Source organism: Eretmochelys imbricata, chromosome 1 (genome assembly GCF_965152235.1).
Source record: "Eretmochelys imbricata isolate rEreImb1 chromosome 1, rEreImb1.hap1, whole genome shotgun sequence".
NCBI classification, from domain to species: domain Eukaryota; kingdom Metazoa; phylum Chordata; order Testudines; family Cheloniidae; genus Eretmochelys; species Eretmochelys imbricata.
The window spans coordinates 158,574,661-158,718,839 of record NC_135572.1 but is presented as its reverse complement, the minus strand read 5'-3'; the positions used below and the strand labels follow the sequence as shown (position 1 = coordinate 158,718,839).

Genomic DNA, 144,179 nt, shown 5'->3' with positions numbered 1-144,179 from the left:
ATGCTACTTACTGATCTGTCAAGGACAGTTGGGATAAAGTCATGTCCAATCCCCTCTACTTCCATGGTTGCGTCCTCTGCTGTGTTCAGCTCACTGGGCAGAGCGACAATGGAGCCTTCGGGATCTACACAAACAATCTGAAAGGGAAGAATCACTAGTAAGACCAGAGGTGGGCAAACTACGGCCCGCAGGACCCTCCTGTCCAGCCCCTGAGCTCCTGGCCCAGGAGGCTAGTCCCTGGCCCCTCCCCGGCTATCTCCCCTCCCACACAGCCTCAGTGCACCGCCAGCGCAATGCTCTGGGCGGCCGGGCAGCGCAGTTGTAGAGCCATGGCCTGACCCGGTGCTCTGGCCTGCACGGCTGTAGCACCACCAGCCACCGGTGCTCCAGGCAGTGCGGTAAAGGGGCAGGGAGCAGGAAGCGTTGGATAGAGGGCAGGGGAGTTTGTGGTGGTGGGTAGGGGGTGGGGTGTGTGGATAGGAGTCAGGGCGGTCAGAGGGCGGGGAACAGGGTGGTTGAATGGGAGCAGGGGTCTCAGGGGACAGTCAGGAAGGAGAAGGGGGGTTAGATGGGGCGGCAGGGGCAATCAGGGGCAGGGGTTCCGGGGGCGGTCAGGGGACAGGAAGAATCATAGAATCAAAGACTTTAAGGTCAGAAGGGACCAATATGATCGCCTAGGCTGACCTTCTGCACAATACAGGCCACAGAATCTCACCCACCCACTCCTGTAACAAACCTCTAACCTATGTCTCAGCTATTGAAGTCCTCAAATTGTGGTTTAAAGACTTCGAGGTGCAGAGAATCCTCCAGCGAGTGACCCATACCCCATGCTGCAGAGGAAGGCGAAAAACCCCCAGGGCCTCTGCCAATCTGCCCTGGAGGAAAATTCCTTCCCGACCCCAAATATGGCGATAGGCTAAACCCTGAGCATGTGGGCAAGACTCACCAGCCAGACACCCAGGAAAGAATTCTCTGTAGTAACTCAGATCCCACCCCATCTAACATCCCATCACAGGCCATTGGGCGTATCTACCGCTAATAGTTGAAGATCTATTAATTGCCAAAATTAGGCTATGCCATCATATCATCTCCTCCATAAACTTATCAAGCTTAGTCTTGAAGCTAGATATGTCTTTTGCACCCACTGCTTCCATTGGAAGGCTGTTCCAGAACTTCACTCCTCTGATGGTTAGAAATCTTCGTCTAATTTCTAGTCTAAACTTCCTGATGGCCAGTTTATATCCATTTGTTCTTGTGTCCACATTGGTACTGAGCTTAAATAATTCTTCTCCCTCCGTGGTATTTATTCCTCTGATATATTTATAGAGAGCAATCATATCTCCCCTCAACCTTCCTTTGGTTAGGCTAAACATGCCAAGCTCTTTGAGTCTCCTTTCATAAGACAGGTTTTCCATTCCTCGGATCATCCTAGTAGCCCCTCTCTGTACCTGTTCCAGTTTGAATTCATCCTTCTTAAACATGGGAGACCAGAACTGCACACAATATTCCAGGTGAGGTCTCACCAGTGCCTTATAAAACGATACTAACACCTCCTTATCTCTACTGGAAATACCTCGCCTGATGCATCCCAAGACCGCATTCGCTTTTTTCACAGCCATATCACATTGGTGGCTCATAGTCATCCTGTGATCAACCAATACTCCGAGGTTCTTCTCGTCCTCTGTTACTTCCAAGTGATGCATCCCCAGTTTATAACAAAAATTCTTGTTATTAATCCCTAAATGCATGACCTTGCACTTTTCACTATTAAATTTCATCCTATTACTATTACTCCAGTTTACAAGGTCATCCAGATCTTCCTGTATGATATCCCGGTCCTTCTCTGTATTGGCAATACCTCCCAGCTTTGTGTCATCCGCAAACTTTATTAGCACATTCCTGCTTTTTGTGCCAAGGTCAGTAATAATAAGATTGGTCCCAAAACTGATCCCTGAGGAACTCCACTAGTAACCTCCTTCCAGCCTGACAGTTCACCTTTCAGTGTGACCCGCTGTAGTCTCCCCTTTAACCAGTTCCTTATCCACCTTTCAATTTTCATATTGATCCCCATCTTATCCAATTTAGCTAATAATTGTCCATGTGGAACCATATCAAATGTCTTCCTGAAATCGAGGTAAATTAGATCCACTGTGTTTCCTTTGTCTAAAAAATCTGTTACCTTCTCAAAGAAGGAGATCAGGTTGGTTTGACACGATCTACCTTTTGTAAAACCATGTTGTATTTTGTCCCAATTACCACTGACCTCAATGTCCTTAACTACTTTCTCCTTCAAAATTTTTTCCAAGACCTTGCATACTACAGATGTCAAACTAACAGACCTGTAGTTACCTGGATCACTTTTTTTTCCTTTCTTAAAAATAGGAACTATATGTTAGCAATTCTCCAGTCATACGGTACAACCCCTGAGTTTACAGACTGATTAAAATTCTTGCTAATGGGCTTGCAATTTATGTGCCAGTTCCTTTAATATTCTTGGATGAAGATTATCTGGCCTCCCCGATTTAGTCCCATTAAGATGTTCAAATTTGGCTTCTACCTCGGATGTGGTAGTATCTGCCTCCCTATCCTCATTCCCCTTTCTTGGGATGCAGGCTTCTGATAGCTTTTGCAACTTTGACTTAAAGTAACCCCAGGCCTCCTCTGCCTTTAGATCCATAAGTTCTTCAGTCCAATCCACTTCCCTAACTAATTTCCTTAATTTTTGAAAGTCAGCCCTTTTGAAATCAAAAACCCTAGTTGCAGATTTATTTTTGTTTATCCTGCCGTTCAGTTTGAACTGAATTAGCTCATGATCACTTGAACCAAGATTGTCCCCTTCAACCATTCTTCTATGAGGTCCTCACTACTCACCAAAACCAAAACTAAAATGACATCCCCTCTTGTTGGTTCAGCAACTACTTGATGAAGGAATCCATCAGCTATCACATCCAGGAAAATCTGAGCCCTATTATTATTACTAGCACTTGTCCTCCAGTCTATATCTGGGAAGTTAAAGTCTCCCATGATCACACAATTCCCATTAGTATTTACTTCTTTAAAAACATTAAAGAAGTCTCTATCCATATCCACATTGGATCCTGGCGGTCCATAGCAAGCCCCAAGCACTATCCCAGGGCAGGCTCTAGCAGCTTTCTTCCCCAATGTGATTTTTGCCCAGACAGACTCTGTCTTATCCATTCCATCACTTATTTCTTTACATTCTACCTCATCATTGATATACAATGCTACTCCACCACCTTTGCCTTTATTTCCATCGTTCCTAAACAGCATGTACCCTTCAATACCCGTACTCCAGTCATGACTACTATTCCACCATGTTTCTGTTATCCCTATAATATCTGGTTTCACTTCCTGCACCAGTAGCTCTAGTTCCTCCATTTTGTTACCTAGGCTCCTTGCATTACTGTACATCTTAATTTTTGCTGTTTGGCCTCACTCACATTCTTTACCCGATTAGGCACAGACATTCTACCGCCAGTATCACCTATTAGACTGGTATCCACACTACCCTTCCTCCTTATGTCCATTCTCCTACCCATGGCTGTATCCTTTCTTACTTCGTTTTCTTCCCTCTCAAAATGTTAAAATCCGGCATGGAGATTACCTGGACATCTCCCAACCATCTCCCCCAGTTTCCTAGTTTAAAGCTCTTTTGGTCAGTTGTGCCATCCTCCATCCTAGAAGTCTATTTCCCTCCTTACTCAGGTGAAGTCCATCCCGAGAGAACAGTCTTCTGTCCATGAATGCTTCCCAGTGGCCATACATCCCAAAGCCCTCCTTATAGCACCAGTGCCTGAGCCTTCTGTTGAGCATCATAATCTTGTCACACCTTTGTTGCCCTTCTCTAGGAACAGGCAGAATCCCACTGAAGATCACCTGAGCCTCGATTTCCTTAAGCGTCTTCCCCAGCCTGGCATAGTCTCCCTTGATACTTTCCAACAAGAATCTAGCTGTATCATTTGTTCCCACATGAAGGACAATCAGTGGATTCTTTCCGCTCCCGTTAGGAGAAAGGGTGGTTGGATGGGGCAGGGGTCCTGGGGGGGGCAGTCAGGAATGAGAGGAGGAGTTGGATGGGGCAGTGGGGGTCAGTCAGAGGTGGGGAGTCCGGAGGTGGTCAGGGGACAGGGAGCAGGGGGTGGTGGATGGAGTAGGAGTCCCGGGGGGACAGTCAGGGAACCGGGCGGGGGGGTGATGTTGGATGGGGCAGGATTCCCGGGGGAGCCATCAGTGGCGAGAAGCGGGGGGGAGGGAAGGGGGGAGGAGAGGTTAGGAGGTGGGGACCAGGCCATGCCTGGCTGTTTGGGGAGACATAGCCTCCCCTAACCAGCCCTCCATACAACTTTGGAAAGCCGATGTGGCCCTCAGGCCAAAAAGTTTTCTCGCCCCTGTGTTAGACACACTAAGAACCTAGGGAAAATGAAGCAGAAGCATCTCCAATGAAAAAATTACCGGTGTTCATGTAACCATATTTGGCTACAACACGTTTTTCTTCCCAAGGTATGCATGAACATTCCTGTCTATTGGCATGGACAGACAGGACCTTTTCACCCGGAAGTTTTCCTTCTCATCAGCTTTACAATTTAATCTTAGAAGCATGGGGAACTGCAAGTCTCAAGGATTAGTGATGGGGGTGTGGAGCCTTCTACCTCTAAGTCACTAGTCTGAATCCAGCTCATGTTGAGAGTAACTGAAAATTGTTACCATCAAAAGTGAGCTGCATCTGTACACTTCCTGGTTCAGTAAAAGTGGAAAACAGACACTCTAATAATCAGGTTTCAGAGTAACAGCCGTGTTAGTCTGTATTCGCAAAAAGAAAAGGAGGACTTATGGCACCTTAGAGACTAACCAATTTATTTGAGCATGAGCTTTAAGCTCATGCTCAAATAAATTGGTTAGTCTCTAAGGTGCCACAAGTCCTCCTTTTCTTTCTAATAATCAGGCTCAGCCCAGCTGCAGGTGAGCGAGCAGTCAGTCAATGGCATCGCCCCCGAAGAGATGTCAAGGGCATTTCTCTAGTCAAAGGAAAGGACAGAAAAGCACCAGGTTGCCACTAATGATCAATGTGCAGGTCAGTCTTTCTACCTACTTTGCATTCCGGGCACTTCTCCTTCAGCTTTCTGCCAATGCCAGTGATGGTACCTCCTGTGCCAGCTCCACCCACGACCATGTGGACCTTGCCTGCAGTTAAAGGAGGTGAGAAGCATTTAGAGAGGATGGAAATGTTCTCCACAACTGGTTTATTCTGGCATGTCACATCAGTAGGTATTTTACACATGTTCTTGTGCACAGAGAACCTGTCCATGTCGAAAACTGGACAAAATTCATGCTAGTGAGCAGAAGCATTGTAGTGCTGTGATGCGCCAATAAGCTTCACCCCATTGTACTTTGATAGATTGCTAGCTTGGTAACTCTATCCTTTTGCACTATGTTGTGTTGAAATTCTGCAGACACATTAGCTATAGCACGCATTGATTTGGCTGGCCTTAGCGTCCAGCTAAGAGAGAGCTCTGACATCAGTATAAGCCAGGAACAGCTCCACTGAAGTCAGTGTATTTACATGGATGTAAAAGTGGTGGAAGCAGAGGCATATTAACGCCTAGGCTGATAAGGCCTAGGCCTAGGGTGGCAAATTTGCAGGGGCAGCAAATTTATAATAGCAGCCAGAGGCTGCTTCCCCCAGCGCCGGTTCCCGCCCTCCCCCCCCGCCCTGCCCCAACCCCACCCCCATTCCCCGCCCCCTCCCTGCCCCTATTGGTTCCCTTTTCCAAATCTTCACCCTGGCCCTGCCTCCTCTCCTGAGCGCGCCGCGTTCCCCCCTCCCCCCTCCTTCGCGAAGCTGTTTCCCGCACAAGCACTGGCAGGGAGCAAGGAGAAGCAGGACCCAGCGGCACGCTCGGGGAGGAGGCGGAGGCGGAGGCGAAGGTGAGCTGGGGCGGGGGCGGGGGGGGGGGAACAGCAATTATTTCAGGGCCTAGAGGCGGCAAAATCTTTAATCCGCCACTGGGTGGAAGTGAGAGTAGACTCAGGCCCTGAGAGTTTTAGGCTGTAACTACACTGGCAAAAATGAGACATAATTCATTACTGGTTGCTGCCAGGGCTAGCAATGGTGCACAGTATAGTATAGGCAGGGCTCAGGCTTTCTTGCCAGCATTGTCAGCTAACCTTGTTAAAACACCTGAGCCCTGTGTTCACTCTGCCTTTCACTCTTTCTACCACTGGGGATGGGTTCCATTTTTCCCATCTAGACAAGGACTGAAATTCTTTTATTGCCTATTCCAGCCACCAAATTAAGATGGATTAGTCTCTGCAGCTCTCGCAAAGTTCTGATCCATTTTAATTTACTAATGACTTTGCTGGATCAGCTACAGTGCGCTGATTACTCGTATGGAGTGATATTCCCAGGGAGGCCTCTTGACCCATTTAGTGCTTTCAGCTAACCCATTACAGTGATGCCACAACTGCAGGTAGATGGCCACCTTCACTGTGCCACCCAGCACTGTGTCATGTCCCTACGTTCCCCAGGCCATGCTGTCACAGCTGACAGCAGCAGAGGCAAGAGAGAGGAGACTGCTGGTTAGCCATTCTCCATAAGGGACCCACTACTTTGTAATTTGTTTCCTCCAGGGTCCAAATTAGCCCAACTGTGTTGCAAGGCTCATCTCTTTCCCGAGGCTTTTGAAAATGGAGGGGAATTGTAATTACAAGGGTGGGGAATTGTTCAAGGGGGAGGGGGGTCATCCCAAATTGCTGCGCTCAGGGGTTATTTAAAGTTATGTCAAGGGTGCCTGTAACTTACCAAGTCCCTTTTTAGCTTTTCTACACATTTAAATAAATAAGACCATAAAGTAACATAACCCTCCCTCAGAAGGACATGGCATGTGCAATCCATGGCCGAGATAGAACAAACAGGACCTTCGCACTGCTCCAGGATCTCCTCAGCGGTGGTGTCATAATGAGCCATCGGGTTGCCGGGATTTCGGTACTGTTTATTACAACAGAGAACAGTGTATGTTACGGTTAACAGTGAGGGTCAGACACTGAACTAAGAACAGCTACAGAGGTGTTTTACTCAAGGCATAAAAAGCCCCCTCCGTGTCCTGCGCAACACTGTGCCACAATCCGAGCAGGCCAGGGAGAGAGTCTAGTAACTTGATGTCTTGGGCTTTAGGGAGGTACTGCAGTGTGTGGTATGTTTTCCAGTGAGGAGCTAAACAGAAGGACAGGAATGTTGTCCCCAGCTATGCCCCTAACCCAACCCCATGCCCCCATGGAAGACACAGGCTGATAGAAAACCAGGTGTTGGCAATGCTGTTGGATGGGCACATCCCTTCATGACTGAACACAAAACAGACATAGCCTGATGAAGACTGGCAAGAGGGGGAGCTGCCTGAGGGTATGGAAGGGAGCTGTAGTGTCTGAGCAAGGGAATTCTGGAGGCAACACACCGGCGGAGATCAGAAACGGGCATGAAGGGGAAACTATGTTCCTAGGAGTGCTGTGACACTATCGAACAGATGTTTGTGCCTCCCCTCAGTGCTGATCCCTTGCCACTGTTGGGTGTTCATGGGGGTGAAAGGGCATGACCACTATGCCCCACTCAGACATATTCCTTCTGGGACAGAGTATGCTGCTGCCCACCCCATCTTGTGCTTCCAGAGGACGAGTGCTCCTAGCTGCCTCCCAGGCGGCAGGGCTAGGGGATGAGGGGAATGAAGGAGCTCCCAGAACTCTGAGCCCTGCAGTTGGTGGAGAGCTGCTGGCATGGGTGTTTCTAGTTCAGTGGTGCCAACTCTTGTGATGTTTGGTGCTTTTCTTAAAGCTCCAGCTCCTGGAGGCCAGCGATTCCCTGAGAAACTCAGCTTCCATTTTTTTTAAAAGTAAGCTTTTAATCCACGTGGTTGCAGAGAAAAACCTGCAAATGTGACGAGAGTGCACCCAAAAAGCTCATAAACCCCCAGCAAAGAAACCCCCCTCTGCCCCCATGTATTATTACTTTTTGTTGTTGTTTTAAAAAATCTCGTGATTTTTCAGCACAGTGAGTCATCAGGTAGCCCAGGAGCAGAACTCAGAAGTGCCTGACTTCCAGCTCCAAGCTCAGGCCTCGACAAGCCCATGCTGCTGCCTCAAGGAAGCTCATTCGCAGAGACTGTAGAAAGGTCAATGATCCTCTAAGCAAGAAGACTAAACTAACCTGTCCCTCCCTACGGTGAGCCCTGTGGCAAGAACGTACCAGCCCATAGCAAGTGATCCTTGTACGTACGTGTCAATGTGTGGGGCAAAGAGGGACGGGCTCAGATTACCACTGCCCATTCTGTAGCAGGGGTTACTATAAGCGGTTTGTTTGATCTTCACTGTGAGTCTATTTATATATACACAACATACTTTTTTCCAGTGCTGCCAGTCAGGAACCTTTCTCAAGCATAAAAATGTACTTTAAAGTGGTCGTAAAACACTCTCCAGACAGAACAGGATCAAAATGTGCTCAAACCCCCAAAACTTTGCCACAAGTTCCACAGTCTCTGAATATGCCTCTTATTTTGGTTTTGCAGCCCAGTATTTCAAGGAAGAGAAGCCAAGTCACATGTGCCCTAAAAATGAGCATCAGTGTCTGGGAGAAGAAATGCAGTGGCAAGAAGTGCCACAATGGCGCTGAGTATCTTACAGAGTTGTAGCAGAATGAGCGAGATGAGCAGACCTAGGCAATCCTGTACAATCCAGATTTAAAGAGAAAACCCAAAAAGTAATTGAATTTACCTGGTCCAGAATGTGGGAGTTCGGGATTTCATTTCTCAGCCTCTGAGCAACAGAAACATTAGACTCAGGGGAATCAAACTTGGCGCCTGGAGTCCTAACAATCTCAGAACCAAGAGCCCTTAGTATATCAACCTGTAAAATATAAATCAGACACAATAAAGCTGATCTCCTGTACTGCTGGTAATCTGAACCTGTATATTCATGTTAGTGTCAAAAGCCAGACTGGGCTTTGCATTCATGAGACATTTAACATTTAGAGTGGTTTAGAGATACAATGTCTGATTCTCAGTCACACTCACTAATGCTCTTTTACATCGTTTTGGCAGCATAATGGGCCTTTAAATTGGTTGGCAATGCAGCCTGAAAATATTCCTAAATTCAGAAGGCCTTCCCAGCCTGGCATAAGGATTCTAAGCCTGGCCATGCTCCTAGCCTCTACAACTAAGTGGTAGCTGGGAGGCATGACCAGAATCAACTGCACTACTACTATTTGCTGGTTTCCAAGGGACATATGGAGCAAAGCATATCTTAGAGCACTCCCAAGGCTGCTCTAATGTACACCATGGACTGGGCAGCCCCAGCACAGATCCAGAATACAGGTAGAGCAAACTGGCCATAAGCACAGGAATGGAGTACCTGAGAATGAGTGTTTATCAACAGAGAGACACTGTTGTGTAGCGGTGAGAACAGGAGAGCTAGGTATTAGAGCTCTTCGTTTTCTGATCATTTGTTGGGTGGGTTATTACAGTTGGGCTGAGGAGGTGGTGTTTGATCCAGATTAGGTCTAGGTTAGGGTTGAGGTTTGAGCCAAGTCAGGGCTAGGATTCAGGTCTGAATTCAAAGGCACCAAAGTCTTGCAAACTGTTATTCTGAGATTTTTGCCCCAAATGGAGGAACTCTCACAAGATCATGTGAAATTTCTGCCATCTTGATGGGGTTTCTGATTAATACTCCTATGAGGTAACTATAAATATCTTCAGTTTACATAGAGGGAAATGGACAGAGAGGTTAAGTGACTTGCCAAAAGTCACACAAGAAGTTAGCAGCAGAACTGGAAATGGAACCAAGGAGCCCTGCATACCTTTCCTTTGCTCTAACCATCACACACCCCCATAGACGCAAAATTGCATCATCTCTGTGCAGAAATGTACCATATTTGGCTAATATATTGCACCAGCTGCATAGCTGACACCAGATAATCAGTCAGATTATCATTGCCTGCTTCATTGTCCAGAGAACTCTTCTGAATAACTACAAAGATATGCCATTACTTGTAACTAGGATTGTTACCCTATATAGGAAAGGGTTCACTAGTTCTAAAGAGAGAGAACTTTCCCCATTCCCAGGATTTTAGTGTAATACCATAAAGGACTCTGACCTTCTCCATGCTCATTTTCTCTGGCAACACAATGATGCTGCGGTAGCCTTTCACTGCAGCAACGAGGGCCAGTCCGATTCCTAAGCAGTGGGGGAGGAAAGGGAATTATTCAGTGACAGCATTTGGAAAGGTCAACTGACAGTCACAGTCTCCTGCAAGTCCTGTGTTAATCTGGTAAATGCAGCTCCTGAATTTGCACGTAAAAGCTAAATAGCAATGTACCATCTTAGACTTTTTGCATGCTCTCTGACAGTCCTAGTGTAGGAGGATGTTCTAATTTGAGAGTTTACTTGTAATTAAGTCTCTTGTGTCCCTGAGAACTGGGGAAGAGCAGTATATTTTCACAGCATACAAACTGAAGGGACTGGAAAGGCTCAGAAGCATTTTTCTACACTTAGCAACGCACCGATCTCTTGTTTTCCCACATGTGTCGTTTCACACAGAAAAGATATAATTACGCTTAGACAGCTCTCTGTTCTCCTCAGGACTGCTTAATGCCCCCCGCCCCCAGCAGGCTAACGTGTGGGACAAAGCTGCACATGTGCCAGCCTCACTCCATGGCTCATTGGCAAAGTGTATCTGTGCTCTAATTTCACTTGGAATGACTGACTGAGCCAGCTGTTCCCATGCTGGATGGGGAAGGTAAATGATGCACAGGGCATGCGTGAAACATTGCTTCTGTACTAGGACGTGCTGTCGAAAATGTCTGCAATACACGCAGGAGTTAAATGCAGCCTGCCAGAGGATTGGTAGAAATTGCTTTAGTATTAGAGCTAGATCAAATGGTCAGATAACAAAAAGCAAAGAAATTCCACTGTAGGCCCCTACTCTGAGCTCAATCATGCCATTCAGGCACAGCCTAGTGTTGGAAGTGGTGTGGAGTCACACGACCCCTAGGCAAGTACAAGGAGGAATGCTGCCTCGGGGGTGCAGAATTCCTTCCTGAGCCCTGTGGCATCTACACCCTTGTATAGGGTGCAGTTTAATCCTCCTCAGCTATGCTGGTCTTGTTTGACCTGCTACTGCGAGGGGGTGGGGGGAGACAGACCCATAGCCCTAGCTGCTTGGGGGTCCTGCACGCACCAGGAAAATAGGAAGGGTGCAGCCCCGGCCAGTTGCACCTGCTTCTTGTGCAAGCTACAGAATGGGGAAAAGCTCCTGCACCTTCTCTCCCAGCCATGAACTGGCCCTAGCTTGTTCCTGGCCAGCTAAGACTAAGTAAGGCAGATATGGGAGAAGCAATGATGTATTTGTAGGCTTGGCAACATTAAATTTTCATTTGTTTTGTCATTGTGACGGATCATATTGATGTTTATTTTTAAGCATTTTTAAAGATTTTTAGCCATTTAAACGATCAAAGTTGTGGAATGTTGTGGGGGCAGGGTAAGAGAATGGTTTAATGACAATAGACACCGATGTTCAAAAAGTTAAAGCTTTCTAGCCGTTAAAACACAAACTGTCCACATCGTCCGCCAAAATATACAATGCAAAGAGCTTTCAACCGTCAAATCCCACCTGCTTTTACTATTCATGCACTTGTCCATTTGTAATAAGCCTGTTTCAAAAGTCCCAGGTCATTGGATTTTGCCTCTAATTAAGTCTCAAGCAGCATTTTTCTTACTTTGCCTGTCTGTAAATTTTGATTATTAGTGATGGAAATATTTTCCCATTGGTTTGCGTGTGTGCACGCAGTGAAATGAATATTTACTGACATTTCTAATCCTTCCAAGCCTATTTATTTGCTGGGGGAAGTCAGGGAAATTCCTCTGTGGAAACTTGCTCTAGCTATTCGATAACCTCGCAGCCAGGAAATGTGCTTTACGTGTACAGCTCCTCTCAATCTTGTTGTTAGATGCATTGTTGTTTGCGAACTACCCAATATTACCACACACTGGCTCTGCAGCTTTGACACCTTGGTGCAGTTTTAACCCACCTAGGAATTTCAGCACTAAATCACCCCTGAGATCTTACTTCCTCTGGTGTGATGCGACAGTTAGGCACAGTTTGGGATGGGGTGGGTGAGTTGAGGACAGAGACAGCGTTATAAGGACAGAGGCTAATTTCCAGACTAAAACACGTATAACAATGTAACACACATGCCTGCAGCTACACATCAGGCCAGGAGGTAAATTTTCTTAATCAAACTTTCCCAGCAAACATGAATACATCAGCAACAGATGGGGTCAATGGGCACTGGAAAAGGGTGTAACGGGCTGGATCATGGAAACCCCCGTGGGGCTGCCACCTGATGTGCCAAGACTACTTCTGCCCCTGCTTTCCCTGCCAGCTTGGGACTCCAGCACCCTGTCTTGTTGAACCAGACATGCCAGTCTGTTCCAACACAGACCCAGAGTCTGAACCACATGCCCCAAAGCTGCAGACTAACTGAAAGCAACTTAAGAAGTGTTCCTGTCTTTAACACTCAGATGCTCAACCCCCAATGGGGTCCAAACCCCAAATAAATCTGTTTTACCCTGTATAAAGCTTATACAGGGTAAACTCATAAATTGTTCACCCTCTATGACACTCATAGAGAGATATGCACAGCTGTTTCCCCCTCCCACCCCCCCCCCCAGGTATTAATACTTACTCTGGGTTAATTAGTAAGTAAAAGGTGATTTTATTAAATACAGAAAGTAGGATTTAAGTGGCTTCAAGTAATAGCAGACAGAACAAAGTGAATTACCAAGCAAAATAAAATAAAACATGCAAGTTTAAGTCTAGTACAGTAATAAAACTGAATACAGATAAAATCTCACCCTCAGAGATGTTTCAATAAGTTTCTTTCACAGACCGGACACCTTCCTGGTCTGGGCACAATCCTTTCCCCTGGTACAGCCCTTGTTCCAGCTCAGGTGGTAGCTAGGGGATTTCTCATGATGGCTGCCCCTTTTGTTCTGTTCCACCCACTTATATATCTTTTGCATAAGGCGTGAATCCTTTATCCCTCTCTGGGTTCCCACCCCTCCTTCTGAATGGAAAAACACCAGGTTAAAGATGGATTCCAGTTCAGGTGACATGATCACATGTCACTATAAGACTTCATTACCCATTTGCCAGCACACCGGTATACAGGAAGACTTACAAGTAAAACAGATTTCAGAGTAGCAGCCATGTTAGTCTGTATTCGCAAAAAGAAAAGGAGTACTTGTGGCACCTTAGAGACTAACCAATTTATTTGAGCATAAGCTTTCGTGAGCTACAGCTCACTTCATCGGATGCATACTGTGGAAACTGCAGAAGACATTATATACACAGAGACCATGAAACAATACCTCCTCCCATCCCACTCTCCTGCTGGTAATAGCTTATCTAAAGTGATCACTCTCCTTACAATGTGTATGATAATCAAGTTGGGCCATTTCCAGCACAAATCCAGGTTTTCTCACCCTCCGCCCCCCCCCCCCCACCACAAACTCACTCTCCTGCTGGTAATAGCCCATCCAAAGTGACCACTCTCTTTACAATGTGTATGATAATCAAGGTGGGCCATTTCCAGCACAAATCCAGGTTTTCTCACCCCCCACCCCCCCTCCAACAACCACACACACAAAACAGAGTAATCTGCAGGCAATTGTCCTGGTTAATGGGAGCCATCAAGATCCCAAACTACCATTAATGACCCACACTTTGCATAATTACAATAGGCCCTCAGAGTTATATTTCATATTTCTAGTTTCAGATACAAGAGTGATACATTTATACAAATAGTATGACTACACTCAGTAGATTATAAGCTTTGTAACGATACCTTACAAGAGCCCTTTTGCATGAAGCATATTCCAGTTACATTATATTCACACTCATTAGCATATTTTCATAAAAACATATAGAGTGTAACATCACAAAGGGAAAACTTCCTTTAACAGAAAAGGTTTAGCAAGCCTCATTTCCCCTCTTCATTGTAGTAGGAGCTGAAAGGCTCCAAAAGCTTCCATCCCACCCCCTCCTATGTGTCCCACTCAAAAATATCAGGCCATCATTCTATTCCATAACCATGCTTTCCAAATGCAGGGCCACAAATCCAGTTCCTACCTGTGTTTCCTGATGTTGGCTCAATGAGTGTGTCTCCGGGTTTTATGATCCCAGCTCTTTCAGCATCCTCCACCATCCTCAGGGCGATTCGATCCTTCACGCTCCCCCCAGCATTGAAGTACTCGCACTTTGCCACTAGAATTTGAAGAGGAGCCCAAATTACAGATGAGCCCAAATCCAACTCACCTGCATACAATTTTATCCCTGCTATCAAATATGCTAAAACCATCACTACAGAGTGACTTTCTACACAGAGAAACGTATCAGTTCTTCTCAGATTCTCACCATTCACCCCTCACCAAGAACACAAAAAAAAAAAAAAAAAAATAATAATAATATGTCATTGTAATTAACCACTAGCAAACTCCCAAACACACCATTATCTGTAGCATTAGTCTATAGTATAAGGGCCAGGTACATAAGAGATGGAATGAAGAGATATTGTTTGTTTTACATTTTAATAGCATTTGTTATTCAGTAAAATTCAAGTCAATAAAGAATAACAAGTTCTACTACCAAGTGCCAGATTTCTAAGTCTGTTTTATGAGCTATCAGTCCTCCCATTTCTGGACACAAGAGGATTGCCAGGTTGGGTCACACAGTCATAAAGTGGGTGTTTCTCCTTCCTCTGAGGCATCCAACAGCAGCCAGTGTCAGAGATGGAAGAAGTGAGTGCACAGCTCATGGTTAAGGCAATGACTTAGTCATGGGTATTTTTAGTAAAAGTCAGACTATGACTAAATCTTAGCTGCCCTGGCCCTGCAGCCCCTGCTGCTCTGGAGGGCCACCCAGAGTGCCGCTGCTCTGGGGGGTCCCTGGGGTACTGCTGCACTGGGGGAGCCTGGGTCCAGCCCCATCGACCACTGCTCTGGGGGGCCCCAGGGCCAGATGCTTGAGGCCACCGAGCACCGGCTACTCCGGCCACCCCTGGGGCCACGCTCCGGTCGCTGCTCCGCCACCCCAGGACAGCTGCTCAGGCAGTCCCGAGGGCCAGCCACACCAGCTGCTGCTAGGGCAGTCTCTGAGGCCAGCTGCCCAGGGCCGCCAAGCAGCAGCCGGTGCGGCTGTTCCCAGGGCCGCTCCAGCAGTGGCCCATCTGGCTAGCTGTGGGGCCACCTGAGCAACTGACTCTGGCACTGGCTGGGCCCGGGGCTGCCTAAGCAGCTGGCTCCAGGGCCAGTTGCTCGGGTGGCCCTGGCATCAGCCACACTGGCTACTGCAGCTACAGAATTTCATGGAGGCCATAGAAAGTCACAGAATCCGTGACTTCCACGACCTCTGTTGCAAACTCACAGCCTTAATCATTGGCCTTTTCTGGTGCAGCAGTTCCTGTATTGTTGTAGATTTATAAAGATGTAGAACTTTGAAAGTAACTTTTTGTGCTGTTTTTCTAGGCTACCTAATGAAATAAATAATTATCATTGGGCCAGATTCTCATACGCTTACTCTGTTTGTGTAGTACCTCAGAGCTGGTTATGCTCCCTTTGAAGCCAATGTTTTGATATTGGCTTCAATTAGAGCAAGATTGGGACCTTACTCCACAAGAGGTCCTGCTGAAGTCCATGGGGCCGGGACAACTTTTGGAGTAAATTACTACTCAGGGAGACGAGGGGTAACAGAACCTGGCCCTGTTTGTTGAAGCCCAACAGCTGAGCTCAGGCTGAACAGAACAGGGAGGAGACAGGGTGGACTTTACAATCTAAGAGCCAGTTTGTGTCACCCTAACCCACGCTGAGTTGTTAGAACCATACGCTGCAAGGAACGCCCTTATGAAAACAAATCAGCAGATAATGTACTTTCAGGGTTTAAATTTTATGAGGTAAATTGCCAAAATCAGGCTACAGGGACATTTCAAAAGGCAAACATGACTATTTTTAGTCATTCCCACAGCATTGTTATCCCCTTGTTCACACCAGTTACTGCACAAGTTTATTTTGCAGTGTACTTTGTGCTGATCGACAGGTGTTATAAAAGAAAACGTAAGGCCACTCATATAACTTATGTTTCCTTTCCAGTCCTGCACCTGCTGGGGAGACAACATCCTGGTAAACAGCAACACTGCATATCTTCCTGGTTTGCCCACTGCCTTTTTGAAAAAGCCCCTCTTGTGTCTCCTGGGGACATGCCTCCTGGTAACAACCTCCAGGTATGGGCAGCCTGCAGAGGTGCACAAGCAATTAATAATCTGCCCCTGTTGCCTGCCCTCCCTCCACCCCCACAAAACCAACTCACCCAGCCTTTATACAGAGGGCCTATACCAGGGGAAAGGTACACTGGAAAACGTCTTACCTTGAAATGAACCTCAGAGTGGGAAGAGCAGATGGGAATGGGACTCCACAATTGGGAGAAAACAAACATTTATTCCTTGTTAACACGGAGACAAGCCACAGAACAATAACTACCTGTGTTTTTTCTGATTTCCCTTAGCACTTGCAATGCTACAGCCTGCACGTACAGGGGCCTTATCACCTGCTGAAAGACTAGCAATCCTCCAAGCGAAGCAAAAGAGGCAGCTCAGGGACCGTAGTGACAGTATCCCAATACAGGGTTATGAAGGCAGAGGTGTGAAGGGTTGGTTTCCTGAAGCATTCATAAAGAATCAGAATGGAATGCATGGTCCTGCAAAGGGACCTGATGCACATGATGCATGCCCTCTGTTATTTTTTTATTCAAGTGGTGTTATTTATTAACTATGTCATTTGCTGGATCATCTGAGACAATGAGACATGGAATATGTTGGCCAGAGAGAGTACAAGGCCTAGTAATCCCAGCACAAAGATGAGGAAGACCTAGAAAAAGGTGGTTTGAGACACTGAAGGAGGACATGAAGAAAGTTTGTGTCAGCTTGGAAAACGCACTCAATAAGAATATTTGGGATGAAGAAAAAGAACCACCAACCCCAAATGATGGGACAAGGCAAAGAAGAAGCTAAAAAATTTCACTGGGGAACAACTCTCTTGCATCAATTAGAATATCTGTCCCATAGTATTAATCTATGTAATAAGATCCCAGGGTTGTCACTGTGCATGTGTGTCATTCTGAAGCCTAGCACGTCTGAGTCAGTGTGAAGCAATAGAAGCAGCTGCAAGCATGGTTGAGAGCTCTTTTTGTCCAGGATTTCACCAGGTTCAATCATCACTGAGATTGTCTGCTACTATCCAATTTTTAAGTTCTCAGGTGCTTTTCAGCATTTTTACACACAACTATGAATTACCCCCATGCAACAGCACGGGCTTTCAGCTAGTTCCTCCTGAAATCAATGCACTTTTCAGTCATTTCTTTGGTACAAAGAAATTCATTATCCACAACTACCCCTGGCCTCAAAGTAGGAGCAAAACACTTCCCTGACTCTATTTCCCTAACCAGTTGGGGCATTTTGCAGAGACGCTCCCTCCAGCTGTCCATAACAGTCAGAACGTCTCTCCATCTACTCCTCCCACCCCTCCGTTAGGCTCTCTCCCTTGCTCTCGCAGATGTGCAAAATGCAGCAAGCAGCTATCACAGGCGGCATGTCATCCAGCCTTGCCATGAGACACCTCCACCTTCCCTTCAGTCTTTCAAATGCACACACTGCTCTCATTTGGCAGCCACACACGATATAGTTAAAAGTCAACATTTTTCTTGTCAAAGTGTCCCGTAAAAGGCTTCATAAGCCAGGGAGGCAGAGGGGAAAGCTGGGGCTCCCAGAATGGCAGGAGGAATCAACTTCACTAATGTCTATGGTATGCTGAGAGCAACAGTTCCCTTTGCTCAATCCAGCAAACAGGCCTGCGTTTCTAAAGATCCTGGCATCATGGACCTTTCCAGACCACCTCATATTAATAGCTGTGAACCTTCCGCAGTGATCAGCCTGCCCTGGCGGCAATGAGACATATCCTTCCTGTTGATAAAGTCTTTGATGTGGTGTGGGGGGCAAAGAACAGTCCCTATATAGTTCAGGAACCCCATCTATGCGAAGCCATCAATAACTCCCTGTGCATTGCTGAGCTGTGTCATACAGCGCGGCAGCTCCCTCTGAACAGCACTGCAAAGCTCAATGGCAACAGACCCGACAGCTGATCTACCAGTGAACTGGCTAGCCACGGACCAGTGGCAATCAGGGGCGGCGAGCTTCCAGGTGGTGAGGGCCACTTACTTCTCCAGGCTGAGGGGACCTCTCATTTTGGTGTTCTTCTGCTGCAGCTCCGGGCTCTCCACAGGCCTCTCTAGGAAAGTAGCTGAAGTGCTACTGCCGGTCATCCCAGTTCTGAGCCTCCCTCTTGTCCCACCAGGCACCGCTAAGACTTTGAGACCACAAAGGGCTTTCAGCCAAGTGAACCTGCTCCAGGAAAACGCCCTGGAAGTAACTACTTGAATTCATCCTTCTGCTCTTCCTTCACCTGTAGCCATACAGGCCAGGCATCCAAAGCCACCAAGCCAAACCCACCTGGCTGCACACCTGTCAAAGCACATACCTCATTCTGTTTGAATTAACGGCTGTCATGACCGTGGCGCTCAGGAGGGTGACCACCCATCCCGAATTGGGCAGGACAGTCCTGAAGCAGAGTTCGAGTCCCGGTCCCTGGCTGAATGACTCCCTGGGACACTGCTCTGTGCCTGCCTGAGACTCAGGGGCAGCGCCAGCCTCTTCCCGGGGTGGGGGTGGGGGGCTGAGAAGGGCCTTAGCCCCCCTGACCACGAGGCCGCACCCCCTGCTCCTCCTGTCCTCACCAAGGTCCTGGCCAGGCCAGAAGCCAGAGCTGGGCTGTGGTAAGAGCCACCCAGGGAGCCTGGGCCACTGTGGGGAGCCCCAGACTCTTCACCTGCCCTGCGTGGTGCATCCCAGGGGCGGGGACGCAGGCCAGGGGCCACTTTTGGGCATCTGGCCCGGGGCATGCAGGATCCAGGGTTCCCTACAGCAGTTTGTGCTCCCTGGGCGGCTCTTACCATGGCTAGGCTCCAGCTTCCAGCCTGGCCGGGGGTGGGGCCCTGGAGGAAGAGGAGAAGCAGGGCAGGGGTACAGAGTGGGTAGGGCTCCTGCATGTATCCCACTTTTGCCTTTTGAAAAGGTGGTCACCCTAATGCTCAGCAGTGTGTCCTCCACCATGCTGCCTGACAGCAGTTCTAAAATCGTGCTGGCAAAATACAAATGAACACATGGATGCCAGGAGAGGAATCATGGGAATTTTTTACTTTGACCCTCAAGTCCCAGAATTCCTGTAGGTTCCAGCAGGCATCCCACATTGCACAGCAAGAAAAACTCAGCATGCATAGTGCCAACTGGCAGAACATTGCACCAGCAGGTATCTGCCTAGAATGCTGCACGGTTAATTTGAAAGAAAGGCAAATTAACATGGATGTATGTCAGTTCAATATAATTAATTTGCTGCACTTTAGAGTGAACAAACTAATCTGAATTAACACGCACACTTCCTCAGGGACGTACAAATATGTCCTTTCACTGAAAATATACCCGACTTTCACACAGAAACAATAATTCAGCTTTACTCACAGAAAAGCAAAATCCAGACACAATACAAGGTACTTGGCTCACAGAATAACACTATCAGCATCAGAGACTGTAACAACCCAACTCTGCTCACAAGGGTCAGGGGGGAAAGACTCCATCTCAGCTTCGAAGCAAACACAACCTGGCTCTACTCAGCCAAAAAATAAACAAAAACAAAAACAAACCACTGGCTAAATGCATAGAAAATAAACCCTCACATGTTAAGGCACTGGAAACCATATGCACAATCTGACTGCCCAGAGAAACATCATAACGCCGTTCTACCGACATACAGCCAAGAGAGAAAAAATCCAATTCAACTCAGCTGAAAGCAAAGCAACAAAGGCCAGATCCACCTCTATGAATCAGGGCAGGAGGAGGGGTAGCTGGGACGGCTCTGCACCCTGGCAATTCCCCATGGCTGCAAGCTCCATAGAGGTTATGGCAATAAGGGTGCAAATTAGCACAGCCCTAAGTAAGACCGTGCCTTAGACCATGCCAGGGGTCAAACCGGACTCTGGAAGCCCCTAAAGAGGGGAGGTGCAAGCCATCTCCTCCCTGTGCATGTGAAGGTGTTACTGGAAGGACAGGGATGAATTCTCCAGTAAGTCTCTTGAAGTTAGTCTCCGTTTGAATGAGAATATAGTTGCACAAAACCACAGCCACACACTTTAGCAGAAAGAAAATACAACCCAGCTGTATTCACAGAAAAACACCTTACACTTGAGCAGGACAAGAGGCATGAATATTACAGGAAAGACAGAATACAAAACACCAAGTATATACGAAGACCTATATCTTTTTATTTGTGCTTTATTTCAGTGTGCATCTACAACACCACTACCAAGTGCCCATACATGAGCTAATGATCCCTTTGACAGCTATCAGACTTCTGCCATTCCAAATCACCCACACCAAGCAGGCCATGTCTTACTGCCCACAATCCTATATGTCATTTATGGAGCTGATCCTATGTTATTTTAAAGACATTTTAAAACTCTTCATGGGAGGATTCTATAGAGATTAGGTTAAGGGAGCAAGAGGCTCAGTTTCAATTACTGCTCTGCCACAGACTTCCTGTATGACCTTGGCAAGTCACTTAGGGTTAGATTCACAACCAAACTTAAGCTTGGTGATGCTCAGCATCATCACACTTAGCTTTTAGGCACCTGGTAAAATCACTGGGATTCACAAAGCTGGAGTTCGGCATCTAGGCTCCCTGTACAGTGAATGGGGAGAGACAGGCACCCGAGAACGTGATCCATAAAAACCAGCAAGCTAGGTGGCTCCTTGCCGAGGCTAGCCCATGTGTGCTAAACCCTGCCCCTCTCTTAGGGATAGGCACCTAAATTCACAGTGCAGGGAGGCACCTCCCTCTGCTTGGGATTCTCAGCCGCAAATCCTCTCTTGGTGCCAGGCAGCTGCACCATTTTACCAAGTAGAAGAAGCCTCATAACTTTTAACCCAGTAGTTAGGGTACTCACTGGGATGTGGGAAGCCCCCCAGTTCAAGGTGCCCCTCTGTCGGATGGGGAGAAAGGATTTGAAAAGTGGTCACCCACCTCTCAGGTGAGTGCTCTAACCACTGGACTATGTGATATTCTGGTGCAGGGCTTCCTCAGTCTCTCCTGTTAAAGCTCTTGCACTGTGGAAGTCCTGGCCTTCCTTCCCCCAGCATCTTGTGTAAGCTTCTCATGCCTACTGGATCGGGCATTGCAGGTGAGTTAGATGGAGGAACACCTCTCTCTGCCCGGTTTGTGCATCGCTCTGGGGCATCTGGCGTGGGACTGCAGTGCACATGCTCAGAGGCAGATTCATAGGGGCCAAGAGAACATTTACTGCAAAAATTTAGGCATTGAGCGTGTTTTGGTGCCTACATGGGCCAGGGGCAGCTGAGCAGGGGTTTTGTGAATCCCAGTGAGGTCTGATTCTGGGATTTAGGCATATAAGTTCTTTTGTGAATCTAGCCCCTAATCTCTGGGCCTCAGGCCTGATCTACACTACAGGGTTAGGTCGACATAAGCTGCCTTGTATCGCCCTAGCTGTGGAAGTGTCTTCACTTAAATTTGACTCCCACCGACGTAAGTGCTTCTCTACGCTGATTTAGTAAGACCACTTCCCTTAGTGGCGCAGAGTTACAGTCGATGTAATTAGGTTGACGCAGCATCAGTGGAGACACTGCATTGCTTATGTTCACTGCTGTTGGCTTTCAAGAGTCCCACAATGCCCCACACTGACAGTACAATCGATACAAGCGCTCCTAATGAGGACGTGCACTGCCAACACAGGAAGCCAAGTGTCCACACACACAAGCAACTCAGTAACTGCGGTGGGTGGTGGCTGTAAGCCAACGTAAATTAGGTCAACATAATTTTGCAGTGGAGACATGGCCTCAGTTGCTCATCTGTACAATGGGGATAATAGCACTGCCCTACTGCACAGGGGTGTAGTGAAGGTATATAAACACATGTGAAGTGCTCAGATACTGTGGTGACAGGAACTACATAAGAACCTATAACAGATAGATGCAATTAAAGAACGTATCGGATACAAGAATTGCTGCCTGGCCTTGCTGCCCTTGTAAAAGTGAAGACAACCTGATTCCGCCTCTGCAGGTCACCATCAGGTCCAAATGAAAAGGGGAAAGATGTAACTTATTCTAATCTTAATAATACAAAGCCCTCCATCCTTTTACTAACATGCCTGACATGAAGAAAGGAATAGGTAAACTCCTCACATGGTAAGAGACTTCTGTTCCTGCTAGACAACTGGACCACTCCATCAGCTCACAGACCCACTTCTAATGTAACTCCTTCTATATTTATTTTGTCTTTAACATATATTTTACTGATAAACTCAGCTGTCAAAAAATATTAGCTATTTTCCTGTTGGGCACATGTAGGAGTCTGAGAGGAGCTTCCCCAACTGAAGCTATCCCAGAAAGTGAAATCACACATACCAGAAGGCTCATTGAAACTCATGCAATGCCATGTGAGGCAAGTAAATGCCCCCATAACAACGATGTGGGTGAAACCAGACAATCACGACACCCTTGAATGAACTCACGCGGAAAAATGATACAAGACAAAAACCCCACATCCCCTGTGTGTGAACTCTTTTCACAAAACGACCATTCTATAGCTGACCTCTCAGTCCTTGTCCCCAAAGGAAACCTGCACAACACCTTCAAAAGAGGAGCCTGGGCACTTACATTCATAATTTTGCTAGCCACTGAAAATCATGCACTTAATAAAAACAGTGGATTTATGGCTTATTACAACAATCTCTAACCTACAGCCCCATGTCCTATGACTGCAGAGGTGTTAACTGGCCACTTCACCTTGAAATGGTCTTTTACAGTATGTGTTAGCTACTTATGCTAAGCAATCTGTTCCCCCCCATAGGCGTAGGTTGACTTCTATATTGGGGAGGAGGGTGTGGCTCCAGTCAGGCCAACGGGGCCTCGCATGGGGCAGGGGGACAAAGTCCATGCCTGCCCACAGGGTTGCCATTTCAGACGGGGGTGAGGGGGTTTGCAAATTTAACCGTGATTCCAGGGCCTACTTAGGCAACTGAAAACTAGTGTTTTTGCAGACAATAACTTAGAAATATCTGACAGGAGCACTGTATCTAATTCCTATACCAAGAAAGAAAATTAAATAAATATTAGACTCACTCAGCTCTAATACTAACATGTTCTGACATCTTGTGGCAAGTCACTTATGGGATACTGGTTAAGTTTAAAATGCATCTGATATATCTATATACACAAAGAACATGAAAAGATGGGGGTTGCCATACCAACTCTTAACAGACCAATCAATTAAGGTGGGCTGTTAGCAGGAGAAAAAAATCTTTTGTAGTGATAATTAGGATGGCCCATTTCAAACAGTTGACAAGAAGGTGTGAGTAACAGTAGGGGGAAAAAGAAAAGGGGTACTTGTGGCACCTTAGAGACTAACCAATTTATTTGAGCATGAGCTTTCGTGAGCTACAGCTCACTTCATCGGATTCATACTGTGGAAACTGCAGAAGACATTATATACACAGAGACCATGAAACAATACCTCCTCCCACCCCACTCTCCTGCTGGTAATAGCTTATCTAAAGTGATCATCAAGTTGGGCCATTTCCAGCACAAATCCAGGTTTTCTCACCCTCCGCCCCCCCCCCACACAAACTCACTCTCCTGCTGGTAATAGCCCATCCAAAGTGACCACTCTCTTCACAATGTGCATGATAATCAAGGTGGGCCATTTCCTGCACAAATCCAGGTTCTCTCACCCCCTCACCCCCCTCCAAAAACCACACACACAAACTCACTCTCCTGCTTGGATAAGCTATTACCAGCAGGACAGTGGGGCGGGAGGAGGTATTGTTTCATGGTCTCTGTGTGTATATAATGTCTTCTGCAGTTTCCACAGTATGCATCCGATGAAGTGAGCTGTAGCTCATGAAAGCTTATGCTCAAAAAAATTGGTTAGTCTCTAAGGTGCCACACGTACTCCTTTTCTTTTTGCGAATACAGACTAACACGGCTGTTACTCTGAAACCTGTCAGTAGGGGGAAAATTAGCATGGGGAAATAGTTTTTAGTTAGTGTAATGACTCATCTACTCCCAGTCTTTATTCAACCCTAATTTAATGGTGTCCAGTCTGCAGATTAATTCCAGTTCTGCTGTTTCTTGTTGGAGTCTGTTTTTGAAGTTTTTTTGTTGAATAATTGCGACTTTTAGGTCTGTAATTGAGTGTTCAGAGAGATTGAAGAGTTCTCTGACTGGTTTATGAATGTTATAATTCTTGACGTCTGATTTGTGTCCATTTATTCTTTTGTGTAGAGACTGTCCGGTTTAGCCAATGTACATGGCAGAGGGGCACTGCTGGCACATGATGGCATATATCACTTTGGTAGATGATACGGGGGTAGGTGAACGAGCCTCTGATAGTGTGGCTGATGTGATTAGGCCCTGTGATGGTGTCCCCTGAATAGATAGGTGGACAGAGTTGACAACGGGCTTTGTTGCAAGGATAGGTTCCTGGGTTAGCGTTTTTGTTGTGTGGTGTATGGTTGCTGGTGAGTATTTGCTTCAGGTTGAGGGGGCTGTCTGTAGGCAAGGACTGGCCTGTCTCCCAGGATCTGTGAGAGCGATGGGTCGTCCTTCAGGATGGGCTGTAGACCCTTGATGATGCGCTGGAGAGGTTTTAGTTGGGGGCTGAAAGTGACCACTAGCACTGACCCAAGCACCCTTCAGTACTCATACTCCTGCCTCAGCTGCCAAGATTTGTGCTGCTCCATTTCCTATCCCCACCAGTGCTTGGGGCAGGACGTATACAGGAAACCAGCCACTCTCATCTGTGAGAAATGACACATGTGGAGCTAGATAAAGCCTGACAGCTGTGTAGCTAGTGCAGACATTCAGCACACAAATCCAGGCTCAATTCAATTTGAATCTTTGCTTTCCCGTTCATCTTTAACATTTCCTATGTGAACTCATGTGGATTGGTATGGCACGTTTGAAATATGCAGTGAAATATCACAGTAAATAGCTTGAATAGTCACCAATTCTGTTTATCTTGGCAAAAGTGTTAGTAACTCGCAGGAAGCCTTACTTCCCTCCATCATGAAGTGGGAAGAGAGGAGGTTATTATGATTAAGGCTAGCATCTTGTCACAGTAAATTACCACTGTACCTGAGGGCCTCCTAGTTCAGCCCTGCAAGAGAAGCTATACAGGAAGATTGGGATTGCCAACTTTCTAATTGCAGAAAACCGAGCACCTGTGCCCCGCACCTGCCCCTTCTCTGTGGCCCCACCCCCATCCACTCCATCTCTCACACACCCCACATCGCTCACTCTCCCCCATCCTCACTCACTCTCATTTTTACCAGGCTGGGACAGGAGGTGGGGTACAGGAGGGGGTGAGGGCTCCAGCTGGGAGTGCGGGCTCTGGGGTGGGGCCAGAAATGAGGAGTTCAGGGTGCCGGAGGGGGCTCCAGGCTAGGGCAGGGGGTTGGGGTGCGGGAGGGTCTGAGGGCTCACGCTGGGGGTTCAGGCTCGGGTGGGGCTGGGGGTGAGGGGTTTGGGGTGCAGGAGTGGGCTCCAGACTGGGGTGTGGAGCCAAGTAGTTCGGAGTGTAGAAGGGGGCTCCAGGATGAGACAGGGGGTTGGAGTGTGGGAGGGGGTACGGGCTCTGGACTGGGGGTGCAGGTTCCTGGGTGGGGCCAAAAATGAGGGGTTTGGGGCATGGGAGGGGGCTGGGGCAGGGGTTTGGGGTGTGGGAGGGGGTGTGGGGTCCAGGAGGGAGTTTGGGTGCAGGAGGGGCTCCAGGCTGGGGCAGGGGGTTGGGATGCAGGAGGGGATGCGGGCTCTGGGCGGCGCCATGTCCCTCAGCTCCTAGGCATAAGGGCTGCCAAGTGGCTTTGTGTGGTGCACGCAGGAGCTGCCCCTGTAGCTCCCATTGGCCTCAGTTCCCGGCCAATGGGAGCTGCGGAGACGGTGCTCGGGGTGAGGCAGAAGCAGCGCACAGAGCCCCCCTGGCAGTTCCTCACCCTAGGAGCTGAGGGACACGGTGCTACTTCTGGGGGCCACACACAGCAGGGAGGAAGCCTGCCAGCCCCACTAACTGGACTTTTAATGGCCCGGTCAGCAGTGCTGACTGGAGCTGCCAGGATCCCTTTTCAGCCAGGCGTTTTGGTCAAAAACCGGACACCTGGCAGCCCTACGGAAGATGTATGAAGCGTAGCTGTGGCTGTATCGGTCCCAAGATATTAGAGAGATGAGGTGGATGAGATGATATCTTTTATTGTGCCAACTTCTGCTGGTGAGAGAGACAAGCTAAAGCTAAACCATCTGTTCCACCTTGCATTTTGCTGTGATGCTCGGAGTACCCTTCCCAGCCCTGAAGAAGAGCCCTGTATGGCTCAAAAGCTTGTCTCTCTCACCAACAGAAGTCGGTCCAATAAGAGATAATACCTCACCCAGCTTGTCTCTCTCTAATGCAGGAAGATGGGCAGGCAGGAGAGGCAGGCTGCCATCTTTAAAGGAGAAGGATGGTCCAGCGGTTAGAGCAGTAGCCTAAGACTTCAGTGATCTGCATTCCAGTCCCCTTTCTTTCTGTGTGATTTTGGGCAAATTACTCAGCCTCTTTGTGCTCAGTTCTTCATCCGTAAAATGGGGATAATAACACTTCCCTACCTAACAGGGGTGTGGTGAGAATAAATACATTAGAGATTGTGTAGCGTTCAGGTACTACACTAATGTGGGCCATACAGAATAGATTCTTTTGCACCGTTTTGCCGTTCCCCCAGGCTCCATCAAAGAACAGGAGCAGCAGTTACATCAGCTCTGAGATCTTCTCCCTCCAAAACTGCTGACCCTGTGACCCTGATACTCCTCAGTTGCACTCAGTATTGCAAGTGGCTGAGTAGCTCAACAACACACATCCTATTTTTAAAAAATGGAGATTAAACTCACAGAGTACGTAAGTTGGAGCAGTAACAAAAACGCAGCTGGGCAGTGGGGCTAGTAACCGTAGTAGTAAGAGTCTTTCTGCGAAGACCATCTTACTGGAGCAAGGCCGGGGTTACTATCAGTCAGGTGCTTGTTACACTGCAGTTTGAAATGCAGGCCACTATTTTAGCTCTGATAAATAACTGTAATGGAAAGATCTAGAAGTATCCCAGCTATGCCATGTTTCTCCACCTTCTTTTCACACTTTCCCAACCCTTAGTTAGTTACTGACTCTCTTACAAAAGAGGCCTTGTTCGCCCCAGCTTTTGCGCTTGCCACTCAGTTCAGAAAACCTGACAGAAGAGCAGTGGGCGTCGGATACTCACAGAGCTCACACTTCAGTCCATAGGCTTTCCCAATCTTGTTGATTCGAACCAGAGGGGTGCGGCCAACTTTCTTCAGAATATTCGGCAGGATATTTGTTTCTTCCGGCCTGCGTTAGTGGAGGCAGAAAAAAATATACGAGGGTAACTGTTACTGCCATCCAAATCCACATAAAAAGGAAACCAGAGCAAAACTTGAGAGAAAGAGAGCTGCAGGAGAGGAGGGCTGAGGGAGATTTTGATTTCAGGACACGACCATTGCTAATTGCCTACGTTACTAATGATGCTAGGCATCAGTGATGGAAAACAGCAACAATCTCTGTCAATGGGACTGCAGGAGGGTGTGCCATAATGGTAGGAAATACCACCATCCCCTAGATCAGACGCACCACCTAATGAATAACTTCATTTTAGCTGCCTTTGGGATGCAACTCGCAGGACATTGTTGCCCATTCAAAAACCAAACGTCCCTTCTTACTGCTTCCACACTCTTAGTTCCCTTGCCCTGTGACTGTGCATGCATTGATCAGCTGGAAAGGGGCTTCGAAGAGCCACCTGTTACCAGAATTGGCCTTTTAGCTCCCATGAAGGAAAAGCTCAGCTTTGGCTTTCATAAATAGAAATATGTTGCCCCTTTCCTTGTGAAGGTAGCCTTGCAAATGTAAACTCACGTAACCTGATAGATAGGGCAAAAATAAATAAATAAATAAAAATAAAAATAAGCCGGGCTTCAGCAGAAGGCTGAGATCGATCTAAAGATTCTCTCTCTCTCTCTCTCTCTCTCTCACACACACACACTTTTAACATAAAATAAGCCAGTTAAGGGTGAGGTATAGCCCATCCCACAGCACCCTTATACGGGATCTGCACAGTGAATGTGAGCAAGAAAAGTTGAGGCCAGCAGTGTGTGTTAACGTTTTCAGTTGTCTGTGAGCTAGTTGGTGCTTGCCCAGCCATACTAGTTAGCTAAGACCCACTCACAGACATACAAGGGAAGGCTGTAAGCAGTCAGGTAAGTCTCACCCATCTCAAGAACCTAAGGAGACTCATTCCCCAGCTGACCAACTTGACCTCTATCAGAAGGGAGCTGCTTACCCAGCAAGCCACTGCTGAGAGGAGAGGCTGCAGGACAGCTCCTGCCACCACTGTTGCTATTTTGAGGAAAAGCTTCCAGATAAGGGAGTTAACTAGAAATGGCTAAGCACAGTGGGTCATGAAATACTGGGCCAGGATGGGGGCAGAAACATGGATTGATTTTTTTTAGTAGGGGGAATGTATTTTATACAAGGTATGGCCCATGCACCATCTGCGGAGGCTGAAAACTTCTATAGAAGCCCTTGTTGAAAGTTTGCCAGCACATCACTGTGTGTGTGCAGGAGGTATGTGAATCTGAACTTTTGGGCCCACCTGTCATCTGTTCTTCTTGGGCTCTTTTCCATAGATACTAACTGAACTGTGGCTACACAGGCAGGTCAAAGTTCCTAGCATCATTGATTGGAATGAAGCTGCCCATGCTGACTTGCATAGTGCATGACTTCCCCCTCAGATGAAACAGTAGATGTACCCATCTGTATAGAGTAATGAATTTCCCTTCCCCAGCTCCTTCACTGGGTTGCAAGTGGGTGGAGTTAGAGAGAGGCCAGGAAATGAAAAGTAAAAAAAAACCTGTTCAGCTGGTATGAGGCCACCTGTAGCCTGACCTGGAGGAGCCATGCACTCCCCCAGAAGGGCTCTGACTGTATTAAAGGATTGGAGGGTTTAAAGACAATGCTGTCATAATTCAGCTACTCAATACTTCAGATACATCCCCAAAGAGGAATTCTTTGAAATTCTCATGCCACAAGGGTATGCGAGTAAAATCCCAACAAAGGATTGCTGCTCACAGGTAACAAGATTTTAAATAGATACTCCAGACCAGAATTAGTCTCTCATTCACACAAATCCAGAGCATTAGCTAGAGAATCATGTGTTTATTAGCATCAGACTCACTCTGATAACTTACTTGGAATAAGAGTGCACAGGTGAATAAACCGGATCTGGAGTTCAGTGCCCTTTAAATGACTGGTTGTGCCTTTATTTGCTGGTCCCATAAAAAACATCAGTCTTGTCAGCTTTTTCTGCCAAGAGCCTATGGCTGCAAACTCTTTGGAGTATGTCTTCACTTTGAGTTGGGGGTATAATGCCAAGCTGGAGAAGACATACTCGCACTAGCTTTGAGTGAGCTGTTGTGCTAAAAATAGAACATAGCCATGGCTGTACGAGTAGTGGGAGGGGCTAGCTGCCCTGAATATGTACTCATTTTGAGACCATAGACATGTACTTGGTGTGGCTAACCCCTCCTGCTGCTCACGACCCTGTGGCTACACTATTTTTAGCACAATGGCTTGATCAGAGCTGGTGTAGGTATTTCTTCACAAGCTACGAATCACACCCCCAGCTCCAAGTGTCGATATACCCAAATCTATGCCCTTAGCAGATTAAGGCGGTAGTATGCCTGTACTGAAAAGTTAAGTAGCAAACCCCAAAAACTTGTGTCAAGTATTTTTTTTTAAATATGTGAGTGTCAGTCCACATGTCTATAACACAAACAGAGCCAGAGTTTTATCTAGTGTCAATCAGTTTAAATAGAATTTTGCCAGTTTACAGCAGTTTAGGACCTGAACTCCCTTTGTTCAGAGAGAAATATTTATCCTATCATGTAGCAGAGAACTCTGATTTTTCCACAAAGGACTAAATTCTGCTCTGTTAGACTGGTGCAATATAGCCTTCCAGCCTGAGTTTGTCTAATCAGCTCCAGCGGAACTAGGGTATGTCACTGCGACTAGGCAAATGACACACATTTAAATGGCCTTTGGCCAAGTAGATTGGCAGTTTATGTCCTTGGACCTTTTACTCTTACAGAAAAAAAGATTACTCAAGGAGTGTGTTTATTGAATCCATGTCTTAAAGCAGAGCTGAGCCATTGCCTTGAGTTGGTCTTCTCAGTACTTTTCTTCTGAAGAGGGTAACAATCCAGAGTTGTTCACCTCCCATTCAATTTCAGATATACAAACACACCCCGTATTTGCAATTGTGATTTGAACTCTGAACCCATGTCATCCTTGAAATACCCAAGATGTATATGGCCTGTTGGTGATAAAGGTAGTAAATACAGATTTACTTCTTCAAAACTGACAAATATTGTTGCATTTTTCTTTTGCACTCTATGGATTTGATCACAACTCCATACACTCAGTACTTGATATTTAAAATGTGAGTTGTCTTGGTTAGTCATGATTGGTCCCAAAAGCCACAGGCTTTGTTTCTGTAGTGAGTGTGGATAACTCCTCTTACCAGGAGAAGGGCTTGAAGATGCTCTGAGGGCTTTGAATCTCAGGGAATGGTGACCATATAGTAGAAGAGAGCAGATAAGGAGGGTTAGGAGATCCTATACAGGCCCCAGAGACCTTACCCAATGCATCATTCTTAGAAAAGAAAAGGCTACAGTAAGTTTATTGGTGAGTGCAGAGTTAAAATTTAACTTTGTTTGTCACATACACAAAGTAACTCTGTGTGATGCATGAATAGTGTGGTCAAATACTTGTCTGGCTTATTTAGCTGCCTCTGTGCCTTGGCTGGTGTTTTGTAGAATTAAACAGCATCCTTTATAAAATATACTGACTGCCTTTACTAGTGACCAGCAGACAGTGAAGAGAAACAGTCATAGCAGAAGAAAGGGGGAAATTTGTTAGTTAAAAAGACGTATTTAGGCCCCAGACAGACACAAGGAATCATTCACAGGCCTAGCCCATGGCTTCTCTCAATGAGTTCATTGTACAGCATGGTTCATTGTACATCAGCTCCAACATGGATTTGTCATGGCACTTCTGCTACCTATAAATGTTCCAGCATGGGAGCTCAAAATTCACATTCCAAGAGTAAAACAACTGCTCAAATGCTCACGTCACACAAACAGCCTTCGTACCAGGGACTGAACTAAGGCCCTCCAGAGCTACAAGCACGAGTTCCTACAGTTTAAGCTAAAGAGCTTTCACCATAAGAGCTGTAATAGACCTATACCCTCTCTGGTTTGGCCCAGACTGGGACACGTAACACATGCTCACTAGTGGGTTATGTTTGCAGAAAGCAATACAGGAGAGGTGCAAGCAAGGCCAAAGTGAATCCACTTTTCAATTCAAACCAATACTTGTGGATTATATATATATATATATACACACACACACACACACACACACACACAGAGCGCCATTTTCACTCCGCTCCAGAAATCAGTGACAAGGATCAGAGGGGAGCAGGTATGGTCAGAAGACTTTACCAGCAGTCAGAAACTGTCTGTGTGGCAGGGAAATGGACACTCCTTACTAGGGTGACCAGATAGCAAATGTGAAAAAGTGGGACAGAGAGTTGGGAGTAATAGACATCTATATAAGACAAAGCCCTGACCCATGGGTGGCAGGTATAATAGGCCAGGGGAGGCTCTGCCTTCCCCAGCAGTGCTGCTGGAACCCCGGTTGAGGGGTTTGGCACAAAGTTTTTGCTTTATTATGCCCCAGGCAGGATCCAGGGTGGCTAAGGAGGCCAGCCCCAGGCTCTTCAAGGCGGGGGAGTCTAGGCTCAGGGCTTCCAAGCTCTTTGTGAAATGTGTGAGCCTAAAGGATCTCTGAGAAATGCCTTTGGTTCACTGGAATGGCTGTTGGGAATATTGCAGTATCACGCATTTGGTTTCAGTTCTGTGTCTTAGTGGAACCGAGAGGGTTCCACTTCAGAAATCCTGCTTTTACTTTGTGAGGAATGCTACTGTATAAAATGCCCAGAGGAAAACCTCATCATATCAGGATGTGAGACTTGATTGGTCATTAACTGGATTATATGAGGTAGCATAACTGGCTCAGACAATGTAAGAACCAGCTCAAACCTGTGCCGTTCTGAAGCTTTAGGTAATTACCCACTTCATCTGATCCAAGATCTACTCTTCCTTTTCTAATCTCCCTCACAATCTATACTGGACTCTCAGCAGGTCTGGATGTTTGCAACACCAGCTGCTAGCTGCAGTTCTTGAGACTGCCCAAGGATCAGAACTGCACAATGTATTCTTGGGTATAAAAATCCAGAATGTAGTCTGTATTTAGACATTTACGCCAAGGTAAAAGAACATAAGAATGGCCACACTGGGTCAGACCAAAGGTCCATCTAGCCCAGTATCGTGTCTTCTGACAGCAGCCAATGCCAGGTGCCCCAGAGAGAATGAACAGAACAGGTAATAATCCAGTGATCCATCCCCTGTCACCCATTCCCAGCTTCTGGCAAACAGAGGCTAGGGACACCATCCCTGCCCATTCTGGCTAATAGCCAGTGATGGACCTATCCTCCATGAACTTATCTAGTTCTTTTTTTAACCCTGTTATAGAAATACCAAATATCCCTGGAGAGTGTGCTATACAAAGGTGTATATTAGTGCAGTCTGAGTAGTACATATTTTCTTTAACTATAAAGAGTGCCGTGTTTCTGGAGGAATCAGGGCAAGTTGGAATCTGGATAGAGACACAGGAGTACACTTGGGTGGAAGGGATCCAGAATAGTTTTGCAAGATGATCATTTGCACATGTGCTTCATTTTCTCATTCAGATTTCTCCAGAGGTAGCATATGTTGCCAAAGAATAAGTCATTCCCAGTCAGCATGCATATTGAAAAGAAAACTGATTTGACTGAAAGAGCCGCTCCTTTAGTCACTAGGCATTCAGCAAATAAATAAGATAATTAGGGACTATATTTCCAAAGCATTGTTTAATCAGGTGGCTAAATACATCACAGTTAACGACAAAGGGTGGAACAATCTCCTTTGTTAGTCATTCAGAATTTCTCACTGGTATTCCATGTTTTCAGTTTCAAGATGGAAGGAGGGCTTTGACACCACATTGCACTGTCACTGGCAAGAAAGGCAGGAACAGTTGCAAAGTTTCAGAAGCAGTGTAAGAAACGTGAGATTTTCACTATCTCTGAGCAACATGTTTTAACAACATGCAGCTCTGCTACTCCCGGATCTCTGTAAAACTAATTGATATTGCCTAATAAATCACATGGACACTCTAAAGGAGGTAGCTGCTCGCTGGGAAATAGGCTTTGGATATCACAGTCACAAAAAGCACACATTAAAAAATTGTTTTGCATCACAAATTTTAAGATACCCAAGTAACAACGGTCTAGAGGGTCTTTCTTTGTTCAAGCTGTACTAGTAAAGAGAATTGCCTCACTGTCAAACAGCAACATGTAATTGCTTTCCATATGTAGCAGCCTTATTTCAGATTGCCATTTGAGGGGCACATGATCCGTCATGGTACTTTATATTAGGATGAGAGACTGCCTCAAACTGCAAAATTCAGATACAGATGTCCCCAAAGTTTAGAAGTGTTTGGATGACGGGTTCCAGATTGGGCCCATCATAGACACAGGCCCAAGACATTAGTTTCTGATCCAACTAACAGTGGGCTATGTGACAGTTGCTAGAACACCTTCAAAAATTCATTGAGTCCATCTATCCTGCAAGGACAGGAAATGCTGCCCAGTCAGAAGATGTATCAAATCCTGTATTGATATTACCTTTGGTCTTAGGCCCACCAGTTGTTCAGAGTTAGACTTGGGGACTGGTAGTCTTTCTGGACTTTTGGGGAAGCTCTTATTTTCATAGGTCTGTCTGGGTTGGCTTGCAGGACCATTAAAGAGCCACACATTTCTTTTGGGCAGAGCTACATTAGCGAGTTACATCAATATGGCAGGAAACAGAGAAGGAGGATGGGACTGGGGACATGGCACTGGAGGACTCAGGAAATGTGGATTCGATCCCTAGCTCTGCCATAGCCTCCCTATGGTCTTGGGAAAGTCACTTAATTTCTGTGTGCATCAATTTCCGCATCTGCAAAATGATAATACCTCAGAAGGGTGGGGTGGGTTAACACCTAATAAATTAAAGTTTCTAAAGTGCTTGAGATCCTCAAACAAAAAGGTAGGAGTGAAAAGTATTAGTAATTATTTTATGTTGCCTCACATCACTGCCACTTGGTGTAGACCAAACAAATTCTACCACATGGAAAAGGTGCTCATTCAGAGGAGCATCTTGCCCTTTTTCAGTGCAATCAGGGCAAGTTTGCTGGCCCTGGGTGCATGATTTGGGGCACAAACTCTGCACTATTATGAGCCTAGGTCTGTAGAGATTCTTGGTCTACCACAGATCCTTGAATCTTACTTTGTAGATCCACTTTATCATAGGGTGGACTGGCCCTTTAAGGGATTTGGGCTCAGCCTCCCCTATGCCTTGTCATCTGGTCCCAAAAGTTGGGTTTGGGTTGGGTCAGATTATCAGGAATCATGTGACGGTAGGCCAAGAGATGGGGCTTCCTCTAGGATGAAGCCTACTCCAGCAGAGAGTGGGAGACCAGGGCCTAGGAAAGACTTAGGGGAGGTCTCTCCAGAGAATCTGAGTGGGCCTGACAGAGTTCCCCTGGTCAGAGGGAGCTTTGAGAGACCCTGGGGCCTGAAGCCCTGACACAAGGGCAATGAAGGCGAAAGACTTTCAGAGAGGCTTTTGCAAGGGATCAAGAGGGGATCCAGGGTCTGAAAGGATGGAGCTCCCAGCTCTAGCCTGGTGAAAGGGACTGGCTAGAGCTACCTGCCACAAAGGACCAGAGCAAAAGTATGATGAGGGAGGAGGCTGAGGAAACATCAGACAGCAGGACCTGGGATTTGGAAAGAACTTGTGAGCCCAACAAAGGACTGAACAAATCATGGAGTGGGGGAAGCCTGGTTTGGATTTGAGATATTTGAACTGTGATACTTTAATAAACGAGGCCCAAGAAGAGGTGTTATTTTTCCCACATGAGAGTCTGGGGACAGTTATTGGGAAGCCCCAAAAGGGGAAAATGAGGCAGTGACAAGGTCCAACACTGGACTGGTAAGACATTGACACCCTTCTCTATGGCAAAGGAATGCTAGGGCTGTGGAGTGGCTGCCATAAAGTGGGCCCTGCTCGCATGATGCAGCCTGTGGGATTGGGAGAATAGATTCCCCCTTCCTTCCTGTCAAGTTACTTGGTCTGGGCACCGGAGGAAGGACTGTTGCCTTGATACTGATCTGAGGAAACTGAATATTCCTTTACTGCCTGATGGTGCTATCCTTACTCATGTTGAGTTCCAGTAGCTTACTCCATGAGTAGTCTTATTGAGTTCAGTGGGACTGCTCCCAGAATAAAGTACCCCTCAATGAGAGTAAAGGTGACCGAACTGGGCCCTTAGTTAACACATTAACAAATCTATACAGAGAGGGTGGAAACAATAGGTTAGAAGGCTCTATATTCATTATGGCTGCAGTCTCCAAAAGTGTCCACTAATGTTGGGTGCCTTGTTTTCTGGTGCCTAACTTCAGATCCCTATGGGTCTGGTTTGCAGGAGAGCTGCTGGGCAATCCGGAATTGAAATCAACCCTCGTCATGGTGAAAGAGAGGGGGCAGTCGTGAGTGGACAGGAAATATTAGTGGATCAGAGGACCCCCCTTTTGGGAAAAGTAATAGCAGTTTTTAGACATAAAATCGTGGCTTTAAATGATGAATTCTGACTACGAACGTTCTAGTGGAACCTTGAGGCACAGAGCGAGGCCCTGAATTTCCTGCAGTAGGGAGGATATAAAACAGTCCGAACATAACTAGCACAAGAGAGTTACTTACAAGGGCATGTGGGAATGAGGCGACTTGGAGATGGGCTTCCCTGGCTTCCATGTGCACTTACTGGGCAAGTTGGGAGGAAGCCATGTGTAGTTGGTTTTGGTTTCCTGATTTTCCGTATCAATGCCATTCTGCAAATGAGAGCTCTTGATCTTCCTGTTCAGTGTGGACACAAAAGCCATCCTGAGCTGAGAGGAAAAGAATGGAAAAAGCAACCATTAGAATCAGGGAGCTTGATTTTCAACGTTGCGCGTGTACGCTGGGTGACCAGTTTGCACGGGGGCACTCGAGCTGATACACAGTCACCTCCGTGCCGAACTGGGTGCCATAATTTGAGCATCCACATTTGGAAATAGGCCCTCCATTCTTCAGTGCTATCTAGCCTAGGGGAATATTTTGCACCATCACAATTAAGGAACTGAAACCTCAGTTGTAATCAATTATAGTACAGCTGACAATGTCAGTGGGAAAAAACCAAACCAAAACATGGATGAAAAAAAAATTACAGAAAAGCCCAGTGACTCCTTCAGTCTAGAAACCAATATTCCAAGACTTATAGTAAGTAAGCCACCTGAGGATGATTTCTGTAGAAACCTGATTGTCTGTTCTCTATGCCTCCTAAACTAAGAAATCTTTCCCCCTCCCTTGAACCTGTTTGCAGAGATCTGACATTAATGTATAGGACCCACTGCCACTCCCACTGAAGTCAATGTGAGTTTGGTCATTGATTTGAATGGATGCTGGAGCAGGTCCATAACGTATGTTACAATGTTTGCTGTTCTTAAAGCACCATAAACTTGCATTGCACTTAAAGGTGATCTGCAAAAGGGTAAAACGAGGTTAGTCTTTTCTTATTACTTTATGATACACAGATGGGCCTGTCGAAAGTGCTTTGGTGTTTAAAGATTTTTGATTATTACATTAGGAATTCAGATCTTGTGGAGACTGAAAGATATGATGACTGGAGAACTTGTGAAATGACTGCAGCAAGGTAAGCAAAAGAGAGGTTCAGATTCCATCTCCTGCTGTGACATCTGCACACTCTGACAACAGTTCTAGGTATCTCAGATTGATCTGACTGGTGACCTTAAAGGGACAGAGGGATACATTGTAGGTTTCAGGAGCCAAATGACAACAGCTTAAAAGTAGAAGGATAAACAGTTATGGCCTATTTACACTTCAAATGCAGCTAAGTCAGGGGGAACGAATAAGATTCTGTCTACACTACAAATAATTGCAACTGTGTTGTAACCAGAGCAGGGGACAAATGTATTGTAACTGGATTCCATGATTTGGCTGTCTTTGTAGCAGAGATAAGCAAGGAAGTTTAGATTACTGTCAAGACTTAAACAATACTTACGCAAGATAAAAAATAAAACTAATTGTAAGAAACAAAAGAAAAAGTGCATTTGGTAACTAAAAGCCTCTTTTCTGCAGTGGTGCTCCCCGGGAGGCACTGTAATCCAGCCAAATCCTGTTTCAGTCTGTGTTAAATAAACAGACTTTGCAACCCAGTCTCGGTCACAGACATGCATCTTAGATCATTTATGAGGTTTGACGTTACTCTCACAGCACAGACTATTCTAGCCATATCTTTTTGAATTATTGTAGTGCTTTATTTTGTAATTACTGCAAGTAGAAATGTCATCACTTGTCTTGAGGGTTTGCAAATCCTGCACTTTCTGTTTGAGTCCAAAGCTTCAATTCTGAAATCTCTGAAAGAGCCAAATCAAAGTCCCTGTAAAGTCAAAAAAAGTTTTGTCATTGACTTCAATGGGACCCAGGTTTGGTCAAAAAGTAGAGATGAGACCAAGGTATGATCCAGACCCAAATTTTGGAAATGGCCCATCCGCTAATAATAAGCCAGATCAAAGCATTTGATCCAAGCATCCCTGAACATCAGAGGTGTTCACACTCCAAACCTGGATCCAGATGAGATCTTTGCAAGTGGTCTCTAGCTTTATTATAGGCTTAACCAAAACCCCAGATTTAAACACCCACTGAAATGGGGACGTTCATAATACAGATCCGTAACCAAATTTTACAGCTTGATCCCATCTTGTTTAAAGGGGCACTGTTATAAGTTGTGAACGGCCCAAAACTTGACCCGCTTTTGGCCACTAATTCTCTGTGTGCTTTTATTTTCAAGTGTTCTTATGCTCTTCAGGGTAACTGTCACCAGTTTAGATTTACAAACAGAGCTGTGCCAAACACAGCAGCCATGAGTCCATTGGGATTCACACAGGTTTGCAGCCCATGAGTTCTGCTTTGAAATTCAGCTGCAAAAACCACCACAAATATTCACAATAAAACTCATTCAAAAAAATCACCAAGCTTCATGTGGTTGTGTCATTAAACTGTCAGCCAAAGGCTGCTCAAAACTGCTTGTTTTTCTTGAAAGGCCTCTGAACCTCAACCAACTTGGGCTGAGTTGGGTGTTTGCAACAAAATCCAAGTTTAACCCAGCTGGAGGAACACCAACAAAGCAGTGTGCAGATAAATACTCATCTTGGTGAGGAAACAGAGTGTGATGGCTATCTATCTTGGGGACTTGTATGGCCTCCATTACCACAGTATCTGAGCACCTCACAATCTAACATATTCATCCTCACAACAGCCCTGTGAGGTAGAGAAGTGCCTACGAATGGGGGAGTGAAGCACAGACACACTAAGGTCCAGATCCACAAAGGTATTTAGGCTTCTAACTCCCACTGACATCAATGGAAGTTAACAGGGAGAGATGTGAACAGAGTGCAGACTCCAAGAGCTAAATCAGCTCCTTCCACCCAAAGCACACAGAAGAGGGAACGTTATATTTAAAGCTGTGGGACGGAAGGGATAGAGGTGTGGCCTGCTAACCATGTGGAGCCGAAAGTTCTGTGGGAAATCCCAATCTCAGTTATATTGCCGGTCCCTCAGCACGATTTTTCATTCTCCCTTCTCCCAGCAGCACGGATGGACCGTGGCCTGCTGCCCTGTTGCCTCCCTTGTTCTAGCTTCTCCTCCATCCAGGGCACTGCAAGTTGCAGAGGGGGAGTTCATGCTGAAACCAGCATTTGTCACATGAGTTAGAGGGTCACTGACACACATGTCGATCATCATCTTTGCACTAATCTACGAAACCACTCCCTCTTCTAATTCCGCTGAGAGACCCACTTTTACTGTAATGTCTACAAAACACTGCAAACTGATGGTGACTGGGCAGGTGGCCAGATGGGACAACTCTACTCACATGCTTTTATGATGTAAAAATAAAACATGACATCATACCTATAGCATGCTGATAGCTGTATTTTACTGTTACCCCCATCCTCTTGTTATACCCACTGGTTACATCTGGTCTTAAATTTAAGACTGTGGGCTCTTTGGGGACTGTCATTTGCTCTGTGCGCGCACACACACACGATACAATGGGCCTCCAGTCAGTTTGGGGCCTTTTGGTGCCACTGTTTCTAAATGGTTATAATGTATTTAGGATGGATTGAATGGGAAAAAATGGGAGGGGCATGGGCGGCAGGTTGCATAGGCTGGGGGAGGCATGGCCCCGCCCCCTGCTTAGCACCACTCCCTGTGTGCGCTCTAGTCCTCCCGCCCCCAACGCTTCGGCTTGGTGAGGAAACAGAGTGTGATGGCTATCTTGGGGGTTGCGGCTGCGCACTGCCCACCCTCCCGGTGCTCCTTTGGGGATGGGGGGCTAGCCTGGGGTGAGACTGGGCCGGTGGCCATGGTCATGGGGGCTCTGGGCTCTAGCGGGGAGGGGGAATCAGGTAGGCCTCGGCTGGAAGGGGCAGGGCCGCGGGGGTTGCCTCCCCCAGCTGGCAGTTCACGTGCCGCCCATGGGAAGGGGGAATGGAACGCTACGTCAAAAATGACATTAGTGTTTCCAAATCACTGATAACTCAGAAGAAAATGATCTTGAATGCTTATGGATCAATGTCCTAACAGTTAAAGCACAAGGTAGGGTACTGGTTGGGAACCCCACCAACTCACATTAGGGAACAGGATGACCACTTCCTTACACCGCTATCTACAGTATGGGATCATAGGGGACTTCAGTTTGAGTGGCATATGCTGGAGGTCTCACGGTGCCAGTACTAAAACATCCTTGAACTTTATAGATGACAATTTCCTAACTCAGAAAGTGTTGCAGCCAGTGTGGGGGGAATTCTTCTCCTAACAGATAGAGAGGAATTGACCACAGAACTAAAAGTTAATGGGAGCTTAGGTACAAATGATCATGACTTCTATAATGTATAAGCTAGTCCAGACTAGTAATATACACACTTGGTGCTTTAATAAGGCTAATTGCACAAAGCTAAAATCAATTATGATTCAAATCAGCTGAAAGGAAAAATATAATCAGAAAAATGTGAATGATAATTGGGAATCATTTAAGAACACTTTACTAGTTGCCAAAAAAGCGACAATCCCACAACGTAGTGAAGAAGCAGACTGTCCTGGTTAAAAACAAAACTGGTTGAGGGGAAGTAAAGGAACCTGTAAATATATATATACAAATGGCAGAAAGGAGAAGTTGACAGTAATTAATATAAAATCAGAAGAAGTTAGGAATTGTAGAAAATTGACAAGAGGAGCCAAGGGACACAAGAAGAAATCTATGGTCAGCAGTGTTAAGAACAATAATTAACTTTTAAAACATACTAGGAACAAAAAGCATCTGTACAATAGTAATGGTCCCTTACTAGTTGAAATGGCAGAATTATCAATAATAATGCAGAAAACACAGAAGTGTTCAATAAATATTTGTGTTCTGTATGGGGGGGGGAGAAACAGATGATGAAATGTCATCATATAGTGATGGTAATACTCTTTGCATGCCACTAGTATCTCTTGTTTCAGGGTAGCAGCCATGTTAGTCTGTATCCGCAAAAAGAACAGGACTTGTGGCACCTTAGAGACTAACAAATTTATTTGAGCATAAGCTTTCATGGTCTCCAGCCCACTTCAGTCCACTGAATGCATCCGATGAAGTGAGCTGTAGCTCACGAAAGCTTATGCTCAAATAAATTGGTTAGTCTCTAAGGTGCCACACGTCCTCCTTTTCTTTTTACTAGTATCTCTGTGGCTCCTAAAGTCAGACTTTTTAAAATCAGTAGGTCCAGATAACTTGCATCCAGGAGTGTTAAAATGGCTGACTGAGGGGTTCACTGGACCATTAATGTTGACTTTCAGTAAGTCTAGGAACACTTGGGGAAGTTCTGAAAGACTGGTAGAAAGCTAATGTTTTGCCAATTTTTAAAAGGGCGAAAGGGATGACCCAGATAATTATCAGCCAGTCAGCCTGACATCAGTCCTGGGCAAGACAATGGAGTGACTGATATGTGTCTCGGTTAATAAAGAAATAAAAGAAGGTAGTGTAATTAATGCAAATGAACAGGATTTATGGAAAATAGAGCCTGCCAAACTTACATATATTTTGATGAGATTACTAGTTTGGATGATAAAGGTAATAGTGTTGATGTAAAATACTTAGGCTTCTGTAAGGCATTTGACTTGGTGCTGCATGAGATTTTGATTAAAAAACTAGAATGATATAAACTTATCATGACTCACATTACATGGATTAAAAATGACTAACTCCTAGGTCTCAAAATGTAACTGTAAATGGGGAAACATCACTGTGACATTTCCCAGGGTACAATCTGGATTGTGGAATCTTTTATAACTTCATATATAATGCTGCTGTACATATTTTACCAGGACAATAATGTTCAGCAGATTATGAGTTATGAAATGATACCTAACAAGGCATACTTTGTACAAAATTTATCATAGTATTGTAAAAAGAAAGAACATAGGGTGGGTGTGTTTTCTGTGGGACACTTCAGGGATTGGTTCTTGGCCCTGTGTTGTTTAACATCTTTATCAATGACCTAAAAGAAAACATAAAATAAATGATAATTGCAGATGACACAAATTGGGGGAGTGGTAAATAATGAAAAGGGCAGATCACTAATTCAGAATGATCTAGGTTGCTTGGTAAACTGGGCACACGCAAGCATTATACATTATACATATAAAGGTATACAACTGGGAACAAAAACGTAGGCCATGCTGGCATGAGGCGGGGGCTCTATCCTGGGAAGCAGTGCTCTGAAAAAAAAACCTGGGGATGGAGATTAATAGTCAGCTGAAAATGAGCTCCCAATGTGATGATGTGTCCAAAAGAGCTCATGCAATCCTGTGATGCAGAAACAGAGAAATTTCGAGTAGGAGTACAGAGGTTATTTTATCTCTCCATTTGTCACTGGTGTGACTGCTTCTGGAATACTGTGTCCAGTTCTGGTGCCCACAATTCAAGAAGGACGTTGATAAACTGGAGAGGGGTCATAGAAGAGCCATGAGAATGACTGAAGGATCAGAAACATGCCGCATAGTGATTGAGCTCCTTGAGTCTCTCTATTTAGCTTAACAAAGAAAACATTCAGGGATGACTTGATTACAGTCTGTAGGTACCTAGATGGGCTCTTCAGTCTAGCAGAGAAAGGTATAACATGATCCATTGGCTGGAAGTTGAAACTAGACAAATTCAGACTGGAAATAAGGTATAGATTTTTCATAGTGAGAGTATTAATCATTGGAATAATTTACCAAGGTTTGTGGGGGATTCTCCATCACTGGCAATTTTAAAATCAAGACGGGATGTTTTTCTAAAAGATCTGCTCTAGGAATTACCTTGGGGAAGTTCTATGGCCTGTATTATACAGAAGATCAGACTAGATGATCACAATGGCCCCTTCTGGCTTTCAAATCTATTCATCTGACACAATCCTCCTACTCCCAAATTAGTCATATTGAAGCATTCAAAATTATGAATGGAGATTGAGTTTAAAGTCTCATTATTTTCAAGCCAATGATCTTGGGGTTCTTTTAGTTTGTCTTCTGGTCTTTGAGATTCACATTTTCAAGTTTTTCTCCACAACTTTGAAGGCTAAAAACAGATGTTAAAAACCAACAACAACAACAAAAAACGGAGAGTCTCAGATCACCAACTGATTCCAGGTCCTGGGACTTTAAGGAAAATACAAGATATTGTGAAACTAATAACAAGACTCACATATGTCGACAATGTTACTTGTGCTTTTGTTCTAATAAAAGGTTCCATGGAAGAAGGTGCATTGATCCTTTAGACTGGTTGATGCCTGCAGCACTCACTCCAGCCCGCGTTTTACGGCCCTGGAGCACTGGCAGGAAATGGGTGACTAAGTACCGGTTATGACTAAGGACATATGAATCAATCTGGCTAAAAAGTGGATGTTCTGAACTCCTTCCCAACACTTGCACTGAACCGGCAGCTAGTTTGGAGATTTAAAAACAAAAGTTTTAAAAATGTTAGGGTTCTTACAGTTTGGGTTTGCCAGCCTTGGGAGTGTCTCGCTAAACAAATCCTTATTTGCCTTGTGAATTAAGGGACAAGGAGCACAAGTCACTTGTCTATAAAGAAGAAATTAACTGAAGAAGTCTGAAAGGAGATTAACACACTGCCCAACAAGCAGCTCTCATAACAAGGGTCACTGGACACAAGCTTGGCACTAGGAAAGGGGTATATCTTTTCTTTGTCACTTAAGATTTTGGGAGAGAGTGTTTCATTTCCTCATTCCTAACCCTAACCATTCTTGGCCGCAGTTAGTTGCTCCATGGCTCCTCCACCTCCACACCCACCCCAGAACCTGTCCCTACATCCAGCAAGGGGCACATTTGCTGGATATTATTGCTAAAGCAGTCAGCACTAGAATAATATGTTCTTGTTATGATTAGGCTTCATAACAAGTAGGGGAGTTCACATTTCTATTAGAGGCATTGTCTCAGCCTGTCTGCCTGAGTCTGCAGACATTATGGTATTGGTTACACTTGAATCCTGTTTTTGAAGTCTATCTTCCCAGCCATAAAGGTTAGAAACTTATTTTGTTTTAAATATAAACTTAAATTCTGGGACATAATTATGCAGTACTTTGAACATAATCTGAAATCAGGACATTACTTACCTGGCTAAAAATCACATTCTATACTGGCCTTCGACATTAACTAATCAAACATTTAAAGAGGTGGCTGAGAAATCTTACTTTTCCTGCTGCCAAAAGCCCAACCCCCCTCCCGCATGTGGCAAAAGCTCCACTTGGTCTCTGCTCAATTAGTAAAAAAAAATCCAGGTCTGCCCCCTCCATGACAGCCTCTGTGATGCAGTTACTCATTTTCAACACAAAAAGTCTGCAGCACATTGAAAATTGAAGCATTTGTGCAAGCACAGAATTTAATGTCTAAGTCAGGGGTCATCAACCTTTCAGATGTGGTGTGCTGAGTCTTCATTTATTCATTCTAATTTAAAGTCTCGCGTGCCAGTAATACATTTTAACGTTTTTAAACCGTCTCTTTCTATAAGTCTACAATATATAACTAAACTATTGTTGTATGTAAAGTAAATATGGTTTTTAAAATGTTTAAGAAGCTTCATTTAAAATTAAGTTAAAATGCAGAGCCCCCCCCCACCCCCCCCGACCGGTGGCCAGGGCAGTGTGAGTGCCACTGAAAATCAGCTCGCGTGCCACCTTTGGCATGCGTGCCATAGGTTGCCTACCCCTGGTCTAAATTAATAACACAGGACATACTGGACAGAGAGGCAGCAAGGGGGAAAAAGGGCTCGGAGCGCGTGTGATTGTGGAGCTGCAGCTATGCAATTCGTGTCTAGCATGCTGCACAGGACTCGTCACCTTAGCTGATGAGTATGAAGTGTTTTGCAGATTTTAGTTTATGGCTATTTAATCACATTGCACTGATAACTCTTCAGATGAAAGAAAACATCCCTGCTCTGTGAAGAAACCTTCATACGTTAGGCTGAATGAAGAGATAAAGAAGGGTTTGGCACAACAGAAAGATTTTCATACTAATTTGCCCATCCAATCTTGTGCAGCACTCAAAGAAAATTCAAATCTTTTGTGTAATTTAAAAGTGAGTGAATAGAAAATGTTTTTCTTAAAAATCTCACCAAGCTAGACAAATAGAAGGTTAGTTTTCCAATAAAATAGGACTTATCCAGAACTTGTTAACACAGATTCTCAATGAACCCTAATCAAACCTTGGAATGTGGCCCCCAAGTCACATGCTACAGTAAAATCAAAGCAATGCTATCTGATTAATAAAAACTGCATATATATCATATACTATTAGAAGAGAAGTACTGAGAGTATTAGATAAGATATACTTACCTGGCCTCAAGATAATTGCTGAGTGACTTCCCCCTAATGCTTTAGCTCACCTGTTTATATCTGCAGTAGTGTGAGAGAAAGCCAATCAGCTGCGTTAGAACACTTCATGAAAGATACTGATTGGGCGATCTCGTGGCATGTATACCTGCTCAGGTTTAGTGTGTGATTCATCTCAAAATCTTAATGGTCAGGATGTAAACAGAATGTGCAATTTATTTATTGATTCAGTTTTTATTTACTTAGCTTTAGTTTTAAAAATTCACCAGGCACATGTACATTCAGGCCTCTGTTCGGCAAGCTCTTAAGCACATGCTTAAACTCATCCCAGTTCAACAAAGTACTTAAGTATGTGCTTAACTTTAAAGATCAGCATGTGCTTAGGGGCCTTGCTGAGTCAGAAACTAAAACCATAACAGAAGGATAAGAAACGCTTTGGTGCACCCCACTGTACAAATATCCTTCATGTCTTTGGGGCACCCTACAATCAAACACATTTTCAGGGCCTGATTCCGCAGCAGTTACTCACATTGAGTAGCACCAACTCCCATAAGGTTGTGATTCTGTCACCCTCAGGTACAATGCAAAGGCACAGTATTATGGGAGAACAGTTCCAGGATTACGCAACTAACTGCCTAGCATGTCTGATGCACTTTAAGATTGATGGGCTGGCGGTGAGAGGTTCGTTATGGATTTTTTTCCAGATTCCTGTTGCTAGCAGCTTTATTACTAAATCAGGATGTAGCACCTAAGGATCCTTTGCACCCCTGTCTAAAGGACTCTATAAGGATTCTCAAGTGATTGCATGCTGGCTGAGATGAACAACTATTAAAAAGGAGGTGTGTGGGAAACTTTGCTGTCGTACATGAACACAGGTTATAAAAAGCAGCAATGACTATTTGTTTTGGACCCAAACCTTTCCAAGGCAATAAACATAACAGACAGAGGCCCCAGCAGAGGAATGACATTATCTTTGGCCTTTTGTGATATGTTGAATCTCTGGAAAACATTGCCAGGGATAATCCATAGTGGAACAATCCTGTGTGTTATCTGATGTGACCCAGTCTTCCAGGTCACACATAAAGGTGCTCCAAATAATGTTAGTCCCAGTAAGAATGATGTTCTGTGTACATTCCAGTTAAAGAATAATCCAAGGGGTCCATTCTGGCCTCGATATCTCCCTTCACAAATATACCTTGAACCAATACATGGTTAAATCTAGTCTAGATATGGGACTGACTGTGAGATGAACATCAACAGTGTGTTTGAGCAGCGTGGGTCTGTAACCTACTCACACAGCCAGATCTGCCTTGCACAGTCTTTACTGAAGACACAGGAATTTTGTATTGGTTTGATGCTGCCTTGCCAACTGTGTGCTCAGATGATGGGGCAGTTCAGCTCACACATTTTGTGGGGAACAGAGTCTAGCTCTGACACCCCATCATATCTTCATTCCATGCAAACAACTCCCATTAATTTCATCATGGGTATATAACAATGAAAAAACAAAGTGGTACATCGTTACATAATTCTTACCTTCCTATGGTGCAACGTTCAAGTTCCATCTGCAAATGTTATTAACAGTAGAAAAAAAACAGATCATATAAGTAATCTGGTTACTTATTTAAATGTAATAATCTGTTGTTTATTACATTTAAATTTTGCATGACTGTTCCCTTCAGAGGTGGGGTGCATTCAGATTTTGTATTTACATACCAGCTTTTACCCTGAAAGACCTCAGAGTGCTTCCCATTGAAATGAGCCACCTCGGGCAGGAAAGTTGCAGCGAGGTAGACAACCAGACTACAACACATCATAGGACAGTAGCAGAGAGAAGATGGCACATTTTGGGCAAAGACATCTGGGAAAATTCCTTGCTCTCACATAGAATAAGTCATGTCTATGAGGAGCAGATAGGGCTTCTGTTTTTAAAGATCATCTGAAAGATTTCACATTGATTAATTGAGTACTATGCAATTTACTCTGCCTTTGAAAGGATGAAGCGCTGATCTGGCTCCATTAGTTTGAACTGGTGGGTGCCCAGCTGCTTAGGAATTTCATGACCACAAAGCCAACCTCTCAGCTGATTCTCTCTTGCTCGGGAATCTAGAATTCTCATTAGGAAGGATGGGTGCAGCTCAAAGGTGAATACTGGGGGAAACTTGGAGGCACGTCGGTTCAGTGCTTTTTTTTTTTTTAAGCTTATTCCATTGTGGAAGGAGAAAACCACACACATTTCCCCGTGACAAATGTTTCCTGTGGCTTTTTAAAAAGCAACTGAAGCTATAGTGTGAAGCTTGGTGTGAGTGCAGCCTTCCTCAAGGAGGAGGGAAATCCACCCACACGTGAAGAAAAACAGTCTAGCAAAGTTGAAAATGGCAGGTCTGAACATTCAAAACAGAACATTTTTCACTGGGTTTTAAAGGGTGCCTTAAGGTAAAGTTGTTTTGATGTAAGAGCCCAAAGACAAATTCTTTACTGGTTAGCATGACTCCATTGAAGTCAATGGAATTATGCTAGCCAATGGAGGACTTGATCCTTTCACTTCCACATTGTATGAATTATGAGTGTTTAAGGTTGAAAAAAATACATCGGCGGTTGGCTATATCAGAAGTCTGTATGCTTATTATACAATCCTTATATGAACATAAAGCTTCACTCCATGGCTGAAACCTGAAAAACAACATCTATCAACAATTCTTTTTTCTCATTAAGAAAAGAAATCTTTTAAAGTCTTTTTTAAAAAACAATAAAACGTTCTTCTCACTAAGGATCAGATTCCAATACCTCTGCTCATGCTGAGGAAATCTGATTTTATGTGTAATCCAGCTGAAGTCCATGGTAGCACTTACAAAGTAAGCTCCTGCTCAACATGAGTGAGGGTATCAAAGTCGAGTCCTAATCTTTATGGTATTATAGGCAGAAATTGAATGAATACAACTGAATACAACAATCACGTTTTAGGAAATTCAAAATTTCTCTTAGTTACCACAATGTGGGGCTCAATAGGGTGCATATTTTTCAAAAGATTTTAGTATTTGTTTGTATCACCTGCACATTAAAGTACAACACCTCTTCCCAGCTGTTCCTTCATTGCGGTGCCCTCAGAGATGTCCACATCTGTTACCTCAGAGTTTGGCAGAGGAAAGAAGAATACGTCTCAGTGTGGTCAAGGAGCTGGGGGGAGGGTCTTGTTATCTGGCAAAATTATAATACAAGCCCTGGGATAACCTGTGCTTCTTTATATTTTTCCCAGTAAATTGTTCATGTCTCCTATGAGAACGATCCAGTGCAGCACAGTTCTAAAACACGGAGGATGTCTCTGTTTTCCTTGAGCCATCACCCAAAGGTAAAACACATTCTTCTTCACCAAGCCCCCCACTGCAACTGGTAAATACTTTGCCTGGGTCACGGCACATGGCATCGCACACTCCTTACTTTCAACAGACATTCCTAAGGGGGTTTTCCAAAAGGAGGTGTGGAAGAGAAACCCAGTCCTTTTTGTTTCAGATCCCCTGCGCTCCTTGATTTGGAACAGGATGTGAACATAGTGCTCCCATTGCCCACCTGGGTGCCCTAACCATTAGACTATACTGGGATTTTTCTCAAGCCCTCCTCTTGGAGTGGTTCCATTTTTGTAGAATTAAATATTCATTGGCCAAGGGACCAGAACTCAAGTCCCCAACCTCCCAGGTGAGTGCATGAATCACTGAGCTACAAAGTCAATTGCTCTTACTCTGGCCCAATGAATTAGGACACTCCTCTGGGATATGAAAACTCCAAGTTCAAGTACCTGCTCTAAATAAGGCAGAGCAAAGATCTGAAACCAGATCTCCCACATCCCAAGAATGCCCTGACCAGCAGGCGATTAAGCACATGCATATACACAAGTTGCCCTCAGCTGTCTGTTGTGCGAGACCTAGCCAGTTGGCATGCTCTGAGCACAGCGACCAGATCAAGCCCTGTCAGCAAGACAGGTGGGTGGACATCTAGGGGTGTAGGTGTGAGCTAGGGCACCTAGCAGCTTGGCAGAGTCTGGACTTAGGCAGTTTTGCACATGCTCACCTGTGTGAGCTAAGGGGCTATGGGGACTTTACTGGCAGAGATCTAGGCAACTAGGGAATTTAGGCACCCACAAGTTTAGAGGGTAACTGAGGAGGAGCTGTGAAGATCTCAGTGGTGCCTAAATGTTGAACTTTGGCAACCAAGTCCCTTTATGAATCTAGCTCTTCTTGCTGCCTATATGTAAGCAATTAGTTTGGCTGTCTCTGCATTACTAAATCTAAACAATTCTCGCCTAGTGTCCTCAGAGGATTTTTGTGTTATGGATGTAAACAGTCTGAATGAGCTCTCCTCTGACATCTAGTGGTGAGCTGTGCAAAAGGACTTCAGGAGTTGATCTCGTTTGCATGAGCACGCCCACCCTGCTTAGACACTCAGCATGATGGAATTGCTTGCCCAAATAATTATGTGTGGCTGGGGCTGGATCCCCAGTCTCCCTGTTCCTGCGGCAGGAGTAATAAAGGGGCTGCTATCCTTGCTGTGTGAACTGAGGGCAGCAGAACTGTGCCTGGCATACCCCAATGGAGGGCCTTACCCTCAACTGAATGGCACTCGCTAGGCAGGGGACATGGGTTCCAAAGCCCAATGAGTTGAGAGAGGGTGGGGACAGGTACTTGGCGATGAGGGCCCTGTTTAAGGTCCTGGACACCATTTAACCCTCGCTCTCTCCACAGTATAATAAAAGAAGTAATTTAGACTTAATTGAGAGTCTTGTTACACGCTGCAAAGCTGAAATCACTGATACCTAGGCCTAAGTATTAGACCTATTTTGGGACAGTGTTTCTGGTGCAAGAGACTGTCCAGGGTGCACCAGCAATGAGGCATTCCCCTCTCCTCCCCCCGACCCACCACTAACAGCTGAGATCATTAAGATCTGTGTTAAGTGGTGGGCCCTGAAGACATCTTGGTGAGTGGGAAGCTGGCAGAGCAGCATGGCTAGCAAGGCGGCTGGCAGAACGGCATGGCAAGTGCCCAGTAAGGTAGCTAGTGGAGAGGTGTGGCGAGCGAGTGTCTGAGCAGCAGAGCATGTAAGGTGCCTCTTTACCCCCCAACCCCCCACTTTCCAGCCAGGGTGGGAAGTGAATTCTGCAGATGAACTTCTGGACTCTGGGGCTGCACTGACCAAGGACTGCACCCCACTCACAGTTGCTGAGAAGGGACGGGCACGTTAAAAGGACTTTTGGGTTGCTGGACTTTCGAACCTGAGGGGAAAAGGACATTGCTCAACTTACTTGGGGGTGGGTCTTTTGCTCTGGGTTTATGTTTATGAACATACTTGTGGTGTTTTCCCAAATTAATGCTGAGTTACTTCCCTCCTTTTATTAAAAGTTTTTGCTACACCCAGACTCTGTGCTTGCAAGAGGGGAAGTATTACCTCTTACAGGAAGTGGTGTCTAATTGTCCCAGGTCACTGGGTGAGGGTTTTGAGCCAGTTTTGTGTTGTATTGTTGAAAAGGAACCCCTAGATACTGAATCCGGCCCTCGTTGCTGCCAATTCTGACTGGCAGAAGGGTTACATGCTGTTTATTCACTAACAGGACTGACTGCCTTATGTAATTATTGCCTTTAAAACTAGCGCTCACTTGCGCTCGTGCAACTGTATTTCCAGCACACTTGCACAGGTTTAACTGGGGGCAGAAAGAACCATCACTTACCTTACCTGCTGACTCTGAGATGTTTTGTCCAGGTGGAGCATGCTTGTGTGCACCTGTGCCCTATGCCTACAAGATCAGAATCTTTGACCATTGGGCTGCGCCTGTGTCCTGCATGTCCTTGTGTCCCCCAAATTGAGGACAGGTAGGGCAGAGCAGCACCGACTACCTCCTTTTCCTCACTAATCCCAGCATTACCAAACCCACAGGTTCAAAACTCCTGAGTTAGACCCCCAAAATCCTGAGTTGTTTTAAAAAGACAATATTGAGGATTTTTTGGGGGGTCTGCCTTTATTTTTGAGCTCCCTCTGCCCATCTCCAGCATGTCTGTGAGACTTTCAGCTTTTACCATCCAGAGGGGATAGATACAGGCACCTCCACCAGTAACAGGACTTTTTTCTAAAAGGGAATTTATTGCTTATGAAAGGTCATTTTGTGGACTGAAGTCCTCTATCTAAAGAACAGGCTCAGCAGAGATTGTACCTTGCAAGCTTCCGAGCACTGTCCCACCCTTATTCAGGGGGAGCACCTCTAGGGATGAGGAGGGTTCAATCATTTATCAACCCCAGGCATACCTTACTGTTTTGCAAATCTAGGCTTCCTCCCTTCCACCATGTCTCCCATCAGTGTCACTTCCTCTTACCAAAAGGGGTCCCTGTTTCTGATCAGTCACCCACAGCAGCTGCCTTTAGAACCAAAGGGTACCCCCAGCGTCCTTCGCTTTAGCTGCATAGTGCTTCAAGAAGCAAATGCACAAAAGGATTTGGGGGCATGTTTGGAACTGCTGCACACAAGTGAGCAGAAACAGGAAACCCTTTTTGGAGTGGGGTGAGTAAGCAAGTGGATAGAAACTGCAGGCTGAACAGGAGTTTGGGAATGAACTGAAGGGAGTGATCAGAGACACTCTTTTGCTGCTGCACTGAAAGTGGCACTGTAGGCAGACAGCTTTAGCCTATGGCTAAGACTGCCTTGTTCCTCCATGCCCCATTAGCCATTGTTCTCTGCTGTGGCCACCACTAGCCCTCCATCATTGCAATAGCGGGTTTGCAAGCAACACCTGTCTACTAGATATTGGACTGAAATGATCAGAATTCATTTTCTATATGCTACCAAACATATTTGATAGAAGTTATTTGCAATCGCTACCTAGATGGGCTATATTTCAACCAGTAATCTAGGCGCTATTCAGGGTGTCTTCGTATTGTATTACCCATCCACTGAGCAATCCAGGACCTCCTGTCCAAGAATGACTTTTAGACTGGGTCACTGATCAACACCTCAAAAGACGAACTTAAAAAAACATTAAGTCACAAAACGTTAGAGCAGATGTTGCACTGTGACTTCAATTATAAGTGTGTTACAGTCACTCCTTTCTTGCAAAATTCTCCTATTGGGCTGAAACATTCCAAAAAGAAAAAGAAAGGGGAAAAAAATAGGACACAATCTAATCTTCTGATTGATACCAAAAATGGAGGTTTGGAAGAAAAAAAATCTGTCCAGCTATTATTGATGGGGGCTGGGGGGCATTCTAAATATAATTTCTCTGCTTTAAAAAAAAGGAAAATCTTCATACACATAGGTCTAAAAGACTCGAGCTTGCAAACTTCACATGTAGCTAGTCCGCAATGAAGAGCTGTTGCTGTGCAAATTATAACTTAATTTTTTGCAAGGAGATTAAATGTTTACTTTAGTGCATGGCAAATAAATCATTTCTACTCTGGTTTAAGATGAGCAATTAACTGAGGCACTGTAACTATGCAACACACACAAACAAGTAGTTTCATAACAATGCAGATAGCGTTTCCCCTCTCCCCTGGCAGCTTATTTTTTATTAAAAAAAGAAAGAAAATTAAAAACTAAAAGTTTTGTTAATGAATCATTAACATTATGAGTTTACTGTACAACCAAAAAAGACACCAAGTTCTCATAGCAATGCTAACTGATCCGTATTGTTCCTATTTATTCATGTATGCAAATATCAGTCTAATTAGTAATCAATACAGGCTTGCAATGTGGGTAAGTAAATGCTGCTGTAAACACGTTAGCATTTGCCTTTTGTGTGTGTAAGTTTTGCATCTTTACCGTTGCATGTGTTTTGTTATGAAACATAGGTCGGACAAAAACATGGCTCTCTGCCAGGATCCTCACATATCCCCAGCTCCTTCCAGAGAGATAAAAAGGGCAGATAAAGTTACAGTCAACCAATTGGAACTGGGTGGTGCCTTATGACTGTTGAAAATTTCACTCAACAGGTCTATAGTCAAAGGTGCTTTCAACTTGGACTGTCAACAGCAAAATTAAAAATATACCCATCCATTTTAAGTCACTCAAGTAGCTTTTATTGAACTCTTTATAATGTACATTGAACTTTTGTGCAATAAATTCAGCACATTGTATTGAATATTTTCCCTTTAAAACATAAAAGACTTCCCTTAATCACCGCAGAGTAGCTTAAATGTTGACATTAAACAGTAAGAAAGAGCGCTGAATGAAGTCTGCAATGGCTAACGTCATTTAAAACAGTGTATTACTTGCTGCATGAAGCTCAGTATTGCAATCTATAGGTTAAGACAGCACCCAGTGGTGAACTCTGTGAAGATTACGTCTGTCCAACAGGAGCAATTCATTGAATTACATGGAATTCTGGAGAGACAAGGTGAGAGAGACAGTGTCTTTTATTGGACCAGAAGCTTTGAAGCTACAGGAAGATCTGTGTAGCTCAAAAGCTTGTCTCTACCGACAGAAGTTGGTCCAATACAAGATATTACCTCACCACCTTGTCTGTCTAATATCCTGGGACCGACACGGCTGCAATTACACTACATACATGGAATTCTGGAGTCAGCCACAGAAATGGCATGATTGGAAAAAGAACTTTAAAGCTCTCTCTAAATCCTTATCTGACACATGAAGTTACTAGCAAACCTTGCAAAGATGAATTCCACAGATTTAGTTGAAAAATTGCCTTCATATAAGAAAACTCTAATGTTTTTACAGAGTCACTAGTAAACCAAAAGGGTTGAAATTTAAAGAGAAGACATACAAATGCAATGCAACATTTCAACAAATATCCCTATGTAAAGTAGTTTTAAGTAAGGTAGCCAGCATCCGTTCACAAAAATCTAGATAATATGGAGGGTGCACACACACACACACACCAGTAAAAATAGTTCTATTCAAGCTTTGGACATAAGACTTGAGTTTCTCTCTCACACACACACTTCTCTGCCAGCCTTATTTGGTCTTCACAGCACAGTAAATACAGAGATTTTCAGGCAATCCCGACCCACAGTTTGAGAACCGCTGCCAAAGAATACACAGGGAGTTTTGAACAGACCGCTGCATTTGATTACTTTTTCTCCAAGTCATTTCAGGACTGGGACGATTCTGCCAGATGCAACGGTCTATTAGATTCCCTCCGAATGGTACTGTTCCATCGATAGATAATTACTTAAATCAGTCCAGGATCAAGTGGAAGGGAGCATTTCTTTAATGCTATCTAAGCTGCTCACTGGCTCCAAGCAACAGGGAGAGTTTTTAAGTCTTTCAGACACTTTGTGTAACTTTGTTATAACAGTAACTTCAGGGGACTTCTGGTGTTGAGGTAATCATACCCTGGGTTGAACAAGCTTAGAGGCCAAAGGCAGAAGCCTTTAGTAGCCATGGACATGACATTAAAGAGTTAACATGAAGCAGCCTGAAGTTGTTATTATGATGAAATTTTTTAATATTCAACTTTTAAGAGTAAAGAGAAGCAGTTACAAAACAAAATAGAGACTGTCATGCTACAGAAGGTAAAGAAACCTCCAAAGCCAGTCTTAACTCTCATCTCCCATTACACATTAATTTCTCTCCTCTCCAGGCCAGCAAGGCTACTGTCCCCAGAATAACTAATACTTTTGTTTACAGCTTATGTTCAAAACTAAATTGGGAGGCAGGGGCTGCAGATTTTCAAACTGCAAAGCAAATGTGACAGCATTTGTGGGGCTAAGAGACCTGCTGACCTGCAGAGATCAAAAGAAGGAGGGAAATGAAAATACAGATGGGTGAACCCCACCCAGCTGTATTTTCATTATATACATACATACATATATATATATATATATAAATCCCTCTTTTAGTTGATTGACAGCTGCAGTTTCTTTGGGAGTTTTTGTCTGGCTTTTTGTGTAAACTGTAGAATTTTTCTGCTACAGCTAAAGGGAGTGAGAAGCCGAAACAGCAACTCTGTGCTGCAGAAAGCTTTATTGTGGCAAATAACTTATCAGAGGAGGATCACAGCAGTCATAATAGAGATAGGAAGTAGATTCTCCCCCCGCCACCCATAACTGTAGAGTTATCATGTAAACCACTGCAGAGTGGCCGAGAGCTGCTATTAGCCAGAGTACAAGGTTAGGGGGACTGACCAGTTTGAGAAAGGGCAACACTAAACTAATGCAAGTCAGATACAAATGAGAGACCAGAAGCCTCTGTAGCTAAAAGAAATCCATACAGTTACACCTAGCTAACTGCACAGCATCCCCTCCACTGTGACTGGCTCAGACAATGCCACTGCAGTGGGGCACTGGTAAGTTTGGTCACAGTGTATTCAGTACACTAGTTAAATGTTATGGGCCAAATTCTGTCCTCTCTCAGACATATGCAGCCCTATTGCCTGTAGTCCATTATATATGTCTAAGTAAGGGTAGGATTTTGTCGTAGTTGTGTTTATGTTTTGTTATACATCACAGAAGCTAGTGTTTCTTCCCTGCAGTAACATCTAGAGTTCAGAAGCACTTGAGGAGCCAGGGGGCTGCTATGAAAGGATCTTACAGGGCCTCGCCTTGCTCCTGCCGGGAAAGAATGACGTTGTATAACCCAGGTGTAGGCGTAAGAACTTCAGTTCAAGGTAGGTCAGTCTTAGATAAAAGTTTTCAGGGGAAAGGTCTGCCTTCTTGTCATGCCTCAAACATGCCATAACCGCTAAGAATTCGCTCTTTAAAGAGCTTGATCTGATTTTGATTTATTGTTTACACATGTGCTTATTCAGCCAGGCAAAAATAAATGATATGAGCTGTGTCTTCACTAACAAAAAGGTGTGGCTTTTATAGTAAGACCACTTGCTTGTGTTAGCTATCTCATTGCCATATTTCAGTCAAGACAAGGCAAGTGATAGCTCTGACTCAAAACAGCTGCTGGAGGTAAACCCTAGAGCTGGAGTCCAGGATTTACCTCAACCCTGTTTCAAGTTAACAATCGCATTGTGAAAAGATACAGAAATGTTTTACTAGGTAAGGCATACCCATATTGTCACCAAATCCACAGTCTTTGACTTATTCTATGTTAATGAACAACACACAGTCTAATAGGCAGTCTTCCTAGATTGCTCTAGCCTCAGCTTCCAACAAAATGGCTTGGCTGTTCACTTTATTACCTTCAATTAAGTGTTAACAGTGTTTTAGACTTAAAATCAGTGAGGTCTAACATTTGTTTTTTATATAAATGCTATCCAGGTCAACCAATTTCAGGAGGCTGAGAGCTAACAATCCTGAAAAGCTCTGCAACACTTAGATGTGCTGTTACATCACAGTAGTCGGGATGATTCCAGCTGTGTTGTTTTTAACATTCTAAAAATAAAAACATGAGACAGAACATTCTAGCGAAGGAAAAGAGAGAAAGAGAGACGTGATTCTTTCTAGAGATTGTAAAATGCCATGGAAGATGTTGCAAACAGAGTGGTCCTTGAACTTAGGTGGCCCTTCTTTCCCGCTCCCGTGCAGTCACAAAGTTAAGCAAGTCAATGGCTGTAACAACGCCAAACACCATCTGTCTCTTACTGGAGGAGCCGTCACTGAGATCTACAGAAAAACACAAGAAGATTTTTCCTACTTTGCAAGGCTCAAACCAAACACACATACTCAATTTTTATCTACTGCTGCCTAAAACTAGAAGCCAACTATGACTCCAAAATACTAGAGGCCTGCAGGTCTGGTTAAGCCAACCTACACAACCGATTGTACATTCAGATGGAGGTGAGCTGCCATTCTTATTGACAGCACTCTAGGAATTACTGAAATGAAAGCCTTTGCTAAATTTCCTCATAAGGTTGCAAAGGAAACTAAATAGTCATGGGAAGAGAGGTAAATTTATGTCATGGATTAAGAACTAGCTGAGAGATAAGAGTTTGGAATAAATTGTGTTTTCAACATGGAAGATGTTAGCAATGTAGTGCCTCACGTTGCTGTACTAGGAGACTTAATACTTCGCATTATTTGAATGATCTGGAAGTGGGTTGACAGTGAAGAGGCAACATTTGCAAAAGACAACTGTTTAGGTTAGTGAAGTCTACAGGGGCTTGAGAGTCACTTCAGAGGGATCTAACAAAGGAAACAAATGGGTAACACACTAACAGGTGAAATTCTGTATAGAAAAATGCAAGGTAATGCACAATGGAAAGAACAATTTGAATGACTCTGATGCTATGATGTGTTCTACAGTAACTTTAAGAACCCACAAAAAAAGCTAGAGGTCAATCAGAAAAACATTTTCTCAATGCAAAGCGGTGCATTGTCACAATGCTCATAGATTCTTAAACTATAAAGCCAGAAAGGACCATTGTGATCATGTAGTCTAACCTTCTGAATAACACAGGCCACAGGACTTCCTTGAATTAATTCCTGTTTGAACTAGAGCAATGTTCTAGGAAAACATCCACTGTTGATTTAAGAATTTCCAGTGATGCGAGTTCTACCACAACTCTTGGTAAGTTTGTCCAACAGTTAATTACCCTCCCTGTTATAATGTGCACTTTTTTCCTAGACTGAATTTGTCTAGCTTCAACTTCCAACTACTGGAACTTGTTATACCTTTGTCTACTAGCTGGTAGAGCCCTCTTATCTAATTTCTGTTCCCCATGTGGATACTTACAGATTGTGATTAAGTCACCCCTTAACTTACTCTTTGTTAAGCTAAGCAGACTGAGCTTCTTGAGTCTCACCGTAAAGAATGTTTCTAATCATTTCATCATTCTCGTGATCCAATGTTAGTAATGATGTTATACAGGAATATCTACACGGGTAAGGTGATTGGGGCCTTTGGTTTACCCAACTTTTGCCACACAATATATAATGCCTCATACATAACAGCTCACCGTGTCATTTGGTACTGGTTTTTATTATACACACACACACACACACACATATACACACACATATACACACACACTACACTACCTTTCACAAGGAGTGTTATGTTATACTCACACTGAATCTGTTCATGTACAACTAGAGCAAAGTGGTCTATTTCCAGGATATGAGAAAGTTTCCCCAAGCTGTCTTTCAGATGAATCTAAAGAGAGAAAGTTACCAAACTTAAAAGCAAAATGTCCTGTAATAACATAAAAGTTCAACAGCGCCCCCCGTCCATCCTAGAGACCGTTAAAATTATAAGAATTAGCACTTGTATAGCATTGTTCATGTTTAAAGTGCCGTACAGTACAACTACTACTTAATGAATCCACATCCCACTGAGTTCTTGGGGTTTGTTAAATGCTGTGGGTTTTGGAAAAAAGCTGCACAAAAAGAAAAAAAAAATCCAGGGGATGTAGCACCTGAAATTTTCATTTTCACACACACCCACACACTCTAAAGACAGGAAAGATTTTTTTAAAAAAAACTAAGAGGTAAAAATCAGTGCTCCATGTGTGTAATGAAACAATGATGTTATGTAAACATAAGACTATACTCACCTGTACGACTCTGGAGGGAATGGAAGTGAGAGGGTGGGAAATCAGACTGTCAGTTGATTTGGAAAAAGGAGGTTTTGGGGAGGGTAGCAGCGAGAAAAGCCGTTAAAAAAAAACAAAAACAAAAAAACCCAAACCCAAGCTAACATATTACTCGGGAGCAACAAACAAAGAACTCAGAATCAAGAATTCAATGAACCTGCTTAAACTATCGTTAGGCTTTTCTTTAGCAACACAGAACAATAAAGCACTAAAGACCAGATTTTTTTAAAGGTATTCAGCCACCCTAATTGCCAAGGGAGTTAAGTGCCTAATACATTTGAAAATTTGGCCCTACAGGCTAATCTCATTTGTTGGGTATTTAAAAGAAAGCAAAAAATAGCATTCCATGAACAATCATGTTTTGGTATTATCTATGTGCTCCCATCAATCTGAAAACAAATCTGGTATATTAGCTGGGTGATTTTCCATCCAAAAAGTAATAAGGGCTATCAGCTGTACCTTTTATAAGGACGGAGGGTGACCAGACAGCAAGTATGAAAAATCGGGGTGTGAGTGTGTATGTAATAGGAGTCCATATAAAGAAAAGCCCCAAATATCGGGACATCTGGTCACCCTATAAAATCGGGACATCTGGTCACCCTATAAGGACACATCTGTGAAGTTACACCACAGATGAACTTGCCTTCTATAGAATACAGCAGGGGTCGGCAACCTTTCAGAAGTGGTGTGCCGAGTCTTCATTTATTCACTCTCATTTAAGGTTTTGCGTGCCAGTAATACATTTTAATGTTTTAGAAGGTCTCTCTCTACAAGTCCATATTATATAACTAAACTATTGTTGTATATAAAGTAAACAAGGTTTTTAAAATGTTTAAGAAGCTTCATTTAAAATTAAATTAAAATGCAGAGCCCACCGGACCAGTGGGCAGGACCTGGGCAGTGTGAGTGCCACTGAAAATCAGCTCGTGTGCCGTAAGTTGCCTACCCCTGGAGTACAGCCTTTATCCTGCAAGGAGCTCAGTGTGGGACTGAAACAGACTGAAACAGAAAATGCATCTCCCACTAAAAATTTTATTTCTCCCCTTCTCAGTTGGCACAGTAACAACTACCTTAATGTGGGAAATTTCTCAGGGAGGAATGACCTGTTGGTATTAGTGACACAAGGCAATGCATAAGGATGCCAACTAATGCCTCAGACCAGTCATTATTTCGCAGGATACAGCTCCTGGGCCATGATAATTACAGATGCCTTGTGACTTTCAATCAGTTAGGAAAGTTTTATTTACAGAAAAGATTAGCTTACAGCAAAATAAAAGCTTGTTCCAGTAAAGAGCCTCAGGTTAAAAAAACTGTGTACACACAAATCAGATAAGTGGTGTTGCTGCCAGATTTGTGCAAGCAAAAACGAGCCTGAGAACATACAAACCCTCGAGCATCCAGACTTACTCGTGCAAAAAGCTTGGGTGCAAGAATAGAGGCTCATTTTCAAAATATATAAAAGGAAATTGTTGAGGTTTAACATCTCTTTTCTATTTCCTGTTCATATTCATTTATATACTTTGGGCTACTAGCAACTTGACGTTCTCCAAACACTTTACAGACACTCAGGAATTTAAGATGGACACCATTCCCGTGAGGAAGGATTATTATTTCCCTATTTTACAAATGGGGAAAACGAATGCTCAGGAGAGGCTAAGCAACTTGCCCAAGGTCATGCAGGAAGCTGGTTATTGCTCTGGTCTCTTCTTTCCATCACACTCCCTCCACTACCACCTTCACTCATGCTACCCTCTGTGGTATATCCACCCCCTATAAAATTTTATTGCTCCTGCTAACATATGCTCCTGATATTCCTCCTCGGCCTACTTTTCTACTCCAAAGAGTTTTAAAAAACTACAGAAAAACTAGCAACACGCAGCCAATCCCAATGATTGCTTTGATTGTCAAGTCTCACTTTCCCCATTGTGTCTGTTTTGGCCTTTTTAGTTTGGTAGCTCTTCAAGGCAGCTGTTTTTTCCTATACACCTGCATAATGCCCAGCATATTTTAGGATCCGCTGTTAATCCCAATAACACTCAGATTCCCTGATTCAAAGTCTTGTGCCTTTCTCACAAGGATGGCCCATCCTCTCTATTCGGTAATCTGAAGTACCTGTTTTTGAATAGGTTATTTTGTGACTCTGATGTTTCATGGCTTCAGGAGACTAAATGCATAGCTGGTCATTTTAAATCAAAACAGTAATTCTTCTTCAAATCTAAGGTGACCAGTTGGTAAGAAAATTATTGTGACTCCCATACATGAGAGAAGTTTCCTTATTTTCACTTTGCCTTCCAGTCACACCAAACATATTCATTTTATTTGAAGTGTGCCTTAAAGCTCTCTTCCTTCAAACAATACTTTACACCATCTTTGGGACAATGAGGACTCTTAAGTTTTTCCCCATTTCACTGACACAGATTCCAAATTAGTTGTAAAATTAAATAAAAATTTTTAATTCCAAATTAAAAAAAAAGCAAACATCTAGAATTCTTCTTTTTTTTTTATATATATACTTAGACTGTAAGCTCCTTGGGGCAGGGACTATTTTTATTCTGGGTCTGTAGAGCACCTAGCACAATGGGGTCCTGGTTCACAACTAGGGTTCTTGGGTACTACAGTAACAAAATTAATAATAACAATTCAGATTTTTTTTTTTAAAAACAGAGAACTGTATTTGTGCCAGCATATTAGCAGTGGCAGATACCAGGGGAGGGAGCTGGGGAAAGAGGGATGTTCAATCAGCGTATTTCAGGAGAAAATGGGAGGAGAGGCACAAAGAACTGACTATTACAGATACAACAATGAATACACCATACAAGCACGAGCAACATAGGTACCAGCAAAGCGAGGGATGACAGGAACTAAAATAGTTATGTTACACACCAGAGTTTCACCTGATGTTTGATTTGATGTCTAGGGAGAAAAAAAATATTTTTCTTTCGTTTTGTCTGTAAAGCACTAGCGCTCCTCCTTCTCCCAAGCTATAAAACAAGCAGCCAGTAGATTATACATAAGAATATAATGAGATATAGCTGAATACAATTCCTTCTCCAGAATTTTAAATATTAATAATTAAGATCCATTATGGATCTAATTATTTACTACTAAATATAATATTGAATCTAAAGCCTGAAGAAAGCTATGTCACAAAACATAATATCCTACTATTTATTTTGAGTGTCATAAGCTCCCCAATTAATGATATCACCTAGCTCTTGTAGTGCTTATCATCAGTAGATCTCCAAGTGCTTTACACGGGAGCTCAGTACCATTATCCCCATTTACTGTACGATAAATATGGCACATCGACTGCCAGGTAGACTTGCCTGGCATAATGCTTTATGCACTTTGATGGCAGTCAGAACTAATCAGACATCAGCTTGTGACAATTCCAGTCTTTGTTACAAAGCGAGCACTTGCTGGTTTCAACTGCCATTGGAATTTACACAAAAGAGCTGTTTGAAGTTCAATGATTTCTTCCCATGGAGGCTCACACCACTCAGTTTTACATTCAGATTTGGGGGGGGGGGAGGGGGGGGAGGATGAAAAGAAATCCCAATGACAAGAAAAAAGTCCCCATCAAACCCACCAGGGTTCAATGGTCTGATGTTGCACCATAAACCAACTCAAGTCTGGGAGCCTTTCAATGACCCCAGGCTGAGTTTAGAGTCTAAAATGAGATCCAAACCCAGGTCTGCATGCATAGTGGCACATTCTCAAACAGAAGATTCTGTATGGCCCCGCTTCAAATCTTACGCTAGCTGATGCCACTGTAATGCTCAGATACCTACAACAATACTTTAACAATAAAGTAGATGACAGAGCAGGTTTACCTGTCTGAATTGCTTGTAGATTACTTTGCCGACATGATCTGATGGCTGAACTTTCCCAGCAAGTAACGAAGAAAGCATGTTCCCAAGGGTAACCATTCCCAAAATCATACTGAAAAGAGGAGGCATGGTCAAACAATGGCAGACACCCAGGGTTTTCTAGAGACAAGTGAACCGCACGCTCAGCAGGCTTTCCTCAGAGGGATGGCTAAAAGTCAGTTCAACTGGCTTAATGGTGTAGATCACCATTTTCAGAGGTGTTCTCAGATTCTGAGGGTGTCTACAGAGCAAAGAAAAACCAACAGCTCTGAGGCTCAGAGCCTGGATCAGTTGACTCAGGCTTGCGGGGCTAGGAATGGCCATGCAGATGTTCCTGCTGGGGCTACAGCCCAGGTTCCGAAACCCTGTCCCCCACGCCGCGGGGAGGCGGACCATGCAGCTCTCCCTCATCTCCGCACCCTCACTGCAGACAGAGCCACCAAGGGCGTGCCTCCACAGTGAGTGGCAGCCCACTCCAAGCCCACCTCGACAGACGCAGGCTCGTGCGTCTGCAGTAATAAATAGCTGTGTAGACAGCGCAGCTTGGGCTCGGAGGCTCAGGGAAGAGGGTGGGCTTCAGAGCCTAAGCTCCAGGGTCTACACAGCTATTTTCAGCTTGGTAGCACAAGCCCCTAGTCTGTCGACCTGAGCTGGGAGGCTTGCTGCTGTGTCGATATCCCCCAAGTGAACTCTGCTCTGCAAGGAGGCTCAAAACTTGGGTGATCAGACATGCCGGTTTTCTGGGAAAGTCCTGGGTTTGGGTGTGAATGTCCTGGCTGGATTACACTTAAAATGGGAGTCTTCCCTACTTTTGCTGTAATTAGCCATTTTACTGACCTCCCTCCTACCTGGCTGTGCTCAGCTCCCAGAGCCAAAATGAAAGTGGGGCTAATAGTTTTGGGTCCTTCCCACTGAACTGTGGCGTGTGCTGGCACACACTAAATTCAGGGGGATTCCAAATGACAAGGCTGATGGACACCATAGCAATGACTCAGAGCTCCTAGCTAGTAACAGAAGGTTTGGGTGAACTCGTGGTTTCCTCTACTGTCTATCTAATCACTCAGTTGTCTGACCATGATTGCATGTAGTTTAAGTGAACCTGCAGATTTAAATAGTCTCTGCCGGCCTCCCCCCCAGCCCACTAAAGATCAGCATTCAGCTTTCTGCCATTCAGCAGGCTCACCAATGGAGGCTGAGGGAATGAAGATGTTGGATGTGGCCTCAAGGACTGAGATTTTTAAAATTTCTTTAGGCCCAGGTTAGCAACCACTTTCCAGTTTTCACTGCAGCAAAATGCCATGAAGAATCTACGGAGAACACCCAACCCTGCAAAGGTGGTGGTTCACCCTCCGTTATATTAAGTGAGAGGTTTTGCTTTGATCTATTCCTCACCAGGAGTCCACAGCGATCCCCCAGACAAAAATGGAGGGACTTCTTCATTATAGACAGAGACATTTCAAATATAAAGTCATGGTATCTAGAGACCTATTAGGCCAAGAGCAGGGTAGTCCTGACAGGACAGCATTTTAAATCTGAAAGCTGTGTGGTATGTAATATGACATTTCTGAACTCTTGTTGACCCTGCAGGAGATGCTGGAGAATTAAATGACAGAAGACACACTTCTCATTTACTGTGTGTAAACAGTAAATAAGAAATACAAACTTGACTTTCAGGTTTGTTTTGGAGGGGGAGGGAAGGGAGGAAGATACTGATATCTGAACATACCCACATTCATCAACAACTGGTGCCTGGTCAAATCCCTTCTCTCGGAGGATTTCAATGGTCTTTTCACAGGTGACGCCCGGAAGCACTGTCAGGGGGGCCGAGAGACTTAATTCCTGAACTTTGAGGTGCCACCACCTGTGGACAAAACATAGTTTTTACAGCAACTCGCCTGATCATTCTGAAACCGCCCGGCCCTAAAATACCTGACAGGGTTTCCCCTCACTACCAGCAGAAAGGCTCACTTGGGTCTTCAGGACTCAGGAAGGGAAACAATTACAACCGTGTCCCTTTTCCATCTTATTTGAGTCCTATCCCTGCATGGCAAATGGCCAGCAGAGATTACAGATACCCCCAGTTGGTTATTTGGATCTTGATTTACAAAAAAGGAAAAGAACATTTTAATGGACTTGAAGCCATTTAGTGAGACACCTCGATAGTTTGTGGAGCCATGTGCTCTTATCAGCATTACCCTCAACCTCCATTTCATCCAACTGTCTGGTACAACCACGGGTTGCATCTTGGCTCAAAACTAAACATCCATCATTTATCATACAGTAATGTCAAGAGGCCCCAGCCAAGGTCAGAGGCCTACTGTACATGGCACTGCACACACACACAGTAGACAGTCCCTGCCCCAAACTGCTAACCATCTAAATAACTGTAAAAACAGAATGTGTCTCTTATTCTGTTAGTACAGCATGTACCACAGCAGAGTTCAAATCCTACCTGGGGCTTCTGGGCATTACAACACAAATGAAGACCTTAGAAGGTATTTTTCCAATTTGCTCACTCTGGGTCCAGTCAGTGTTCTCTGTACAGACTGTTTGCAAACTTTCCCCCTCGTGTTTGTGTGTGGGTCTTCCAGCAGCAACAGGAGAGACAGGCAGGGATTTGTTTAAAGATGGAAAACCATGAAGTCTAGCATGGGCCTTAGGGCAGTTAAGTACCCCCAAACTTCTTTTAACTGTTTTGATACTGATTAGATGTCAAGCTGACAATGTCCATTTCACTGTACTTGACAAAGGATTATTATTTTTGTTCCTGCAGTGCCTATGAGTGCTAGTCATGGACCAGGGCCCCATTGTATGAGGTGCTGCACAAACAAAAGAAAAAGACAGTTCCCTGCCCCCCAAAAGCATATATGCATCTCAACCTGCCTAATGAATAGTAGATGACACCATAAACATCAATGAGGCATTAAAACATCAAGAATAACTGGGCTGAGGGAAGAGTTTAAAAAGTTTTCGTTCATTTAAGAATTGAAGTTGTCACCAAGTCAAAAGAATCTAAGCTTTCTCGAAGTGAATAACTAAAAATATTTCTACTGATTTAAGTAGCCATCACCATATCCCCAAATGTACAGAGGATCAATTCAAACAGACAAGGAAACAAGGCAAGCTACAGTGCAATTTAATGTTGCCCACCCCATTGCAATAGGCTCACAAAACTCAAATGAACAGGACTGCCTTACCAAGGTTTGTTAATAATGTCATCTTCTTCTTTCATGAACCCTTTCTGGGTCATCCATTTGTCATTCAAAAACTTGGACCTGGAAACCATCAAGAAAGCAAAGAAGTCATGAGCTCCCCCGCAGGTTACACTGGTGTTGATAGTACATACAATGGCACATAGTTACATCCCCAGCACAGATAGGGGTATAGTTACAAACATATAATAGCACTGAGTCAGTCAGTCTTTATGGCAAAGGGATATGTGGGTAGAATATTTGTAAAAAGAAAAAAGGAAATGGCACAACCAAACAATGAGACCACTTGTAATGGAGTAGAAGTGCTGGAAGTATTAAATTAAATACATTTACAGTTTTGTGCTCCCATGCTACAAAATGGGGAACTGAACAGTGTCACAGAGTAAAGCTGTATTTTAAGTGTGGGGTCAAGTGAATTTAACCACAGGACTTAGAGCAAGTGTAAAACTGTGTGTCCCCCTCCCCACCCCACCTCACCCCGCACCATCCTGGCATGTGTTGTTACTACAGCAGTATTCTCTTCAGTTCATAGCACAAGGCAGAGGTAGTAGAGGACAACCATTCCTTGAAAAGTTCCAGAAGAGATCCAATTTAAAATGGTTAAAGAAACTCAGGACTCAAACTTTTCCAAAGTGACCAATGATTTTGGATGCCCAATCTGAGATACATTGAAGGCGCCAGATTTTCGCTGAGTTCCCACCTTCTGTAAACTAGGCTCCTGCCGGAGGCCTCAAGTTGGGAACCAAAAACCAGCAGACGCTGTGGAAAAGCTTGGCTAAACTCTGTATGAATGCCCCACCCTCTGTGAAGGCAGCAGGCTCAAAGCAGAAAGAGAACAGGGCAGTTTCTTACATGTAGTTCCTGACGGAGTCGGGCAAGATGACAACACAGCGCTGACCCTCCGTTAAATCCTTGGCAGCCTTCACAGCAATGGACATTGCGCTGCCAGAGCTGCCACCTGTCAACACCCAGATCACACAGTCAAGACCACGACACGTGGAAGCCACTTGTGAAACAGGAGGATAAGATCAGAGCGAGGTGGGTCGAGCTCAGGGCTAGAGAAAAGAACTCTGGAGCCCTCATCCCAACACTGACAAAGGTTTCCCTTTGACAGGTTAAGTGATTTACACAATGCCGCAATCTAATTCACAGGAAACTTTGGAGGATTAGTACCAGCTCTTACCGCACAATAATCCTTCCTCTCTGATTAACATGCGTGCCAAAGCAAAAGACTCCTCATCGTTGCTCTTGTACCACTTGTCCACCACCTAAAAGAGTGCAGGGGACAGGAGACAAAAGACATAGCTGATCTTATCCCCCTTTCAGGAGATGCTGTTCAGCTGCTTCAAATTATAGACTTACAACTGCCTTCACATCTCGCAACTGCTTTTTTTTTTTGGGGGGGGGGGGGGGGGGAGGGGCGCTAATTAAGACTACAGTGGTATTAGTGATGTTCCCCATACTAGTAGAAAGTACTTTACCTTTTAAATAAAATGACTGTGGGAAAAGTTACAAGGAGAACTGGCCACTCTCCTCCATTCCCAGCTGACTTGCCAGGAAAGTGAGTCCTACCTGGCACCTGATGTCATTGGACTAGAGATCAAGTTGAGGGTTGGGGTTTTTTTGGTTTTATTTAAAGGGATTGTTCCGGGAAAAAGCTATCTGTGCAGTGTGTTTTCACACAGTATTATGAAAGAGCAAGAGAAATGTGTCCAGCTCAGAAGTTCACCTGAGGCTGCTTTACCTGCTGGGATACAGTGGGAAGAGGATTTCGTTGTGCCTCCTAACCCCTCTAATCTCAAAGAAACACTCTCTGTGTGCCTCACAGTAGCTGCCATGCTATTTCAAATTTCCTCCCCCTCCCCTCAGAGCAGAAGGCAAGGAGTGGTTAATTGAGGAGCTTGACTTACCGATCTGTCCAGCACGGTAGGGACAAAATCATATCCAATCCCCTCCACCTCGTATGTCGTCTTGTCAGTCTTATTCAGTTCTTCAGGCTCAGCAAGAATGGAGCCCAGGGGATCGACGCCAATAATCTGGAGAAGGGGATTTCAGATTTGGCTACCGTTACACTGTTTTTTCAACACACAGCCATTAAATCAAAGTGCTATGCTAGGACTGTTACCTCACAAAACTGTCATGCCATCCATACAGATACAGGCCGTGGTCATTGAAATAAGACTTTTTTCCCCCCAGTCTGTCCTTTGGCAAGTCCCCTTCTGCAAACGGTCTTGTTGCTCCTACCCTTCAGCAACTCATCCTACTTGGTCAGGATGTGGGACATTGTAGGGGAAAGGCACAGCTCATTCTGTGCAGATTTTGTTTAGCTCAATGGAAAGTGTTTGCCCTGATCCCACTCAGAAGTCAGATCTCTTTACCATTTTGTACCAGGAACAAGCAGAAAGTCTTCTCAGTGTAACAAGGCACTAGTGTTAAAACCTAGTGTCTTGTTTCCATCAGAAAATGGAAAGCAAGCACAAAGAGTCATAAGGTAACAGAGACAGGAACGATACGTGCCTACTGAGGGATACACAGATTTGCATGTCATGCGACAAGTTTCATTTGGCCAGAAATTCAGTGATCCTAAAGAATTACCCCTTGTAAAGTCAGTGAAGAGAAAGTGCAAACATCTTTTGGATACAAACAGGTGTCCAAAATATACATAGTAGGGAGAACAACATTTTTCAAAACAGGCCATATGGAATTTGTGGTTTAATTTTCAGAATCAAACCTTGACTTGGGTCACAAGTGAAAAGAGAAGGAGATGGCTTCCTATGCTTTTTGTGAACAGCTCAAAACTGCCACCCAAGCAGATGTGTCGCAGGTAAGGATTACAGTGCACCAGCAAAGATCAGAAAAATGGAACTTAGTCCCACAAGGAACTTGGCAAGACACTTACAGCTAGAAATAGTTACCAAGATGCTTTAGTTTGCCACTTACTTGGCAATCTGGGCATTTCTCTTTCAGCTTTCTTGCAACGCCAGTGATGGTGCCTCCTGTGCCAGCTCCAACCACCAGCATGTCTATTTTTCCTATTTTAAGTGCAAGGAATCAAATACCACCTTGAAAACATCCATTGGCATTATAGATAAAAATCCTATTGCAGACCAGGAATGCACAAGATGCATTACTCCCTCCAAGGAAAGCGCAGTTACCCTCAGAAAGGTGATAATTTACAGTAGCCTTTTACCTCACAGTAGGTGTATTCAGAGTCCTAACTTCAGACCTTGTTCCCCCTTCTCCCCCTCGTTTAGTGCAACGGGGCCCAGCTTTGTGACAGCCTTTTGGGCATGCTGCAACACCCATGTTTTCAAGGCTTGGAGAAGGGGTGAGTGGTGTATGTGTCGTATTTGCCATCTGTGGATTTGTTTTATTATGTTTGGTGGTAGATGTTGATCTGTCATTATTCTAGCTCTTTTTGTGCATTAATAGAACAATCAGGACTTGGCCAACAATTATTTTATCTGATTGTTTTTTATTTCTGGTAATATATCATTTAAAGAGCACTTCACTAACTTCCGGGCACTTATATAAAAAGTGATGTTTACAAATCAAAAACATCCCAAGAAATAGGGCCTGATTCTGATCTCACATGGGTGAGATTTCATTGACTGAAGCAATGACATCGGACTTACACCTTTGACAGTGAGATCAGAATAAGGCCCATTGATTTTACAAGATGGATTGAGAGTCAAGATGAGTTCTGAAATCAGAATGCATCTTCAGTGATAGTAAAACCACCTTTGCACTTGTAAATGGAGGAAGTCTGACATGGAAAGCATGTATAGACAAACAAAAACTCATTATATAACTCAGACTATAACTGCACTTTACATGCAGGTCATTGTCACTATCAAAATCTAATATAGGGCTTTGTTACTTTAAATACAGAAATCCCATTGAGAGGCTAAACGTGAGGTTTTATGGCACAGACCAAGAAACCTGATGTGCAAGCTCCCTCTGCTGGCTCCAAACACAACTTACTGGTAAGTCTGAATACAACTGTGCCATGATAAAATCATGCATAATTCCTGGCACTGTCACAGTGGAAAATAAATAATTTCATGCTCAAGTCATGGTAACTTGTGGACCCCGTGGGTGCGCACTGACAGTTTGTTAGTTCATTTTGATTTAGTCCTCTTGCAAATGGGACTAGATCCAAGTGAACTAACGTACTGTTAACGCACGGAAACAGGGTCCACATAAATGGCAAAATTCCTGGTTCCGTGACAGTGGTGATCGTTGTGACATAATCATAACCTTACGAAAAAGCTTGGTTCCAAACCCATGCGTATTCCTGAGGGCACCATCAACTGAGGAAAGTCTTGTGATAGGGTAAGTGGACCTTACACAGAGTTCTAGTATTAAATTAAATTAAATTTAAATTAAAAATAAATTAAAAAGATAAACCAAAACCCACATGCACAATTTAGACTAAGAGCCAAGCCTTTTTAAAAACCATTTCCCATTCATGAACATTCAAACGCCCTAGGTCTTCAACTCCTCTGAGCTATGCAGACTTCTTTATCTAGGAGTCATCACTTTGCCTGGCCGGTCACAGTCATAGAAAGGTAAAAGCAAAAGTTTGTTTGTTTTTTTTAAAATCCCACACTTCTAACTAGAAGTGTGTCTCATTTGAATTTTGTAAACTTTACATAAACTATCTCAGAGCCTATGCAATTCTATACCCCTGAAAGCCTTGATCTGCTTTCCACAGGGGTATGTGATTAAAAGAAGAGCACTCCAGAGGTTAATTCAGAAGAGTGCTAGCAGAAGAATTAGCATACCTTCACACTGCTCCAGGATCTCCTCAGCTGTAGTGTCATAGTGTGCCAAGGGGTTACTGGCGTTGCGGTACTACATTGAAATACAATAGAAAACATATGAAACCATGGAAACAGCTCATAAAAATCACAGTCTGAGGAGCAGGTCAAAAAATGACCAGTGTTGTTCAAGCCTCACAATGACACTATAGGCTCCCACCAGTTTTCTAAATTGTTCAGCCATTTACCAATACTTTCTACCTTGGCCTGGAAGAGATTCCTGCAACTGCCCCAATTAAAGTAAGTGGTATTTTTGTGCCAAGGTCCTTCTAAGGTCCCAACATCCCTGAAGGCCAAGGGCAATCTCCTTCTGGGATTATGTTCTGTAGAAGTTTGAACTTTGTATAACTCCGATGCACAGAATTGCCAACCTAGCAGATAACATTACCTTGGTCTTTCTGTAACCTATGTTAACATAGGGTGGTTCTTTCAGGGTGGATAAAAATAGATAATTTAAATTATGTGTACATTTTAATTTAAAATCAGATTTAAATTAAATCTTTTTTTAAAAAAAATAAACATTTGAAATTATGGCAACCTATGTTAAGGCCTAAACTGACTATAATTATCGGTATCACTTAAATTAAATTAGAAATATAATATTGAGCAGCATATGGTTGCTGCCAAAGTTTTAAAGAAAGTCAAACCACTGAACTAGTGGAAGTCACTTGGCAAGCATCAGAAACCAGAGTTTGAAGTGCTAAATCAGCTTTTGATAGCAATAGCCTCTTCTGCAGGTACAAAGAGAGTATTTTCTTCATTTCAGTTTATTCAACTACTTCAGTTCACTGACTAATTCCTTTAAAGTTGACTCAGAGCTGAAAAGGCAGAAAAGTGTGTTTTTCTCTTTTGATCAATGAATAAAAACTAGGTGTGAGAAGATGAGATTTACTACTTCTAAAATCTTCAGGGATATGGTGAACAGAAACAATCAGTTCAATTCACTAACTACAGATACTTCCCTTGTTTAATAAATCAGTTAATTGTAAATGCAAACCATATTTTACAATTTTTCTTATGTATCCAGCACATTTAAGGCAGTTTTATTTAACTAATAAAAACAATTAAGTGCTATTTTGCACATTTTAAATTCAATTCCAGTTTCCATCCAAATAGAGCTTGACACAAATCACAGGTACAAAAGTTAATCTAGTAAATAAGAAATGCATCATTCTGTAACATAATAAACAAAATGTAAAAATTAAGCATCTGAAAGTACCGTACGTTAAGCTATGCATAATTATTAAGCAATTATAGTATATTTTCCTGGCTAGCAAAAAGAAGTCCCAAGTTCAGTGCAAAAGCTATATTTAATTGTAAACCAACATATTTTAATGGCTACCAATTTTTCTTCAGGAAATGAACTCAAAAGTACAACTACAAAACAACATTCAAACAAATGATTTAAATCAGTATTTCTGGTTTGCTGATTTAAATCATGATTAAAACTGTTGATTTAAATTGCTTCAATTTGAAAAGCCAGTTCACCCTGGGCTTTTTGTGTCCCTCTAGTGGCTAAGGCACATTTAGACATTTGCGATCTGCTACTTTTGCTGAGCTAAAGAACCTGGTCAGGCAACAGCAATTCACACTTTTAGATCCAGAGATCCCAGGTTCAAACTACATATACTCCCATCCAGGGCTGTTACCCTTTTATCTGTGGAGTGCAGGAAAAGGAGATTACCAATATTTCTCTCTATCCCACACATGCACCTCAGTTGTTCAGGAACTTACCTGGTCTAGGATATGGGAATTGGGGATTTCATTTTTCAGTCGCCATGCTACTCCCACATGAGATTCAGGTGAGTCAAACCTGGCAGTAGTTGGGGTCCTCACAATCTCAGCGCCAAGAGCTCTCAGAACATCCACCTGAATCAAACAGAGTCAGTCAAAAATCTCCATAGGTACAGAGACCCTACTGGTATACCAGAGAATGGGTGGAAAAAAAGCTGACTATAAACTTACATAAACAAGAGTGTGCAACTCTTCCATACCCACTGCTTAAAGTCTGTATCAATTCAATTCCCAGAGGCAAAGTGTTTCAGAACAGATGCCCCACACAGGTTAAACGCTGTCCTCTCTGCCTTGGTTTTTTAAATGTCTTGTGGCCTGAAATTTATGATTATTTGCCTACAAGGATGCACATTTGTCACTAGTATGTAACCTGCATTTTCACCTCAACCTAGTTGAAGATTTCCCCACACCCCCGCAAAATCTAATCAATTCTGCTGGTGGAATTACAGAGCTAAAATAATTCTTATCAACATGGCCAAGAAACACTGTCCCCTTCCCACAACTCGTGTTTTGAAAGCTACATGATGGATTTGACCTGAAAATGTAACATTCAATGGCAAATAAGAAAGCAGCATTTGGCTACAGTCCGCTTGTCTGGAGTATGAATTGAGGACACTCACATTTCTACATACCTTTTTTGAGTATATAGTGAGGGGTTACTCAGTGCAAAGTATTAAAAACACGTACATACCAGCTACTTTACAGTCTAATAAAGACACAGCCAAGATTCCCAGTGCCATAGCCTAGAACCACCATTTTATTTCCAATGATTTGGACGGTGCCTTGCACACTAGGACCCACTCTTGGTTGGCTCACAGATAGCAACATAATAAAAATGTTAAAAATAAGTATTAAGTTCAGTGATTTCAACATATTATGCAGTAGACCTCCACTTAGATAGCAAGGTGGTAGATCCCTTAACAGACATCTCCTTATGTTTGCAGTCATACCACGAGAAGTGTGATCTTTTGAAAAAGTCATTAGCTAAGGAGGGTTGGGTGTAGTCACTGTTTAAGCAACAGGCCTCCAGGGCAAATCCAGGTGCTGCAGGATGTGGTGTGGGCAATTCAGCACGTAGCACTCTGCCTTTCATGTCAGAACTTTGCCCATGTGCCAGCAGAGTACCAGAGGGCACCTCTCCTGCTGGAGTTGCTATCTTTTCAAAGGACATTGAAAACAGAGGTCCTAATCATTTGTGATCATTAAAAATCTCATGTCGTTTTCGTCAAGATTAGTGATGTCAGTTCCAATGGCCTCACTTAGTTCCACTCCAGTTTTGCCTTCCTACAGTTACTGTAGTTTTAGCTGGGCCAAATTTTTTTCTTCACTTGTTCTTGACTACTGTAAAATATAGGCAGATTTTAAGCTACTTACACCATCCCCAACCCTCGAGAGGGCTGAATTAGAACAATGGGGAAAACAGTTCTTATCTGTGAAGTTGGTTGAGCACTTTGGGATCTCTGTGTGAAAGGCAGTATTTAAATATATCAGTTGTAATGTTCAGGTACCTCTTCTGGCTACGTGGTGGGTTTGTACCCCTAGGCCTGCCTGGGCTCAACAGCTGCAAAGATTTCACACCCCCAAGACCTGGGAACGGAAGATTCTTAAAACAGCTGTGCCAATGCATAACTCGCTGCCTCTGCACAGGAGGGCCCTAATGCTCCTTGGTTCAAAGAGTGAAAGGCAGGCTGTAAAAACAAAAATAAAAAAATCCACCAAGAAGCCTGTGCATAGTGCCTACAGCTTAATCATGAACACTCAGCATTGTTTTCTCTGCCATCCAGCCTAGCACTGCTGTAAGGGAACTATCTGGACCAATATCATCTTATTCCCATGGCAAAGTTATGTGCTGCTCTGAATTGTCTCTTCCAACTTAACTGGATACCCAAAAATTGAAATCAGAAGAGCAGAGGCTCGATCCCGCCATCCTTACTCCGGCCAACCTCCCTCTGACTTCAGTGGGAGTTCTACCCAAGCGAGCGATGCAGGATTGGGATCAAGCGCAGCAAGGCTGAAGTCATGAAGGCTAGAAACTTATTTCTTTCCACTACTGTTACAATGAAGGATTCCATATTGATCTATTCCTCTTTGTCATTAAAGCTTCCTCGGCACATATGGATCCAAATTTCCTTAAGCTGAGGAAAGAACATTTTTGCTTTTTAGCCACTTGCCATCACTTCCCACGGTGTAACCTGAAACTGCAATGTAGCACCCTCTCTCGGGTCTCACCACTGTACATAGAACATGATGTTAAAGCATCCAGTTCTTCAGCTGTCTCCACTGGCTTCCCTCAGACCCTCCACTCAATGACAGTCTTTCCTTAGATTAAGTATCACTTCAATTTTCTGCTCACATCTCAAGTCTTTCTTGTCACTGACACGAATACTTTAAAAATTCCTATGCTCAGGGGTGCTACAGCTACTGGCAGCTTCACCTCTATAATCTCTGCCTTTTTGCTTTGCGACTGGCCTACCAATATTCCTCTTCAACATTGACAGCAACCCCCTCTGCCCTTCCCCCACCTCAAGAAGTTTATACATATACTCTGACCAATTATTTAAAAATATCTGACACATGGTAAATTGGTTTGCAGTGCCTCAGTATCCAATTTCACAGCCAAAAAGATGGCATCCTCCTCCCATCAGGATCTGAACATATTCAGACAAATTTATTTTTAATTATTGGCAATACAAGTAGTTCTGACCTTCTCCATGCTCATTTTCTCTGGCATCACAATGATGCAGCGGTAGCCTTTCACTGCAGCAGCCAGGGCCAGCCCAATTCCTGAAAGTGGGGAAATACAGAGTATGTTGTAAGAGAAACAAAACCACAATGGTAACTTCTGCACGTCCCAGTTTTAAGAGCTTTTCTCCCCAGGCTTGAATGGGGTATCCCTACAGAGACTAAAAAGGAAAAGGTTGCTACTCTCCAAGAGAGTTGGAGAGCAGGACTGTGCTTTAAAAGCACCATTTGGCTCAACCCCAGACCAGAGCCATCAACAAGGTGAGCAAAGACTGGGAAATTTGCAAGTTCGTGTCACTGGGTTTCCCAGCCTAGTTTTTCCCTCTCCCCACCTCTGCCCGCGTGTTACAGATGTAGTTTAGGAGTGAACAGAATTTCATAGATTAAAGCCAGAAGGGACCATTGAAATAATCTAGTCCAATCTCCTGCACAACACAGGCTGCAGAACCTCACTCAATTTCTACATCAAGCCCATAACTTCTGTTAGAATTATCCTCACTTAACAATTTGCATCTTTTTTTCTAGGCTGAATTTGTCTAGCTTCAGCTTTCAATTATTGGACCTGGTTATGCCTCCACCTGCTCGATTAAAGATCTGTTCACAGATCTCTTCCCCAGGTGGGTACTTGTAGACTGGGATGAAGTCAACTGTCAATCTTCTCTTGGATAAAAGAAGCTCAACCTGTTAGTTTCTCTCTCTCTCACCTTAAGGCATGTTTTCCAGTCCTTGAATCATTTCCTTTAGCTCTCTTCTGAACCCTTTCCAATGTATCAGCTAGGTCTTGCCAGAAAATTAGAAATCCATTTCATGAACATCAAGGTTTTGGAATTTGTTTTCATTCTGTAGCAGAGCAAAACGGAGACCTTTTGAATTCCCCACCCCCTCCCGCTCCATTTAAAAGAGCCACCTCACAATAACCAATTGCCTAGTGGTGAGAGCACTCGCCTGGGAAGTCTTCTTGCTCTCTTATGTCAGAATTGTTCCACCTCATATAAATAATTAAATATGTATTGTGTCAGAAAGAGCCTGTTGGTTAGAACCCTTGCCTAGGATGTGGGAGATCCAGGTTTGAGTCCCTACTCTGAACCAGTAGCCATTAGATATTCTGGGGTGGGTTTCTCTGCGGAAGTTTTGTTGAGACATACACTTCAAAAAAGTTTGGTTTTGAGAAATCAGTTTTCTAATGAAAAGATATTTCACTGAAAAATTCCCAATCAGCTCATCCACATCCATTCTGAAGTGATGATACCAGAACAGGACACTGTATTCCAACCATGGTCTCACTAATTCCCGATACAGAGGTAAAACCTGACCAACACTGACAATCAGAAAGACATTCTAAACCCCAAACTCTATTACCCTATACTTTTAGGAGATTAACATGAAAGTGCTGCAAATGTCAAACTAAGGAGTCAGCTGCAGGGGAGGAGAAATCATATGCCCTTCTTAGAGAAATTAGCTTAGTAGCTATGGGCAGAGGCCAGGAGTGACCGGCAATTCCCTGTGTTGGTGTGACCCAAGAACCCTTTTGGTGCCAACTGGCAATGAGGTGCAGGGGGTTTACCCTGATTCTGGGATGTACATTCTGGTTCACCAAAGAATGTCATGTGAGGTCTCAAATGAAAGTTGCTGTCACATAGGTCACAAATATCACTGTGAAAACCATGGACAGATACTATGTAAGGAGTTATGTATGTATACTAAAAATACATTCTTAAAGTCTGTATCAAGGCTGGAGAAAAGCTGGTTTTCTGTCAGACAGGAGATGTCTCTCCGTCTGTCTATTCGCACATAAATTGAGTATGGTCTCATTCACAACAGTTCCCCTACCACCAGTCAGAACTGAATGCAAAGGAAGGATTGTAAAAAAGAACTAACAGGAAGAGAAACAGAGCAGAGGCAGAGAAACGTATCTGGAGGTGCATAACAAGGGTTTACTTGGGTATATCTGGGAGAGGGGGGGGAACTGGAACACACAGACACTCTTCACTGAGGAAGTAAAAGGACAGCACTTTTGCTTTCTGAAAAAGGGGTTTCAGCCAAGCTTGACTGAAAATGCTGTAGAGGACTCTGGGTGAGATAAACTTCTGTAGACAGGAGGTTAGCCTGTTCAGTCTCTAGAAAGTGTGCTATGATTTTCGTTTCTACATAGCCATTCGTTTCCAGTATCCTTACTCACTATCACTTGAATCCTCTCGACCTGCGATTTCTGTGAGTGGATAAGGGGCTGGATACTACAGGGAATGCTCAGAGAGGGTTTGGGAGCTTGTGTGTGTCCACTGCTGCTGGAACAGACAAAGGAAGGCCTGAAGAGGCCTGGAAGGCAGTACTTGTGCTGTCACAGGTTGTTGGTTTCAGAAGCTGATCCACGGTAGACACTGACAAGACTCCCTCACTCTAGAGCAGGTGGTGGTGGCGATGTGCCTCAAAATGCCGGGTGCCCCTGGAGAGCATCACAGCTGCCTACTCTAGGCCTTGCAAAATTGCCACCTTTAAATCCGTCACTGAGTTGCAACAGAAAAAGCTTCAAAAACAGACTCCAATGACAAACTGCTGAGCTTGAATTAATATGCAAACTAGATACCATTAACTTGGGTTTGAATAGAGACTGGGCGTGGCTGGGTCATTACACATATTGAATCTATTTCCCCATGTTAAGTATCCTCACACCTTCTTGTCAACTGTCTAAATGGGCCATCTTGATTATCACTACAATTTTTTTTTTCTCCTGCTGATAATAGCTCATCTTTAATTAATTAGCCTCTTACTCCACTTTTCATTTTCTATGTATGTGTGTGTGTCTCTCTCTCTCCTTACTATATGTTCCATTCTATGCATCCAATTAAGTGGTCTGTAGCCCACGAAAGCTTATGCTCAAATAAATTTGTTAGTCTTTAAGGTGCCACAAGTCCTCCTGTTCTTTATTCTGATTTAAGAGACATAGTCCTCTTAGTATGAAAGAACACAGTGTCAGCTACAGTCAGCAGTGTCACCACAGGTAAGGAGTCAGAGGCATGCAAAATACAGATCCAAACTCACAGGTCTCAAAAGTAGGATTCAGACGGCAGTTCCAGCCTTCAAAGGGTGAGTGCTGAAAACAGAGCTGTATCTAGATAGTCACCCAGTGTTTCTGCGAGGATGTCGTGTGCCTACCAAAGGCTCTAACCTTGAAGCTATTTTTGTTCCTCCTTTCCAGACCTCAATCCAGCTTGCACTGCAGAGCTGTATGAAATTAACTTGTGCTGAGCTATCAGCAGCTCTTGCAAGCTAAGCACGGTCCACCTGTGTCAGCCTTCAGATGGGACACCTCTGAAGAACAGCTAAGCGCCACAGGGTGTGGTGTTGGCTAGTCCAGAGGTTCACTGCAGAACTGGTGCCTCAGTATACCACTCTGCACTACCTGAAGTCATTCGGGAAAACTGCACAGCTAAACACCTCACCACGTGGACGCACATGACTCTTTCCACAAGCACAACCCAGGATGTCCTGGGCAAATTCCAGCTTTGGGTACTATATTACGTGTTCCAGTGGTGTCTACAAGCCCCACTCATGGGCCCAGAGCCCATTCATCCTGCCCCCTGCATCCTCTCTGCAGTTTCAGTTGGATACAAGATTGTAGAATAAAGGTACAAGAGCTAGCAACCCTTGTGCTTCAGAGCAGAAGCCGAAAATGAATTCCAGACTGCTCTCATCAACTATTTGGCTCCCCTCTCAGTCACTGAATAACTTGGAGATTACACTTTCCTCTGAAGCATCCAGCATCAGCCACTATCTGAGACAGGATGCTGGACTACTGATCTATTCCTACAGAGTAAAGGGTACAAAAGATGGTCTGGTGGATACGGTGCTGGACTGACATTTAGTAGTCCTCAGTTTGATTCCCAGCTCAGTCTCATGTGACTTTTGGAAAGTCACTTATAATTTGCTCTGGACAATGGGGAGAATACTTCCCAGCCTGACGTGGATATAGTGAGGACAACCAAGTCCTCTAATAATTGTGGGGCACTCAGGTACTAACTTCTAAATACAAAAAAGTAAGCAGTAGCCTCTGTAACCTTAACACTAGTTCCCACCCACTCTGACCAGCACCAAGCATCGTATTTTCCTTCCTCAGCTGGACCCTGAGCTGGGAGCCGAACTTCTGTGAGGTTCTCTCCTCCTGTCAGGCATTTTTCTCTTTTGAATGAGCAGCCCTCTCTGCTCCAACTCCTCTCCTACAGTTCCATGGAAACCTTCAGACCACGTTCCCACAGTTGCTTAACAATCTCACTGTGACCTAGAAATTCCTACCTGTGTTTCCTGATGTTGGCTCAATGATCGTGTCCCCAGGTTGCAAAATCCCAGCTCTTTCCGCATCCTCCACCATCCTCAGGCTGATTCGATCCTTCACGCTCCCCCCAGCATTAAAGTACTCGCACTTTGCCACTGGAAACAGAACAGTCAAACAAATGTATGTGTGTGTGATTTTTTTAAAAAGAGGCACTACTGCGTTCACCAGAGGAATTCTGACTCCTTACGTAGATCCGAAAACACTCCAGCTAAGGTAATTTCTGCCTACTTAAACACCTCCTACCTCCCAACAAGACAAAGGGAGAGGCAGCCCACAGTACAGTGGAGAAGTCAGCACTTCCAGTGTCATTGGCCAATTTGATAAAGTTCTTGGCACATTTCACAGCTGGCCACAGGAACAAGAAGCCCCACACCGTGTCAGTTTCATCTTAACTAGTGGGTCTCTCCTTTTGTCCTCTTTTCTCTGCCTTGTTACATTGAGACAGAAGATCAGAGAGAATCACTGCTGCAGTTTCCACGGTATGCATCTGATGAAGTGAGCTGTAGCTCACGAAAGCTCATGCTCAAATAAATTGGTTAGTCTCTAAGGTGCCACAAGGACTCCTTTTCTTTTTGAAAAAACCATGTGTAGCTCAAATCAGGAGAGGGGGAGTGAGGATAGGTTACGGTGCTCTACCAGTACCGGATGGAATTTTTTAAATAGGCCATTCTCTTGCCAATGAAGGATTGTTCCATACTGCATTTTCCACCTCTTGGGAGCTACCACTAACTGTTAAGAAGTCCACCCTTGAATTTTATCTCATTTCTCCAAGTTTCAGCCCTTTGGACAACAGTAAACAGAATCTATTAATTGTCTTCTGTGATAATCCCCTCCATGTACTTTTACCCTATTCCCATGAAGCAGTCATTGTTTAGCCAAGCTACGCAGACCGTAGTTTGTTCTTTTCAATCTTCCCTAAGTAGTCAGTTGCTTCAACCATTTCATCATTTGCATGCTCTTTGGTGCCTATTCTGCAGCCTCATTCCGAGGGGCCCAGTGGCAACACCGAGAGCTGGTTGAAAGTTTCACTTGAAACGTTTTTGACCAAAAATGGCTTTTTAATCAGAAGGGAAATATCATAAGAAAATGTCCATTTTTGATGCGTAGCGTGTGTGGTTTGCTTTTTGTTTATGCGCACGAGCGCGGGGGGAAGGGGATGTAGAGGCAATCAAAACACAAACCCAAAAACTGAAGAATTCTCTCTCTCTCTCTCTCTTTTTTTGAGCAACATGTTCATTTTTGTCAACTTTTTCCACAGGAATAAAAAGCATTTCCCAACCAGCTCTCGTGAACACTGTTAAATAGGGTGATCCAGATTTCTGAAGATACACCTCTAATTCGACATCTGAGGATACATCATTAACTTCTGTCTGCAGCAAGTACTCACAGAGTTCACACTTGAGTCCAAAGAACTTTCCGATCCTGTTGATTTGTACCATAGGAGTATCACCAATTTTCCTCAGAATGTTTGGTAGGATGTTTGGAGACTTTGGCCTAATGCACAGACACATCGATTAGTTCTTGGCAGTAACACTGGGAGGTCACATGCTTATTTTGGATGTTCTTTTTAAACATACAGAAGTTCACAACAGAAAGGACTCTCTAAAACAGCAAAACCCTGATCCAAAACTTTTGGAGTAATCAGACATCAGTGAAATGGTGTGGATGGCACAAGGTACATGCATTTACCTCACGTGGTTTCCAAACTTTTTTTCTGGGGACCCAGTTGAAGAAAATTATTGATGTCCGCGACCCAATGGAGCTGGGGATGAGGGGTTTGGGGTGTGGGAAGGGGCTCTGGGCTGGGACCAGAGATGAGGAGTTTTGGGTGCAGGAGGGGCTGGGGGTGCAGGAGGAAGTCAGGGCTCTGGGCTGGGGGTGCAGGAAAGGGTTCCAGGTTTTGGGGGGGGGCTCAGGGCTGGGGCAGGGTATTGGGGTGTGGACTTACCTCTGGCGGCTCCTAGTCAGTGGTGCAGCTGGGGTACAGAGGCAGGCTTCCTGCCAGTCCTGGCACCGTGGACTGCACTGCGCCCCAGAAGCAGCCAGCAGCAGGTCTGGCTCTTAGGCGGAGGCACGCCCCCACCAGTTTGTAGTGCAGAGCCGGTGCTCGGAGCGGGGACAGCACGCGGAGCTTCATGGCCCCCCTGCTTAGAAGCCGGACCAGCTGCTGGCTGCTTCTGGGGTGCAGCACGGTGTCAAAACAGGTAGGCACTTGCCTGCCTTAGCTGGGCAGCACTGCCGATGGAACTTTTAATATCCCAGTCGGTGGTGCTGACCAGAGCGACCCTGTGCCTGACATGCCGTGACCCAGTACTGGGTTGCAACCCGAAGTTTGAAAAGTGACTGATGTAGTTTATTGTCATCATTACCAACCACTTAATTATTCACTTGATCAGGGCAACTGCTTAATAGGTTACTTAACATGAGCTAACTCTGGGTATGTCTACACTGGCAAGTTTCTGCGCCACAAGTTATACCCCTTTTATTCAAATGCTGGAATTAAACTGCTGTTGTGTGTCCACACTGTGCTCTTTGTGATGCTGGAGCGCATCCACATTAGCAGCTCTTGCAACTGCAAAGACAGCCGTGAATTGTGGTAGCTATCCCACTGTGCAATGACCGCAGGGTGCTTTGGGAATGGTTTGCAATATCTCATGGGGCAGGCACAGCGTCACATGATGCAGGTTTCCCAATCCCATTATTCCATGGGCATCCTAATACATTGACAGCTGCTTTTCAACTGAAGTGTTGGGGGTGGGGGGCAGAATGTGTGTGTGTATAGAGGGAGGGAAGAGAGACAGTGTGTTTTGCGGGACAGAGAGTCTCTCAACATGCTGTCTTGTAAGTTCAGACAGCAACAGGAAGCAACCAGTCCTGAGGCAGGGGAAGGGGAAACCCTGACATCAGCCCCCGCCTTCCTCCCTGGGCACTCTCTCTCTCTCTCATAAGCACACCTCTGCCTCTATGTTCAACTGCACGAGCATTCCACATTAACGGTTTGTGGTGTGTCCCAGAGCAGATGAGCACAGCACACAACAGCTGTCAGAAACGGAGCTTTGAAATGGGAGGGGCACACGTCTCCAGGGCAGCCGAGTTCAAAACAATGAGCAGAGCGCGGACACTTGAGGCATTATGGGACAGCTCCAGAGGCCAATGACAGGGCAGAAAGCAATTAAGTGCCTACACTGGCAATAGAGCGCTGGAGCCTCTGCACAAACAGCCTTACGAGGCTTGTTGAGGTGGGTTTTTTTGCAGCGCTGCAACTGAGGAGTTTCTATGCACAGAGTTGCAGTGTGTACACATCTGCCGTTTGAGTGCAAAAAGCTGCTTTACTGCAAAGAAACTTGCCCGTGTAGACAAGCCCTCTGGCTAATGCAGCTTCACATCAGCTTCTTTAAGCAAAAGGCTAATGGGAAGGGAATGTTTGTACATTGTTAGCAATGTTCTTTGTTTAGTAGAGTTGGAAAACTTATTAAACATCAAGAACAGGCTGTTCTAGCTTGGAAGGGGTATTGTTAATTTTAAGGAAAGAGATGAAAAGGAGTTCTCTGCATCTCAAATTAGTAATGAGGGGGAGCAGGGAGGGAATTTATAAGATTTCAGACATTTTCTCCTTCTAGCAGATAGTGGCTACAATAAAAAGCATATTCACTGGCGAGATATACTGGGGGAGAGAGGTAAAGAATGATTCCCAGGTCAAAGGCAAGAGCTACAAAGCTGCGATCCACAGTCTGCCATGCTCTCACCATCTGAAGTAGGTTAGCATAAATTTCAGGCCTTCCAGGGAAAATGAATGCTTCAGTCATCTCTGCTGAGCATGCACATATAATCTCCATCAATGCCATGACTGCTCCAAACCATGGTTTGTCAACAAAAGCAGACTGGAAATAGTCAGACTAGATCAGTGATTTTCAACCAGTCATCCGTGGACCCCCTAGGGGTTTGCAGACTATGTTTAAGGGGTCTGCAAAAGGTTGTCATTACCATAAAACGGTGGTTTTTCAACCTAGGGACTGCAGACTATGTCTAGGATTTCCAAAGGGCTGTACACCTGCATCCGAAATTTTTTAGGGGTCCATAAATGAAAAAAGTTTGAAAACCACTGAACTAGATGATCTAATGTTCCTTTCTGGCTGTAAGAATCTATGAAATGCTGAGCACAGATTAATGCTGCAATTACAGGTAGGTGTGACGAAATTCTTGGTGAATTTATTCATTTTTTGCCTGCATTTTTGGGGAGGGAGGGTTAAATAGCACCATTCAGGGAAGATGAAAGTGAATGTGTAAATATGAGAAAGCAAAAAACTGTCAAACACAAAAGATGACCTCTTGACCCCATTAAAGGCAATGGGAGTTTGCCTCTTTTATAACATAAGCTAGGTTTAAACATACTGAGCTTGCAACTGTAAATTATAGGTATCGGATACAAAAGTGTCCATATGCAAAATCATGCCAATTTAACTAATACAACTAAAAAAATTCACACCTTTAGTTAAACCCATGCAGTGCTTTGAAGGGACAAAGTCTTGGTTAACACTGAAAGGCAACAAGGAAAGAAAGGTATCACTTACAAAGTGGGGTGATAATGAGGGGATTCAGAGGGGGGTTTCCCCAGCTCCCAGGTACATTTGCTAGGGGTGTCAGGTCGGATCCACTCTCTCTCCTCACTGATGTTACAGGGCTCCTTCTCCAGCCCTCCGTTCAGCAGGCATTTAGCAGAGAAGTGAGAGCAGGAACTGGTGTCCATTTCTGCTTCTGGAGGAACTGAAGGCATTGTGTCTCTGAAAAGGAAAGAAGAACCTGCCATTAAGACTCACTTTGAGCTTCCTCAGAAGCAAAAGGATGACCTCAAAGCCACTTAACATATGCAGCAGACTACTTTAAACCCTGCTGTGTCATGATGTTACAGATTATTATGGAAGCAACCGAACATAAGAGCAATGTAGGCTTACACAACATACTGCTACTGTCTTGCCTTCATTATAACACACAAAGCTGAAGTCTTCTGGAATCTTCTGCTTTCCCCATTAGAGGAGGGGCTCAGACTCATACTGTTCTAGTATCAAGTTCCAGGGAGACGGCATAGCCTAGCCGTCTAAACATGCAGCTGGAGCCAGGAACTTCTGAGACCTAATAATGGTTCTGCTGCTAACTCTCTATGGTGAGCTTGGGCAAATCACTTAGCATCAGAGTCTTAGGCTATATCTACCGTAGGACTTATGTTGGCAAAACTTATGTTGCTCGAGGGTGTGAATAGCGAACCCCTCTGAGCGACGTAAGTTTTGCTGGGTTAAGCAGCAGAGTGCACAGCACTATGTCAGTGGGAGACCGTCTCCCTCCGACATAGCCACTGCCCCTCGTGGAGGTGGTTTTATGTCAATGGGAGAGCTCACTCCCATCAGCACAGAGCAACTACATGAGCAATCTTCCAGCCTTAGTTTCCCTATATATGAAAACAACAACATACAAAGGTCTTGTAAGGGCGGGTAAGGGTTTTTGCAGCACCGTGACAACAGTAAGTGTTATGATCATGGTTCAAGCTATGAAGGGCTGATAACTGAAATGGGAAGTTGGGCTTGGCTTTGGTGCAGAACTGAGTGCAAAATTTGCGACCACATCCTGTGCAATGAGAATGCCGTGAAGACAGACTGGTATTAATTAGAAGCTGCCCACAGTTTACAGCAGGCGGTCTCAAAGATCAAGAGACAAGACTGATCAAGCAGTGGAGTTTCCCCCCAACAAAAAACAAGCCACCACCACTTTCTACCCCAAAGAGCTACCATCTCCCCATCCTAAGCAGATGGCTGGCATGTATATACCCCCTGGATGATCAGACAGCAGTGCTGACTGACTCTAGACAGACCTGCATTTATCCTCCTAACTAGACAATGTGGCTATGTTGCAGGCAGAGGAGAAGTGGGTAGGGAATAGTCGTGTTAGAGAGGCAGTTTGTTTCACCTCTAGGCAGGAGAGATCCTCAATGGGTGGGTGAAAGTGAGAGAGAGCTGCCATAGAACTACTGGTCTGGCAAAAACCCAGAAACACCCCTGAAAACTCTGCCTCTGGGGAGGACAGGGGAGTAGGCATCCACCCTCTCTGGAGCAGTGCAATGAGGGAAACTAACCTGGATGTGGGGAGAAACTTTAACAAAAGCCACAAAGAAAAATAAAGCCTGGAGCTGAATTGCTTCCAAGACCAAGCTCCACAGGAAAGATCGCCAGGCTCGCACGGCCAGTTTTATGAAGGTTTATTTCGGACTAGATTTCCTGTGAGAGTCACTCTCACCAATAGGGAATATGGAGTCAATTCTATGCAGATGGTTAACAGGTCTTATTTTAGGTCATGTGTCTACAAAACCCCCCACAGTGACATAACTTTTTTGGGTAGGGTAGCATAGCTGAACCCATGAAAATGCATTTGGAAAAGACATGGGAGGGGACATAAGAAACCCCATTGCTTGAACATATCAATTTTAAAAGGATTATAAACCCAGTACATTTGATGGGCATAACAGGTTTGCCTTTTGCTCTGGAAGTTATTTTCTAGAGATATGCTGAAACCAGACCCTCAAACCTCTTTAAAATTTCCGGAGGGTGAAGAGAATCTGAGATCCCAAGTGCCAGATCCAGATTTCTCTGTGTTATGATTTTGGTTCCAGCTCAGAATGGCTTGAGAAAGCCATTCCTGTGACACTGCATCTCACAATGGCAGGAATCTCACAACAGCAGCTAATCCTATGAAACTTCGGACTCAGCAAATCTAAACCCTGGCCCTGATTCAGCTTCGAATTTGAACACCATCCTAAACCTAATTTGGATCAAAGCACTCTTCTTCATTTTATCTCCATTATTTCCCTCTAGACCCATGCCCAAATCTCTCTGTCCAGGATAAACCTATAAAGATAACATCGGTCAGTGGATTCTAGGGTATGCAGCTGTATTAGGGTATTGAGGATAGAAGGTAAATGATTCAGAAGAATCAATTAGTCAATATGCTCTTCAGGTTTATTTGTCTTTACTTCATTTGTGCATTAGGCCATAAGGCATTAGTCATCTGCAATGGCAGAATAGTGGCAGCAAGCAAAACAAAAGCTTCGTGGGGCATTCTCTGACGCAGACTCATTTTTCACTTCTACACAGACAGGCTCAAACCCCAGATAAAGTCACTTGCACATCAGTGACTGGCCAAGATTTTAAAAAGTGACTAGTTAGTTATTTTTTGGTGCCCATCTTGAGACACCTTGAAAGGGCTTGAGATTTTCCGAAGTGCTGAGTGCCCACCTTCGAAAACAGTTCCTTTAAGGGGTCTCAAATTGGCCACCCAAAGCCTATTAGTCACTTGGAAAATTTTGGCCAGTGTGATTATTGATGTCAAAACCATTGGAAAATTTTGGCCAGTGTGATTATTGATGTCAAAACCATTGCAGGCTCTGCTCTGCAGAGGCCCTGGCCTTGGGAGAGAGGGTGATGCGCCTCGACCAGGACCTCACTGGCAGAGCAGTGCAGGAAAGGTTGACAACAGCTATGCCTGGCTTTATCCCCTCACTTTCACGAACACCCCTCAGCATGTGTGAAGTGCAGGCCGAGGGGATACGCATCCTGAAACTAAAATATCTGTGTACATGAACACATTTTTTCCAGTCACGAAAAAGATATTCTAATCCTACATTTAGGCCAAATTATGTCCTGACAAACCATAAAGCCCCACTGATTTCAAGGCAGGGCAGAATTTGGCCCTTTCAAAAAATGTAAACCAATTATGCTAGGCAAATAGTAGCTGCTATGAGGCGCAACACACACAGCTGTTCAGATATGCTCTGCTGCATTTATTTTGTTTACAATTTAAATGGATTTTAGACTTTAACAAGGTTGCCCAGTTTTCTGCTGATATTATGCCCAAGATTAAAAGCTCTTCCACTTCATTTCTCAGAAACTCCTTGTAACTCTTTGGGACTTTAGCTTAAAATAGAAGTCTCCCAGTTTGCCATGTTCCTAAGCATAGATTTAATCCAAGAGAAATTTGATCCCCCTCCAGGAATCTTATTACTATTCACTATTCGTCAAAGTAAAATCTTTCTCCTGTGCTTCAGAGCACAGGGGTTAAAATCTCCCACCATTAAGCCTTCTATACTGGGCATAAGATACTGCAAAACAAAGTGGACAGGACTGGTAAACAAACAGTTGTGTGGTAGGGATATCAGATAAATCTGTAAATTCTGTTAAACAGCGGTTGAAAGATTCCCAAATATGGAAGAACAAATGAAGCCCTCTTATATTACTGCTTGCCAGGATACTGCCACACTGCCCTTACTGATTGGGTATTGGGGCAGCTGGCTACACCTGTCTCTTCCTCCCCCAGCCCAGCTGCTCAATGCTCACTTGGATCCACTTGGATCCAGACCAAGCCTATGCACCGAAGGTTGGTTGACTCAAGTTATGTCAGCATACAGCTGCTGACTTGTCTGCTACTCAGGCACATGGCTGAGCAGTTGCTTGCATCAGAGCTACACCACAAGTGCTTGTGTCAAAGTAGAATGTGTTGCACCATGTGTAGGTATCTTAGCAGACCCCATGCTACTTTCCAGCTCATTGCTGGTATCTCACAAAGCATTTCACCCAGGGATCCAGTTCCCACTTTCTCTATCCCATAGATGTTGTGCCTTTTTAAAGACTCCACAGCCCCTCACACCGCTTTTCAGGCTCTACCAGATCTCTGGCAGAAGCATGGACCCTGCACAGCTCAGCATAGTTCTCACAAGTGTTGCTAATACTGGAGGTACAATTCACCTGTGTTAGAAATGTCCAAATTATTGTAATTTATTTATGTAGGGTCTTGTTTTTGCAGACAATAATAACAAGGTACAGTTGTATGTTGGTGCCTCTGGCCCCCACAGATCCCCCTGGTGCTCACTGCATCTCCTGGCACCCGCTGCTTCCCCCTCCCATTGCCCTGAGCTCCCCCTTCCGTAGCCTCATACCGCAGGCTCACCCTGTTCCTGGCCTCTTGACCACAGCACCAGATAAGACCAGCCCCGTGACTGAAGCTGGGAGGAAGGGAAGAGCTGAAGCCCACCCCTGGACACTGCAGGGAGGAGCCGCTGCTTTGCCCCTCCCCCATCTCTGCCCAGGAGGCTGTCACGGCTGCAGGAAAACCCCCTAGGGCCACATGGAGCCACAGTAGCTGCACTTGAGAAATGCTGGCTTTGAAGACCATTTTAACAGTCAGCCACAGTAGTGTTGTTGCTTATAATGTGTGCCTCATGTGTACTTATTTGCTTTTACTTAGTATAGCTTTTACTGCTATGTATTCTGTAATGTGGGGGTAGGCTAAGCAAGATACTGAGTTTCCAAAAATTCAGCAAAGAAACAGGCAACAAAATCAAAGAACAAACACACACAAGATTAAAAACCTTTTATCAACACTAACTGGGTGAACCGTATTTTAAACCTCCAGTAAAAATAGAATTAAAAAGCAAACATTCATGTCCATGTATGTAAAACCTAATAACAGACTATTTTCACAAGTTTTCACAGCTTGGTGTACGTGTAGCTATTGCTCTCTTTGCTGTCCCCTGTGCTGTGGAGTGGTAGGGGTAAAGGGGTACACCATGCTGCCACCTGTGTGTTGGGGTTGTAGGGAGCAGTGACCATGGAGTTCTCCAAGGACTGGAAAGGCTGCTGAGTTCAGGATCTTTGGGCACGAAGGTGAGTAACGCTTTGCAACATTGTTTGTTGCTTGAGTAATCCCATTATATCCTGGTGCATTTTCCAGTGTGCCTCTTGGTCCTTTTGCTTCTCCTGCAGTAGCCCCTCTCTCCATTCCCAGACCTTTTCCATGGTCATGGGGCCTCTCCAAGTCCTGCATTCACAGTCTGAGGCCATAGAGGATTGGAGAATCTTGCAGAACAGATCCTCCCAGTCCTCTTCTTGCTCCTCCTGTTGAGGGTCAGATGTTCAGCAGGTGCAGAGGGGCACCCCTCGAGGCCCCTGATTAAAACAGACACGCTGCTGATTAAAACAGACAAATGCACCATTAGATTTGCAACTGCCATGGAAAGGAAAAGACATGTCAGAATTCCTTTCCCTTACTCCCATAAATACCTTTAGAAATGCTAATTGTCACTTCAGCTTTGGAGTTGATCACTACAGCACCATTCTGCAGCTCAAACCATAGTCAGTATGGCCTAGTGGCGGGGGAGGGAGAAAAGAGGACCGTGGAAGCTATCAATGTTGGGCTCCCCTACCTGGGTATGGGTATAAGGAAAGTGCTGAGAGTGCTGGCAATATTTTCCACAGGCCACAGCGATCCGGGCTGATACTGACTCATGAGGCACAAAGGCAGAGAACCCAGCTGCTGGCAGCATCCCAAAGCCGCCCGTGGGCTCCAAGCCTGTTGTCACCTGGCGCCATTGCAGTACTCACCAAGGGAGTGGCATGGAAAGTCTCCTATCACAGTAGAAGAAACCAGGCTGCCATCCCTAGAAATCATTGGGAACGGACTGTAAAGTATCTCCATGTGCGTTTCATGGAGATCTCTCAAGAAACTAAAACGGACAACCCTACACAGATAAAGTATTCTGCCCTGGCTCCCTGCCTAGCTCAACAAGCCAAAGGATGAAAAGCAGATGCCAACTTCCTGTTTGTTCCACCGCTACCTGAGCGCAGGACACTGGTCTGAAGGGGACGGTGTTATCCGACAGCCATAATGGTGTTTTTGAATTTATTCCCTATTCCCACTACATTAGGGAAGACAGCCTTCAAAAGGGAGTGCCTCTGTTTTGAGGTTGCGGATGGAATGGATGCCATTTCTAAATGGGGAAGAAGGGTAGAGAGGGAGGGAGGTGACTTTTGGGAAGTGAAAAGCAAAGAAGTGAAAACAAAAAAGGAAAAACGCATGTAAACACTTACCAAACTCCCTTCCCCTTCACCAGCAGGTTCATCCACGCTTGTGTGGAGGGGCTGGCTCAACGCCAGCCAAGTTTCAGATAATTCCTGGCTTGCAGCATGCTTTGAGTCCACCGTCACGTCTTTATGTCCCCATGCATCCACCTCCTCCTCGGGCTCCTGCAAAGTGACCATCGTGGTCTGCAGGGTGCTGGTGGGGTCGCTGCCAGGTATGGCATGCAGGTCACTGCAGAAGCAGCTGGGCTGCATGACCGCACCAGATTTGTTGCTGCCCTCCCTGGCCTTCTGGAAACCATGACAATTTGCTTTCATGGGACCCTGCTGCTCGTCCCTGTTTCAGCATCCCCCTGCACAATTGGCACAGGCCATCAGGAAACAGCATTTCAAAAACCTAAAGGGGCAGGTTTTGGGTTTCTATGACCCCTGGGCAATGAAATTCAAAACTGTGACTAGAACCACCACTCTTGCAGGAACAGCGGTATTGTGGTACAGCTGCTGGAGGAGTCAGTCAACACAAAAACACAGCCGCTACACTTGCTCTGCACAGCTCTACACCACACAGGGAGGTGGTGTTATTGTTAGGGTTACCATCCCATCCCTTGACTCCCTTATGTCATTGAATTGTCACATGGGTAAGGGAAGGCCAAATCAAATTTTTGGAGCAGCACTAAGCAATGTAACCGTTGGTTAAACCTTGTTTTCAGTGTAGAATTTAGCCTGAAGAAACTTAGCTTTTTAACAAGTAACCACAAGCTAAATATAGGTTTTCCTTTTGTGTTGTCCTAAGACTGCAATGAATTGCACATCTGAAATAAAAATCATGGATACGACTTCTTCTTTGAGACTTTGCCTGTTAAAACAGGATAAATATTCAGCAGTGTTCCCCCCACTCCCACCCCGCTCCCTTGGCAGGGCTTTGTTTTTGCACTTGCAACACAGGTAAGGAGATGCCAGGAAGAATTGAGAAAGCCATTAATGAACCTTTCCCTTTCCAGAATTCTAAGTAAACAGCAAATGCTGGCCACATATGAGCACGAAGATGTTTTATTGCAAAGAAGGTTCAGAGAGTACTGTGTGCAGGGGAAAAGTTAAGCTTTAAAACATAGTAGCCAGCTCCTCCTTATCCCAATTTCTTAAAACTTGTGGAATTTATTATGTCCATTCCTATCTCAAATGTAGCAGGGAAAAGATTATTTTCCTCGTGTAAACAGATCTGGACAGATTAACAGAATCAATATTTAGCTGGTTTCTGCAATATTAAGCTTCAAATTAACTTTAATTTCAATTGCACATGTACACAGTTTTATTAATTGATTTTAAAACCGATGTATTGAAATGTATTAAAACTGATAATTACCATTTTAAACCTTAAAATTGCAGCTTGTGATAATTGCATTGTATACCTGAGGGCAACAGAAATGAACACCCAAGGAAAACAAATACACAACATACTAAGGGAAAAATTTCTTTAAAATGTTGTTTAAAATGAAGTGTTATCCCTTATTTTTCATGTGTTTCCCCCTTATTTATATCCAACAAAGGTGGACATACAGTTATTGTGTTGCTGTAACAAGGTGCTTACGTTGGCACGAGACAAATTTTAATGTAAATGCACCTCTACCCCGATATAACGCGGTCTTCGGGAGCCCAAAAAATCGTACCATGTTATAGGTGAAACCGCGTTATATCGAACTTGTATTGGTCTCAAGCACTTCTGTTATTAAAGCAGCCCCACCCCCCAGAGCATGTGTTATATCAGGGAAGAGGTGTATATGCACAACTAGGATGATGCAAGTCGCTTACGCCCACCAAACTGCAGGGCAGAGCAGGCCCAAGCAATGAGAGCAGGGGAAGACAGATATTTTCTGTTTGTAGTTCCTTAGCTCAGCGGCCTTAAGGAGAAGCTGCAGTCCTGCTGGAAGTACTGATGGGGCTACCAAACGTAGGTGTTCGGAGAAGCACAGCACTGAGCAGCCCTACAAACTTCTCCTCCAATGAAGCAGTCTGGAGAAAACTCCCCAAGGAAAAGCAAAAGCTAGGAGAAATGCTCCCCCTTTGGCCCCTCCCAGGGGAAAGAGCAAACAAGCCCAAGTATGGTATGGAAAAGATCTGTTGAGAGTTCTTCTCAGTTGTAAGCTAGTACTGCCTACATGTATCAAAATAAACATCTCCAGTGTTAGAAGGCAAAATCCAAAAAGGAACTCCATGCTTTATAAGCTAGTCTAAGCATATATAAAGTTAATTTCTCAAAGTCCAGCCAACTGTTTATTATGGCATGATTGGGACTTGTCCCCATGCCTTCATAGTTGTATGTTTGGCAGCTAGAAAAAGTATCTGGCTTAAGTCTTTGAAAGTGTCTGTGCTTTTTCTTAATATTTTTACAACTACTTATACGGCTGTACAGCACCTAAGCACAATGGGGCCGCAATCCTGATCAGGGTCCCTCAGTGCCACTATAATATAAACAGACACATGTCATGTATCTGGAGGGGATATTCATTTAATAAACTGGAGAACCACGAGACACTGGAACCGTGTGATGATTCTAAAATGTTATTCTGAATTTTATTGATCATGCACCACTGATGAAAACATGGCTTCGGCCCACTAATCCATCTCCCTGGAGCGGATTCTTACACTCCAAGCATTTAAGCAGTTTTAAACAGTCACCATTAACCCCCCTCTTCTCTCCCCTCCACTCCCCCAAAACAAAGCCACACTTCGAGAAGTGTTTTTAATTTCTCCCAAATGTTTTTAATTTCCCTTTCCCGCCCTCCACAGAACAAAAAATTAAAAAGACAGCACATACCTAAACCTAAGACAGGGCATGTTTAGTCCTAGACAAGTAGTAAGTACCAGTATGAAGCCTGATATTTGACAGCCATAAGGGGTTAAAAACTGGAATTTTATATCACTGGGAAACTGGACATTTCCAGCTACCCAGTGGGACTCCGCATGTTGTTATATTCATACGAAGTCCTGATATACCAATCCACAATATCATGATAGTTTTAGTATAATAAACTTATTCTAGAGACTTTAGGACTTCCTCTGAGGCACATGTAGATATACATATGATTGATGAAACAGTTGGCCTCTATGTACATACACAAGATTATGTGTCTACAGAATTTATAGTTGATATGTGTGTTTGCAAAGCACACACAGTGAGAACACTGAGTTCTGGAACAGCCAATACCTTTGTTATATTCAAACAAGGAGGAAGGCAGTGAGAGTTTGCCCAACAGGAAGGGATTTGCTTACTTTATTAGTGATACTAAGTGCTTCTGTAAGAGGGTCAATTATGAACCTGAAACTTACCACCAATGCCTTAAACTTTTTGCTTCAGGGGTCTCCAATACAGTTTGTTCTCCTAAAACAAAAAATGAGAAAAAAATGTTTTGAAAGACTCTTCTTAAAGAGAAAGAACAACCTTCTCTGTGTGTACAATATAGAAACAAGTAATGCCATCTTTGAAAAGTGCCATTTGGCTGGCTGCAGTGGGTAAAGAACAGAAAGGTTGTATATTGTAGCAACAAACAGCAAAGAGACAGCTTCCATCACTGGGCTCTGATTTCGCCAAGGCACCTTGAGCAATGGCTATGCAAAGGGAAGGCAGTAGACTGGTCTGTAGCAGAAACTCTGGACCAATTCAGATTATTCAGTCTGTGCATAAAGCTTTTAAGCCTGGTTGCTACATCGCTTCCAGATGTATAAAAGAGTGATATGCTTGAATATTTGCTACAGAAGAGCTTGTATCTATGTGCTGGAGAAAAAGTATATTTGCAGCCTGCTGCCCGCATTGAAACAGGGTTGTGAGCCCAGGTGCTGGAACTAGAGGTGCTGGAGGTGTTGTCACACCTCTTGGGTTGAAGTGGTTTCCTTCATTTACAGGATTTACAGTTTGGTTCAATGGCTCTCGGCACCCCCACTGTAAAAATCGGTCCAGCACCCCTGGTTGTAAGGAAGCCCATTCTCTCAGAGACACCCCCTATTCATGGAGATATCCATTATCTCCTTCCTCTTATATTCCCCCCTCACAATACCTACTTAAAAACAGATCTTCTGCTCACTCCTTTACTTGGAATTTTCTTCAGCTAGCAGCCTGCTCTGAACTTTGCTTTCCATATCAGTGCCAGCCAGGCCACTGGAGTGGCTCAATAGATTGCTGGAGAGATCTCAAGGGCACCAGTTTGAGTCCCAACTACGGCAGCAGGGGCTAAAAGTTGTCACTCTGATCACTAGGATCTGGACTGAGATCACCAGTGTGACAACCATCCACATCTCAACTGGCACCTCCATGGGGAGTTCAGACTGAGTGAAATCTCAAATGCCTTTCTGTCCCTAGGGTAGGTCCCTACAGAACAGGGTTGAAGACCAGACTAGGAAACAGTTCCTGACACTGTCTGCATTGTACTTTCCCCCCCATTGTACAAGAAGTCCATTTCCAAGGCTATTTATCTGACGCAGCGTGTGTGCGTTAAACATCCGCAAAATAAAAAAAATAAAATAAAATAAAGTTCCCACATGAGATCTAACATCGCACCTGAAGCTGAAGTTAAGTTGTCCAAAAACAAAACAAAACACAACCAAACAGGTTTATGAGTGAGATCTGATGGCTATCTGAGGGCTGAATGCTAAGTAGAAAGTAGGGTGCAGGACTCCATCGTGCCTTGTCTGGAGAATGGGACTATATTTCTCCGCCATTTATCCTAGTTCTTGACTTGAGTTTGCTACAGAAAGAGGTGGAAGATGGAAAGAGCAGTTTGATGTCAGTATCTAGTGGCCCCAAACATCTGAGTCAGATCAGTTAGCAAGGCCTTCAGAGGCAGGTACACGTACTGCTGATACACACTGCATTTCTTAATCCCTTTACTCGTTGGGGTGGGATTCTCAAAAGCACTCAGAGCTGGCCTTACTCTGCTCTCACTGAAGTCAATGAGAAAACTTCAATTGACTTCAATGGGAGCAGAGTTAGGCCAACACAGAGTGCTTCTGAAAGTCACATTCTAGAAACAAAGCACAGAGAAGAGTGCTCTGGTTAAGAATGCACCCTTCTCCCAGAGACTAGAAGAAACTGTCTTGTTACATCCCAGGCAACAGCCAATCTGTGCCTCTTGACACAGAAAAGATGACCTGACTGTACTGCAGGTACCGAAGTGGGAAAGCAGAGAAATCTGAAGTCTCATTAAACTAGTGTATAACTGTGGTTTTCCAAGAATCTTCTAAACTTTCTGATACTCAGATATTGCAGCATTTGGTGACTTATAAACACCCACAAGAGGCAAACTCAGGAAGGACTCTAGGGCCATGACTCAGCATATGCTTAATCTTAAACAAGTAGTCCAATTGAAGCCAAAGGTGCTTTGCTGGAGTGGGGCCTACCTGAATTATACTATGGCTCTGTGGAAGACGTACATCTCAAGAGAGGTACAGAGGGGCTTTTGGGGTTCAAAGGTGTTCAGTCCAATTCTCTCGCAATAGTCTTATCCTATAGATGAAGATGAATGCACAGCTGTTTCTCTGCATCAATATCATTCTTCCTCAGTGCTGAACTGATATATCCAAGACCTCCCCTGTGGCTTGAAATAAAAACCTTTTTCCCCTGCCCCTTTAACATTACCAGGATGTTAAAACTAGGGTTGATGGCAAAGTAATGGTGAACACTGGGTATCAAACTACCCAGAGCAAGTTCAGCAAAATGTCCCAGGTTAACACTTCACACAGAAAAAAGGACTGCCTGCATACAGATCTGGAGCTAGAGACACTGGTGTACTGAGTACTAGGACTTCTCATGAAATTTGAGGGTGTGTCAAATCACCTTGCTGACCTGTTTTTTTTTTTAAACACAGACACACACAGAGGTTTCAGAGTAACAGCCGTGTTAGTCTGTATTCGCAAAAAGAAAAGGAGTACTTGTGGCACCTTAGAGACTAACCAATTACACAGAGTCCAACAGATTTTCTGCATAACAAGGCTCCTGTATAGGGTTGCCAAACCTCCTGGATTTTATGGGAGTCTTCGGGAATTAAAGATTAATCTTTTTAACTGAAGACTGTCATTTGATGAAACCTCCAGGAATACGTTCAACCAAAATTGGCAATCCTACTCCTGTACAAATATCAAAGCATGAGAGCATTAGAGAAAAGAGACTGGAAAGTTTCTGTACCTAATCTGGAGATGGTAACTTTCATTATCCAATTCTGTATTTAAGTGGACTACTTTTGTTTATACCAACAGCAGATCTGACCTTTCCTCCCCAGAGCATAAATATGTAGAGATACTCTGCACTTCTATAACGCTCCTAATGTATAGCTCTCAGAGTACTTTACAGAGCATAGGGCGGGAAGTATTATTCCTTCCATTATACAAGTAGGGAAATGGAGGCACAGAAAAAATCAAGTGACTCACCCAAGATTACAGAGAGCAGGAAATGGAATTCTGATCTCAATTCCTAGTTCCACATGCAATTCACTAAACAGCTGCTGTTCCACAGTCCTGTGGTACATCTCTTACTTGGGCAATATCTGTAATGAATGCTGGTGGAAAGGGGCACCTGTCCCTACTGAACAGAAGTGCAGTTAGCAGTTCTGGATTACCTGTTTCTTGTAGAGAGACTAAGAGTAAAGCACTCTCAGACCTAGTCTGTACACAAACTTGAGCTAGTTGTAACTAAATCACACCTTTGTTTTCACTGGTTTTAAATCAAACCAGTGAAAACCCCTCGCTGGATATGTATATCTGTTTGTACCTGGTTCTCCAGGTTTAAAAATGAAATTAAGTGTATCCACATAAAGTTGCATCAGTTTAACTAAATCAATTTTAAACCCCCCCCGCCCCCCCGGCAAAAAAAAAAATCAAAAAACACCAACCAACCAAAACCCAGAACCACCAGATTTTAGGTAAACAAGTTTAAGTTTGCATAACGTCAAAGCCTCAGACACAATACGAGCTTGATGCAAATTCAGAGAAATGTCATAATGCTTCTCATGAAAACAGTTTAGATTAGCAGTAATGAGTGGACTAGCCAAAAAATTAAGCTAACTCAGCAGCACTGTTCTTTAAAAATCAAAGCAAAACATTTTTAGAGGCTCCCCGTACAAGTTATGTGGTGTAGAGACATTTCTTGTAATCTAACACCTCAAGGAATTAAAATTGTCAGGCGCTACTAAACACTGAGTAACACCCTCAAGTTAGAATTTTAACATATATTTCCTTAATGTGCTAAGCATAACAGAGCTTATACCTTGGCAGAGAGACAACACTGAAGCAAGCTTGCCAAAAAGCAGAGCTACATCATGACAAATCCACTGTAACAACTTCAAACCCATATTAAAACAAAAAAGCAGGATTTTGGCTTTTTATTTTTACAGCAGTGCTGCTGCATCACCAAGGTGACTGAAACAGAAGCAATGAGTTACATGCCTCCTTTTCCAACCCCACACACAATGGCATGTGTTAAATTACAGACTTAAGAGTTGCTGACTCACACTCAATAAGGTAGAACTGTGGTAACCGAATCCCCACGCATTTGGATCAAAGCATATAAAACTTGTTCAGGCAACAGTATGCAATGATCTCATTAAACTTTGTGCATGGTGGGGTTTCTTATTCCCAGAATTACTAGACTAAGCAACTACGAGTTTTATAAAGAACGCCTTCAGCCAGCAGCATGTGCTTGTTTCTCCATCCCAATTTATCTCCCTCCATTTTACCCCTCCTCCATTTTATTCTCATTATATATGAGGTCTCCAGGCTCTTGTTTCACTCCCCTCACTACACTGGAATTTCCTTCCCCTTATTGAGTGTTCAGTCCTGCATGGTGCGAAGTACTCTGACTCCAATTCACCAGAGTCCCATTGACATAAATAGAACAATTACTTATTTAAAAGTGGACCACAAGGCTAGTTACTTCACTGGATTATGGCCAGCATGCTCAGCACCTTGCAGGACCAAGCACTTAGAAAGATATGGGATATACAGAAAAAATGACGGACTGTATTTATTTTAAAAAGGGGGGGGGGGGAGAGAATCAGATCTATTACTGGTCAATTCAATAATGTTTTATTGGTATTAGAATAATCATTTTTACTGTGGTAGCTCTCAGAGGCCCCAATCATATTCAGGTCCCCACTGTACTGGGGGTTGTATAAAACACACAAAACATTCCCCAGCCTTAACAAGCTACATAAGTGTTGTAAGAACAACATGTAAGAGCCCTTGGGTTTTTGGCAGAGGGAAGCCCAGGATGGTGAGACAAAGAACTAGTGCCAAGCCTGTAAGGGACAGGGAGAGAAACTGGAACACTAACACAACAAAGCAGCCAAACATGACCTATACGCTAACAAACAGCTACCTTCGAGACACCACTGACTTCCTGAGGAAACTTCAATCCATCGGTGATCTTCCTGATAACACCATCCTGGCCACTATGGATGTAGAAGCCCTCTACACCAACATTCCACACAAAGATGGACTACAAGCCGTCAAGAACACTATCCTCGATAATGTCACGGCTAACCTGGTGGCTGAACTTTGTGACTTTGTCCTTACCCATAACTATTTTACATTTGGGGACAATGTATACCTTCAGATCAGCGGCACTGCTATGGGTACCCGCATGGCCCCACAGTATGCCAACATTTTTATGTCTGATTTAGAACAACGCTTCCTCAGCTCTCGTCCCCTAACGCCCCTACTCTACTTGCGCTATATTGATGACATCTTCATCATCTGGACCCATGGAAAAGAAGCCCTAGAGGAATTCCACCATGATTTCAACAGTTTCCATCCCACCATCAACCTCAACCTGGTCCAGTCCACACAAGAAATCCACTTCCTGGACACTACAGTGCTAATAAACAATGGTCACATAAACACCACCCTATACCGGAAACCTACTGACCGCTATTCCTACCTGCATGCCTCCAGCTTTCACCCTGACCACACCACACGATCCATCGTCTACAGCCAAGCTCTGCGATACAACCGCATTTGCTCCAACCCCTCAGACAGAGACAAACACCTACAAGATCTCTGTCAAGCTTTCTTACAACTACAATACCCACCTGCGGAAGTAAAGAAACAGATTGACAGAGCCAGAAGAGTTCCCAGAAGTTACCTACTACAGGACAGGCCTAACAAAGAAAATAACAGAACGCCACTAGCCGTCACCTTCAGCCCCCAACTAAAACCCCTCCAACGCATTATTAAGGATCTACAACCTATCCTAAAGGATGACCCAACACTCTCACAAATCTTGGGAGACAGGCCAGTCCTTGCCTACAGACAGCCCCGCAACCTGAAGCAAATACTCACTAACAACCACATACCACACAACAGAACCACTAACCCAGGAACTTATCCTTGCAACAAAGCCCGTTGCCAACTGTGCCCACATATCTATTCAGGGGACACCATCACAGGGCCTAATAACATCAGCCACACTATCAGAGGCTTGTTCACCTGCACATCCACCAATGTGATATATGCCATCATGTGCCAGCAATGCCCCTCTGCCATTTACATTGGTCAAACTGGACAGTCTCTACGTAAAAGAATAAATGGACACAAATCAGATGTCAAGAATTATAACATTCATAAACCAGTCGGAGAACACTTCAATCTCTTGGTCACGCAATCACAGACATGAAGGTCGCTATCTTAAAACAAAAAAACTTCAAATCCAGACTCCAGCGAGAAACTGCTGAATTGGAATTCATTTGCAAATTGGATACTATTAATTTAGGCTTAAATAGAGACTGGGAGTGGCTAAGTCATTATGCAAGGTAGCCTATTTCCCCTTGTTTTTTCCTACCCCCCCCCCCCAGATGTTCTGGTTTAACTTGGATTTAAACTTGGAGAGTGGTCAGTTTGGATGAGCTATTACCAGCAGGATAGTGAGTTTTTGTGTGTGGTTTTTAGGAGGGGGGTGAGAGAACCTGGATTTGTGCAGGAAATGGCCCAACTTGATTATCATGCACATTGTGTAGAGAGTTGTCACTTTGGATGGGCTATCACCAGCAGGAGAGTGAATTTGTGTGGGGGGTGGAGGGTGAGAAAACCTGGATTTGTGCTGGAAATGGCCCAACTTGATGATCACTTTAGATAAGCTATTACCAGCAGGACAGTGGGGTGGGAGGAGGTATTGTTTCATATTCTCTGTGTGTATATAAAGTCTGCTGCAGTTTCCACGGTATGCATTCGATGAAGTGAGCTGTAGCTCATGAAAGCTCATGCTCAAATAAATTGGTTAGTCTCTAAGGTGCCACAAATACTCCTTTTCTTTTTGCGAATACAGACTAACACGGCTGTTACTCTGAAACCAGGCAAAGGAGACTCACTCAGTAACAGATGTAGGCTTCCCAGCAGTTAACTCCCAGCCTTTCCCTCCAAATTTGTACTTTTCTTTACATTTCTGGTGGCCCTCCCACAGAAGTGTTAACCCCTGGGCATCACAAACCTTCCATCAATCAATATTACTTGCAAATCATCCATTTCTAGAGTAGTTCCCACCACTTTCTGTTTTTCTGCTCACACCAGGAAACAAAATAACCTCCAAATACATTTTAAAAATACACATTCCACAGGCCTGTGGAAAGACAATATTTACTATCCTTCTTTTATCAGGATAAGCACTACTGAGATGAATACAGTAAATAAGATTTTTGATAAATTAATTCACAAGAGATCATCTTGATAAGAGGATTTTCCAGCCAAAAATGTTTTCTCTACTGTCCAGCAGATTGCATGATGTTCTAATTAGCTTTACCCATCTTAAAAACACTAGAATTTAATACACTGGAATTTTGCCAGAACAAAACCCAATCAAACACCATTTACCCTCTGAACAGTAACTGTAGAAAGCTATCCACTCATCCCATCTGCAAAAGCTATCTGTAATTCTAGTTCGCACTAGGTGTCTAAAGGAGATCCTGTTTCTAGGGCAGCATATTATGAGCACCAAGGATTTCAGCAAGACTTGGAATAAAAGAAAATGACTGGAACTTAGCACCTTGATATCTCTATGTGCCAGCCTAACACTATCACACATTCATACACATATTCATCATCATAGCAATTGGTCAAAATCTCATCCACCAGGATAACAGTCTCCAGATTTCAACCAGCACAAGCAGTTTATTTCACGCCGTTAATTTCCTAAAGGCCGAAGGACAAAGTAACAAGAACTAGACAGCTTTGTTCCCCAACTCCGACCATCGCATCAACGTTCACCCTACAGCATCCAGCAGGAGAGGCGGCTGACTCCAATCTCCACCATTGCCTATATTTATTGGGGGGGGGGGGGGGGGGAAGGATATAGCGATGTAACGATGGCGCGGGGCTGGGGCACAGAGAATACCTTCGCTCCCTTTCGGGAAATCTCCAAATCAGACGAAGAAGGGAGGGAAGGGAGGGAGAGTGGGAGGGGGGAGAGGAGAAAGCTAAACCCATTCGCCATCGCCACGACTGCCACCTGGGTAACCTGACCTCTGGCAACCCCATCTACCGGCTGCAGCACAAGCTGATGCAACCGGAAAGCGGCAGGGAAGAGACACGCCCCGCACAAAGAACACGCAGATCAGGCAACAACGACGAAACCCCGGCAGTGCGGCGCATCTCCCCAGCCAACAAAAAGCCCGCGGGCTGCCCAGGCCGCTTCTCCCTCAGCCCGCTACCCCACGTCCGACCTCTCCCATCCGCACGCCGCTCGCACGTGCCTGGCCCGGCCGGGCGGGAAGAGAGGCGCGGCAGCAGCCCGAGTCCCGCTGCGCGTGGATGAGACGCCCCGCGCCGCAGCAGCCGCGGCCCCGCAGCTGGTGCCCCGCGCGCGTGCGGAGGGAAGTCTCCCAGGCGTTCCCCCTCTCCAGCTTTTGGAGAGGGAACGCGCGCTGATTGGCCGGGCCGGGGGCGGAGGGGGACACGCCCCACCAATAGAAAAGCAGAGTCGCTCACGCGGCTGTGTGCAGCCGGGGGTAGCGGGGTGAGAGTCTGCTAGGGGGCTGTGGCTGGCCGGTTTGCCTGCGGGCCCCACGCAGCAGTTTTCAGACTGCCTAGGGCAAGGACGCATCCTAGGTCCGTCCATCTAGCCCATCCGATAAGCACCAGCATCCACTCTAGAAGGAATAGGGCTGCAGTATTTTTTCGTCTACCGCTCCAGGGAGCTAGCTACAGATATATGCCACGGTCCTGCAACCGGACTTGTTCAGGCAGGCCCCTTTGTCCACACAGATGCCATTACAGGAGTAGGGTCGTACACACACCAGCTCTGCACTGGTGAAAGCTGCTGTTACTCTGGTGATGGGTGCCATCAGAAGAACCTAGAGGGATATTAGTGAACAGATGTAGAAATAAGTTATTTTACAGCATTTCACACAGCAATAAATAAGAAAGTGTGGTTTTGTGTTTTAATGGGCAAAGGAGGGTTGGATCCTGAAAGGTACAGAGCACTCAGGTCCTGTCTCAGGGAAGAACTTAAACTCATGCTTAACTTTAAGTGTGTGAGTAGTCCCACTGGATTTAACCATATGCTGCAGCAGGGACCAGAGTGTTCAATGCTTTGCTGAAGGGAGTCTTCCAGTTGAAGCCCTTTAAGGACTCAGGCCAGACCCTCAACAATATTTGGACACCTAGCTTCCGATGATTTCAGTGAGTTAGGCACCTAAAAACCTCTGAGGATCTGGGCCTAAGTCCCCAAGCTAAGGAAGAAACAAGCATGCTGCCACAGTAGCCTTGTGATGTCAATCATTCAAATAAGCAGTGAACTTGTAACTGAGGTTTTACATGTAATTTAGAGATAGTAGGCCAGCAGCTCCCTGTTCCTGCAGGAGTAGCATTTTCATCCAATCTAAATTTGATCTCACCTCTCCCACGTGTTGTGGGGAATACATCCAACTCCTGCAGCAGCAGCTACTTCAATCTGAAAAGGAGTAGCACCACTCCTACCCAATAAGCCAGTGATAAACAAGGAATTTCAAGGCACATATAGCTCTTCATAACATTACACGTTCTTGTCTAGGGGTTTAATAAGATGTCAACCCACATGATGCACCAATGGTGTTGGAGGAAAAATGGCAATTTAAAATTTACACAGAATAGCACAGACTGCAGCAAACAGGATTGCACCAAAGTATATACCTCACTCAACAATTTTTCCTCTGAACAAATAACACTGCAAAGCCCCAAATAGTGGTTAACTGCTCAGGCAAAATGGGCAACAATATTTAGCATTTATATAGGGTTTTATAATCAGTGCCTAATTACCTTGTAGTGTGTTGTGATTAATCCTCATTATTATCCCCATTTTACAAATATTGAAGCTAAAAATGGTTAAGGCCACAGAGAGTCAATTTGATCCACAAGTGGAAAACCAGCTTGTGTTTAGTTCAGGTGAGGCCTTTTCATTATTGAGTAGCTCCTCCTTGTTGCCAAAGTTTACTATTGGCTGCTCAGCAAAAGAGCCAACTCAGTTTCAGTCAGATGATGAGCAGCTCTAGCACCTCACAGCCACAAATTTGCTCAATATGTAGAATATTTAAGGGCCCTCAAAACTAGTTCTGGATGGCGGTGGATGAGAAGCATAAACTAATGATTGTTAGGAAATATCACAGACAAACATTCAAGTCCTTCTCTGCAACATGAGGGCTAGAAACTTACCAGTGGGCAGAACCACCAAGAACTAAAAGGACCCTTCCCTCCCCTCCCTGCCCCCCCCCCCCAAAAAAAAAAAAAAATAGTGTGTCCTGTACAGAATAGTCTGCAAGAACAGGAATGAGACACAGGAGGTGCAGCACAGGAGACTTTAGAGTTCCCAAGTTTTGACTGTTCGGTAAGTGGCCACATCCTGCTCACTTTATTTGTGTGAATGGTATTAGGGATTATCTTCACACACAGTTGTACTAGTTTAATTAAATGTGTAATTCTGAATAGCCATAGTGGTACAAAAAGGCTGTTTGAGTACTCCCATATAAACCTGACTTACAGTAGTTTAACTAAAAATCTATTTCTAATCCACCTAAATTAAACTGAAATAAGACACTAAGGCCTGGGCTACACTGGGGGGGGGGGGGTGGGGTTCAAACTAAGATACACAACTTCAGCTACGCTATTCAGATCCGGCAAGTAGTGAAGACGTACCCTAAGAGAGCGGCTATACACTGATTTCAGTTACACCAGTGCAATGTGTATGTGCAGAAAAAGCCTAAGCCTCTTTGCTGTCTTTCGATCTGGGTGCTAATTAGTGCACACTGCAGTGACTGTATTTGACATATCAAAATATTTTAAAACAGATTTTAAAATAATCCAGGAACAAAAGAGTTTATAAAGTATGCAGATTGACCACCATTACAGATAAAAACCACTACTGTACTGTTAAGGAAAATCAGCATGGTAGATCATGTATTATAGGGGGTTCACTCCTGACATCAACAAGGACAAAGACTGGACCTGTGATACACATGGAATCATGAGAGATGGGTTTTGCTGATTTCCATATACATGATTTATTATTGTAGGCAATTGTTAAAATAAACAGTGACTATGGAAAAACAGAGACCCCACTAAACAAAAAAGCCTTGTTGACTAGTCCACCAACCAGGTCAAAGATGTTTATGTATATACAAAGTAAACAGTTCTAAGTTTGTGATATATCAATTTAGTCAGAAAAGAGAAAGACATTTAATATTTTAGTTACAATGAGTATATTTAATTAGAATTTAGGAATTCTACTTTCAAAAATCACTATCTAGAACAGAGGCAGGGTTGTGATACTGTACAATAAACATTTAGCTCCCAAGTAGCAGAATTATTACTTCTTAAAAAAATTCAAAAATGCAGCTCTCAGGCACTGAAGGCTTTTAAAGTAGTTTCTACTCTGCAGAGTGAGATTATACATGTGTAGGATAAAAGCACAGGAAATTTAGATTTAACCTGTCTGTGCAGATAGCTTGAAACACAGTGACAATGTCAGCAGAGGAACCAGCTACAATCACTGACCCTTGACTGAAACCAATTTGCCAAGTTGTGTTGTACAATGACAGGGAGAAAGGGGGTGTGTTAGGTTTTTAAGACACTAATTACTTATTTCCAAGTCGTGCAAGCTCCTTCTATCATATTTTTAAATAAAAGTGATGTGGTATTAGCCAAGACTGATTTCTACAATCATATACAAAACAGATCCTGCAGCCTTTACTCAAGTACAACCCTTATTGATTTGCGTAAGGAAAGACAGTGGTCTCCACTTGGTAACACCAGTGCCCAAGTGCTATACATGGATTTATAATTGTTTTTAGATTGAGGAAACAAATACCATTCCCTAGAATATTTAAAAAAAAAAAAAAAAAAGGAGAGATCTGTCTCTTAACAAATGAACGTAAGAGTTTAAAGAAAAGGAGTACTTGTGGCACCTTAGAGACTAACAGATTTATTAGTCTCTAAGGTGCCACAAGTACTCATTTTCTTTTTGCGTATACAGACTAACACGGCTGCTACTCTGAAACCCATAAGAGTTTAGTTGACAGGTGGGGTGTTTAAAATTTTTAGCACCTGACAACCTTGCTGGCACAGTTTTAAAGAAAAGTGTCTGGTTTAAAAGAAGGGTTATGTTTCTATTACTTGCAGATTATGTACCAAAAAAGCTTTATTTTGAACAAGTTCTCCATTTGGTTTTACAGTCTTAACATACATTATATTTATGGACAAGCAGCATTTTACAGAAGAATCAGATTTGAGACTAATACAAGTAAGAGGAAGTCACTTGGAATTATGAGTTTATTTAAAATTAAGCATATCCAGACATCAGAGGTACCATATGCTGTCATTTACTTGAGATTAAGAAATTCCATGAACTAAAAGTGATGTTTTTCAATAGAAGAAATCTTAACATTTGGATAGTCATGAGTAGGTATCTTTAAAAAAATATTACCTGTTCTACACTTTGTATATGGGGAGAAGGGGAGAAGGATAATAAAGTGAAATTTCTCCATTTCCATTAAAAAGCCTAATTAGCTATTTTAAGTGGCTTCGAGGAAGTGACAACATTTGTGCCAAGTCCTTTTAAAAGTTCACACTGAACAATTTCACAAATGTAGTATGCAGTATTACAGGTGAAGGGCAAGGCTACAATGAAAACTGAGTTTGTGCTAGATTTGTGCTCTTGTGCTCTCACTAGTCAGGTTGTGGAAATGTAAAACTGTAAACGCTTTTCTTCCTTGTGAAATTCAGTGACGTCCCCTAGTTTGCTATCAGTGTCCCTGAATGCATGTTTGAGTTATGTTATTAATTCACAAGGCCACAAAATGATACATTCAGTGGATTTCAATGACAGAGAAAAATTTTGAAGTAAAATAAAGCAAAGCATGAGAAATTGGGGTCTTTGTAATGCATTTGTGATGTGTACAAGTTTAGGTCTTGTTTACAAACGAAAGCTGTACCAGGCTAAAATGATTTAAATAAACTGGTACAAATCACTGTGTAGATACTGGCTTACATCAGTTGAGCTAGTTAGCAACATGACTTTGTGGTGCAGACGAGGTCTTACACATGCTGTTTGCCACGTGAAACACAAGAAAATAATCACTGATTTGTTTGTAGGCATTGCCTAAATGCACATGAATACCATCCGTATCTTGCTGGATCTTGCAATCTAACTAGAAAAGGGTATTAAGTAACACAATGTCACTGAAGAGAAAATGGGTAAATCTTAACATGTACATTGAGATGAATTAGAGGGCTAAGAGTTAACAATTTCAACCTCTCAATTGGTGACAGGTTTCAGCTCATTGTGATACTGCCACTCAAGGTCATTGAAACGCTGTTGAAGTCCTTGAGGTAACAGGAAGCCAGGACCTAATTTCTAGTATATTGAAACATAGAACATCAAAGCCATCTTTACACATCATAATGGTACAGTAAGAGAAAAGCTTCTTTTGCTTTGCCCTTAGCCTTTAAAACCAAGTTTCTGTATGTGCTGATTTCCCCCCCAATCTGGTTAATGAAGGCATTCTGCACAAATCTGGGAATAACTCAATTTTTATTTTGGCCCAAAAGTTCACCTTAAAGAGGTAAGATGTGTAAGATTTTCTGCTTCCCTCCTTCAATATTAATCACTATTTACCAATTCTAAGTGCCAGTGAGTGCGGTCTTTTCTTATGTTTATCATTTGGGAATAAAATAAAAACTGAAAGTTAATTATTACCCTGGCCACAAAATGTCTATATCCACTGTATTTACATAGAGCTATTCTTCAACCACTTTTAGGCAAGTTCTCATTAATACAAGCTTTTGAAAACACTAGTAGCATTAATAAATTTCCTCCCTTTCTGAAAGCTAAATAATTCCTGACGTACAGAAAGTTGTAACTGGTGGATACTTTCTACAACCCTATATGCTATTTCATGGATTGATAAGCAGACCAGGATCCAAGTCTGATTATACATCTTGTAAAGTCAGCTACTGTACAAATTGTATAGCACTTAAGATGTTCCAGCAACTTGTAAGTTAGAGGCTTTAGCGCTAGAAGAGGCACTGAATCCCATAAAATGTATTTTGCTTTTATGAAGTACAGCTACGATTTGCAGTTGCAATGAAGACTGTAGATAGAGCAAGCCTAAAAGTATCAACTTCAAAATATAATAAAATGCTCTTGTCCATTAGCTTTGCTATGCAAGTGCCTTATGTAGGAAAAGATGCTTTTAACTACAGTTCAGATCTTCTCTTAGAAGTGAGCAACAGATGGAGAAGGTACAGTGTACTTTTCACTAGCGTCCGACTTACTGCTTATCCTGAATACTGATATGCTTTCAGTTAAAAGGACAGCCAATGGAACTTCAAGTAAAAGAAACCTTCCATGAAGGTGGATCTGATACTTAGATATTTTTTACACAGAACTCATCCTGCTGTATGGAGCATGAGCTTTTGCATGATAACTTGATGGTCTGTTATAAGATACTGCATTCATAACTTTAGCCTTAAATACTGCACTAGATACACTGTCCTCCTAAGGAATCACCTGAGGCAGGTAGGGTGGGTGGGTGTGTGTGTGTGTGTGTGTGTGTGTGTGTGTGTGGAATAAAAAAACCCGCTTAACTATGAATTCTGGCACAGCCAGGAGTAGCAACTCAACTACTCCAGAGGGCTTAGAGAATAGGCTTTAGATTTTACACCAATGAATTGGATTTATTGTAAATGCCACAGTCACAGTGATAGACAGTGCAGACTTCTATTAACATACATATTTTTTGTAACTTAGCATTTCTACTGAGTAAATAAATGCACTTTGCACAGCCTTCCTTTAAATGTGCCTAAACTAACCTAAAAAAGCAGACAGCATAGCAGAAAGGGAAACTTAAACTGTAACTGTCTCTTAAGCAATATAGCACTTTATCCATGTATATAATATACTATTTTATATTATATACACAGGCATGCACATTTTCCTTAACAGTTAATTCATACCTGAATGTAAAAACTTGCACACCTCCAATACATTTGTCACCTTTACCGCAAGCATAGTTAATCCAGCTATTTGTCAAGAAAGAGGAATGACAGTAAAAAAAGACTTCCCCCACAAGAAACAAGTTACACAAAGAATACTGTATCACTACAAATTTTTATTCAGAAGCCCATCTTTTTTTTAAAAAAAAAATCTCATTAGGAACTTGTTTGGTCAATCGACTACAACACTTTCTACTGGACATATAGTAAAAATGGCATGGCTCAGAATCGACCAGATCTTTCACGATCTCTTGACCGCCTCCTATCACGTTCCCGCCCTCCTCCTCCTCCGCCACCGCCTCCTCCTCCGCCACCGCCTCCACGACCACGATCTCTGGATCTAGAACGACGTTCACGGGACCTTGACCTGGATCTATGCCTGCAAAAAAGCATTAAGATTGTAGTTCTTGAATATAGCGAAACAATGCATCAATATTCTACAGAGTACCAAGGATCAATCGTTCAAATGAAAACACCAGAAAAAAGAAGTAGAGTTCGAAATAAGGTTGTGATTAGGTACTACCACCACCTAAGAGCCCAGCACTTTCAAGCCCACAAGGCCATCATTACAGAATTCTTCAGTTTTAGGCAGTGAAGGGTCAGTATGTATAGTGAAAAATGTTAATTGCAGTCACTTGTCTGAATGGCCAGAAAAGGGTCAGTTCCCTGTAAGTACCCCTCTAAGTTAATTGCACTGTTATGCAGAACCAGTTGCAGCACTGTGAAAAGTCTTTTGTAGCCATTTACAGATTTAATGGTACATTGCAAGCGTACAGGCGATAGGGACTGCTATATATAAAAAAACCTAACAAATCAGGATTTTCTGTACTGAATTTCCCAAGTAGCATGTAACCAAAGCATTTTCCTCCTCTTCAGTCTCCCTCCACCTTCTCCATCACCAACATAGTAAGGTCAGTGAGCTGCAGGAGCCCAAAAATGCATCTCTTATGTCACAGCTACTCAGAGCTCCAGAGCCAGCCTCTTTAGGAGGAAGGTCACCAAAAATCTTTGAAAAGGATTTTGAAAGGCTTTAGTAAGTCCGTTGTATTACCAAACGGAAAATTATACATTTAAATTTTTTTAAAGTTATGTTACTAAATATGAACTACAGGATTTTTTTATTTATAGGTATTGCTATGGAGCTCAAAGTTGAACTGAGTAACTGTGTTTGCCCCAACTTGTGAATACACCAACTTTGTATTTCAGGGGAGTTTGGTGATCTAGGACACGAAAGAATGATGCATTCTGGTGTGTCACAGCAAAAATGTGTGGTGCTTTTTTGGAGATGGGTAGAAGCGTGTATGTGTAAGGCAAAAGATGAAAAAGCAAGATCATTTGTGCTGAGCGTCTACTTTGCCCCTTGTAATTTGGGTCATTTGGCACAAGTCTCATTTTGGTCACAATATTGCAGGTCATCTTTAAATATATATAATTCATTCTTGAAAATCCATTCTCACAATCGCACAAGAAAGGACGAGGAAGGGTTTTCAGGAAGAGAGGCCGAGCTCAAGTGTTTCTGACTAAGGGAAAAGTGGTTGGGAACCAGAAAAGTAATCACGTGGCTCTTAAGTCAGCAGCATATTTTTTACAATATTATAACCTTCTCAGCATAAATAAGGCAAACAAATGAATCCCTGACACTTTCCATTTAAAATTAATTAATACTTAATTTCTCAGGAAAGCAGGAAACAATGCAATATGAACTTTTCACAATTAAGTTTACTCCTCCAATTCCCGAAATATTGCAAGACAATTTAACAGCATTTTTAGAAAAATATGCATTTTTGTGTTTGTGAAAGTGTTTCATTGATAATACTGGAAAGTGAAGTCCTAACAGCAAAAGAGGTTTCATACTGATAGCAGCAATGCAACATTCGCCAACGTACCTGAATTAAGACTAAAAGAAACCTTTTTGCCACTGCATGGAACTCTGACTATGGCCCACTCGATACACAGCATGCCTACCAATGGGGAACAGTAGCACCAACTGTTATGGAATTTTGTGATGTTGGCAACAGTCCACTAGGAATGGAACCAAGATCACCAACTCATCTGACATATGCAACAATCAGACTTCACTTTCCCAACATGGAATGGATATGAACTGATAACCTAGAGGGGAAACTCTGTACTTCACATTACTGACTCTCTCTGCCACTCTCCATTTTTGATTATTTTTTAAATTTGCCATAAAGCCAGATTAAGTCTTGAAGATTTACAGAAGAGTCAGATTGCGATTCCGTAACAGAACTGGATTGGGAGAAGAAAAAATGATTTAAACAACTTTCCTCAAAGTCAGATCCTACTCTTTGTGTCTTCAAAAAGCTTAGGGGAAAAAAAAAAAATCTCTAAATTATTTGCATCAGTTTGCTTTAAATTAAAATACGAATGCTTACTTCTTACGACGACGTCCATATAATTCACGTCGCAATTCTCGGGAGATGGGCTTCAAATGCATAAAGTTACAGAATCCTCCTCGCGTACACTCTCTGTGGAGTAGAAGAAAATTACCACAAAGAAAGCATTTCAAATTTATACTCTTAGCTTTTCTTCTATATAAACCTGAGGGGTTACGTTAACTGATCTGTGATTTTTTTAATGTAACATTAAACATTGGGAAGTATGACTCTTGGTAAAATATCTTAATTGCCCTGAAGTCAGAGTTACACTTGAGCATAATTTACTGGAATTACTTGTGTGCCTGGTGCATGAATGTCTGAAAGTGAAGGGAAATTTTTTGTAGAGATGAAGAGACTGAGTGCACATGGGTGCTAAGGTATGTGAACTGAGCTTGCTCTAGAATCTATATGTTAGGGTAGGTTTAAGTGTATTTTCTTGTATTTTTACTGAATGCATCGTTTGGAAATGCATTTGAGAAACCTTACTCATGAAAAGCTTAACTTGGAGGTCTCTCTAAGCTACTATAATAAATAAGCAGTAGCAAATATCATTTCGTTACCCCATTTCATATTGACGGCAACAAGCTTCTCTGAAGTCAGTCACAGGTGAAAGCTCAGCATGAATCGGCTGACCATTAAACCAGCGATTGTTCAGATCAATCACAGCCTTTTCTGCATCTTCTTCACGACGAAACTGAGAAGAAAGTAAAATTAACATTCTCAAAATGTTACATAAAATAGGTGAAACATTACCATTTAATTCCTGGCTGGATATTTAACACGTGCTCAAGGCCAGTAATAGAATATAAAATGGACTTCTAGTTTTATTTGACCCTACTCAAAAGTGGTGTCTTAATAAAACATATGTGGGTCCATTCAGTTTATTATTTAAGCAGTAACATTTTAAACATGAACAGGCAATCTGGAGAGGACTTAGTGGTTTCTCTCCAGACTAAAGAATTTTTTTGAATATTAACATTCCATGTTTAAAAGACTAATTGGTCTTGCAGGCATTTGTGAGGAATATGACTTAGATGACATAACTTGCAAGTATATCAGCCTGATGAATACAAAATCATTATCTAACTTATTATTTACTGGACAATTAGAGTTTAAAGAGGCTGTCAAGCATTTTAGACCATGAATTTATGTTCTCCAAGAAGGTTTCATAAACACTTAGTTCAAAAAAGTAAGTGTGCAATAACAAGATTCTGTGAGATTTAAACCAATATCCCATCGTTCAGTGTTTACACTCCAAAACAATACATAGTACTAATTACATAAGAACCAGAAAGCAAAACTGACTGGAAAGTAAGTATGTGATCAATACTTTTCGAATTCCATCAAAATTCTGTGAGGACAGTCAGAAGTCTGAGTGGGCAATGAAAGGGGACATGCAACTGGGACAAGGATTGGGGTTAAGAAGGGTGTCAGGATAAAACTAGGAACACTTAAAATGGCTGTATGCATCTCAGCAATTATTGTAAATACCCAGTTACCCCCTGCCCCCCTTCACGGTCAGGCTTGTACAAATGCCATTTCATTTAATTTGTTTTTACACCTATTTACTGAGTCAGCAGTGTGCCCTTGTTGCCAAGAAGGCCAATGGCATTTTGGGATGTATAAGTAGGGGCATAGCGAGCAGATCGAGGGACGTGATCGTCCCCCTCTATTCGACATTGGTGAGGCCTCATCTGGAGTACTGTATCCAGTTTTGGGCCCCACACTACAAGAAGGATGTGGATAAATTGGAGAGAGTCCAGCAAAGGGCAACAAAAATGATTAGGGGTCTGGAACACATGACTTATGAGGAGAGGCTGAGGGAACTGGGATTGTTTAGTCTGCAGAAGAGAAGAATGAGGGGGGATTTGATAGCTGCTTTCAACTACCTGAGAGGTGGTTCCAGAGAGGATGGTTCTAGACTATTCTCAGTGGTAGAAGAGGACAGGACAAGGAGTAATGGTCTCAAGTTGCAGTGAGGGAGGTTTAGGTTGGATATTAGGAAAAACATTTTCACTAGGAGGGTGGTGAAACACTGAAATGCATTACCTAGGGAGGTGGTAGAATCTCCTTCCTTAGAAGTTTTTAAGGTCAGGCTTGACAAAGCCCTGGCTGGGATGATTTAACTGGGGATTGGTCCTGCTTTGAGCAGGGGGTTGGACTAGATGACCTCCTGAGGTCCCTTCCAACCCTGATATTCTATGATTCTATTTCAGTTTGAGTAATGATCTCATCAACATTATAAAAAAAAGCCTAGCCTCAATGTTCAAGTTGAGCAAGTTGCAAAGAGTAGGCAAGTTATGACAGTTCTAATAAATTCAACTGCTAGCAAGATGGGCAAGAATTTTAAAGTATGATTTTCATCTGATTGACCCTTTTAAGCATACTGTACTTCTAATTTTAAAGTTTAATACTGTAATGTGCAACAGTGTAAATATGCCATTTATTACATTTCACTAGGGAGAATATAAAACAAGTTAACAGTCTTGAAACATTTGAAAAAAACTGATTGGAATTTTATTTTTAAAAAAATCTACTTGTATTGTAGTTTAACCAGTCGACACACAAATTAACACAGAGCAAGACAGTTCATTATTTTTTAATCGAGTGGACTGAGTTGATCCTGGTCACAACTGAAGTCAAAACTGAACCCAACTATTCTAGTCTTCTCCTTAAAACCATCTGGTGCTTCTGTTCTGAGAGGCTTCAGAGGAATTGCAAGACATTCAGTGTAAACAGAAACTCCTCTCAAGTGCATTTGCTGAACACAACCGGGCCTTTCTCCGACAATGAAGTAATTAACATTTAATTGAGCATGTCACAATCATACTTGTAAGTTAACAATTTTATACTTCACCGCTCTGAATTTCAATGCCCAAATGTAAATCAGACAACAGTTCATCTATGGGAAATATCTTCAGAACTAAAAAGGTGAGATTAAACCTTATGAAAACAAGACAGAATCAACTGTAAGGGAATGTATTTCTGCCTGGTTTGGATTCTAATCCACACACATGTATACATAACCACTCCAACGTACAGGTATTTACTTTCATAAAGGTGTCACCACGTTTTGAAAATGTTAATTATGTATATTAAAGAAAAATTTGTATTCATGATGTATTGCAGAGATGCTTTTGTATCTTACCTTTACATATACATTTCCAACTAGATGATCTCCAAGGTTATCACAAACGTTCATCTCCTCAACTTCACCATATTTTTCTTCCATTTCCGTGAAGACCTCCTAAATATAGAGAAATTTATTAAAAACATTGTGCAAATTAGATGGATTAAACATACCTACAGGACAATCAATCATTACTAAGCAGGAAGACTATTCTCTCTCCCAACACCCTTCATACATTTTTGTTCTAAGACTGTAAATTTCTGGGCAGGCACTGCATCAGCCTGTGTGCATGGACAATATCTAATACACTGTGAGTACTACAAGGATAAGGTAATTAACGACACAACAAAAAGGTAACTTTTCTTTATTTGGAAAATGAGATATACAAGACACTAAAGCCTTTTGGAAAGAAAAGCCAATCCTTCAGTCTACTACATTTCCAAATTTATTAATTGTTTGCTAACACTGAAGTATACTTTTTAACTCAGCTGTGTGAGGAAAAAGCAGAATGGGAGAGACACCAAAAATAGACCATATAGTATTTTGTTTTGAAACTTAATCCAAGGTCTAATATAAACAATACAGTTATAGGCAATTTAAACAGACTACAGCAGGGACTATATGTAAAACTGAAGTTATACGAAAAACATCTAGACACTAACAGGATACACATATCAGTCAAGCAACCAAATGTCTAATTTGAGTTTTTTCCCCTCTCCACCATCCTTCCCTGATCACTCCCAGCATCCAATCTTATTATCATTTAAACAGTACACTCTCTGGGGCAGGGAGTGTTTCTTGTAATGTGCATTTAAGGCACTGCTTATCAGAATTAGAAGTGGTAAATCTAGAGAATGATAGTCTTCCTTTTTTGGTCCCATCAAGGATTAGCTGGAAAGTTTATTTTTCTAATTTTTCACTTCCACCGACTAAACTTTATATGTTTGCCTTTGAAGAATATAATGCATTTTAAACAGTGAATTTCAACATACCTCAAAGAATTCATCATAATGTTCCTGCATTTCAACATCGCTCACAGCACCTACAAATTCCAAGAGTCATACTGATTAGAATCAATATTTGAATGACAAGACTCTGAACATACTACAAAATATATTTTAGAGAACAGAAGAAGTCATCTACCGAAGCATAAGAGATGCCATGTAGTTAATCATTAAGGAGTATTAAAAATAACTGTGAGCAGCTTTGAGTCCCAAAAGAAAGGCATATCTCAGTATGTGATACTAATATGGTCAAATCAAGACAAGTTTTAATCAGCATCCAAATAGTACACGCCAAATTTAAGGGGAAAGGATTTACTTTGAAATGTGACTGATTAAATGTAGAACCCCACCCTCTATCTACCAATGGTTTACCTACACAGAAGGCAAGTGCTTTGTCACGTTAACTATTTTAAAGCATGATTATTATTAATATTTCTCTTCCTAAAGGCGGAGCTTTGTTTAAAGATGTTCACTCCTCCAGTATAAATACACTAGTTTGAGAAATCACTGATGTGATTAAAACTGCAGCTCATCATGATCCACTGAATTTGTTCAGAATACAAGATACACTTTTCTTGTTCTCTCAGTAAAGAGTGAAACTATGTGGCTTTGTAGGAAGCATTTTTCCATTTTATTTTTAATGCCAATTTATCTTTCTGTAATACTGCAGAATGGTCTTGTTTTTGTTTTTTAATGCGAGAGGCTGGCCATATATTCACATTAGATCATTTTCGTGCTCCTAGCTGGCCTTTGCAGGTGAGTGCTGCTTGCCTGCTGCTAAAAAACTAACGTAAATTAAAATTTTGCTCATTTTTCAAAGTATTAAGTATAGCAAAATAAATTACAATAGATATTTCCAATTCTACACCATTTTACCATACATTTTATTTAATAAGTTATATACATTAAAGCCAGATTGCTTAAGTCTTCAGTTAAATGGCTTTATTACAATCAAGTAAAGTAGTTTTAAAATAGAGGTGGCACTTCATGCAAGAACAATATTTTAACCTTTAAAATGCAACACCATTGCTTTTCTGAGCAAAACCTGCAATACGACAGGATGAGGGTCCAATAAAGCTATGTTTATTTGCCTCAGTCACTGTGCAAAAACAGGTGTTCTGAACCCAGCCATTTCTGGATCACAGTGCAAATGATGCCATTTAGAACAGCTTTTCATCTTTACTGAAAGATGCTTAATATTAACCAATAAAACTACCTAATCTTCGTGGAACTGTGGACGATTTTCCTCTATAAGGTTAAAGGGACACTGGTCAAGTATTTTTGGCTCAAGATATTTGACCTTCCAGATTCAACATGTTTGCTTTTCAAGAGACCCTTGCCTATGCAGCAATTTTAAAGAACTCCCAAACATTTAGTCAACATTCACTACATAGAGACAGTTTCATAACTAACCATATTCCCAGGGCTGTGCCAACATAAGGATGATAGCACACTAACATCTAAGTGATTTTTAAAAAAACATCAGTTTGGAAAAAAGGAGCACGATCAAAGTTTATGAAATGGGAAAGTGCTGAAAACTGATATGGACATTCCATTGCCAAACTAAGATTATAAAAAGAAAAGTAAAGGAATTGGAAGTACTTGAGAGTGTCCCTCTAAGATGGAAAGGATAGGCATCATACACAGATCTCACAAATATTCAAGTTCCAGGGCTACCAGTGTCTGAACCTTGAGAAGCCCAACTACTAGATAAAATCAAGACTATTACTAGTCAAAATTAATGTTAATCCTCTATGACAACAATGGAGAGGAAAACAGTAAAGCAACAACATTAAATAGCTATCCATTAAGAATATATGCAGTATTTAAATAGGGACAAAGCTGAAAAGATATGGGGAGGGTTTCAGCACACCCATTGATAAAATAGAGCTATAACTCTACCATACCAGGTATAGTTAGGCTCTGTTATACAATTACTCATCTATCAAGACAAACTAAAGTTTAAATATTAATATCAAACTCTAGTTTGGAGAACCTGTTTACCTAAAGACTCTTGCAAACTCCAGGAGGGTCTGGGCAAATAAAATCTAAACAGCTGCACAGCAAACCAAGCAACTATAATTCTGTTCAAATTAGTTACCAGCTCACTGAGAACTTAGCTGATGTGTAGGAAGTACCCAACATCCAACTGCATATTTTTAGCAATACACAGATAGTAATAAGACCATAACCATCTATAACAAAAAGCCTACAGGCCAACAGAACTTTATAAACCTAGACAAACTTCATAAGCAACATTCTACTTCTAAAGAAAAGCTCCAGTTTGACAACTGACATTAAGTGTCAGTCATCTAATCAGGGGCATTAGTTTTGTTATAAGATATGTTGTTTATGCTATCCTATAAGTTGTTTATCTTATGAATCACATTTCACTCTGAAATTAGTATTTGATTTCATAAAATAGAATGATATCTAATTAAATGCTGGTAACCAGTGTTCCCTCTAATTGTTCCCACCCACGCATAGAATGAATTTTGTTATGTGCACAAATATGGAGGTGATGTGAGACACCAACTTCATATCGGTGCACGTAACAATCATGTGGTGGGGTGGGACCGAGGGGTTTGGAGTGTGGGAGGGGGCTCAGGGTTGGGGCAGAGGGTTGGAGTGCAGGGGTGTGAGGGCTCCGGCTGAGGGTATGGGGTGCAGGAGGGCGCTCTGGGGCTACATTGGGGAGAGAGGACTCCCCACACCAGCACCTGGACTGGGAGGGGAGAGGTATCTCTCCCTGCTACGGCAGCTTCAGGGCTGGGGCTCCAGGATAGGTGCCCCACCCCTGGCCTCTGCAGGTCCGGCTAGGGCTAGGTTCAGGGAAGGGCATCCCGGCCGTGACAGGCCTGGGCCTAGATTCAGGGAGTGGAGCCCTGCAACAGGTCCAGGCCGTGCCGCCCTGTCCACAGCTGGGTCCGGGTGCGCCACCCTGGTTTGTGCAGCGCTGCCCCTGGGTCGCGCTGCGCCACCTGGATTCAGGCTGGGGTTGGGGCGCCCCGGCCACAGCAGGTCCAGGCTATGGCATAGTTGGGGCCAGGGCGCTGCCTCAGCCGCGGCAGGCTGGGGGCCGGGCAAGGTTGGGGCGCCTCTCCCCCGGGCAGGTTCCCTGAGCACCTGTGCAGTGCTAAATTGGGGCAGGGAACTTAGACTAGTTCGAATTAGTTACCAGCTATGATCCAGTGGTTAAAAAAGTAATAAATGAACAAAACTTTACCACCACATGCTCAATTTGTTATAAAATATTAGAAAAATAACATCCATCTTTTTAGTTCTAAAGCCCTTGACGTCTTTTTCTACTAGTGTCATTGGTTCAATTGTAATGACAGATCAGTAGTCACAAACTGACAATCTCAGTCATTTAACTTCTGTCATGATGCACAATACGAGACTTTTTGCCCATTTCCTAACTACAGAAGAGTTAAGAAATTAGTTCATAACAATATCCAAACTGCTTCCTTTCCCCAAGTGTACTTTTAAAATTATTTCCTACTATGCAAATATGTAACTTAGTTCTGGAATTTGAATTTTCAAAGTAAGGGAGAATTTTAAACAAGCACTTATCCAAAAGGACAGCTGCACAAGAGCAGCATTTGTCAGTCCAATTTATCTTCCAAAGTAGTCATTAAATGGGAGCTACATCATTAGCCTAGGACAAATATTTTTGCAAGCAGTCTGAAAGTTCCAAATTTGAGTGCTCTCAACACTAACATAATGATGGGAAACACGTTATGGATTAAGTAAATGTGTGACTGTCCTGCTTTTTGAGCAGTGAAGTCTAATGCATACCTTTAAAACATAACAGCAAAAGTATATTTCTAGGATGCAGGCAAGTGGCAGAGGGGAAAAAGGGCAAAAGGAGACAGCAGTGGATCAAGACTGCTTTACAGTGGTTATCATTTCAACCACTTTTTGATTTAATGGACAAATATCCAATTTCTCCTAAGAAACAAATTCTTGTGGGGGGGTGGGGGTGAGAAGGACAAAAAATTGTTGACACATTTTATGAAGTGTGGTCAGTTTGATCCGTTAAGCTAAAATGGTAGACCAGCTTAAGTCGACACTGAGCTCTGACAATCAAGCCCAGGGAACCAGTGAAGGAACTTGTATGAACTTACAGCGCAAACCGTCAGCAGACTGGGAAGAGTTTTGAGGGTTACGGTAAATGTTCAAGAGGGCAATGGTCTGAAATACAAAACGCAACAACTTTATATTATGGAAAAGAAATTTAACACGAAACTGGTTTCCTTTTGGTGATCGCTTTAGCCGAGTCTCAGTGCTGAAAGAGAGGTAGTTATTTTCTCCCAAGAGAGGAGATTTTCACTTAACTGGTGACCTTTCTGAACCAACCTAACACTGTAAAGCAATAGAGATCTCATGATACTCGATTACTGTATTTTTACTTTAACGGTTAGTTTGCTCACCTCCATTACAATAGAAGTGTTTACATGGGGTCAGTCAAAAAAAGTTTCCAATACAACGAATGGTGTCCAAGTGTCATAGTAATAGCTGTAATATGTAAGGTATTAGCACACTCAAATGTTTGATTTTGGCCTTACTGAACAATTAGTGAATAAAACCACCCCGCAAAACATTCTAAAAACAGCATAGGCTCTAATGTATAACACAGTAATCATGGTATAACATGAAATCTCCATTTCCTAAAGAAAGGAAAGGTGAAATAAAATGCACAATTTTGGGCAACTTACCGTATATCATAAATATACCTAAGTTTTCATATTATATCAAGAATTTGATAAATGCTTGCAATGTAATCATTTAAAAAAAATGAATGCAACAATAAGTGACAGGGTTTAACAGTTACAGGATGTAATGCTCACTGTGCAAATGATTTTGAATCAAGGAAGTCCAATTAGTTTATCTTTTTATAGAAGTCACTTTCTGCACTTTATAAACATGTACATTTACCAAGTTCTTGATATATGCGCAAGAAGAGTTCCATCACTTGTCCTGTTTGCAACAGCTTTATGTCAGCAGCTCAGAAGCCAACATTATTTTCTCATAATTAGGAGTGGGCTCTTTAACACCATTCTTTAAAAAAATTTCTCCAACTGTGGGACTTACAGTGTGAGCCGTCAGCCGTCTGTGCACTGTTTTGGGGATTACGATAGATGTTTTGAATCAAGATGGTCTGCGGGGAAAAAAAATAAAAAGGGGAATTCTACTGGCTGCTGTGCATATAACAGACAATTGCAAAGAGACAACTATTCATAAGATTTTTCCTTTTGTATTTGCAGAGTATCTTCTGTAACTGCATCCAAACCATCATATTATGAAAACAGTTTTAAATTAACCACCAAGAAAGAGCGGTGTTTGGTTTCCCTAGTGAACTGTCCCAAGTATATTTACTGAAACTGTTTATTTGGGATAAGTGTATGACATCTTGTGTCAGAAGTATGTCACCTTGCTCTTCAAGCTGCTCAGAGTTATGCAGATACCCAAATTTATCTTAGTTTAAACCAAATTCATTACTGTGAGCCTAAAAAGCAGCATTTGTATCAGTGCACAGAACATAGCATGCGATGTTGTAAAGTCTTTAAACTGTTGCCTCAGATATCAAGTTTTTCAAATATCAACTAGATACCCCCTATTGTCTCATCAAGCAGTTTCTTGGTGGAATTTCTGTTTAAATAATATAATAGTTTTAAATGTTCACGTTTTCCGATCCTTCAATAAAGATCAATATCCTTTTAGCCCTTCTGCTTTTTACTTGAAGAATTAGACCAGGCAGGCTTGAAACCTTACATTTGTACCGTTCTTCTTAAAATCAAGTTGTCTGAAAAAACAAACCATGTTTAAGTTAGTAAACTAATATTACATAAAATTCCAATGTCCATATAACTAATCAGCTCAAAGAGATTTAGATTTAATTACTTAATATACAAGTTTAATGTTAGTTTGCATGAACTTTCATCCCCAATTGAATTTAACTGGTGCAATACTTGTTTTTTGATGCCACCAAGAGATTAGAACCTGTTAAATTACATTTAAATCATATACTGATTTTACTAACACATCAACCAAACCAATACCTGCACCAGTGGTGACAACACAATAAAATATAACCATGGCAATTGCTCTCTATTAATAAGATCTGTTCCTCAATTTTCTATCACAGCTGATTACCAATATTTGCATAAAGACTTCCATAATCAACCTATTACACGTCAGATTCACTAGCAACATCACAATCCAGCTTGTGTGTCAAGTCCAATGCCACACACACAGTAGACTGAATTCACAACATGACCCTGTCAAGCCCAGCAGTTCACTTCAACTGACATCAGCTAGATAAGGATTAAATTGCCAGAGAGAAAATTGGTGGTCCAGGTTAGGAAACAATTACTTTTAAACTCAGGTTTAAAAAGTGATTTCTGAAAACATGTTTAAGCCAGACAGCATGGATGGCAAGTATCCATTAGATGTGTTGTTACAGGAAATCAGTGAAGGAGTTAGGAATTGAACCCAAGTCTCCCTACAACTAGGCCTGCACTAACCCACATATACTAAACAATCAATTTGTAATCACCTAGAGGATAATAGGGTTATAAGGAATAGCCAGCATGGATTTGTCAAGAACAAATCATGCTAAATCAACCTAATTTTCTTCTTTGACAAGGTTACTGGACTTGTAGATGGAGGGAAGTAGTTGCTATGATGTATCTTAATTTTACTAACATTTTTGACACAGTCCCACATGACACTGTCATAAGCAAACTAGGGAAATGTGGCCTGGATGAAATTACTATGAGATGAGTGCACACCTGGTTGAAAGACCATACTCAAAGAGTAGTTATAAGTGGTTTTCTGTCAAACTAGGAGGGCATATCCAGTGGGGTACCTCAGGAGTTAGTCCTGGATCTAGTACTATTTAACATATTCATTAAATGACCTGGATAATGGAGTGGAGAATATACTTTAACATTTACAGATAATATCAATGCTGGGGGAGTTGCAAGCACTTTGGAGGACAGGACTAAAATGCAAAAAACCTGGACAAATTGGAGAACTGGTCTGAATTCAACAAGAGGAAATTTAACAAAGACAAGTGCAAAGTACTTCACTTGGGAAGGAAAAATCAAATGCACAACTACAAAATGGGGAATAATTGTGTAGATGGTAGTGCTATTGAGAAGGATGGGGGTTACAGTAGATCACAAATTGAATATGATTCAACAGTTGCGAAAAATGATTGTAAAAAAGGTTAATATTCTGGGGTGCATGAACAGGAGTGTCAAATAGGTAAGATGTAGGACACAACTGTCCCACTATACTTGGCACTGTTGAAGCCTCAGCTGGAGTATCGTGTCCAGCTCTTGGCGCCACAATATAGGAAATGTGTACACCTATGGACTCTCCCCAATTTGAACAACTGAAGTGATAAAAAGTTTAGAATGTTGACATCTGAGGAAAATGGTCAAGAAACACTGTGCATGTTTACTTTTGAGAAAAGAAGACTGAGGGGGGACCTGAAATCAATCTTCAAATATGTGAAGAGCTGTTACAAAGTGGAATATGATCAACTTTTCTCCATCTCTCTGGTAGGACAAGTAATGGGCTTAATCTGTAACAAGGGAGATTTAGGTTCGGTATTAGGAAATACTTTCTAATTATAAGGGGTAGTTAAATTTTGGAATAGGCTTCCAAGAGGTTGTGGAATCCCACTCATTGGATGTTTTTAAGAACAGATTTGACAAACACCTATCAGGGATGGTCTAAACTTTATGTGGTCCTCCCTCAGCACAGGGAGCGGGACTTGACTTCCTCAGGTTCCTTCCAGCCCTACATTTCTATGGAATCCGTACTGTAATATTAAAACAGCTTTTAAAAATACATGGTTTCTGACCACTCAGTAGCATAGCTATGTTTGCAAGAGGAATTTTAAAGCAGATTCTTAAAATGGGAGAACTCTATTGTAGATGAGATATTAGAAGTGGTCTCCCCAGGTCACGGTTGAGGCATATTAGCAAGGCACTTCCACTGTTGCATATACTGTATTTCTGTGGCTAAATAGCTGGAAATACAGGAGCTTTCCTAACCGCTAAAAATTTAATAAATGAGAAATCATCTCTTTACCTGCATATCTTGACAATCAGCAATGATAGAAAACCAAGTAAACGCAAACTGGAGTTTAAATGTGGAAATTTTCCAGGAGTGTGGAAGATGTTCTTTGAGAGAACTGTAGTGCTAATAAATCAAAAATACATGTCAACCAATGCCCCCCTCTTTATAGCCTATATCCACTCCTCATTTCACAGGTAACATTTAACCAGCCACAGACCTGGATAATATGTAGAGCCAATTGTTGTATATCCTTAAGCAACTAGACAGGTAGAGAAGCAATCCTTCCACACCCAATGCGCTAAGCAAGTGACCGCTAACGCTTTTAGCCTGGGCCAAAGATCACAGGAGGGCAGGGGAATCTCTTCTGACCATGTCAGATAAGGAAGCAAATTTGCTTATAAAAAATAATCTTGGAAGTTCTCCCATTTGGGATGGGTAGAACATGCTGCCATTGTTTGTGGTGTAATCAATCTGGGATGGTTTAAGTGCCTAAACATCTCTGAGAAGGCACAGTTAGAACTGTCTGGTCTCTACTATAGACAAGCTTACAACAGCATTGCTCCCTACAACCTCTATGGTGATAGGAGACCATGATAAATGCTGGGGAGGAAAAAACACTCCCTCCCCAGAAAAAAAGAATACATAAAAACATTTTCTGGCCTCAGTTAATTTTGGATATGGTAATTATTCATTTGAAGTGCTTAGAACCTACACTTAAAGAGATATGTACATAAATTCTACAAGAGAGAACAAACCTGGCTAAATGTTGGTTTATTGTGCAATCGAGAACATCTGTCCCCATGACGGCAAGCTCCAATTTTGAAATAAAACGAACAGTTCACTCTGCAAGTAAAAAACAACAGATAATCAGTCTATGGAAATACAAGGCAAGAGGATATTAATACACAATTAGCATTTAACATAAAATGCACACTATCAACTTAACTTTAATGCACAATTACATAGGTCAATCAAATCAATAAAGTCCAAGACAGTAATGGGACTAGTTAGCTTATACTGATTCCCCCTCATCCATGACCTGAGAGATCTGCTGAACTCCAGGACAATCAAAAGCACGCAGAGCAGCTGCAATCTAAAGTACTTAAGTGTACTTATTCAGTACCTGATTGTTAAATTCAGGATCAGTCAGTAGGAAAATATTCTCACTTGTAACCACTATTCTTGCTATTTGTTTCTCCTCCTTCCTCATCCTTTCATTTCTGCCCTTCTTTCCTTTCTGTCTCTCTCTTCATTCAGGCAAACCCCAATTCCTTCCTCCCTCTCAGTCAACTTCACTCCACACTACTTCCCATCCCACTAGCTAAAACAGCCAACAGTCAAATAGTTGACACTTAAGGGATATCTACACTACAGCTGGGAGGTGTGATTCCCAGCACAGGAAGACAGACTCCACTAGCTTAGCTCCCCCCTCTCCCTGCACCCCCCAATACACAGTTCAATGCTCCACTGGGTCCCAATGAAACATATAAACTGAACACATAGTATTTCTAATTTCACAAATACAAACAACTACTAGACCTAGCCTTGACTATTTCTCTTTCTAATCAAGAGGTAATTTGTACCGCAGTAGCATAAACTTCCCATGAACCAATGAGAACAGGACTTCATTCTTCTATTTAAAGGACTTATTTACCTGTTATGAAAAGTAAACACAGGCACTAGATAGTGCAGGGAGAGTGAAAACTGCCAATATGGGCTATATACATACACAAAGTATATAACCTTGCTTTTGTCTGAATTTACTTTTCTTTATCCGTACACTCACAATTTACAACAATTCCTTCACATTTCCTTTTGACCAGCTGTAAAAGCAACCAACTTGTTTCAACTGATAATAGCCCACCTTATCTGATTAATTTCATTATAGTTGGTATGGCAACACCCATTTTTTCATGTTTTCTGTTTATATGTATCTTCCTACTATATTTTCCACTGCATGCATCCGATGAAGTGGGTTTCAGCCAACGAAAGCTTATGCCCAAATAAATTTGTTAGTCTCTAAGGTGCCACAAGTACTCCTCCTCCTTTTTGCTGATACAGACTAACACAGCTACCGCTCTGCAACTTGTTTACTGGCTATGTCCCCACGATTTCACCTCCCCTCCCCTCCCCTCCCCTCCCTTAACTCTGGTATGTTCACTACAGTGGCTAAAAAGCAGAATTTAAATAATTGGTAAATTTCACGTTGTTGCTCCAGCTGCACAGCACAGAGGAACAAAGTGAAAAGCAGTTAATTCTAATTGGTTGTGCATAACACATGTTGCATATTGACAAAATGATTTTAATAAATTCCATTTTGCAGTCACAATTACAGGCATGGAAGAAAGCTGAAGAGTGCTCAAGTGTTTATTTGGGCTTCTAGGCAGCAACTTCTATCACCAGACCACAGCATGAAACATTCAACACCCATTAAAGATTATATTCTAATTCATACCTGGCCTACACCTAGAATTTAGGTTGACTTAGCATGAAACTTTTCACAGCCCTGAGCAATGTAGCTAGGTTGACCTAACCCCCACTGTAATCACAGGTAGGTTGATGGAAGAATTTTCCCATCGACCCAGCCACTGCCTCTCAGGTTTGGTCTACAGTGGCTCTCAACCTTTCCAGACTACTGTATCCCTTTCAGGACTCCTATTTTTCTTGTGTACCCTGAAGTTTCACCTCACTTAAAAACTACTTGTTAACAAATTTAGACATAAAAATACAAAAGTGTCACAGCACACTATTACTGACAAATTGCTTACTTTCTCATTTTGTCTGTATTAAATTTTAGTTTGTACTGACTTTGCCAGTGCTTTTTATATAGCCTGTTGTAAAACTTGGCAAATATGTAGATGAGCTGATGTACCCCACAGAAGACCTCTGCATACCCCCAGGGTATGTGTGCCCCGGCTGAGAACCACCAGTCTACACTAGCAACTTATGTCGGTATAACTACGTGACTCAGCGGTGAGTGACACAGTTATACCAACATAACTTCCTATGCACTATGTTGAGGGGTGGGCATCTCCTGTTGACACAGTTACCGCGTCTTGTGGTGGATTACCTACAGCAACAGGAAAAGACCCCTCCCATCAGCGTAGATAGCATCTTCACTGAAATGCGACAGTGGTACAGCTGCATCAGTGCAGTTGTGATGCTATAGCATTTTAAGTGTAGACAACCCTCAGAGATGGATATATTACAGCAGTGGTCTCCAACCTTTTCACACACAAGATCACTTTTTGAAGTTAAGATCAATCCAGGCTCTCCCCTGCTCCATCTCTGAGGCCCTGCTCACTCCATTCCCCGGCCCGTCACTCGCTCTCCCCCACCCTCACTCACTTTCACCCAGCAGGGGCCAAGGGGTTCCGAGTGTGGGAGGGAGCTCCAGGCTGAGCCTGGGGCAGGGGTGCAAGCTCTGGGAGGGAGTTTGGGTGCAGGGATCACATGGTCACATTGCACCTAGTTTCACGAGTTTTACTTTTGATTAGTGTCATTTGTGGTTTATAGATCCAAAATCCTTCAGGGATTGTCACAAATCAGTGTAATATTCTCAACTGTGGGGTGTGCATTGGCTGAGCCTGGGGCATGGGGCTGGGGTGCAGGAGTGAGGGGTGCAAGCTCTGGGAGGGAGTTTGGGTGCAGGAGGGGGCTCCGGGCTGGGGGTTAGGGTGCAAGAGAGGATGTGAGGTGTAGGCTCCCGGTCAGCAGCGCAGTGGGGGTCAGGAAGGCAGCCTGCCTGCCCTGGCCCCACCCCACTCCTGGGGGTGGCTGGCTACACCAGCCCCTTCCTCCACAGCAAAAGAGATGTGCCAGCCAGCCATTTTCAGGAGCAAGGTGGGCATGACCCAGGAGAAGGGGGAAAAAAAAAAAAAAAAAGAGTAGAGTTCACTCCAAATCTAAAGCTAAAAACACAACTACAAAACCTCTACTAATTCATAATACCCCCAACAATTTCAACTCAATGACAATTTCAAAATTTCATTTTCAATTCTCCTCACTTAGAATGAATGGGACTGATGGGGTGGGCTGGGTGGTAGGAAAACCATGCTTAGTCCCTAAAGGGATCAAAAATGTTTGCACGATTTATCAATCATCCATTCCATCAAGTAGGCAGCAACATTAGCAAAATTCAAAAGCCACCTACCCTCATTTTCTGACAGAAGGATGACCATAAGCCATCAAAAATCCACTGGGGCAATGTCAGAATCAACGGCATCACCCATTTCTAGAGAACCTAAATTTATCTTTTTAAGAGCAAAACAAAACAAACAAACGAAACAAGACTGCTGGCCCTGGAGTTTGCAAAAATGAATCTCCCAGACATCAATCAAGGGTAAAGAGGATACATTAGTGCTCCTGAATGAGCACAGCAACGGCTCCAGGGGTTTTGCTGATCAGAGCTTCACGAGCAGCAAAGCGACAGCAGAGCCGGGAGGGTCGTTTTCGCTATTGTAATCCAGAGCAGCAGGACCTGGATTTATACGGCCACAGGGTGTCGAGGCGGCAGCAGAGAAGAGGCGGCTCTATAGAGGACGGCGGGGGGAAGGGAGCTAGTAGCCTGAGCACGCTTTGAAAGGAGCCCTCGGCGCGGCGCTGGGCCCCATCCCCAATTGTTCACGGCTCCAAACCGGGACGCGAGAGCCCGCCCGGAGGGAGGCGCGCCCCGGAGCGCGTGCCCGCAGCAGGGCGGCAGACTCCGACAGCCAGGCAGAGCGCGGGAGAGCACGTGGGGTGATGCTCCGCGCGCACAGACTGCTCGCTCCCTCCCCACCCGAGCCTCCGCCTCAGAATGCGGAGGGGTCCGGGCCGGCTCCCCATGGGGATCGGCGAATAAGCGCGTGGAAAGACTCTCTGCCGCGCGCAGCCCGCTCGGCCTGGGAACAGTCAGCTCCCCTCCCCCACACGGCGGTTACCCACTGCGCGCGGGGGCCTGGTCTCTGGAAGGCAGCGCGCGCCGCCCAGTTTCCTCTCACACCCACAGAAGGGAGCGCGCGCCGCCACGTTCCAATCGCCAAGGCCGCTCCGCCTGCTCCAGGCCGGGAAGCAATAAACTGCGGCGGCGGCGCAAGCAGGGCGCGCGCACGCGCGCTCCAGGGCGCGCGAACCCGGGGGGGCGAGGGGGAGACTCCGCGTTGAAACCCATTATATGAACGGGCCGCACGAGCCCACCCCCCGCCATCTCTCCCCTGCAGGGTACCCGGAGCGCTGAGCCTCCGCTGCTGGCGCAACTACGAGCACAGGGCACTCACTTGTCCTTCTCTGTGCCGAAGATGGAGGCCAGATACTCCGCCATCTCCCACCACCGATCGACCGCCGGAGAGCCCCCGGCGCCGATTGAGCGCGTCACAGCTTCGCGCCGGAAACACTCCGCCCCGCCCACCGCCTTCCAGCCACTGACCAGCGCATGGGGGAGGGGCTGCTGCCGTCCGCGCATGCGCCCCCCAGCTCCTCGCCCGCTTCTCTCTTGCTGCGGGGGCGTGGGGCCCGCGTTCTTCCCAGACTCAGTCCGTGCGAGCTCCCTCAGCCCCGCGCGCACGCAGCCTGGCCCCGCCCCCCCAGGTTCCCGAGCTTCAGGAGGGAGCCCGCGTGTGAAGCGCAGGGTCGGGAGCAGGGGCAGACCCCCACCCCATACGTCACGGGACTGGCTCAAATCAGCGGGGTCAAACCCCAGCTGGGGTAGGAGCTGGTCGTGCAGAGCTGTTCTATCCACCCCGCGGGCTGTCATCTGAGGCTCCCACCTAATCACGGGACTCCCGGCGCTGGGGCTTTCAGGGCAGCAGCTCTGCACGGCCAGATTCCTGCTACAATCACAAGGGTTGGCAACACTGGCTTGTGCCCTTGGCTGGAAGGGTAGTCAAGGTCCAAATTTCTTGTTCAAGGTTCAGACTCCAGAATAAAATAATTTGAAAAAAGGATGATCATTAAATAAAAAGATTTCAGGGTTCCTTCAAAAGTGCCTGGGGGTCTGGATTTGGCCCAGAGTCTGCCTATTGAGTACCCCATAAGCCAACAGGAGTGGGCAGACAGCAGGGCCAGGCTGTGCTGGGTTTTGAAGAGGGAATAGCGAAAAGGAATAAAAACAAACCGCAAGAAATCCTTTAAGGACATCAAAAGTAGGAAATCGGTATTCCCCAAACAGCGTGTATAGTGTGCTTCTAGTCCTGCGTAAAGTTGTACAGTAACTATCAGTGCGTATGGAAATCAGTGGTGAGGATTATGGGATGCTTCTTTTGTCTAAAACAGAAATATGTGGCTCAGACCATATCTAAGAACAATTTTTATACTGCTACTGAAGTGATTAGGACAATTCACATGCATAAAGTTGTACATATGCATCTGTATCATGGGGGCCAAAAACAATCCTAATTGAAATTTAACAAGCACTCCAGTTCTGGGGATAGAGGAATAAAAATGGCAACTGAAAAATGCACTGAACATTCTTCTGGTTGGTTACAAAATAGACCTTTACAAATGTTTGGTTTTTAATATGCAACAAAAGTTTTAGTAACATTACTGTACTTTGACAATGGTTTTGTCCAATGAAAGGCATTCAGTTGATCTCTAGGCATTTGACAGCTGCACACAAACAGAAAATGCCACGGTGTGCATCAGCTGAGCTAGTGATTGTCAGTAAGGGATGCATCAGGAAAACAAAATAAAATGAACTTGGCAAGAGCTGACAGGGATGCACTAACATTTTAAAATAACTTTGGTTTATGAAAATGCATTGGACACAAACCTTTGCTCAAATATCTCCCTTAAAATGGTAACTGCCAGGCTTTGATGCATGGATTGCTGTATTTCTATAAGTACTAGTGTCAGTTATCAAAATGCTATATAACTTTTCTCCCTTTAAAAGTCAATTTAAAAATCCCAGCGGAGGCATCATACAAGTTATATTTATGTAGTGCTTTTCATCCTGAAAGAATCCAGAAACTCTTCTCTAGCTATAGACATACAGCACCACTGAACTGGAGCAACCTGGGTTTCTGCGCTTAAAGATGTTATGTCCTTGTCCTAATGCAAAAAGGGGTCCCTGCTTTATGGCTCTGGTGAGACCCTGCTTGGGATCCTGTATTCATTTCTGGGCACCTCAAAAGACATCATGACCCAGAGCAAGGGTTAGTCCCTCCTGGCATATTACTTTCAGTTCTTATTACCAGAAAGCTTTTGATAAACTGAATGGAGTTCAGAGAATAACAACAAAAATAACTGAGCCTTTGAAGGCCCTGATTTATGACGAAAATTTAAGATAGGTAAATTTGGGTTGCTTGGTCAAAAGACGACTGGGGAGGGGAAATCATGGAATGATCTGCAACACTGTTAACACGAAGGAAGGAAAGGAACTGTGAACCATTAGAGCTGGTCAGGAATTTCCCATCAATCATTTTCTGAGGGAAAATTCACTTTCTGCAAAATCAACATTTTCTGCTGGAAAATTCAAACTTTTATTTTTTCCATCAGAACATTGTTCCTACCTCTCTGGGATTTCAATAGGTAATTCCCAGGAGCCCAGAGCAGGCTGCTGGGAAGTTCACGCTCCTAGGCTCCAGGGCAGCCTGCCAGGGTTTCTCATAGGCACGGGAAGCAGGGGTGAGGGGGCATGCTGCAACACCCCTAGGTTTTGCGCCAGGCATCCCAGCTGCTGGCCCTGTTCCCCTACCGCCCAGGGTCCTGGCTGCCAGCCCCGCTTCTGCCCGGGGGCTCCGTTGCTGGCCCCGGGGTCCTGCTCAGCCCGAGGTCCCGCTCCGCTGCTGGCCCCGCACCTGGAGGTTCTGCTGCCGGCCTGGGGTCCCGTTTGGCCGCTGGCCTCATGGATTCTGCTGCCGGCCTCAGGGTCCCGCTCAGCCACGTACTCGGGGGCTCTGTTGCCAGCCCTGCATGTGGGGCCCTGGCCACCAGCCGCAGGCCTGGGGGCTCTGCTGCTGGCCCCAGGGTCCCTGCTGCCGGTTCACATGTGGGGTCCCAGCTGCCGGCCTGGAGTCCTGCCTAGCCGCTTGGCCCCGGGTCCTTGCCGCTGGCCCCAAATGCAGGGTCCCGGGCGCCAGCCCCTCGCCCCACGTCCCAGTCATCAGCCCCACGCCCCTAGCTATGGCCCCAACCTCTGCCACCTTACCCCTGTCTGCATCCCCCCATCCCAGAGCCACGGCCCTACTCCCGAGCCCAGCTCAAGGAGGTGGTGATGGGCTCAGACGGGGTGAGAGGGGTGCAGCTCAGCACCCGCACTCAAAAAAATTGTTCCAGTGCCACTGGGATTTCCACTTCCTTGATAGCTGCTTGTCTCCCCATATGTTGGGCAAAGGGAGCTTGGGAAACATTTTGAAAAAGATCAAAATGCATATTTTGACTTTTTCAAAACAATAATTCGGAATTGCCATTCTGCAGGACATTTTAAAATGTCCATTTTTGGTTCTGTTTTGGATTTTTATTTACATTTCTGGAATTTCCCACAGAATGAGAATTCCAGGTCCTTCCCAGTTCTATTTAGGGTGACCTAGTGCAGTATAACTTGGAGAAATGGGAAGAGATTAAGAATTTAGGCCAAATATTAGTCAAATCTTCCCCCTGGAGATGAAAGGTGACAGGTTGAGATGTCCTTTTGATGCCATGGTGCTGAATCAAAATATCACCACATGGCAGTCTCATTGCTATAATAAGGGTAACATGTAACAGTCAACATCCTAATTTCTATTCTGATGACTTCCAGCATGCAGACCGCTTGATGACATCAGCTGATGGACAGACTCCCTGATTCTGCTCTACTGCTGGTCCTCACAGGGGCCTGCTAGAGGGGCTTCCCCATGAAATGTAGACTCCTTTGCATTTTGGATACTGGAGTTCTGTGGCTGCCTGCTGCTTTGTGCCAATGGGGCTGCTTATTTGAAGTGCCATGATCCAGCTGGCAAGACTGCAATCATCCTGCAGCATTCTGAGAGCTGGAGTGAGAGAGGAAAATAAACATCTGTCAAGGTTCCTTCCCCACTCTGAACGCTAGGGTACAGATGTGGGGACCTGCATGAAAAACCTCCTAAGCTTATCTTTACCAGCTTAGGTCAAAACTTCCCGAAGGTACAAAATATTCCACCCTTTGTCCTTGGATTGGCCGCTACCACCACCAAACAAATACTGGTTACTGGGGAAGAGCTGTTTGGAAATGTCTTTCCCCCCAAAATACTTCCCAAAACCTTGCACCCCACTTCCTGGACAAGGTTTGGTAAAAAGCCTCACCAATTTGCCTAGGTGACTACAGACCCAGACCCTTGGATCTTAAGAACAATGAACAATCCTCCCAACACTTGCACCCCCCCCTTTCCTGGGAAATGTTGGATAAAAAGCCTCACCAATTTGCATAGGTGACCACAGACCCAAATCCTTGGATCTGAGAACAATGAAAAAGCATTCAGTTTTCTTACAATAAGACTTTTAATAGAAATAGAAGTAAATAGAAATCACCTCTGTAAAATCAGGATGGTAGATACCTTACAGGGTAATTAGATTCAAAACATAGAGAACCCCTCTAGGCAAAACCTTAAGTTACAAAAAAGATACACAGACAGAAATAGTTATTCTATTCAGCACAATTCTTTTCTCAGCCATTTAAAGAAATCATAATCTAACACATACCTAGCTAGATTACTTACTAAAAGTTCTAAGACTCCATTCCTGGTCTATCCCCGGCAGAAAACCAGCATATAGACAAAAAGAAAAGGAGTACTTGTGGCACCTTAGAGACTAACCAATTTATTTGAGCATGAGCTTTCGTGAGCTACAGCTCACTTCATCGGATGCATACCGTGGAAACTGCAGAAGACATTATATACACACAGAGACCATGAAACAATACCTCCTCCCGCCCCACTGTCCTGCTGGTAATAGCTTATCTAAAGTGATCATCAAGTTGGGCCATTTCCAGCACTGGCCCAACTTGATGATCACTTTAGATAAGCTATTACCAGCAGGACAGTGGGGCGGGAGTGGGTATTGTTTCATGGTCTCTGTGTGTATATAATGTCTTCTGCAGTTTCCACGGTATGCATCCGATGAAGTGAGCTGTAGCTCACGAAAGCTCATGCTCAAATAAATTGGTTAGTCTCTAAGGTGCCACAAGTACTCCTTTTCTTTTTGCAAATACAGACTAACACGGCTGTCACTCTGAAGCATATAGACAGACACAGACCCTTTGTTTTTCTCCCTCCTCCCAGCTTTTGAAAGTATCTTGTCTCCTCATTGGTCATTTTGGTCAGGTGCCAGTGAGGTTACCTTTAGCTTCTTAACCCTTTACAGGTGAGAGGATTTTTTTTCTCTGGCTAGGAGGGATTTTAAAGGGGTTTACCCTTCCCTTTATATTTATGACAACACCTTTTGAATGACAGTCTTTGTAAGTTATTGCCAAAGGACTCTGGTTCCTTTCAGTAAGTGGGCAGTCGCTACACGAAACTGAGCTCAGATCTTCTGTAGAGAGGAAGGGCCACATTTTCAGTGCGCTGAGGCCCACTTGCACACCTAGTTGTGTCCCTACACTTGGCAGTAGTTACTTCAGATTGGCCCTTGTTTAAACAAGAAAAGAATTAGGCCCAGTGTTTCAGTGGCTCTAGTGATCCCCCACTGCTGCTGTTGCTCTTTTGGTCTGCTCTCTGTGTGCCAAGGGAGACTATTAGGTGATTAGAGAGTCTCTTTGGACAGTGACTGAATCTGTGCTGTGGTGTTTATAGTTGAGCAAATATTTCAAATCCAACTCGTTGATATGCTGGGCTTTCATTCGCTCCAGAAGTATAGTGGGAAAAAAAAAACCATTATTTTATGTTATTATAGGGCAGTAATGGTGTCAAGCTTCTTGGACCAAGGGCCCTGAACTGTGCATTGTATAATGATACTTTGCAGAGCATGGAATTCCAAGACTGACACTAAAGAGACTCTGCAGGTTTGATTCTTCTCTGAGACTGGGTTTGAGCACTAGAGGGAAGGGGGTAGCTTGAGACCGTAGGCTATTAGTTTCTCACTGGTCTCTTGTGCTCTAATTCCATAGTTAGATGGATTTGGGGGGTTTCATTTTCTGATAACTTCAGATGTTTTTTAAAAAGCAGGCAAAATAATGCAACAGCAATTGCTGTTTTTATTGACTTCAAAAGAGGGCGGGAGAAGTGTTACTACCCCCATTGTACAGATGAGATCTAGAGATAGAGTGACTTGCCCAAGGTCATGAAAGACATTTGTGTCAGATCTGGGAATTGAACCCATGAATCCTACTCCAGTGCCTTAACCACAAGGCCATCCTTTCTCTCATTGTGAGGAGGGACATATAGCTTTGCAACCAGAAACTAATTGAAAGGAGGAGCTATCCGTAGCTGCTGTAGATTCCATAAAACTCTAGATTTTTTCTATTATTTAATATTAAATCTATAAATGTTTTTTCTGTAAGTGAAATAGAGAAGGAACATCAGATCAAACAGTGGTAGTTTAGGGGGAGATCCTTCAGCAAATAAGCTATTGCCTTTATGCAGGTTGATTGATGTATGCTTCCCACTCCCCTGAACCCTCCCCCCTCCAAAAAAAGCCCAAACCATGCCAAATTTATCCTGAAAATGCATTTACAGGGGAGATTTTGTTAAGAAAAAAAGTCCAGCTATAAAAAGCTGCAACCTGAAAGACAATACCCTACTTAGAGCCCTATTCAGCTCTCTTTCTCAAATTTCCCAATGAAACCAGTGGGGGAGTTCCTCAATAACTAATTACTAGGATGTGCTGGTGAATAGGGCTCTTACATTATAAATGTAACAGATGCACTACTAATTGATGAAAAACTTAATCTGAACTTTCATTTGCATCACTGTAGCTCCCTCCAGTGGCGAAAAATTAAACCATTCACGCAATACTTTCGGTGGAGGATCAAGGGCCACATGCAGACTGCACAGAGGAAATAACTTAATGTGGTATAAGATAAACTTCCCTGACTCCTCTATTTTGACCCAGCTAACGATTCAGCCAAATATCCTCTACTAATGTATAATTCTGTAATCTATTCCCTGTTCAATAAAACAGACCTCGAGTTCAGGTACTGGCAGTTTGCTCTCCTTGTCTGATAGATTTGCAATGAGAAAGACGTGAAGTGCCTTATTCTCAACCTATGCTTTTTTGGTCTATATTTCCCCCTCTTCTCCTCCAATCAGGATTGCTCCCTCAGATCAGATAAGCACTCAGTATTTGTCTTCCTAAGTATACTTTTCCTTCTATAATTTTATGCTGGAGGTTGGGTAAAACCCCACTGCAGCTGATGGTATAATGGCTGCCTTTCATCCAGGATAAATGGAAAGAGCAGTTAAGCTCCTTTTTGGAGTAAGATAGCTGAAACAAAAGGAAGCCACCACCCAAAATGCAGGCCATGTGCAAGGCTGGTCAGGAATCTGAGCTATGTGGGCAGAGGGGTTTCACTGAGAGCTGAATGGAAATGCAGGGGGTGGGGGTGGGCATTGGATGGAGAGTGAGTGAGTGTGTGTGTGAGAGAAAGAGAGAGAGAAATAGCAAAAAGCACAGCAGAAGCAGACAAAAAAGTAGCAAGGAAGCCCAGAGACAGCCAGAGAAGCACTTGTAGGGTGACCCTGAGAGACAGCTAAGAGAGTGCTTTTGGTCAGACTGCAGGCTGGAAAGCAGCTTGGATCTGTGACCAAAGAAACTATCTACTGCTGTTTGATTACAGTTGTGTTCAGGGAAACAGGACTTTGCACATTCTTTGTGACTTAACAGGATTATACCAAAGAAATGCCTAGCTCCATCATCAGTTTCTTCTCTTAACAGAAACAACCTGCAAGACCCCAAATATTGGGTGACAGCTTGGATCCAAAGGGGGTAACAATAATATGTTCCAGAGATTATGCATCTTAATTTTTCTGTATGTCTGAGTTTTTCTGTTTGTGTTTTCCACAGGGATAAGCAAGTCTTCCTGGATCAGGTGAACAGCAGTATAAGCCTGCCCCTTCTCTGCCAAGGACCCCAGAGCTGGGCAGCGCAGCCTAGCTGGTAAGGGGCAGGCAAGACCAAGATACCTGGGAGATGGGCGAATTCAGCACATCTTGCGGATAGGGTCTTTATGGACCACTGCCAGACTATGGGGTGGTGCTCTCCTAGTGGAATTGAATCCCCACTCAGGAGATGCCGGTCCCTCAAGCATAGGGGATGTAAATCACAGCCCTTTGCACTTGTAGCAGGTGCATCTACAGTGTCCATGGAATAGTGTGGAGCCCTGTCACAGGAAGATGGTTTCCTGCTATGCTGCTGAGGCTTTAATGGGAACTGTATGTTGAGACAAAGAGTAACATTTTCAAAATCACCTATGTCACTTAGGAGGCTAAATCAATGGGAATTTTACTGTTGGTCTCAATGTACATTTCAGTGGGATTTAGGCACTTGGTACTTTTGAAAATAGGACTTAGGCTCCCAATCACTTAGGTGCTTGTGAAAGTTTTATCCAGTGTAAAGACATTTATTTTCAAAGCAGGAAACACTAATCCCCATGACAATATTCTTTTCCAATTATGACATGCAAAATAACTGATATAGCTCTAACCCACTTGTCCAGTCAATACTACTAAAGCACTAGCATCAATGCTGTTTACTTTAATACAGCTGAATAGCTGCAATTGCATTGTATGAGTTCTGTTAATTGTAATTTTAACAGCTAATTACAACTCTCCAAGAAAATAAGGGACTTCTTTACTAGCACCTGAAAAGAGAAGTGGTTACATGTGGAAACAGAATGAACGTTGCTAATGCTAAATTGTTTGCTGAGTATTTTAAAACACTTTCCTACAGACCAACATATAGCACTACTGCTCAGGACAGCTTTAAAAAAACAACAACCAAAACCCCAACAGCACCATTTTTGAAAACAGGAGGCAAGGTCATCTCTCTCTCTATTTACAATACTTGGTATTAGTCTGTGTTCAAAAAGAACAGGGGGCCCATTCCTGCCACAGGAAACTCATGCAAAACTCTGACATCAGCGAGTGTTTGGGTGTACAGCAGGATCCGTCCCTAAAGGTATGTCTACACTACGAAATTGGGTCGAATTTATAGAAGTCGGTTTTGTAGAAAGCGTTTTTATACAGTCGATTGTGCCCCCCCCCCACACAAATGCTCTAAGTTCATGTAGTCGGCGGAGTGTGTCCACAGTACCAAGACAACCATCGACTTCCGGAGCGTTGCACTATGGGTAGCTATCCCACAGTTCCCACAGTCTCCGCTGCCCATTTGAATTCTGGGTAGAAATCCCAGTGCCTGATGGGGCTAAAACATTGTCACAGCTGGTTCTGGGTACATATCGTCAGGCCCCCCCTTCCCTCCCTCCCTCTGTGAAAACAAGGGCAGACAATCGTTTTGTGCCTTTTTTCTTGAGTTACCTGTGCAGACGCCATACCACAGCAAGCATGGAGCCTGCTCAGCTCACTGTCACCGTATGCCTCCTGGGTGCTGGCAAACGTGGTACTGCATTGCTACACAGCAACAGTTTATTGCCTTTTGGCAGCAGACAGTGCAGTATGACTGGTAGCCGTCATCGATGTAGTCCAGGGTGCTCTTTTAACTGACTTTGATGAGGTTAGGGGCACCTGGGTAAACATGGGAGTGATTCAGCCAAGTCATTTCCCTTTTAAGTTTCGTTTCATGGCGATTCAGTCCTACCGGCAGTGCATTGTCTTTTAATCTGCAGCCAGCAGAAGATGGTGGCCAGCAGTCATACTGCACCGTCTTCTGCCGAGCACCCAGGAGAAGACAATGGCTAGCGGTCGTACTGCACAGTCTGCTGCCAGCAAGATGTATAAAGGTAGATGAAGTGGATCAAAACCAGAAATAGACCAGATTTGTTTTGTATTCATTTTCTCCTCCCTCCCTCCGTGAAATCAATGGCCTGCTAAACCCAGTTTTGAGTTCTATTCTTGAGGTTTTGAGTTCTGTCCTTGAGGGGGCCATTCTATTTCTCGCAAAGCCACACCCTTTGTTGATTTTAATTCCCTGTAAGCCAACCCTGTAAGCCATGTCGTCAGTCGCCCCTCCCCCTGTTAGAGCAACAGCAGACAATCGTTCCGCGCCTTTTTTCTGTGCAGACGCCATACCACGGCAACCATGGAGCCTGCTCAGATCACTTTGGCAATTAGGAGCACAATAAACACCACGCGCATTATCCAGCAGTATATGCAGCACCAGAACCTGGCAAAGCGAAAGCGGGTGAGTAGGTGACGTCAGCGCAGTGACGAGAGTGATGAGGACATGGACACAGACTTCTCTCAAAGCACGGGCCCTGGCAATGTGGGCATCATGGTGCTAATGGGGCAGGTTCATGCTGTGGAACGCCGATTCTGGGCTTGGGAAACAAGCACAGACTGGTGGGACCGCATAGTGTTGCAGGTCTGGGACGATTCCCAGTGGCTGCGAAACTTTTGCATGCGTAAGGGCATTTTCATGGAACTTTGTGACTTGCTTTCCCCCACCCTGAGGCACAAGAATACCAAGATGAGAGCAGCCCTCACAACTGAGAAGCGAGTGGCGATAGCCCTGTGGAAGCTTGCAACACCAGACAGCTACCGGTCAGTCGGGAATCAATTTGGAGTGGGCAAATCTACTGTGGGGGCTGCTGTGATGCAAGTAGCCAATGCAATCAAAGATCTGCTTATATCAAGGGTAGTGACCCTGGGAAATGTGCAGGTCATAATGGATGGCTTTGCTGTAATGGGATTCCCTAACTGTGGTGGTGCGATAGATGGAACCCATATCCCTATCTTGGCACCGGAGCACCAAGCCGGCGAGTACATAAACCGCAAGGGGTACTTTTCAATAGTGCTGCAAGCACTGGTGGATCACAAGGGACGTTTCACCAACATCAACGTGGGATGGCCGGGAAAGGTACATGACGCTCGCATCTTCAGGAACTCTGGTCTGTTTCAAAAGCTGCAGGAAGGGACTTTATTCCCAGACCAGAAAATAACCATTGGGGATGTTGAAATGCCTATAGTTATCCTTGGGGACCCAGCCTACCCCTTAATGCCATGGCTCATGAAGCCATACATAGGCAGCCTGGACAGTAGTCAGGAGCTGTTCAACTACAGGCTGAGCAAGTGCAGAATGGTGGTAGAATGCGCATTTGGACGTTTAAAGGCGCGCTGGCGCAGTTTACTGACTCGCTTAGACCTCAGCGAAACCAATATTCCCACTGTTATTACTGCTTGCTGTGCGCTCCACAATATCTGTGAGAGTAAGGGGGAGACGTTTATGGTGGGGTGGGAGGTTGAGGCAAATCGCCTGGCCACTGGTTACGCGCAGCCAGACACCAGGGCGGTTAGAAGAGCACAGGAGAGTGCGGTGCGCATCAGAGAAGCTTTGAAAACCAGTTTCATGACTGGCCAGGCGACGGTGTGAAAGTTCTGTTTGTTTCTCCTTGATGAAACGCCCCGCCCCTTGGTTCACTCTACTTCCCTGTAAGCTAACCACCCTCCCCTCCTCCCTTCGATCACTGCTTGCAGAGGCAATAAAGTCATTGTTGCTTCACATTCATGCATTCTTTATTAATTCACACAAATAGGGGGATAACTACCAAGGTAGCCCAGGACGAGTGGTGGAGGAGAGAAGCACCAGGAGGGGGTGATGGAGGATGGAAGAACAAGGCCACACAGCACTTTAAAATTTTAAAACTTTAAAACTTATTGAATGCCAGCCTTCTGTTGCTTGGGCAATCCTCTGTGGTGGAGTGGCTGGGTGGCCAGAGGCTCCCCCAACTGCGTTCTTGGGCGTCTGGGTGAGCAGGCTATGGAACTTGGGGAGGAGCGTGGTTGCTTACACAAGGGCTGTAGTGGCGGTCTGTGCTCCAGCTGCCTTTCCTGCAGCTCAACCGTATGCTGGAGCATATTAGTTTGATCCTCCAGCAGCCTCAGCATTGAATCCTGCCTCCTCTCATCATGCTGCCGCCACCTACCAGCTTCAGCCCTCTCTTTAGCCCGCCACTTACTCGCTTCAGCCCACCACCTCTCCTCCCGATCATTTTGTGCTTTTCTGCACTCTGACATTGTCTGCCTCCACACATTCGTCTGTGCTCTGTCAGGGTGGGAGGACAGCATGAGTTCAGAGAACATTTCATCGCGAGTGCATTTTTTTTGCCTTCTAATCTTCGCTAGCCTCTGGGAAGGAGAAGATCCTGTGATCCTTGAAACACATGCAGCTGGTGGAGAAAAAAAAAGGGACACATTTTATAGAACAATGGGTACACTCTTTCACGGTAAACCTTGCTGTTAATATTACATACATAGCACATGTGCTTTCATTCCAAGGTCGCATTTTGACTCCCCACACTGCGTGGCTAGCCCCTCATCCCTCCCCCTCCCCGTGGCTAATAGTGGGGAAGATTTCTGTTCAGCCACAGACAAACAGCCCAGCAGGAATGGGCTCCTCTGAGTGTCCCCTGAAGAAAAGCACTCTATTTCAACCAGGTGACCATGAATGATATCTCACTCTCCTGAGAATAACACAGAGAGATAGAGAATGGATGTTGTTTGAACGCCAGCAAACATACACTGCAATGCTTTGTTCTACAATGATTCCCGAGTACGTGCTACTGGCTGGAGTGGTAAAGTGTCCTACCATGGTGGACAGAATAAGGCTGCCCTCCCCAGAAACCTTTTGCAAAGGCTTTGGGAGTACATCCAGGAGAGCCACGAATGCCAGGGCAAATTAATCATTAAACATGCTTGCTTTTAAACCATGTATGGTATTTTAAAAGGTACATCACCAGAGGTCCCTTCTCCGCCTGGTGGGTCTGGGAGGCAGCCTTGGATGGGTTCGGGGGGTACTGGCTCCAGGTCCAGGGTGAGAAACAGTTCCTGGCTGTCGGGAAAAGCGGTTTCTCCGCTTGCTTGCTGTGAGCTATCTACAATCTCCTCCTCATCATCATCTTCCTCATCCCCAAAACCTGCTTCCTTGTTGCCTCCATCTCCATTGAAGGAGTCAAACAACATGGCTGGGGTAGTGGTGGCTGAACCCCCTAAAATGGCATGCAGCTCATCATAGAAGTGGCATGTTTTGGGCTCTGACCCGGAGCGGCCGTTCGCCTCTCTGGTTTTCTGGTAGGCTTGCCTCAGCTCCTTAAGTTTCACGTGGCACTGCTTCGGGTCCCTGTTATGGCCTCTGTCCTTCATGCCCTGGGAGATTTTGACAAATGTTTTGGCATTTTGAAAACTAGAACATAGTTCTGATAGCACGGATTCCTCTCCCCATACAGTGATCAGATCCCGTATCTCCCTTTAGATCCATGCTGGAGCTCTTTTGCGATTCTGGGACTCCATCATGGTCACCTCTGCTGATGAGCTCTGCATGGTCACCTGCAACTTGCCACGCTGGCCAAACAGGAAATTGAAATTCAAAAGTTTGTGGGCCTTTTCCTGTCTACCTGGCCAGTGCATCTGAGTTGAGAGTGCTGTCCAGAGTGGTCACAATGGAGCACTCTGGAATAGCTCCCGGAGGCCAATACCATCTAATTGTGTCCACAGTTCCCCATATTCAACCCGGCAAGGCCGATTTCAGCGCTAATCCCCTTGTCAGGGGTGGAAGAGCCCTTTAAGTAGAAAAAAAGGGCTTCGTCGTGTGGACAGGTGCAGGGTTAAATCGATCTAACGCTGCTAAATTTGACCTCAACTCCTAGTGTGGACCAAGGCTAAGAGTAATAACATGCTATACAAGTGCTTCCTTGCCAGGAGAACTAGAAAATTAGTAGAGGGCAAAGGGAATTTGCGAGTAGCAGAGTGTTAGCTTTTAGAACTGTGCTTTCATACATGTATTTATTAAGGTATTTGGAAGTAACACAAGAGTTAAATGGATGAGAGTTTAAGTCTGAATAAACTGGAAATCAGAAAGGCAAAGACTAAATCAGCAAAAAAACATTATCCAATGTTAGCCTCATCAACAACAAACAGAGAGTTGAAAAGTTGCAGATTATTGAAAGGGGAAACATTCACATGCCTGTGAGACATAGGTAAGCCAATCTAAGCCCTGGTTAGACACCATTAGGTCAATGGAAGAATTTTTCTGTCAACCTAGCAACTGCATCTGAAGTGGGTGGATTTACTACAGCAACAGAAAATTTCCTTCCATTGCTATAGTAAGTCTCTACACTGCAGCAGCATAGCCACTGCTATGTGCTACTGTAGTGCTTGTAGTGTAGACAAACCCACAAAATATCAGGGCATTTAGCTGCTCTTAAATTGAAGAGTGTTTTTCTCTCTCTGTCCCTTCCAAACATCTCATCACTGAAAGGGTCTTCACCACTGCAGCTCCTGCCACCTGGAACATCCTTCCTGTTTCTCATTGACTTATTTGCTACTTTCAGACTTAATTGACTCACTTTTGTTCCCCAAATCATGCTGCCTCTAGCCTCTCACGCTATTGAGCTGCTCTTCCTTGTGGCTAAAAACCTCACTGAATTCAGCACTGAGAGTGGCTCAGCTGCAGGTGGTGGGCTGCCAACTTGAGATGTTCCTAGTAGGGCTGTCAATTAATCGCAGTTAACTCATGCGATTAACTCAAAAAAATTAATCACGATTAATCGCACTGTTAATAGAATACCAATTGAAATTTATAAATATTTTTGGAATTTTTCTACATTTTCAAATATATTGATTTCAATTATAACACAGAATACAAAGTGTACAGTGCTCACTTTATATTTTTTATTACAAATATTTGTATTGTAAAAATGATAAACAGAAAAAATAGTATTTTTCAATTCACCTCATACCAGTCCTGAGGTGCAATTTGTTTATCATGAAAGTTCAACTTCATCATCATAATAAATAACAACCATAATACTTAGTTCTTATATAAATCAACCCCCTTACAAATTAAATGTAGATTTTTTTTGTTACATAACGACACTCACGAACAAAACAATGTAAAACTTTAGAGCCTACAAGTCCCCTCAGTCCTACTTCTTGTTCAGCCAATTGTTAAGACAAACACTTTGTTTACATTTACGGGAGATAATGCTGCCGGCGTTGCAAGGTATTTACATGCCAGATATGCTAAACATTTGTATGTCCCTTCATGCTTCAACCACCATTCCAGAGGACATGCTTCCATGCTGATGATGCTCGTTTAAAAAAAAAAGTTAATTAAATTTGTTACTGAACTTCTTGGGGGAAGAATTGCAAGTCTTCTGCTGTGTTTTGCCTGCATTTTGCTATATATTTCATGTTATATCAGTCTTGGATGATGACCCAGCATATATTGTTCATTTTAAGAACACTTTCACTGCAGATTTTACAAAACACAAAGAAGGTACCAATGTGAGATTTCTAAAGACAGCTACAGCACTCGACCCAAGATTTAAGAATCTGAAGTGCCTTCCAAAATCTGAGAGGAAGGGGGTGTGGAACATTCTTTCAGAAGAGTAAAAGAGCAACACTCCGATGCAGAAACTATACAACCCG

The 144,179-nt window shown here is 43.7% G+C and overlaps 3 protein-coding genes across 7 annotated transcripts in view; all 3 read right to left on the bottom strand.

Annotated features, from left to right (window-relative positions):
* Positions 1 to 36,400, bottom strand: part of LOC144262639 (cystathionine beta-synthase-like) — a 49,859-nt gene extending 13,459 nt beyond the window's left edge. The window contains exons 1-8 of the mRNA XM_077812711.1: positions 36,222 to 36,400; positions 27,512 to 27,618; positions 14,192 to 14,326; positions 10,157 to 10,236; positions 8,779 to 8,910; positions 6,937 to 7,006; positions 5,111 to 5,202; positions 12 to 137 (exon numbers count right to left, since the gene is read on the bottom strand). Coding sequence (XP_077668837.1) covers positions 12 to 137; positions 5,111 to 5,202; positions 6,937 to 7,006; positions 8,779 to 8,910; positions 10,157 to 10,236; positions 14,192 to 14,326; positions 27,512 to 27,618; positions 36,222 to 36,400 — 921 coding nt within the window. The remainder of the gene's footprint in view (positions 1 to 11; positions 138 to 5,110; positions 5,203 to 6,936; positions 7,007 to 8,778; positions 8,911 to 10,156; positions 10,237 to 14,191; positions 14,327 to 27,511; positions 27,619 to 36,221) is intronic.
* A 17,069-nt stretch (positions 36,401 to 53,469) lies between these two features.
* Positions 53,470 to 102,448, bottom strand: LOC144265328 (cystathionine beta-synthase-like). 3 transcript variants are annotated; one of them, XM_077817898.1, is made up of 17 exons: positions 102,313 to 102,448; positions 93,914 to 93,965; positions 84,260 to 84,469; positions 81,076 to 81,182; positions 79,649 to 79,783; positions 75,321 to 75,400; positions 72,557 to 72,691; positions 70,787 to 70,856; positions 68,940 to 69,031; positions 67,910 to 68,035; positions 67,183 to 67,267; positions 66,852 to 66,957; positions 65,985 to 66,062; positions 64,514 to 64,648; positions 62,752 to 62,860; positions 58,395 to 58,479; positions 53,470 to 56,990 (listed from the first exon to the last, which is right to left on the bottom strand). In XM_077817898.1, exons 3-17 carry the CDS (start codon positions 84,460 to 84,462, stop codon positions 56,881 to 56,883), a joined length of 1,656 nt encoding a protein of 551 aa, XP_077674024.1. In that variant the 5' UTR covers positions 84,463 to 84,469; positions 93,914 to 93,965; positions 102,313 to 102,448; the 3' UTR covers positions 53,470 to 56,880. The 3 variants fall into 3 exon arrangements, 1 of the variants encoding a protein (XP_077674024.1); XR_013346253.1 differs by having other exon boundaries at positions 56,929 to 56,990; positions 58,395 to 61,899; XR_013346254.1 differs by lacking the exon at positions 53,470 to 56,990 and having other exon boundaries at positions 58,463 to 58,479; positions 64,518 to 64,648.
* Positions 102,449 to 109,180: 6,732 nt separating this feature from the next.
* U2AF1 (U2 small nuclear RNA auxiliary factor 1) lies at positions 109,181 to 129,070 on the bottom strand. Of its 3 annotated transcripts, none has more exons than XM_077817877.1 (8): positions 128,970 to 129,070; positions 124,467 to 124,554; positions 120,712 to 120,778; positions 115,606 to 115,655; positions 114,632 to 114,730; positions 112,044 to 112,177; positions 111,481 to 111,573; positions 109,181 to 109,463 (listed from the first exon to the last, which is right to left on the bottom strand). In XM_077817877.1, the coding sequence occupies exons 1-8, from the start codon at positions 129,011 to 129,013 to the stop codon at positions 109,307 to 109,309; spliced, it is 732 nt and encodes a 243-aa protein (XP_077674003.1). In that variant the 5' UTR covers positions 129,014 to 129,070; the 3' UTR covers positions 109,181 to 109,306. The 3 variants fall into 3 exon arrangements, with proteins under 3 accessions (XP_077674003.1, XP_077673994.1, XP_077674009.1); XM_077817868.1 differs by lacking the exon at positions 120,712 to 120,778 and adding an exon at positions 119,745 to 119,811; XM_077817883.1 differs by lacking the exons at positions 124,467 to 124,554; positions 128,970 to 129,070 and adding an exon at positions 119,745 to 119,811 and having other exon boundaries at positions 120,712 to 120,784.
* Between the last annotated feature and the right edge of the window lie 15,109 nt (positions 129,071 to 144,179).

Bases quoted from the DNA above. Each gene is read 5' to 3' on its own strand.
- LOC144265328 (XM_077817898.1), bottom strand. From the start codon at position 84,462: ATGCCTTCAGTTCCTCCAGAAGCAGAAATGGACACCAGTTCCTGCTCT. The intron at 81,183-84,259 runs GTAAGTGATACC...TCTGTGCATTAG, and splicing joins CCTCATTATCACCCCACTTT to GCCAAAGTCTCCAAACATCC. The intron at 66,063-66,851 runs GTAAGAAACTGC...GATGGTTTCCAG, and splicing joins GACTCCGTCAGGAACTACAT to GTCCAAGTTTTTGAATGACA.
- U2AF1 (XM_077817877.1), bottom strand. From the start codon at position 129,013: ATGGCGGAGTATCTGGCCTCCATCTTCGGCACAGAGAAGGACAA. The intron at 124,555-128,969 runs GTGAGTGCCCTG...TTTTACTTGCAG, and splicing joins TTCGGCACAGAGAAGGACAA to AGTGAACTGTTCGTTTTATT. The intron at 109,464-111,480 runs GTAAGCATTCGT...GCTTTTTTGCAG, and splicing joins TATGGACGTCGTCGTAAGAA to GCATAGATCCAGGTCAAGGT.